Source organism: Myotis nattereri (genome assembly GCF_964212035.1).
Source record: "Myotis nattereri genome assembly, chromosome: 1".
Taxonomy (NCBI): Eukaryota; Metazoa; Chordata; class Mammalia; order Chiroptera; family Vespertilionidae; genus Myotis; species Myotis nattereri.
In genome coordinates, this window is record NC_138075.1 from 129,515,143 (window position 1) to 129,659,321 (window position 144,179).

Sequence of the window (144,179 nt, forward strand, 5' to 3'; positions counted from 1 at the left end):
CCCACCCCGGTGGCCAGGGGGAGGCTGGGGCTGAGGGCGGGCCAGAGTGGAGACACAACACATGGAGAACCTGAGGAGAGGGCTGGCCACAGCTGAGACACAACACACAGGAGCACCTGCCCCACCCCAGCGGGCACAATGCTGGCGGCCGGCAGGGTGGGGGGGGGGCATTTTCCTAGTGGCTGCTGCTTGGCTCAGAGCATAGAGCAGGCCCCCACCCCAGCCACACAATGCGGTGGCTGCTGCTATGCTGGTCAGGTGCAGGTCCTGGCCAGCAGGGCGCCTCCTCCCGTGATTACAATCGCGCGCTGGGCCTCTAGTTTATAATAATAAAGCAAGATATTCAATCATATCAGTTATATCCCTGCCCTGTACACAGTTAAAATTATTGGCTTTATTTATGTTTTCCGTATGTTTCACTCAATTGTGGGAATAATGCCAATTTTCTGGTACTTGGGTTTTTCTTAATTTCCAAGGTGACTGTGTCTTGAAAATAGTACTAATGTGGTCATGTATGCGAATAACACATTTTTCACAGAAATTCATAATCTTACTTTTTAAAGCAGTATTAGGTGCACAGTAAAACTGAGCAGCAAGCACAGAAAGTTCCCTTAAACCCTACATCCCCTACACACAGCCTTGCTCATTTTTGACATCCTGCACCTGAAAGGTACATTTATTACAATGGGTAGATGTGCATTGATGCATCATTATAAACCAAAGTCCATAGTTTATATTAAGGTTCACACTTGGTGTACATTCTATGGGTTTTGACAAATGTATAATGACACGTATCCCCCGTTAACAGTACCATAGAGAATCACTTAACTGCCCTAAAAATCCTCTGTGCTCTCTTATTCATCCCTCCCTTCTCCCTAGTCCCTGGAAATCACTGATCCTTTTTACTGTCTCCACAGTTCTGCCTTTTCCTGAATGTTGTATAGTTGGAATCATACAGTGGGTATCTTTTTAAATGCTTAAAAATTACATCCAAGGTATTTGGATGTAGTTATCCAAGATGTTCTTTGTCCTTTGTGCTTTGTTGTTGTTGTTCATCAGCACAGGCTCTGCTGACATATACTGTACAAGCTGAAAAAATGACCTCACGCACTCTTGCAGAGCACTAACTGTTTGGACCATCCTGAGCTATGATGTGGGCCCCGGTAGACCCTAGCACTGGAAGGGGACAATCTCATATCGTTATATTTTACACAACCGGAATCACAAAATCTTTCCTACTTATCTTGCAGCCGGTAATGCGGCCATAAACACTGTTTCCTATGTGTTGCTGTGCTGCAGAGTGTAGTGCCAGCGGCCAGGCTTCCTTGTGATAGGGTGCTCCGTCCTAAACTGGCTGGTCCTCACTGAAGAGCGGGAGGAGTTGTGCTGTGTTAGAGCAGAGTGAGTGTCCTCTCTTCCAACCGCTCTCAGTGGAAGAGGTCCAGAAGACTCATGCTATTTACAATTTCCATTGTCAGTCTATGGTTCTGCTTCAACTAGTGAAACAATTTTCTATCAGTCTGGTGGGGTTTGGCTAGGAATATGTTCATTGTAAATAATAGTTCAAAGGTAAGTATAAAATTTTGATGGATGCCATTCTTTTTTTTTTCTTGCATTTGATATATTTTAAAAGAGAAAGTAACTGTTCTTAATATGTTCATGGCCTACCAATAATGTGATCCATATTCACTCTAGTATAGTCTTCAGGTGTGGTCCCAAAGGAATACTCCCTAACAAAGCATTACTCCAGTACTTTTAAAGTCCAGTTTTTTTTATTGTTTTAAAATGTATTTTATGTTTTTCTTTAATAGTGGATGAGGGCTCTGAAAAAGACTCCTTAAGCAGGTAGGATTTTATGGATTTTTAAAACTATATGTTAACTAAGGGAGTGCAGAGAAAAAAACCTAACATTTCTAAAGTGTTCTGCCATGAGCCAGTCACTACTTCATGTTATTAACCCGTGTTATAGTGTTCACAATAGCTCTGCAAGGTAGCTGTGCTATTTAGCCTACTTTTTCTAGTGAGGCCACTGTGGTTCAGGGAGGTGGATGAATTGACCCATGATTCCATAGTTAGCAAGGGGCTGACCCATGGTTTGATTGTTAACCAGGCTGGCTCCCAAATTATTCTCTTGTCTCTCAACATACACTGGTAAGTTCCTGTGTAGCACAGGCATTGAGATATGGATGGCATTCAGATAACTCAGAAGTCAAATCCGATTGTGTATTAACTCTGACTTAGAGTTTTATTAAGCGGCTCAGTTAGTCCAAGTATTTATCTTACTGTACTTGAACATTGTAGTGGTAAATAGGACCTTGTTCTTCCCACCAAAGCTTTTAGGGCACATCTCAGTTAGCTATGGCCACAGAACCAAAGGTTTTACCTCAGCAAGGCCTAATCAGGCAGCTGTTTTTACATAAAATGATATCTACTCTTCTTGACATGAATTATTTATCTGTAAGTGAATAGTCTCTATGTATAAACCATGTTATGTTAATTAAATTCAGCATGTATTTAGAGGATATTCCTAATTGATTTCTCTATTTACTGACTCCCACTGTGGATTTTCCTTCAGGTTGTAACTTTGTCTAGTTGTATGAAGTTTTTTTCTTTTTCCCTAGTGCCCTCTTTCCTCTTCCATGACATTTATTTATTTACTTATTTATTTATTTTACTTTCTTCTCTGCTTTTTTTGGTGTGTCTTTTATTGTGTAATTTTTTTTCTACTCTGCCAGCTCCAGTGTTCTTCATTTTTTCATAGACAGAAAGACAGGCACGTAGAATTTCAGGACTTTGAGGAAGGCTATCAATTAATTCATCAAAACTCCCTGTAGTACTTTAACTTGTTTAATATCCTGGCCCAGTGGTTGTTCACATGGACTATTGGAAACTGGTTTAAATTGACTCATGGGGATATAAAAAGTGGTGGAATTCATATGTAAATTCAGGTTGCTAAGTGTAGTACTCTTCTTGATCATTCTGTTGGCGAGTTTTAATAATAGACATACAGAGCTTGGGTAGTGAACACAGTCAATAGAGGATAAGAATGGAATTAGCAGGACTGTCTAAGTTTCAAGAGGAACAACACTGGGTGAAGGTTGAAATAAGAGTTTTGGAAAGGAGATGAGAATATTGGGGTTTGTGACAAGTTACAGAAAAGTATTAAGAAGGAAGGCCATAGGGTGTCGGGAGTTCTCTAGAAAGGCAGATTAAAATATGGGGCTCAAAGAAGTCCTGACAAGTTTGCTGCTCTTCTGTTAGTTTGTTTAATTGGAAGAACTAGCAACATTCAAGTTTTCTTTAGAAAGATATTTAAAAACTGGGAGCTACTGGAAAGATCTTTTGATCGCATAAAGGATTGTGATGTTAGCTACGTGAATGCTGATTCACAGAGTGGGGCTTAGGTCTCCTTGAGGCCTAGGGGACGGGGGTTGCTGAACTACATAGATCTATGCCCCAAGGCAGGTGTCTTCTCACTGCTACCTGTTTTCCCAATTAGCTGATGTGCTTCTCATCTACACGGAGGGTTGGGCAGAGGTAGGACTAGATGTCAGATCAGTAATGGAGTTGGTAGCACGCCTATGTTATGAGTGAATTACTGAGACTCCATTTAGATTGTTTTCAAGGAGCAAGGAAAATTGAGAGCTCCTGTTCTTTGTCATTTGAGCCTGTCCTTGTTTCAGGAGTCTGTGCCTCACAGGCTGAAGATGTAAATGTTGGAGACTGGCATGGAGCCTGCAAAGGGTGATCTGGGATACATTTGTTCTTTGACATTTGGACTTTTAACTTTCAACCACTTCAGGGAACTTCCTGTACAGTTTTAGGATAAAAGGAAGGAATAGGTTCTCCTTAACAAGTGGTTTCCATGTTAAAGAAGCAAAACTGCCATTTTTTCTGACGTTGATTAGTCTTTGAATCAGGGACAGATGTTGAAGAAGGATCAGTATATCTTCCTACCTGGACGTAGGTCATCAGATGTGTTCCAGTTCAGGGAGCAAAACTTATGTCTGCCCTTAATTGGTGAAAACAAATTAAGCTCAAGCAGAGTGTACCTTCATTAAATAGATCATAGGTTGGGAGAGGTGGTGGCAGAAATAGGTAACTAAAATATTTTTTAAAACAGAGGTCTGGTGTTACTTGTATCAAGAAACTATTTCATTTATAGGTAGCTGATCTTTCACTTAGATTTTTTGTTGCTTCGTAATTGTTTTTCCCTTTTTTATTGTTTAAAATTTTACATATGACTCCTTTTTCCCAGCTTGATCTCCCCCGCCCCCTTTTTGTTGCTATTTTACAGTATTAACTCACTCGTTTTTGTTGTATATTTTACTGTAAAGACTTTCCAAAAAATCTGGCATTGATGATGCATGGCCTGTATCACACAATGAAGACTTCAAGGTAACGTGCTCCCTTGTGAAAGTAATTTTCCTGATCTCAATATAATTTTATGTAGCCTAACTTAAAATTTTGTAGTGGCCTACCTGTCATTGTTTTATGTTTGTAATATAAAATGAGTCTTTTGTTGTTAAATCCTCAAGTGAGGGTATATTTTCTTTAGTTGATTTTAGAGAGAGAGGAAGGGGGAGGGAGAGGGAGCCACTGAGAGAGAGAGAGAGAGAGAGAGAGAGAGAGAGAGAGAGAGAGAGAGAGAGAAGTGAGAAAGAAATATTGATTGGCTGCCTTCTGCATGGGTCCCAACCAAGATTGAACTGGCAACCTGAGTATGTACCCTGAGTGGGAATTCAACCTGTGACCCTTTGGTGCATGCGATGATGCTCCAACCAACTGAGCCATGCAGGCCAGGGTGGAAAATATGTTCATTTTATTATCTGATTACTTTTATATGTAATTTTGACAATAAGTTAATTCATAGATGACTTTGATAGGAGGAATAGGGAGTTCCTATTTCATGGTAATGAGGTTTCCTTCTGGAGTGATGAAAAGTTTTGAAACTAAATAGAGGTGGTCATTGCACAGCATGGTACATGTACCAAATGCTACAGGATTTCTCGCTTTAAAGTGGTTTATTTTCTGTTTGGTGAACTTTACTATCTAAAAAAACAAGAATACTATCAGAATAATAGTCAATCAAGTGATCGAATTAAGATCATATTGTTCTTTTACAACAATGCAATAGGCTCATTTAAAACATGTCTTCTGATGAAGTTACATTATAAATTTGAGATTTTTCTTGTTTCTTGAGGTAGGCCTGCATTGCTTTGAATTCCTCTCTTAGGACTGCTTTCACTATGTCCTATTGGTTTTTCATGTTTTCATCTCATTTGTCTCAAGGAATCATTTGATTTATCCTTGATCTCAATGTTAATTTATTCACTGTTTAGTAACAGGTTATGTAGCCCCCATGTGTGTTTTCAGGTGTTCTTTTGTGTGTGTGCGTAATTAATTTTTAGTTTGATACCATTGTGCTTGATTTTTTTGGGAAGATCTACCTATTGATGTCAATGGGGTGTTAAACCCCCAACTATGATTGTATCAATATTTTTTAGACTCTGAGTCTAATTTTTAGACTCAGCTCCTATGGTAGGTGAATAATTGCTATTTCCTGTTACCTTGTCTTCTAAATTAAAGATTCTATTCTAACCCAGTTGTCATAGCTCAGTGGTTGAGTGTCTTGTTGGATTGACCCCATTATCATTATGTAATGGTCTCCTTTGTCACTTGTTAAAGTCTTAATTTTAAATTCAAATTTTTTGAATAAATATTGCTATCTAGCTTATTTTTGTTTGCATTTGAATAATTTTTTAAAATTAATCTTCATTGTTGTGATTACTACAGATATTCCCCCTTTCGCCCCATCCATCCACCTGGTTTTCGCCCCACCTTAGGCCGTCAACACCATATTGTCTGTGTCCTTAGGTAATGCATACATGCATATAAAATCTTTGTCTAATCTCTTCCTACACCCCCCACACATCCTTTCCAATGAGAATCATCAATCCATTCCATTGCCATGCCCCTGATTCTATTCCATTCACCAGTTTATTCTGTTCATCAGATTTTTTATTCATTTGATTTTAGATTCAGTTGTTGATAGATAGGTATTTGTTATCACTTCCTTGTTTATATTTTTTATCTTTATCTTCTTCTTTTTAAAAAATCCTCTTTAGCATTTCATTTTGGTGGTGATGAACCCTTTTAGCTTTTTCTTGTCTGTGAAGATCTTTATCTGACCTTCAATTCTAAATGATAGCTTTGCTGAGTAGAGTAATCTTGGTTGTAGGTTTTCCCTATTCATCATTTTGAATATTTCTTGGCACTCTCTTCTAGCCTGCATAGTTTCTGTTGAGAAATCAGCTGACAGTCATATGGGCACTTCCTTCTATGTAACTAACTTTTTTTCTCTTGCTGCTTTTAAGATTCTCTCTTTGTCTTTTACTTTTGGCATTTTAATTATGATGTGTCTCGGTGTGGTCCTCTTTGGATTCCTCTTGTTTAGGGTTCTCTGTGCTTCCTGGACTTGTAAGTGTAATTGTTTCACCAGAGAGAGAAGTTTTCTGTCATTATTACTTCAAATAGGTTTTTAATATCTTGCTCTCTTTCTTCTGGCACTCCCATAATTCGGATGTTGGTACACTTGAAGTTGTCCCAGAGGCTCCTTACACTATTCTCAGATTTTTGGATTCTTTATTCTTTTTGCTCTTCTGGTTGGGTGTTTTTTGCTTCCTTATATTTCAAATCATTGATGTGGTTCTCGGGATCCTCTAGTCTACTATTGAATCCCTGTATTTTATTCTTTATTTCAGTCACTATAGGCTTAATTTCTGACCGAACCTTTTCTTTTTTTTTTTGGCATTCTCAGTAAGATCCTTGAAAGTTTCCCTAAGTTCCTCAGAAGTTTCTAGAAGATTCTGGAGTAACCTTATAACCATGGTTTTGAACTGTATATCCAGTAGTTTACATTCTTCTGTTTTTTTTATTTGTGACATGTTTCTTTGTCTCTGCATTTTGGCTGCTTCCCTGTGCTTGTTTCTATGTATTGGGTAGCTGCTAAGTTTCCTTGAGTTGATAAAATGGCCTTGTGTAGTAGATGTCCTATAGGGCTCAGTGGCTCAGCCTCCTCAATCACTTATGGTGGACACTCTTGGTGCACCCTTTTGTGGGCTGTGTGCACAGTTTTGTTGTAGTTGAGCCTTGATTTCTATTGGTGTTTCTGGGAGGAATTGACCTCCAGGGCAATTGGCTGGGGGGATTAGTTGCAACTATAGTGGGAGAGCTGCTGTTCTGGAGATACCCTTATGAAGCAGGACTGGCTTCAGTGGGGCTTTGGTGGTCACTGAGTCTGTCCCTTGAGTGTGACATTTATGGATGTGAAGACTTATCATCTGGTATAGTCTCACACTGACCACTGGTACACTGGCTCTTGGGTCTCCAGAGAGGTACAAAGTCAGCCATTGCCTGGGGCCATCCAGCAGGAGCTACAGAGAAATCTGAAGATTCCTCTTCTTTGTATCAGATTTGGAAGTGCCCAGATGAGACCCAACTGTGAAGCAAGGCAGGCTGGCACTGGTGCTGGTTCTTGAGACTTTTATAGATAGGTTTGGGGCTTCCTGGCCCAGCTGCAGCTTGTTTGACAGATTTTTAGCCTGAGAAAGGACAAATCATTCATATGTAAAAGCCATTGAGCACAGCTTGGAGGTTGTAAATTGGGTTGGACTGGGTCTCAGGGAATCACCAGGGCAGAGCAAACAGAAATGGCTACCAGTCAGCCCTGCACCGGGGAAGTCTCAGCACGAGAACAATGACCTCTTTAAGCATCTCCATCTGGAAGAAAGCTGCCCCCGAGTTCCTGCCCCAATACCAGACAGTCTAGTTCTCCCCTTATGTGTCTGGGTCTCCCAGAGCCTTGCCTGGCATTGGAGCTCAGAGGAATTGGGAGCTTGTAAATGCAGTTCCTGGTGCCAGCCTTTTAAGAGGAGCAGCTGTGCTACCAGCAGCCTGTGTGTCACTCAGCCCCAATCCACACTGGTTTTTACAGCCCATAGTTCTTACTGCCCATAGTGACTTCTTTCCTGAGCTCTGGAACCCTGGGCTGGGGGTTTGGTGTTGGGCTGGGATCCCTCACTCCTCTGGATGGCCTCTGCAGAGGCAGTCTCCCTCCTGATTAAAAAAGTGACACATCCAGGTGCCGGACCAGCCTGTTCTGAGCCTCCGTGTCTCCTACCAGTCTCAGTGTGCTTTCTTCTTTACTTCTCTAGTTGTAGTACTTCCACTCAGACAGATTTCCAGTGGCTTTGGATGATAGCTATTCTGTATTTTAGTTGTAATTTTGATGTGGTTGTGGGAGGCAGCAAGTATAGGCATTTACCTATGCCACCACCTTGATTCTCCTGAATAATGTTTTGTTTTTTTTACTTATTGAGAAAAAAGAAAGAAGAGAGAGTGAGAGGCAGGCAGATAGACAGGAAGAGAGACACACACAGAGAGAAAAACATTGATTTGTTGTTTCACTTATTTATGCATTCATTGGCTGCTTCTTGTATGTGCCCTGATGAGAGACTGAACCTACAAACTTGGGACAATGTTCTAACTAACTGAGCTACCAGGACAGGGCCTTTTTACTTTGCATTTTCAAGAAATATCTTTTTCCATCACTTTACTTTCGGTCTGTGTGTATCTTTTGCTGATGTGGTTCTATTGCAGACAGCACATATAGGGGTCTTGTTTTCTTGTCCATTCATCTACTCTGTGTTTTTTTTTATTGGAGCGTTAAAGCCATTTATATTTAAAGTGATTATTAATAGGTACACACTTATAGTCACTGGACATGATGTGTGAAATGATTTCAATCTTTTTAAATTTACAAGGGCCTGTTTTATGGCCTAACATGTGGTCTATCTTGGAAAATGTTCCATGTGCACTTGAGTAAAATGTATACCTTGCAGTTTTAGGGTGTAATACTCTGAAAATATCAATGAAATTCTTCTGGTAAAATGGGTCCTTTAAGGGTGCTGTTACCTTCCTGATTTTTTTTTTTCTTTAGAAGGTCTATCCTTTGATGTCAATGGGGTATTTAATACCCTAACTATGATTGTATCAATATTTGCATTATATATTCAAATGCTCCTCTGGTGGGTACATATATGTTTATAAGGGTTATTTCTTCTTGTTGGATTGATCCCATATCATTATGTAATGGCCTTCTTTGTCTCTTTTTATAACCTTAGATTTAACTTCTATTTTGTCTGACATAAGTATTGCTACCCAGGCTTTTCTTTGTGCTTGAAAAAAAATTTTTTTAAATATGTTTTATTTTATTTTTGGAAAAATACATTTTTCATGTGCCTTGAAGAGAATGGAACACGGGACTCTTCAGTCTGCAAACTGACACTGCCCACTGAACCAAACTGGCTAAGGATGTGTTATTGATTTGAGAGAGACAGTAGGGAAGAGGATAGAGAGATATAAACATCAATGAGAGAGAAACATCAATCCTCTGTCTCCTGCATGCTCCCTATTGGGGATTGGGCCCATAACCCGGGCATGTGCCCTGACCAGGAATCAAAACAGTGAACTCTTGTTTCCTGGATGGACACTTGATCGTTGAGCACACTGACAAGGCAAAAATTTGTTTATTTTTTTTATTTTTTATTTTGAGAGAGAGGAAGAGGGAGACAGACAGAGAGATAGAAAGAAACATCAATTTGTTCCATTTATTTATGCACTCATTGGTTGCTTCTTGTATATGCCATGATGAGAGATTGAACACACGAACTTGGCGTATTGGGACAATACTCTAACTAACTGAGCCAGCAGACCAGGGCCTTTTTTGCGTGCATTTTCAGGAAATATCTTTTTCCATTTCTTTATACTTTCAGTGTGTGTGTATCTTTTGCTGAGGTGGATCTTTTGTAGACAGCACATGTAGGGATCTTGTTTCCCTATCCATCCATCTACTCTCTGTCTTCTGATTGAAGCATTTAAGGGATTATTGAAAGTACTCACATATTGCCATTTTATTCTTCATAATTATTGTTACCCTTAATAATTATGTCTCTGCCTTTTTTCTTTTTCTTTATATAGAAGTCCCTTTAATATTTCCTCTAACGCTGCCTTTTTTTGAGATGAACTCCTTTAAGTTATGTGAAAAGCTCAATTTTACATGATAGCTTTGCTGGGTAGAATAGTTTTGGTTGTAGGTCCTTCTTTTTCATCACTTTGAATATTTTGTACCAATCACTACCAGCCTGAAAAGTTTCTGTTGAGAAAGTATCTGATAGATTTATGGTGCCTCCCTTGTAGGTAACTATCTGTTTTTCTCTTTTAGCTTTTAAGATCCTCTCTTTGTCACTGTCTATAATTATACAGTGTCTTGCTGTGGGCCTCTTGTATGGGACTCTCTTTGTGTCGGGCACTTGTGTCTCCTTTTTCTTCACCCAGTCAGGAAAGTTTTTAGTCATTATTTCTTCAAATCATTTCTCTCTCTCTCTCTCTCTCTCTCTCTCTCTCTCTCTCTCTTTCTCTCCCCTTTCTGGTACCCTATAATGTGGATGTTACTATGCTTTTTGTTGTCCCAGAAGTCCCTTAAACTAGCCGTATTTAAAAAAAAAACACCATTTATGCTCTAATTGGGTGTTTCCTGATACCTTGTCTTCTAAATCAAAGATTCTATTTTCACCCAGCTGGCATAGCTCAGTGGTTGAGTGTTGACCTATAAACCAGAGGTCACGCTTCGATCCCATGTTAGGACATATGCTCAGGTTGTGGGCTTGATCCCCAGTGTGGGGCATGCAATGATTCTTTCTCATGATGGATGTTTTTATCTCTCTTTCTCCCTATACCTACCTCTCTGAAATCAATAAAATATATTTTTCTAAAAATGAGTCTATTCTCTGCTTCATTGAATCTGCTATTGATTCCTTTTTGTGTATTTTTCATTTCAGATATCGTATTCTTTATTTCTGAGTGGTTATCTTATGTGGTTTCTTTGTCCTTTTTTTATACTTGCTACCTCTTTGTTGATGTTCTCACTATGTTCCTTGAGGATCTTTGTAACCATATTCTTGAGCTCTGTATCTTGCCTTCATTTCATTTAGATTTTTTTTCTGGGAATTTCTCCCATTCTTTTATTTGCGGCATCTTTGTCTCTCCATTTTGGCTGCGACGTGGTACTTGTTTCTGTGTATTGGGTAGATCTGCTTTGCCTCCCAGTCTTGGTATAATGGCCTTATGAACTAGGTATCTAGTGAGGCACATTGGTACAGTCTTTCTGATCACATGATGTAGGTGCTCCAAGAATGTCACTTGTGTTTTATTGTGTTATGTGAGCCCTCCTTTGGTAGAATTTTCATTGCTGTTGGCCTGTTCATGGGTGGGGTTGATCCTCATGCCGGCTGACTACACAGCATACAAGCTTTTGTTCAAAGATCGACCCCATGTGAAGTAATTCATGCCAGCTCGGTGTGGTGCCTGCCCAGATTTCTGTTTGCGTGTTCTGCTTGTGAAGCTAATTGGGTCATGCTCTGAAGCCCCCCACTGAGTGTGTTGGTTCTGGGGCCTCTTGGGAGGGACTCTCTTGCAAGTCAATGTCAGTCTCTGCCTGTGATTTCCCCTGGGCTACCTGTGTGGAGCTACAAAGCGATCCAGTTTGTGACTGCCTCTGCTGGGCCTGGGTGCACCTGGAAGGGGCCAAGCTGCACAGCAATGCTTCCTTCTACCAGCACCAAGCCCATGGGGCAGCTGAGCAAAAAGCCCAAGTCACTCCGAGATCCACCTCCACCTACCAGCTTTCTGTTGGGGTCAGTCACTGAAAGAGCTCCTGTTGGTATGTGAGTTGCATGAGGTAAGTGAGTCATCAGGTAGGTGCAAGTGGTGTTTACTTGATTGATACAGATTTAAACTGGGCTTCATTTCTGGGTGTGAGGCCACTCAGCACAAGTCCCAGGGTATACAAATGCCAGTTATCACCCACCGGGGACCTGTGGACCTTTCTGGTAGGGTGGGGCCAGCAGAATTCATCAGGCCCCAAGTATCAAGATTTGGCTGTGTGAAGAGAGGGCTTGGCACTAGAAAGGTGACCTCAATTAGACCAGCAAGGGAATAAAATTTCCCAACCCAAAGTCACACAACTCAGTCTCTGACACCTCCTCAGTCTATCTCAACCTTCTTTTTTAAAAAATATATTTTATTGATTTTTCACAGAGAGGAAGGGAGAGAGATAGAGAGTTAGAAACATCGATGAGAGAGAAACATTGATCAGCTGCCTGCTGCACATCTCCTACTGGGGATATGCCCGCAACCCAGGTACATGCCCTTGACCAGAATTGAACCTGGGACCTTTCAGTCCTCAGGCCGACGCTCTATCCACTGAGCAAAACCGGTTTCAGCTATCTCAACCTTCTTAAGAGATCTTCATGAAAGTGTACACCATGGGCCCAGGCAGCTGGCTCCTTTGTACTGTGTAGCTCCACAGGGTTGGGGACAAGGATTCAGGATGATGGGCTAGTACATCTCCCAGGCTGACGCCAGAAGGAAGGGAGGACTTGACCCAAGGGTGATGGTATCTGTGGGCATTGTGGGAGAGCGACTCAGCACAGGGAGGGCACCCAGAGGCCATAAAGCTCTCTCCCAGAGCCACATAAAGCAGTCTCTCCTCACGTGACTCCCAGTCTGCTCTGAACCACCCTTTCTTCATAGGCCCAGGGTGAGTGGTGGGAATGATACTCATGTGCTGACCCTTTAAAAGGACTCCTGGGATTCTAGGAGACTCCCACCTCTACCTGAAGGACAATCGGATGTCATGTATGCTACTCTTCTCAGCTCTGGTTCTCAGGGCTTGGACCCCAGAGTGGGGTTGAGACCACATGCTCCTCAGGGGACCATTGCACTGAGACATGCCTCTGCATTCTCAACCACCACAAGTGGATGTGGGGGCCTACCTTTAGAATCTCTGTCCTTCCTGCCAGTGTAGCTCAGGCTTCTTCTGTAGATCCTTGGTTATAAGACGAATGTTCACCTAGTGTTCATGTTGGTAGTTATGTAATTTACTTGTCATTCCAATTTGGCCCAGTGAGGAGGTGACTTAACTTTTGCCTCTTTGCCTCCATCTTGGAGCACCCCTAAAAAATTCTGAAATGCACTGCAAGGACTCAATATTCAGGATATGGTGAGGTGAAATATTTTAAGTGAGGAAGGAAGCTTTGTAATGTTAAAACTCAGCTGGTAATTTATTTTTGATAGATTTAACATCTAATGAATTATTTAACTCCAACAGCATCAAAATTAGGTTCATATTTTTATTTGTATTTAGGCCAAGGCAAGTTATTTTTTTACTTCTTAGTTTCAATCCTGTGATTTGGGAGTAGCTAATCATAGATTAAGAATCCTAACAGTTAAATTTTAATTATATTCTAACTTATCTTTGTCCATACTTGATTACTCAAGGATAAAGTTATTTCAAAAACATGTATCCTGACAGCAAAGACATCTGAAAATCAAAGCAAGCAAATTCACCTTCCACCTTTGCATCTAGAAAAAATGTCTCAGGAATCAGAAATGAATAGGGCATGTGACAAAGAAGATACATCTGTATATTCAGGACACCCTTCTGTGCAAAAGGAGGAGGAAATAGGCATCAAACAAGGCACGTTAGAGCAGAGGAAGAACTTACAACTTTCCAAAGATGAGTCAAAGCAGAAGTCACCTGAATTTTCTGTAAAATTCAAAATGACGGAGTGCCCTGAGGAAGAGCCACTACGTGATAACTCTAAAGAAGGAGCAAGCTTAAGACAAAGGCCTTCTAATTTGACAGGTAAAATGCTTGATTGTGAGGGGAAAGATGCATTTGGAAAGTTTGTCTCTGCAGCATTACAAACATTTCCTGAAGGAGAAGAAACCTCTCTCAAAATTGTTTCTCCATCTCAAGCAGACCCTGGGTCCCCAGCAGACTCTCCCTCATCATCATCATCTGAGCTTCGTTTAAGAGAAAAGGAATTACACTCTGAAAATGATCACAAATCTGACGTTGAACACGTTTTAAACAAAAATGAGATTTTTTATAATGATACAGAAAATAAAAAAGAAAGACATGCAGTAGTTACATCTGAAGTGAGAGAAGACCAAGAGTTTGCTATGCAGATGACAAAAAATATGAACCCAAATACCACAGATTGGAAATTAGGCATCGGACCTACACCTCAGTCTAGTGATCCGAAAAGCCACCTTGAATTGCAGTATCCCTGCTGCAATGAAATCAGACTCATCATTGAAAGAAAAAGCCACGATATGTCTGCTGATACAAATACTTATAAGGAAATAAAGCCAGATCAAGACTTGTTCCAGAAGCCATTATGTGCAGATCATTGCCGTGCTAATTATTGTAAAAGCATGGACTCTAAATTAAAAGATGAGAGTTCCTCTGCACTGCACAATGACAGAACACCTGGAGTATATGTAAATGAAGAATTACAAAAGGTTAAAAATAAAGTAGACATCTTAAAAGCAGAACACCTGGCGTGGAAAAGAGAGAAAATTCAACTTCAAAAAGAGGTAGAACTTCATTTTCTGCTACTCTGTTTTTTCTCTTTATCAATTCTCTTATCCATTCTGAAAAAAGTTTGTGTGTAAAATTAGGTTGTCTAAATATATAATTGTAAATATAAATAGATTCAGTCAACTAAGTAATAGGATTTTAAGAAAACGTTCTCAGGTTTGTTCTTAGATCTTTCTGTCAGTCTTCCCTATGAATTGGGAAACTAATTTAGCTATGTATTATGTCATCTTCTGAACCAGTGAAAGTATAAAGGAAATTGTTTAAAAAATGTAATAAGCACTAGGGTTGTTTTATTTCTTAAGTTCATTGGCTTAAATATAATTTACATCCCGTATCCTGGCCAGTGTGGCTCAGTATTTGAGCATTGATCCATGAACCAAGAGGCTCCTGATTGAATTCAGGGTCAGGGCACATGCCTGTGTTGTGGCTGGATCTGCAGTAGAGTGTGTGCAGGAGACAGCCGATCTATGTTTCTATGTCATCGATGTTTCTCTCTCTCTCTCTCTCTCCCTCTCTCTCTAAAATTAATTTTTAAAATACCCATAAATAGCGTCCCAGAAACAATAAAAGTGAAGGAAACTATGACTGACAGAAGGGATATAAACAAATATCCCCAACCAAACTCATCTATTTTTGTGCTATAGTGTGTGCAGTCTTCTATGGCTTACTGAAAGAAAACCTTAGAATTTAGAATTCTAATATGATCACATCAAGATATTTTTATTTTATTTTACTTTTCAGTTACAGTTTACATTCAATATTATTTTGTATTAGTTTCATATGTATAGGATTGTGGTTAGATAATCATATACTGTATAACATAGTCACCCCAATATTTCAAGTACCCACCTGCATTGTATATCATCATTGGAATATTATTTAGATATTTTAATAACAAACATACGTACTTTCATATATATATTTTTATCATCACTCTCAAATGTGTTTGTTGAGTCAAACCTTCACATTATATTGTTTAATAAAGTATGATGGTGCCATAAAAAAAACAAAAACTTACCATTTGTGACAGCATGGATGGACCTAGAGGGCATTATGCTAAGTGAAATAAATCAAACAGAGAAAGATAAGTCCCAACTGATTGCACTTATATGTGGAATGTAAAGAGCAAAAAGCAAAATAAATGAACTAAGAAATTTAAAAGATATTCATAGATAACAGACAGATTTGACTGACGGATGCCAGAGGGAATGGGTTGGTAGGTTGAGTCAAAAGTAGGGTCAACAAGTACAAACTGGTAGTTATAGAAAAGTCACAGGGATGTCAAGTACAGCATAGAGAATATAGTCAACCATCTATATATATAAAAGGCTAAGTGACTGACCATACATCCATCTGAAAGTTCCACTGACCCACCTGCTGGTACATATGACACACACTGGCAACTTAAAAATAAACATTGACTCGTGCATGGGTGATACATATAAAGCTCTCTCTGGCACCAATGAAACTTCAATTTCTAGACTCGATATAAAGAGTGAAGTTGCTAAAACCATTAAAAAGGCTCATTATTGATGAATGCACCATGGCATCCAGTCATGCTAGAAACACCATAGATAGATTACTAAGAGAAATTATTAATTTGAATGTTGCATTTGGTGGAAAAGTTCTCCTTGGAGGGGATTTTCGACAATATCTCAGTGTTTTGCTGCATGCTATGCCATCGGCTATAGTACAAATGAGCTTAAAGTACTGTACTGTTTGGAGATGTTTCAGACAGTTGTCCCTTAAAACAAATATGAGATCAGAGGATTCTGCTTATAGTAAATTGTTAGTAAAACTTGGAGATGGCAAACTAGATAGCAGTTTTCATTTAGGAATGGATATTATTGAAATACCACGTGAAATGATTTGTAACGGATCTATTATTGAAGCTAGCTTTGAAAATAGTATATCTATAGGCAATACTAAAAATATATCTAAATGTGTGATTCTTTGTCCTAAAAGTAAGCATGTTCATAAATTAAATGAAGAAATTTTGGATAGACTCAATGGAGATTTTCACACTTACTTGAGTGATGAATCTACTGATTCAATGGATGATGCCGGGAAGGCATATTTTCCCATTGCATTTCTTAATAGTACTACTCCTTTGGGAATGTCATGTCATAAATTAAAATTGAAATTAGGTGCAATTATCATGCTATTGAGGAATCTTAATAGTAAATGGGGTCTTTGTAATGGTACTAGATTTATTATCACAAGATTGCGACCTAACATAATTAAAGCTGAAGTATTAACAGATGCTGTGAAAGGAGAGGTTGCTCTGATTCTAAGAATTGATTGTCCCTGTCTGACACTGGCCTCCTATTTAAATTAATTTGAAGAGAGTTTCCCGTGATGCCAGCATTTGTGATGACTATTGATAAATCACAAGGACAAACTCTAGACAGAGTAGGAATATTCCTACCTGAACCCGTTTTCGGACATGGTCAGTTACATGTTGCTGTCTCTCGAGGTAAAAGAGCATGTGACATTAAAGTTGTAAATATTTTATCACAAGGGAAATTAGTCAAGAACTCTGAAAATGTTTTTACCTTTAATGTAGTATTCAGGGAGATATAGAATAAGTTTAATCAATTTATCAGTCATTGTTTTTATCAATGTTTTTATATCATGTCTTTGTGTTATACCATGTTGTTATTGTTTATTTAGTAATCAATTCAAATGTTATTTTCATATGCATCTAATTTCCTTTCATCTCTGACACTTCTATTAGAGAGAAAGGGTGACCAGCAATATTAAAATATTTCTTTTAGTTAATTTCCTTTCCATGTGCACAAATCCATGCATCAGCCCACTAGTATTGTAAAAAGTGTGAATGGTGTCAGATGGATATTGAAATACCAGGGGATCACTTTGTAAAGTATCTGATTGTCTAACCACTATGCGGCACAACGGAGAGTAATACAAATAATGTTGAATGTGAACTGCAATGTAAAGATTAAAAAAATATAAAAAGAGATAGAACACCTTCCAAAACTAAAATCATGGCAATTATCATTTTGACATATATATATATATATATATATATATATATATATATGTATGTCACATCAATTATTTGCAATAAAATCAATATTTTTCTCTATAGAAGATTAAGTTTTGAGGTTCATTGACTTTTAAAATGGAAAAAGCTTGAGATATGATGCTCTTTTATAAGAAAATGTGGATGAGCCCTCTCATTACACTAAGGCATTAAATTACTTTTCAAAAGTCATACTTAATTTACCTGATTAATTTGACAAAATTTTCTGTTTACTTATCTGATTGAGCACTATACAATTATATCTTTTCTTTTGGTGCCATAAAATGCTAGGAATTGCATCCTTACCAAGTTTGGACAGTTCATTTAATCTTGGTTTTATTTCCATTATTAGTAACTATGGGGCTAAAGTAAGTAGATGACTACTTGTATATCCTCTAGCTATAAGATTTTATAGGGATCGTATTGCTCATTTTCCAGAATTGAACTTTAACCACCAATCCACTGGTTTCACTCTGCTCCAGTGCTGTGGTAAACTGTGGTTCATATATTTTATGAATACCACCACTTGTTTGAAGCCCTCAAAGATCTTAAAGGAAAAAGAATTGTAAAAGACAATGGGGAAAGGAATAGCTTAGTGCAGACCCAGGAAAGCTTCCTATTTGTTACTGAAGCACGATTTCACATCCTCTAAATCTGGTGGGTAATGCAAGATCCAGGTTTGAAAGACAGAAGAGGACACATTTTGCATCTTTGTCCTTTTATTTCTCTGTCTCTGCTAGATAAATGGGGTGGGGGTGGGTAAGGAGAATGTTAGGTAACAAAGTGTGGGTGTGATGTGAATAGGAGCACAAAATTAAGAAAGCCCTATTAGAAATCTTGAAAAAGTCATCTTCTTTACTGACACAAATGAAGTAGAATTGACAACAATTTCAATGACCTTTAATAATAAACTTCAACACACAAAATATTTTTATTGGTTCAAGTCATAGCAATTTCATTAATTTCATAAAATTACAGGAAACACAGCCTTTTTAATGAATAACATAATCACAATATCCATAATATTAAACTTTCAACAAAGGTTAAAGAAAAGAAGTGGCAAAAAAGCAGCAAAAGGGAAGTGTCAAGAAACATGGATGATCGTGCTGATAAGGACAGTGGCGGTATTGGACTGAGTCAGCAGAGCAACAATGAACACACTGATAACCAGCAGCCAAGTGATAAAATTAATGAAAACACAGTCATTTTCATGAATAAGGTAATAACAAAGCCAAATAATAAAAGCCAAATGATAAAATTAATGAAAACACAGTCTTTTTAATGAGCGAGATGATAACAATATCCCTAATATCAATCTTTCATCAAAGGTTGAAGAAAAAAAGGATCAGAAAAGCAGTAAAAGGGAAGTGTCGGGAAACATGGATGAGGGTGCTGATGACACTGGCAGTGGTGGATTGAGTCAGCAGAACAACAGTGAACAAACTGATAAGCAGCAGGTTTCTACTATGGAGAATGAAGAGTCTGACAGGTAAGCCTACAGCAGTACTTAACAGTAGGTAATTATTCTTTTCGTATAAAAAAATTCCAACTTGAGCTAATATTACTGATTGATTTTATATTTTTACTAGAGAGAGTGAACCTTGATTGGTAATTAGAAAAATGCAAATCAACAAACAATGAGATACCATTTTTAGAACTCATAATGATAACTATTTTATTAAAGAAAATAAAAACCAGAATTGGCATGTGGGAGGAAAAGGCATTCTTGTGCACTATTGGGAGGTGAAATCGGTGCATCTTCTTTTGAAGGGTAATTGAGTTTCAAAATTTCAAGTATGTCATTCTTTTATCCCAATAGCTTCACTTTCAGAACTAGATCCTACAAGAAAACATGACTTGTATGAACACACATGTATACATTCTAAGGACATAAATTATATATTATTATGTATATCAAGCATATAGTTGGTCATTATATGTATTATTTATATATATATAAAAGCCTAAGCAACCAAATGACTGAATGGCCAGATGACTGATCGACAGGAGCTCTTCCTGGTGGTCAGTGGGCTCCCACAGCGGGAGCACTGTTCAGCTGTCTGACCTGTCCCAGCAGCCACCAGCTGATGGACCTGCACTGTTGGCACAATCCTGACAGTGACACTGGCCTCCTGGAAGTCGGCCTCGAGCACCACGGCCACTTCCCCTCCATGCAAGCTTGGCAAGGAAAAAAGATATACTAGTGAAAGCAGCTGTCAGGTGGCTCCCAACAACTGGTGCGAATGTCAGCAGGATGGATACGGATCCCAGGCCAGCAAGGGCACCTCACTGTCCACCCAGAGGGCTGATCACTGATGGCATCCCAGCCCCCCCTCCCCCCGCGGCAATCCCCTTGGAAGCGGCGCCAGGTGCAGGGCTCATGGCTGGCCACCACCGCTGCAGCTGTGCGAGCCTCTCCTGATTGGGACTGACTGGGCAGGTGCAGCTGGGCCTGGATGAGCAGGAGCAGCAGGCAGGAGGGCAGGCAGCATTGGACTGCCAGTTTCGGCCCGATCCCAAGGCCACGCCAAGGGACCCCACCGGTGCACGATTCTGTGCACTGGGCCTCTAGTATATATATAAAATGTGACATAGATGTTAAAGATATATCATATACACATATGCATTAAGGATATTTATATAAATGTTACAAATATACATATGTATGTTAAGGATATTTATTACAACATTGCATACCAAAAAGTTGAAGATAGTATAAATAGCTATCTATAAGGAAATACTTGTTATACCCATAAAATAATGTAGTATGCAGCCACTGGAAAAAAAAATGAGGGTAGTTCTGGTCTACAGTGTACTGATTGTTAGACAATTGAAGTGTATTTATTTTTTTATTTTTTTTACATTTTTTCCTCTTTATTAATTAAGATATTATAAATGTGTCCTTATCCCCCCAATGTCCCCTCATCCCCCAATCCCGTCCTCACCCTCACCCTTGTTGTCCACATCCATCACTCATGCTCATATGCATGCATACAAGTCCTTTGGTTGATCTTTCACCCTCACCCCCACCCTCCCCTACCTTCCCTCTGAGTTTTGAGCATCTGATCGATGCTTCTCTGTCTCTACATCTGTGTTTGTTCATCGGTTTATGTTTTTCATTATAATCCACAAATGAGTGAGAGCATGTGATATTTATCTTTCTCTGACTGACTTATTGCACTTAGCATAATGCTCTCCAGCTCCATCCATGCTATTGCAAATGGTAAGATTTCCTTCCTCTTTACAGCAGCATAGTATTCCATTGTGTAGATGTGCCAAAGGTTTTTAATCCATTCATCTGCTGATGGGCACTTAGGCTGATTCCAAATCTTAGCTATGGTAAATTGTGCTGCTATGAACATAGAGATGCATATATCCTTTCTGATTGGTGTTTCTGGTTTCTTGGGATATATTCCTAGAAGTCGGGTCACTGGGTCAAATGGAAGTTCCATTTTTAGATTTTTGAGGAAACTCCATACTGTTCTCCACAGTGGCATCCCCACCAGCAGTGAACAAGGGTTCCTCTTTCTTCGAATCCTCGCAGCATTTGTCATTTGTTGATTTGTTGGTGATAGCCATTCTGACAGGTGTGAGGTGGTACCTCACTGTCGTTTTTATTTGCATCTCTCACATGATTAGTGACTTTAAGCATGTTTTCATATGTCTCTCAGCCTTATGTCTGTCCTCTTTCAAAAAGTATCTATTTAGGTCTGTTGCCCATTATTTTATTGGGTTGTTTATCTTCCTTTAGTTAAGTTGTATGAGTTCCCTGTAAATGTTCGAGATTAAACCTTTATCAGAGATATCATTGGCGAATATGTTCTCCCATGCAGTGGGTTTTCTTGTTGTTTTGCTGATGGTTTCTTTTGCTGTGCAGAAGCTTTTTATTTTGATATATATAGTCCCATTTGTTCATTTTCTCTTTAGTTTCCATTGCCCTAGGAGCTGTGTCAGTGAAGAAATTCCTTCGGCATATATCTGAGATTTTGCTACCTGTGGATTCCTCTAATATTTTTATGGTTTCCCATCTTACATTTAAGTCCTTTATCCATTTTGAGTTTATTTTTGTGTATGGTGTAAGTTGGTGGTCTAGTTTCATTTTTTTGCATGTGTCTGACCAAATTTCCCAACACTATTTATTGAAGAGACTGTCTTGACTCCATTGTATGTTCTTGCCTCCTTTGTCAAATAATAATTGAGCATAGTGGTTTGGGTCGATTTCTGGGATCTCTGTTCTATTTCATTGGTCTATATGTATATTCTTGTGCCAGTGCCAGGCAGTGTTGAGAACAGTGGATTTGTAATACAGCTTGATATCTGGTATTGAAATCCCTCTTACTTTGTTTTTCTTTCTCAGGATCACAGCAGCTATTCGTTTCTTTTTTCTTTTTTTATTCCAGATGAATTTTTGTAGAGTTCTGTCTAGATCTGTTAAATATGCTCTCGGTATTTTAATGGGGAGTGCATTTAATCTATAGATTGCTTTGGGTAGTATGGACATTTTGATGATGTTGATTCTAGCAATCTATGAACACGGTATGTTCTTCCATCTGTCTATGTCTTCCTCTATCTCTTTTTTCAAAGTCCTGTAGTTTTCTGAGTAGAGATCTTTTACCTCCTTAGTTAAGTTTATTCGTAGGTATCTTAATTTTTTGGTGCAATGGTAAATGAGTTTTTTTAAAATTACTTTTTCTGTAAGTTCACTATTGGCATAATAAAAATGCCATCGATTTCTTAGCATTGATTTTGTATACTGAAACATAGCCAAATTCATTTATTCATTCTAATATTTTTTTGATGGAGTCCTTAGGGTTTTCTAAGTACAGTATCATGTCATCTGGGAATTATGACAATGTTCTTCTTCTTTTCCAATTAGGATGCCTTTTATTTCTTCTCCTTGTCTGATCTCTTTGGCTAGCACTTCTAGTACTATGTAGAACAGGAGTGGTAAAAGTGGGCATCCTGTCTTGTTACTGTTCTTAAGGGAAACGGTTTTAGTTTTTGCCCATTGAGTATAATGTTAGCTGTAGGTTTGGCATATAAGGCTTTTATAATTTTGAGGTGTGATCCCTCTATTCCCACTTTGCTGAGCATTTTTAAAAATATATTTTATTGATTTTTTACAGAGAAGAAGGGAGAGGGATAGAGAGTTAGAAACATCGATGATGAGAGAGAAACATCCATCAGCTGCCTCCTGCACACCCCCTGCTGGGGATGTGCCCGCAACCAAGGTTCATGCCCTTGACTGGAATCAAACCTAGGACCTTTCAGTCTGCAGGCCGACACTCTATCCACTGAGCCAATCCGGTTAGGGCTTTGCTGAGTGTTTTTATCAGAAAAGGGTGTTGGACTTTGTCAAATACCTTTTCTGCATCCATCGATATGATTATGTGATTTTTGCTTCTCAATTTGTTTATGTGATGTATCACGTTTATTGATTTACGGATATTTACCAGCCTTGCATTCCTGGAATAAATCCCACTTGGTCATGGTGTATGATCTTTCTAATGTAATGCTGGATCCAGTTTATTAGAATTTTGTTGAGTATATGAGCATCTATGTTCATCAGGGATATTGGCCTATAATTTGCTTTCTTTGTGGTGTCCCTTTCTGGTTTTGGGATTAGGGTAATGCTGGCTTCATAGAAAGAGCTTGGAAGTGTGCCTTCCTCTTGAACTTTTTGGAATAGTCTGAGAAGGATTGGCTTTGGTTCTTCTTTGAATGTTTGGTAAAACTCTCCTGTGAAGCCATCTGGTTCAGGGCTTTTGTTTGCTGGAAGCTTTTTGATTAGTTTCAGTTTCATCAATAGTTATTGGCCTATTCAGGTTTTTTGATTCTTCCTGGTTGAGTTTTGGAAGCTTGTATTTTTCTAGGAATGTGTCCATTTCGTCGAGGTTGTCCAGTTTGTTGGAGTAGAGTTGTTCATTGCATTTTTTGACAATACTTTGTATATCAGTAGGGTCAGTTGTTACTTCACCTCTTTCATTTCTGATTTTATTTGGGTCCTCTCTCTTTGCTTCTTGGTGAGCCTGGTTAGAGGTTCATCAATCTTGTTAATCCTTTCAAAGAACCAGCTTTTGGTTTCATTGATCTTTTGTATTGTGGTTTTTTTTGTTTGTTTGTTTGTTTGTTTGTTGTTGTTGTTGTTTTTTTTTTTGTCTCTATGTTTTTTTCTTTCTCCTCTGCTCTTTATTATTTCCTTCCTTCTGGATACTGTGGGCTTTTCTTGTTGCTCTCTTTCTAACTCCTTGAGTTGTAGAATGAGATAATTTATTATCAGTTTTTCTTTGTTTTTTTTTGGGGGGGGGAGGGGGGTCGGCCTGTAGAGCTGTGAACTTCCGTATGAGGACTGCTTTAAATGTGTCCCATAGATTTTGGATTGTTGTGTTTTCATTGTCATTTGTTTCCAGGATGCTTTTTATTTCTTCTTTGATCTCTCTGGTGACCCAGTCATTGTTTAATAGCATGCTATTTAGCCTCCAAGTGTTAGATTTCTTTTTCAATGTTTTTATTGTGGTTGATTTCTAATTTTATGTCCCCTCCACCCTGTTCCCACCTCACCCTCTGCCCTTACCCTCCCCCCACTGTCCTCATCCATAGGTGTATGATTTCTGTCCAGTCTCTTCCCACACCCCCCACACCCCTTTCCACCCGAGAATAGTCAGTCCACTCCCTTTCTATGCCCCTGATTCTGTTATATTCGCCAGTTTATTCTGTTCATCAGATTATTTATTTATGAGAAGATGCTTGTTATAATTTCTATTCTCTTGAATTTGAAGAGACTTTTCCTGTTTCCTAATATATAGTCTATCTTTGAAAATGCCCCATGTGCACTGTAGAAGAATGTAGCTTTGGGGTGAAATATTCTGAATATGTCAATTAAGTCCATCTGATCTAGTGAGTCATTTAGGATTGATTTTTCTTTGCTGATTTTTTGTTTAGAGGACTATCCAGTGGTGTCAGTGGGGTATTAAAGTCCCCTACTATGACTGTATTGCTATCGATCTCTCCCTTGATATCTTCCAGGAGTTGTTTTATGTTTTTGGGTGCTCCTATATTGGGTGCATATATGTTTACCAGAGTTATAACTTTTTGTTGAATTGCTCCCTTTAGCATTATGTAGTGGCCTTCCTTATATCTTGTTTATGGCCTTTATTTTGAGGTCTGTATTGTCAGATATAAGTATCGCAACCCAGCTTTTTTCTTATTTCCATTTGCCTGAAAATTTTTTTTCCATCCCTTCACTCTCACTCTGTGTGAATCCTTTGTTCTGAGGTGGGTCTCTTGCAGACAGCAAATATATGGGTCATGTTTTCTAATCCATTCAGCTACCCTGTGTCTTTTTATTGGAGCATTTAATCCATTTACATTTAATGTTATTATTGAAAAGTACTTGTTTGTGGTCATTTTTATCCTTCTTTTTAAAAAAATTAAATCTTTATTGTTCAGATTATTACAGTTGTTCCTCTTTTTTCTCCCCATAGCTCCCCTCCACCCTGTTCCCACCTCACCCTCTGCCCTTACCCTCCCCCCACTGTCCTCATCCATAGGTGTATGATTTCTGTCCAGTCTCTTCCCACACCCCCCACACCCCTTTCCACCCGAGAATAGTCAGTCCACTCCCTTTCTATGCCCCTGATTCTGTTATATTCGCCAGTTTATTCTGTTCATCAGATTATTTATTTACTTGATTTTAAGATTCACTTGTTGATAGATGTATATTTGTTATTAATAATTTGTATCTTTACATTTTTCTTCTTCTTCCTCTTCTTAAAGGATACCTTTCAGCATTTCATATAATACTGGTTTGGTGGTGATGAACTCCTTTAGCTTTTTCTTATCTGTGAAGCTCTTTATCTGACCTTCAATTCTGAATGATAGCTTTGCTGGGTAAAGTAGTCTAGGTTGTAGGTTCTTTTTAAAAATACATATATTTTATTGATTTTTTACAGAGAGGAAGGGAGAGAGATAGAGAGTTAGAAACATCAATGAGAGAGAAACATCGATCAGCTGCCTCCTGCACATCTCCTAATGGGGATGTGCCCACAACCAAGGTACATGCCCTTGACCGGAATCGAACCTGGGACCTTTCAGTTTGCAGGCCGACACTCTATCCACTGAGCCAAACCAGTTTCAGCTAGGTTGTAGGTTCTTGCTATTCACCACTTTGAATATTTCTTGCCACTCCCTTCTGGACTGCATAGTTTCTGTTGAGAAATCAGCTGACAGTCATATGGTAACTCCCTTGTACGTAACTGAGTTTTTTCTCTTGGTGCTTTTAAGATTCTTTGTCTTTTGCTCTTGGCATTTTAATTATGATGTGTCTTGGTGTGGTCCTCGTTGGATTCCTCTTGTTTGGGGTTCTCTGCGCTTCCTGGACTTGTAAGTCTATTTCTTTCACCAGGTAGGGGAAATTTTCTGTCATGATTTTTTCTAATAGGTTTTCACTATCTTGCTCTCTCTCTTCTTCTGGTACCCCCATAATTCTGATGTTGGTACGCTTGAAGTTGTCCCAGAGGCTCCTTACACTATCTTCATATTTTTGGATTCTTTTTTCTTTTTGTTTTTCCAGTTGGGTGTTTTTGCTTCTTTGTATTTCTAAACTTTTACTTAATTCTTGCGATCCTCTAGTCTGCTGTTGGAACTCTGTATAATATTCTTTAATTCAGTCAAGTATGCTTAATTTCCAGTTGGTCCTTGTTCATATCCTCGAGAGTCTCACTGGATTTCTTGAGGGTCTCACTAAATTTATCAGCGGTTTCTAGAAAATTCTTGAAAAACCTTATAAATGTGGTTTTGAACTCTATATCCAGTAGTTTGCTTTCCTCTATTTCTGTCATTTGTGACCTGTTTCTTTGTCTCCACATTTTTTATACTTCCCTGTGTTGATAGAGTGGCTTTCTGTGCTAGGTGTCCTATGGGGCCCAGTGGCTCAGCCTCCCCAATTACCTGAGGTGGACACTCTTGGTGCACTCCTTTGTGGGCTTTGTGCACAGTCTTGTTGTAGTTAAGCCTTGATTGTTGTAGGTATCACTGGGAGGAATTGACCTCCAGGCCAATTGACTTTGAGAATCAGCTGTGTCTGCAGTGGGAGAACTTCTGTGCTGGAGACGCCCTTCTGGGGAAGGACTTGCTTCAGTGGGGCTTTGGTGCTCACTGAGTCTGCCCCTGGAGTGTGTCCCTTATGGATCTGAGGAGTTGTAATCTGGATGGTTCCACTCTGACCACTGGGTGCAGTGGCTCTTGGATCTCTAAGGAGGTGCTAATTTAGCTTTTGCCTGAGGCTACCCAGCAGGAGCTATGGAGATATCTGAAGATTCCTCTTCTTTGTTTGGGATTTGGAGGTGCCCAGATGAGGCCCAGCTGTGAAGCAATGCAAGCTGCTGTGGGGCCTTGGGCCTTCTTTTGGAAGTTCTGGGACTCTCTGACCCAGCTGCAGTTTGTTAGGTAATTTTCAGATTGCAAAGGGCCAGGCCTTTCATATGCAAAAGCCTCTGCTAACAGCTTGGGTGGGCCGGGGTCTCAGGGAAGCAACAAGGCAGAGCAAACAGCTATGGCTGAAACTCAGTCCTACCCAAGAGGCCCTGTGTCTCAGTGTCCCAGTAAGGTAATCGCTGCAAGCACCTCTGAGAGAAAGCTGCCCTCGAGTTCCCCCCGCTGCCAAACAGTCCAGTTTCTCCCCGTATGAGTCTGGGTCCCCAGAGACTCGCCCGGAACTGGAGTTCAGAGCAGTAGGGAGCTTGAGACTCCTTCCGGATTGAAAAAGACAACTGTGTCCTCAGTTGCCAACCCTTTCCATGTGCGCCTCTGTACCTCTGCACTTTATTTCCGCACCTCCTCTGAGTCTCAGTGTGCTTTTCTCTTTCCTTCTAGTTGTAGAGTTTCCACTCAGCCAGCCTTCTTGTGATTCTGGATGATGTCCTTTTTGTCTTTTAGTTGTATTTTTTATTTTGTTGTGGGAGGCATCAATTTCCCGTGTTTACCTATGCCGCCGTCTTGGTTTCTCGTTATTTTTATTCTTAATGTTTGTGCTTCTTCTTGTCTTTTTTTCTTCTTTTTACAGCAGTCCCTTTAGGATTGGTAGTAATAAACTCTCTTAGCCTTTTTTTTTTTTTTTTGTCTGTGAAGCTCCTGATTCCACCTTCAATTTTGAATGATAGCCTGGCTGGGTATAGTGTTCTTGGATTCATTCCCTTGCTCTGCATCACTTTGTATATTTCATTCCATTCCCTTCTTGCCTGGTGTGTTTCTGTTGAGAAGTCAGCTGATATTCTAATAGGAAATCCCTTGTAGGTAACTTTCTGTCTTTCTCTGGCAGCCTTTAAGGTTCTTACTTTGTCGTTGGTGTTTGCGAATTTAATTGTGATGGGTCTTGATGTTGGTCTTTTGGGGTTCATCTTGTTTAGCACTCTATGTTCTTCTTGGACTTGTGTAGCTTTTTTCTTGCCAGTATCAGGGAAGTTTTCTGTCATTATTTCTTCAGACAGGTTTTCTATTCCTTGCTTCTCCTCCTCTCCTTCTGGTACCCCTATTAAGCAAATGTTGTTGCATTTTGCATTGTCCCAAAGCTCCCTTAGGCTCTCCTCTTGCTTTTTAAGTTTTTTTCCAGTTGCTCCTGTGTTTGTGTGTTTTTTCCTACCTTGTCTTCTAATTCACTGATGTGGTCCTCAGCCTCTTCTAGTCTGCTTTTTAAGCCTTCCATTGTGTTCTTTATTGCAGCTATGTCGTTCTTCATTTCCTCTTGGTTCCTTTTCATGTTGGTGACATTCTCATTCAGCTCCTTATGATTCTCATTGAGTTGTGTGTATTTGTCATCCAGCCATTTGAGCATCCTTATAACCATTATTCAGAATTCTTTCTCTCATAAGTTAGTAGCCTCAATTTCATTTAACTCATTTTCTAGTGATTCTTATTTTTCTTTCCTTTGTGGGTTGCTTTTTTGTCTTCCCATGTTTTGCTGTAATGTTTTAATTGTAGCTCAGATTGCTTTGCTACCCAGCTTCTTTTGGGTATGGTGCTACTGGTGTGACCTCTCAGGCCTCCTGGGCTTGGTAGTCTAGTGTAGCTCCCTACTTGAGCTATTTGGGTTCTCTTGATGTAGGCCTGTGAGCTGGAAATGCACAACTGAGGTGTCTAGAAGTCAGCAGCTGTGGAGGGAGTGTTCCAATTTTTGCTGTCTTATGCCCTTGGTTGAAATCACGTGTGCCCAGCAGGGACTCACAGTGGCACCCAGGAACCACCTATTGGGGTGTTGGGGCTCAGGAGGCCTCTGTTCTGGCAAGGCATGACTATGGTGTCCAAAGTTCTGTAGTTGTGGGGTGGGCAGACTCGGCTTTTGCTGCTGCCTTCATGGTTGGGTACATGTGATCCCAGCAGCACTTCACAGAGGCACCTGTGGTGTGTTTGCCAGCAGGGTGTATTGACACACTCTGAAGGGCCCTGGCACTGAAGCCACTGGATTGCAGTGTCTGTGGGCAGGTATCCCAGAAGAGGGGATTCAGTGTTTCTACAGCCCAGCAGTGCACCCCTGTTTGTTTAAATGTGTGTCCAGCAGGGCTCACAGCGGGGCCCCAGGGCTGCCTGTGGAGCAGTGGTCTTGGGAGAACTGCACGCTGGAAAAGCATGCAACTGTAGTGTCCAGAGATCTGCATCTGTGGGGTGGGGAAACTCAATTTTTGCTGACGCTCCTGTGGTGGATAGGTGCGTGTTCCCAGTGGTGGCACACAGGAGCACCCGCCCTGAGTTTGCTAAGACAGGCACACTGAAGCACTCTGAAGGGCCCTAGCATGCTTAATCGAGGCATCTTTGGGCAGGTATCCAGGATGGTTGAATTCAGATTTCTACTGCCCCGGGGAGTGAGTCCCTATTTGTCCAAAATCGGACCCAGCGGAGGCTCACTGAGGCTTCCCAAAGTGCCCTGTGGATAGGTGGGCTCAGGGGGAATGAGCAACTGTGGCAGTGCATCTGCCAGAGGTGCTGACCTCTGATGCACTCTGAGGGGCCCTGGCACTGAGGGGCCCTGGTACTGAGAGGCCCTGGCGCTAAAGTTGGGCAGCTGGGTGTGTGGGCAGTTATTCAGGCAGAGGGAATTCAGAATTTCTATTGAGGGGCAGTGTGCCTGTGTCTGTACAAAATCACACCCAGCTGGGGCTCACAATGACTCCTAAGAGAAGTTTGTGGAGTGGTGTGCCTTGGAGACCTGCTCACTGGAGATGCATGAATGCGATGTTGGAGGTCTGCCACTGGGGAGGGGGAAGCTGCACTTACTGCTGCAGGCGCAGTGCTCCTTTAGAGGTGGAGATCCCAGGGTCTGCAAGTCTGCGGGTATGGCAGCAGGATTTTGGCTGGAGTGGCTGCAGGTCACAGGCAGTGTCCAAGGCCTATCTGGGTGGTGGTGCTGATGAGTTCCTAGAAGAGGCCACTCTCCCTTTCAAGATGGTCTGGGCTCCCAGTCCAAGTCCTGCAGTCTGGGGAGTGCCCGCAGCGGTGGTAGTCTCTCCCTGTCCCAGAGAGCCTGGTCTGCCAGCCTCGGCTTCTCCTGCCAGATTTAACTGTCCCTCCCTCACTCACACACATACCACACACATCCACACACTCTCCTTTCATACCCTCACTCACTCACTTCCTATCCCTCACCTCCATCCTGCCAGCCACCATCTTTTTCTTCACTCCTCTTATTCCTGTTTTTCTGAAGTGTACTTAAAGCATTGGGTTTAATGTCATGTCTTAGACAAATTTTGTGAGGATACTTTTAATACCTGCTCAGTTATGATAGGAAATTATATGCTACACTGTCACTCTACTTTGTTTCCATCTAAATTACTAGCTACTAGCTTTTTGTGCTTGTCCCTAATTCCTGAGTGTTCAAATATTGGACCCTCAAATTAATCTGAAAGCCCAGGGATTTCACAAGGCAATTTGTCCCATATCTTATATACAAATTTCAGAAGATTGAGTAAAAGCTATTAAGCACATCAAGGGATTAATCTGCTAGATCAGGAGTTGACAAACCTTTTTGGTAAAGGGCCAGACACTCAGTATTGTGGGCTTCATGAACCATCAGGTCTCTGAAATCTGTCATAGACACTAGATAAACCAAGGTGCTCCTAATGTCGTGAATCTTTTTGAAAGGTACCATGAGTGCATACCTTTATCCTTCTTTTTTAAAGAGAATACATTTCAGTATGTACCTCACCCAATTTTTCAACAGGGACTGCATATTACAAAATTTACAAAAATTCAGTTTATAAAGTAAGAATATTACATGCATGTTTCCCCCTTTATTTCTATTACACAATTTTAATATGATTGATTACAGTGTACTTTGTACATTTGAGTAGTATATTCTAGAGTTGGATGATTTTCATCTAGAAAGGAATCCTTCTGTCATCTTTGTAAGCATGAGAAACATGATAATAAGGTTAGTGAATATTATATATCTAGAAAAAATCATGGCATCTTTTAGGTGTATAATTTTGTGAATTTATTATGTAACACTAGACTGGCATGTTTTACACCATATAGTGCCACAGGTGCGTAATTAAAAAACTTTCAAGTATTACATATTACAAAAATACTTCATAGTCACTGTGGAAGGATTGAAAGCTACAGCTAAACATGAAGCAGATGAGATCATCCAGGGCTGTGCCATTTAGCTACAAAGTCCTGAAAAGAATGATCTATTCTCATTGATTCTAATTTCCCTTCCATGCACTCTTGAGCCCACTCTAGTAATTTTCAGTCCCACCTCATCTCCAAAATTGTTTTCTGCAAGGTTAGTACTTTTTTCCCTCTAATAAATCTAGACATAATGTTTTAGACCAGGTTTTACATAACCTATCAGCAATATTTGACCCAATGGAAAACTGTCTCTTTTTTCATTTGTCTCTTAGAACTTTGAGTTTTCAGTGGGGAGGGGGAACATAATCACCTGGATTCCTCCTTGCCTTTCCTAGTCTGTCCTTAGTCTGGTTTCTCCTCATTTCCCTCCTTTTACACATGCAAGTGTCCCAGGATTCAGGCTTTGATCTTTTTTCTCATGACTTTTACTACCTTGTATATACTAATGATCTTCAAATTTATATCTCCAGACCAAACCTCTCTCCTCAATGCCAGACCTATATATCAAATTCCCTACTTAGTATCTTTTTTTTTTTAATAGCCATTGGGTGTTCCAGACATAAGATCTCCAAAATTGAACTATTGATCTTCTTTCTCACACTCACCCTTCATGTGGTCTTTCTTGTTTGAGTTAATGACAGCTCTTCCAATTGCTCTGCCAAAAACTTGGGTTCAAACTCAACTCCTATCTTTCTCTTTATCTTAAACCTCACATCAAATCTGTCAGCAACTCTTGTCAGGTTATCTTCAAATTAAAGAGAGACCCCAATGTCCAATGTAAGGGACTAATTCAGGCAAGGAGGTGTCCCAAAGCCAAAAGTCTGTTATATATAATAAAGTAGGTTTTCTGAATGTGTATGTGAAAAAACTGACAAATTAGTTTACCTGCTTTTACTTTTGTAGACAACGTTTGTTTAAAATTAAGTGTGTATGAAAAGTTTAGTTTCACAGAAAAATTTTCTATAGATATTATTGCTTATGTACTTACCATAGTTTAGAGACTGTGATAAGTAAGCAATCTAAATTAAAATAAACATTTTTCCAAAAATACACTTTAGTTATATTTAACTAAAAAATAAACAATATTCTTAAAAACAAAACAAAATTTAAATTTTATAAGAACAGAAGAAAGTTTTCCTATATAATCATCTTTGGATGATGATATATCCAGCCACTCCCATTGTGGTGTGACGTTAATGTTCGATGTTGAGGCCCTTGCTTTAGGTAATCCTGCCTTGAAAAACCTGTCAAGTTTAGTTTGAACTTTTGAAGTCTGCTGTTTTTTATAATTAACTCCCTAATATTTCAAAAATGGGTGTAATAAAGCTGCATTTCATTATCTGATGAATTGCCAATAAGTGTTATTAGATCGTGGAGATGAGATCCAAGCACTGATAACTTTATGTTTGGGGCATGCTGTTTCTTCTTCCTCCTCATTTTCACTCCCACCCTCATCTTCCCAGGTCATCACCTCATCTGCTATTTCACTTTCAGCCAGTGTGGTACCCAGGGTCACCTTCATCTTCTTCTAACCACTGTAATCATCTTCCTCAGCTACTTGTCTGCCAATATTCTGTGTTGTCCCACAGTAATGAGTAACCTCTACACCTTCTAAATGCAAGTCTCTCTTCATTGTCAAGCCAATTCTTCCAACCAGTTTCCAATGTTTGCACTTTCACTTCTTTTCATGCTGCATCAACATTTAAAAATTACTGATTTTAAATGGTAACTCTTTAAAACGGTAAGTTTTGTAAGATACGCTGTCCAGTTGTATGTTCATCATTACCTTCTGTCTGCAATACAACCACTACTTCCTCTAAAAAATTTTGCGGTATATTCATTTAGTTGCCAGAATTATCCCCCAGGTCCATGGGCTGGATACGTGATGTATTTTTTTTGGCAAAAACATACATCTAAATTTGCCATCCTCTGAACAGAAAGTATTTTTAGATGGATGAGCAAGAGCATTGTCTAAATGCAATGAACATTTTGCATCCTCTGGTGGTATTCCAAGCTCTTCGCCTTGAAACTTCCTGACTGCAGGTGAAAATGCTTTCAAAATCCACTCTTGCAAAATGTCTGAGTTGAGCCATGCCTTTTTAGAGTTGCCATACAAAGCAGGCAGATGACGCATTCTGTTTTTTAAAACTCCAGGTTTATGAGTTCTGCCAGTGATTGCAGGTGTCAGTTTACTAGGACATGACCTATCTGTGTGGGCACACAGCAGTGCCAAGATCCTGTCCTTGCTGGCTTTTCTTCCCGTGTCGGTTTCCGCTATTTGCAGGCTGGTGTGTTTTCAGGCACAGAAGCCGGAACAAACCACTTTTGTCAGCATTGTAAACCTGAGGCTGTAGTGACATTGAGTTATTTATATGTTCTGTTAATTTTTGCCTAAATGGTTCAGACTCTTCTGTTGGAGCACTTAAATTTTCACCGTAAATTCATTTTCTCATAATTTCGTGCCTTTTGTGAGAGCACCCAAGCCACCCATCACTTGCTTTGAATGGTGTGTTCATATGATTTGCAAACTAAACTGCTGCAGATTTCAGTTCAGCTGCCTGCACCGGGCCCACAGGAACGCTGTTGTGTGCACACTTCAACAATGTTTCCTCAACTGAAGTGTCACCAGCCCATTCATTTGCTTTCTGGTGCCAATTTCATCAGTTTCCCATGTTTTCTGTGATTGGTGTTTACCCTGTACCACATATTAACATATTTTTTATTGTGTCTTTGTTTTGTTGTTAACCCTCACTCAAGGATATTTTTTCCATTGATTTTTTAGAGAGAGTGGAAGTGAGGGAGGGAGAGACAGAAACCTCCATGTGAGAGAAGCACCTCTAGTGGACCAGGGCTGGGGATGGAACCTGCAACCCAGTTATGTGCCCTTGATCAGGAATTGAATCTGTGGTCCTTTTGGTGTGCAGGCAAATGCTCTCACCACTTAGCCACAATATCCAGGGTCATCTTTGTTACTTTTTAATGTCAAATACAGTTTGCTTTTTTTATGCCATGTTGCTGACACGGATGAACACACCTACTCCTGACTCTTCTAATTTGCAATTTAGCGTTAAATTAAGTCCTTTCCTTTTGTTTATATTTTAAGGTGAGGGTTGGAATGATGTGTTTAATACATAATTTTAAATTTATAGTGAATAGGTCATATAATACATGCATTCACCAGTCACCAAGAATAAGCAAATGCACACGGCTAGGGCACAGCTCAGTGCACATGGGAATGGCGGCTGGCACATGTTAAAACTGCTGCAGACAGTCACTCTACTCACCAACAGAACCAATTACCCATGCACCACGTGGTGTGATTTTGTCCTAATCATTTGCTGAACATTGTTTAGGAACGATGATTCTTGGATTTAAATATGTAGACTACAGTTGCCGATAAGTAATACGTATTTATGTTGGTGAAATTACTACAGTGGTTTTACAACATATGGCTTTTTGAAAACATTTGTTAAAAGTAACTGTGAATTAATAAAAAAAAAAAAAAAAAAAAAAAAACACCTGTTGAGTATAAGCAAATTTTGGTTAAAAGCATTTTCAAATTAATGGGTTGTTAATTTTCACATATGACATACAGACCAGAAGTATTATCCATTAAACCTAAAGTCTGTTAATTCAAGGTCCACAAACTTAAGAGGTGACTGTATATCAAAATTCAATCATATCTTCCAGGCCCAGGTCAGCATCATCTGCTATCTCGATTAGCTTAATAGCCAATTAATTGATTTTGTTCTTTCTTTTTTCCTTCTTTCCTTCCTGTCTTCCTTCCTGCCTTCCTCCTTCCTGCCACCTTCCTTCTTCTTGCTCTCCCCCTACTCCTCTCTCCTTGCCTTTCCCCCTAATTTTCTTTTTTCCCATCAATTCTAGTCTTTTGTTCAATTCTAAATATAGTGGGCCTATTAAAATATAAGTCAGATTGTGTTGTTCCTCTGGTCAATACCTTCAAATTGCCTGATTCACTCAGAGTACATGAGTCCCACAGATGCCCCAGCCTGGGATTGAACCTGAAACCTGGGTAGGTGTCCTGATTTGAAATCAAACTTGAATTCAGGTGTATGGAACAATGCTCCAAACAACTGAGCCAACTGGCCAGGGCTAACCAAATGTGTTCTGTTTAAAAGTTGCCTTTCATCAGCTATGTTCAAAATGAAAACTGTTTCATATTCAATATTTAGAGACTTATCTTTGAAGTTTGGGTCAAGAGGCATTGTTTAATAATTGGTCTCAGGAAGCTCCTCCCCCCTTTTCTAATATGTTTTTATTAATTTTAGGAAGAGAGAAAGGGAGACGGAGAGAGGGATAGAAACATCAATGATGAGAGAGAATCACTGATCAGCTGCCTCATTCAGGCACGCCCCCTACTAAAGACTGAGCCAGCAACTTGGGCATGTGCCCTGACTTGGAGTTGATCTGGTGACCTCTTGGTTCATGGGTTGATGCTGAATCACTGACACACACTGGCCAAGGCAATTCCCGTTTTGTGTGTGTGTGTGTGTGTGTGTGTGTGTGTGTGTGTGTGTGTGTGTGTTTTAGATGTTTAGTGTTAACCAGGAGAGTTATTTGTATAACTTTTTCCAATTAGCTGATGTGCTTTCCAAGTACATTGAGAGTTGGGCAGGGACAGGACAAGCTGTCAAATCAGTAGTGGAGTTGGGTAGTTGGTAACACACCTATGTTATGCGTGGATTACTGAGACTCCCTTTAGATTGTTTTCCAGGAGCAGGGAAATAGAGAGCTCCTGTTCTTGGCCATTTGAGCCTGTGCTTGTTTCAGGAGTCTGTGCCTCATAGGCTGGCGATTTAAATGTTGGAGACTGGCATGGAGCCAGCAGAGGGTGATCTGGGAGTGGGATGGCTAACAAGATAATACTTTGCTCTTTGACATTTGGACATTTAACTATCCACCATTTCAGGGAACTTTTTATATGGTTTTAGGGTAAAAGGAAGGAATGGATTCTCCTTAATAAGTGGTTTCTATGCTAAAGAAGCAAGACTACCATTTTTTTTAATATAGTTTATTGATTTTTCACAGAGAGGAAAGGAGAGAGACAGAGAGAGTTAGAAACATCGATGAGAGAAAAACATCGATCAGCCGCCTCTTGCACATCCCCCACCGGGGATGTGCCCGCAACCCAGGTACATGCCCTTGACCGGAATCGAACCTGGGACCCCCTAGTCCGCAGGCTGACGCTCTATCCACTGAGCCAAACCAGTTTCGGCAAGACTACCATTTTTGACTGAAACCCAGTAGTCTTTAAACCAGGGTCAGACAAGGGGGAAGGGACAGTGTATCTTCCTATTTTGATTTAGGTCATCAGATGTGTGCCAGTTCAGGAAACAAAAGATATGCCAGCCATTAATAGGTAAAAACAAATTAGTCTCAGGCAGAGTGTGTCTTCAATTAAATAGTTTATAGATTGGGAGAGGTGGCAGCAGAAATAGATAACTAAAGCCTTTTTTTAAACAGAGCACCAGCATTAATTATATCAAGAATCTTTATTTGTGCCCTAAATGGTATGGCTCAGTGGATAGAGCATCGGCCTGCGGACTGAAGGGTCCCAGGTTCAATTCTGGTCAAGGGTGTGTACCTTGGTTGCGGGCACATCCCCAGTGAGGAATGTGCAGGAGGCAACTGAATCGATGTTTCTCTCTCATCGACGTTTCTAACTCTCTCCCTTCCTCTCTGTAAAAAATCAATAAAATATATTTTAAAAAATCTTTATTTGTTATACAGATAACAGATCTTTCACTTAAATTTTTTGTTGCTTGTTTGAAAGAAATGAACTCACTCATTTTTATTATATATTTTACTGTAAAGACTTTGCAGCAAACCTGGCATTGGTGATTCAAGACCTACATCACACAATGAAGACTTGAAGGTAACGTGCTCCCTTGTGAAATTCATTTTCCTGCTGTCAATTTAATTTTGTGTGGAACTTACTCTTAAAATTTTATAGCAGCTTACCTGTCATTGATTTATGATTGTAATGCAAAATTAGTCTTTTTATTGTTAAATTTTCAACTGAGATATGCCTTTTTAAGAACTGATTATAGAGAGAGAGGGAGGGTTAGGGGGGAGAGAGAGATAGATAGATGATAGATAGATAGATAGATAGATAGATAGATAGATAGAGAATAATTGACATGAGAGAGAAACATGGATTGGTTTCCTTCCCCATGAGCCCCAACTGGGATTGAACTGACAGCCTGTGTATGTGCCCTGACTGAGAATTGAACCTGTGACCTTTTGGTGCTTGGGGTGACGCGCCAACCAACTCAGCCACATAGGCCAGGCCAGAACATATGTTTATTTTATTGTGTGATTCCTTTTATATGTAATTTCCACAATAAATGAGTCCATAGAGACAGAAATCAGACAAGTGCTTGCCAGAGACTGCAGTAGGGGAGATGGGGAGTCTCAATTTTGTGGGAATGAAGTTCCCTTCTGGAGTGATGAAACGTTTTGGAACTAGATAGAGGGCATCATTGCACAATATTGTAAATGTACCAAATGTTACTGAATTTTTTAGTTTAAAATGGATTATTAGATCGTGGAGATGAGATCCAAGCACTGATAACTTTATGTTTGGGGCATGTTGTTTCTTCTTCCTTCCTATCTTCACTCCCACCCTCATCTTCCCAGGTCATCAGCTCATCTGCTATTTCACTGTGGTACCCAGGGTTTATTTTATGTTTGGTGGACTATACTCACTACAAAAAGAATACTCTCATAATAATAATTATCAACAGATCTAATTAAGATCATATTACACCTTTCAAAACAATCCAATAGGCTCATTTAAAGCAGGTCTTCTGGTGAAAGGTTACATTGTTAATTTGAGATTCTTCTTGTTTCTTGAGGTAGGCCTGCATTGCTGTGAATTTTCCTCTTAGGACTGCTTTCACTGTTCCATAGATTTCGGGTTGTCATGTTCTCATTTCCTTTGTTTCAAGGTATCTTTTGATTTCTTCCTTGATCTCATTATTAACCCATTCACTGTTTAGTAACAGGTTATTTAGCCTCCATGTGTTTGTGGGTTTTCAGGTGTGGTTTGTTTTTTTGTGTGTGTGTTTGTGTGTAATTGATTTGTAGTTTGATAACACTACAAATGTGGATGGAGAAGATGTGTGAAATGATTTTAATCTTTTTAAATTCTCTAAGGCTTTTTTTATGGTCTAACATCTGGCCTATCCTGGAAAATGTTCCATGTGTACTTGAAGAAAATGTATACCCTTCTGTGTTACAGTGTAATTCTCTGAAAAAATAAATGGAATTTGTCTCGTAAAATGTGTCTTTTCAGGGTGCTCTTATCTTTTTTATTTCTTTTGGAAGATCTATCCATTGATGTCAATGTGGTATTAAACTCCCAACTATGATTATATCAATATTTGCTGTATATAATTAGGTGCTCTTATGTTTACAAAGGTTATTTCTTGTTTTCGGGTTGATTCCATTATCATTATATAACTGCCTTCTTTGTCTCTTGTTATAGCCTTAGTTTTAAATTCCATTTATTTGATGTAATTATTGCTATCCTGGCTTTTTTTGGTTGTTAAAAATGAAAAAAAAATTATTTAATTTTTTTACTTTCTGACTTAAGAGAGAGAGAGAGAAACATTGATTTGTTGTTCCTCTTAATTATGCATTCATTGGTTGCTTCTTGTATATGCCTTGACACAATCTTTCTGATCACCTCAGTTAGGTGCTCCTGGAATGTCACTGTGAGTGTTCTGTGAACCCTCCTTTTGTAAAGTCTTGATTGCTTTTGGCCTGTTTGTGGATGGGGTTGATCTTCAGGCTGGCTGACTACACACAGTGTACAAGCTGCTGTGCAAAGACTGACCCCATGTTGAGTAATTCAGGCCAGCTAGGTTTGCTGTCTGTCCAGACCTTGGGTGTTCTACTTGTGGATCTAACTGGGTCATGCTCTGAAGTCCCCCCACTCAACCCTGGGTGTGTTGGTTCTGGGGCCTGTGGAAGGGTCTCTGCTGAAAGGCAATGTCCAGTCTCTGCCTGTGATCTCCCTTGTGCTGCCTATGTGGAGCTATAAAGAGATCTAGTATGTGTGACTGCCTCTGCTGGGCCAGGGGGTGCCTGGGAGGTGCCTCTTTCCACCAGCATCAAGCCCATGGGACAGCTGAGCAAAAAGCCCAAGTCACTTGGACACTTGGGCTACTTCTACCTACCAGCTTTCTGTTGGGGTCAGTCAATGGGAACTCAAGAAGTTCCCATTGGTATGTGAGTTGCATGAGGTAAGTGAGTCATCAGGTAGGTGCAAGTGGTGTTTGCCATGTTGATACAGATTCAAATTCGGTTTCATTTCTGGGTGTGAGGCCACTCAGCACAAGTCCCAGGGAACACAAATGCCACTTATCACCCACCAGGTACCTGTGGACTGTTGTGGTTGGGTGGGGCCTCAGGGAGACATTAGAGGAAGGCCATCAAAATTCATCAGGGCTCAAAGACCAAGATTTGGCTGCATGGAGGGAGGACTCAGCAATGAAATGGTGGCTTTAGTAAGACCAGCAAGGGAATAAAGACCCACAACCCAAAGTCACACAACTCAGTCTCTGACACCCCCTGAGTCCATCCCGACCTCCTTAAGAGATCACAAAACACCACGGGCCCACACTCCTTTGCAATAAGTAGCTCCACAGGGTTTTGAACAAGGATTCAGGACGATGGGCTAGTACATTCCCCAGGCTGAGGCCATAACGAAGGGAGGGCTTGACCCAGGGTAGATGGCATCTGTGGGCATCGTGGGAGAGGGACTCAGCACAGGGAGGGCACCCAGAGGCCATCCCCTCAGCTCTCTCCCAGAGCCACACAAAACAGTCTCCTCACAGGACTCCCAGGCCACTCTGAGCCACCCTTTCTTCATAGGCCCAGGGTAGGTGGTAGGAAGGATACTTGTGTGCTGGCCCTTTACGAGGGCTCCTGTTTTTCTAGCAGACTCCCAACTCTTCCTGGAGGACAGAATCCCTTCTGATTTTCACAACCAGCTGTCCTGTGGGCTCCTCTTCCAGGCTCTGGTTCTCAGGGCTGGGAGCCCAGCGCGGGGTTGAGACCACATGCTCCTCAGGGGACCATTGCACTGAGACATGCCTCTGCATTCTCAGCCACCACAAGTGGATGCGAGGACAGCCCTTTTTGGGTCTCTGTCCTTCCTGCCAGTGTAGCTGAGGCTTCGTCTGTAGATCCTTGGTTATAAGAATGATATTCAGATAATGTTCAGTTGGTTATTCAGGTTAGTAGTTACATAATTGAGTTGTAATCCCAATCTGGTCCACAGAGGAAGTGAGTGTAACTTTCACCTCTTTTGCCTCCACTTTGGATCACCCTAAAATTTCTGAAATGCACTACAGCGGCTCACTATTTAGGATATGGTGAGGTGAAATATTTTAAGTGAGGAAGACTTTGTAATGTTAACATTTAGCTACTAATTTATTTCTGATAGATTTAACATCTAATGAATTCTTTGATTTCAGTAGTGTTACAGTTAGGTTTGAGGGCACATGTTTTTATTTTAATTTAGACCAAGGCAAGTTTTTCTTTTCTTCTTTTTTTTTTTACTTTTCAGTTACAATTCATTGATTTGGGGGAATAGGTAGTCATAGACTAGGAATTCTAACCGTTAATTTTAAATTACATTCTAATTTTTCTTTGTCCATACTTGATTACTTAAGGATAAAGTTATTTCAGAAACACATACCCCGACAGCAAAGACATCTAAAAATCAAAGCAAGCATATTTGTCTTCCACCTTTGCATCTGGAAAAAATGACTCAAGAATCACAAATAAATAGGGCATGTGACAAAGAGGATACATCGGCATATTCAGGACACCCTTCTGTGCAAAAGGAGGAGGAAATAGGCATCAAACAAGGCACATTAGAGCAGAGGAAGAACTTACAACTTTCCAAAGATGAGTCAAAGCAGAGGTCACATGAATTTTCTGTAAAATTCAAAATGACGGAGTGCCCTGAGGAAGAGCCACTACGTGATAACTCTAAAGAAGGAGCAAGCTTAAGACAAATGCCTTCTAATTTGACAGGTAAAATGCTTGATTGTGAGGGGAAAGATGCATTTGGAACGTCTGTCTCTGCAGCATTACAAACATTTCCTGAAGGAGAAGAAACCTCTCTCAAAATTGTTTCTCCATCTCATGCAGACCCTGGGTCCCCGGAAGACTCTCCCTCATCATCATCCTCTGAGCTTTGTTTAAGAGAAAGGAAATTACACTCTGGAAATGATCACAAACCTGACGCTGAACACGTTTTGAACAAAAATGAGGAGAGTTTTTATAATGATACAGAAAATAAAAAAGAAAGACACCCAGTAGTTACGTCTGAAGTGAGAGAAGACCAAGACTTTGCTATGCAGATGACAAAAAATATGAACCCAAATACCACGGATTGGAAATTAGGCATCAGACCTACACATCAGTCCCGTGATCCGAAAAGCCACCTTGAATTGCAGTATCCCTGCTGCAATGAAATCAGACTCATCATTGAAATAAAAAGCCACGATATGTCTGCTGATACAAATGCTTATAAGGAAATAAAGCCAGATCAAGACTTGTTCCAGAAGCCATTATGTGCAGATCATTGCCGTGCTAATTATTGTAAAAGCATGGACTCTAAATTAAAAGATGAGAGTTCCTCTGCACTGCACAATGACAGAACACCTGGAGTATATGTAAATGAAAAATTACAAAGGATTATGAATGAAGTAGACATGTACAAAGCAGAGCACCTGGCGTGGAAAAGAGAGAAAATTCAACTTCAAAAAGAGGTAGAACTTCAGTTGCTGCTACTATTTGTTTTTTTCTCTTTATCAATTCTCTGATCCATTCTGATTTTCCACTTCTGAAAAATATATTGTACGTAAAATGAGGTTGTTTAAATATGTAATTGTGTGTATAATTAGAATCTGTCAACTAAGTAATAGTTTAGGAAAATATTCTTCTCTTCTTTAATTGACTTAAGTCTCTCTGTCAGCCTTCCCTCTGAATTGGGCAACTAATTTAGCTATGTACCATGTGACCTATGTACTATGAACCAGTGAAAAGTATGAAGGAAATTGTTTAAAATATGTAATAAGTACTATGCTGTTGCTTTTTAAGTCCATTGGCTTAAATTTACATCACATCCCATAGCTCAGGGAGTATGGCTCATGGTGGAGCATTGACCCATGGAGCAAGATGTCTTTGATTGGATTCAGGGTCAGGGCACAGTGTGGTGACTGGATCTATAGTAGGGAATGTGCAGGACGAATCCAATCCATGTTTCTCATCGATGTTTTTAACTCTCTATCCCAGTCCCATGCTCTCTTCCTAAAATCAAATTTAAAAAAATTGAATTTATGTTGCATCCCAGAAACAATAAAATGGAAGGAAGCTATGACTGAGAGAAGGGATATGAACAAATATCCCCAGCTAAACTCTCTATTTTGTGCTGTAGTGTGCAGTCTTCTACAGTTTACTCAAAACCTTGACACTTAGAATTCTAATATGATCGCTTCAAGATATTTTTATTTCATTTTTGTTAACAGTTTACATTCAATATTATATTCTATTAGTTTCACATGTACAGCATAATGGCTAGATAATCATATACTTTTAAAATTGGTCTCCCCAATATTTCAAGTACCCACCTGCACCGTATATCATCATTGCAATTTTATTGAGATATTTTAATAACAAACATATATACTTCCACATATATTTTTTATCACCACGCTCAGATGTGTTTGTTGAGTCAAAGCTTTACATTATGTTGTTTACTAAAGTGTGGCACTGCCATAAAAATAAATGAACCCTTGCCATTTGTGACAGCATAGATGCTAAGTGAAATATGTCAGACAGAAAAACAGAAGTCCCATATGATTTCACTAATATGTGGAATGTAAAGAGCAAAATAGGTTAACTAAGAAATTTATGAGAGACTCATAGATGACAGAAATCTGACTGATGGATGTGAGAGAAAAAGGGGTCAGTAGACTGGGCAAAAAATATAGGGATTAAGAAGCACAGAATGGTAGTTAATGAATAGTCACAAGGATGTCAAGTACAACCTGTGGGTAACGAATAATGAAAATACATCCTGCATATCAGATATTTACATTACAATTCATAACAGTAGCAAAATTACAGTAATGAAGTAGCAACGAAGATAATTTTATGGTTCGGGGTCACCACAACATGAGGAACTGTATTAAAGGGTCGCAGCATTAGGAAGGTTGAGAAAAACTGGCATAGAGAATGTAGTCAATCATCTCTCTCTCTCTCTCTCTCTCTCTCTCTCTCTCTCTATATATATATATATATATATATATATATATATATATATGCCTAAGCGACCATCATAATAGAACAGATGACCGAACAGTCTGCGTGGGACGACCAGGCCTACAGGGGGTGCAGTAAGGGCAACAGGGCCAGCAGGAGGGTTAGTGAGGGGCAACCAAACAACCGAGCAGCAGGCTGTGTGGGGCAACCAAGCCCACAGCAGGAGCAGCTGGGGGAAACCAGGCTGGCAAGAGGGGGCAGTGAGGGGCAACGAGACTGGAAGAGGGGGATGGTGAGGGGTGACCAGGCCGGTGGGGGTCAGTAAGGGGTGACCAGGCCAGAGGGGGCAGTAAGGGGGCGACCAGGCTTGCAGGGGGGTGCAGTTGGGTGCAGCTAGGGCAGCAGGGGGGGGGGGCAGTTGGGAGACCAGGCCTACAGGGCAGGGAAGTTGGGGGCCATTGGGCTGGCAGGGGAGCAGTTAGGTGTCAATCAGGATGGCAGGCAGAAGTGGTTAGGGGCAATCAGACGGGCAGGCTGGCGAGCAGTTGGGAGCCAGCGGTCCCGGATTGTGAAAGGGAGGTTCGACTGCCAGTTTAGGACATCCCCTGAGGGGTCCCAGATTGGAGAGGGTGCAGGCTGGGCTGAGGTTACCCACCCCCCTGTGCATGAATTTCATGCACTGGGCCTCTAGTATTGTAATAAGTATGTATGCTGCCAGGTGGGCACTTGGAATATCAGGAGGATCACTTTGTGAAGTATCTGATTGTCTAACCACTATGCGGCACAACTGAAACTAATACAAAAATGTTGAATGTGAAATGTAATTGAAAGATTAAAAATATAGAAATGTAGAATACCTTCCAAAAATAAAAGCATGGCAATTATCATTTTGACATGTATGTATCATATAGGTCACATAAGTTATTTGCCATAAACTCAATATTTGTCTCTAAAAGAGAACCTGAGCTTTGAGATGGAAAAATAATTGAGACATTATGCTCCTTTATAAGAAAAAGTGGATGAGCCTTCTCATTACATTAAGGCATTAAATTACTTTTCAAAAGTCATACTTATTTTACCTGGTTAATTTAATAAAATTTTTTGTTTATTTATCTGATTCAGCATTATAGAATTATGAGAGGCCCCAGTGCACAAATCCGTGCACTAGTGGGTCCCTCAGCCTGGCCTGCGGGATTGGGCTGAAACCGGCTCTCCATTATACTCTGAGGGGTCCCAGATTGCGAGAGGGTGCAGGCCAGGCCAAGGGACCCCACTGGGTCATGACTGAGGCCGGGAAGGGACACAGGAGGTTGGCCAGCTAGGGAGGAACTGTGGGAGGGCTCCAGGGTATGCCCGGCCCATCTTGCTCAGTCCCAATGGCCGGACCCCAGCAGCAACCTAACCTACCGGTCAGAACATCTGCCTACTGTGGTCAGTGCATGTCATAGAGACTGGTCAACTGGTCAACTGTCTGCCCCCTGGTGGTCAATGAACGTCATAGACAGCGGTTGCATGGCCTTAGCATATCATTAGCATATTTCACTTTGATTGGTTGAATATCCAACCAGATGACCAGACACTTAGCATTAGGTTTTTATTATACAAGATATCTCTTCTTTTGGTGCCATAAAATGGTAGGTAATGCATCTTTAGAAACTTTGGACAGATCATTAAACCTTGATTTCCGTTATCAGTAAATATGGGCTAAAGTAAGTAGATAACGACTTGTATGTCCTCTAGCTATAAGATTTTATAGTGATTGTATGTAACGTTAGGGGAGCATTACTCATTTTCCAGAATTATACATTAACCAACAATCCATTGGTTTCACTCTACTCCAGTGCTGTGGTAAACTGTGGTTCATATATTTTATGAATACCACCACTTTTTTTGATGCCCTCAAAGATCTTAAAGAAAAAATAATTGTAAAAGGCAAGAGGGGAAGGAATAGCTTCCTGCAGAATGAGGATAGCTTCCTATTTGTTACTGACGCACAATGTCACATTCGTTAAGTCTGGTGGGTAATGCAAGACCCAGGTGGGAAAGACAGAGGAGGACACATTTTGCATTTTTTGTCCTTTTACTTCTCTGTCTCTCCTAGATAAATGGGGTGGGGTAGGTAAGGTAACAAAGTGTGGGTGTGATGTGAATCGGTGCACAAAATTAAGACAGCTCTTTTAAAACTTTTGGAAAATTCTGCTTCTTTACTGAAACAGAAATGAAGCAGAATTTTCAACAATTTCAATGACCTCTAATGATAAAAATAAACACACAAAATATTTTTATTGATTATTTTTATTCTTAAAATATTTTTATTATTAAAGTCATGGCAATTAAACTAAAAGCCAAACGATAAAATTAAAGAAAACACAGTATTTTTAATGAATAAGGTAGTAACAATATCCTTAATATCAAACTTTCATCAAAGGCTGAAGAAGAAAAAAAGAAGCAGAAAAGCAGTGAAAGGAAAGTGTCAGGAAACATGTATAATGCTGCTGCTGATGACAGTGATGGAAGGAGTCAGAAAAACAAAGTTGAACAAACTGATAAGCAGCAGCTTCCTGTTATGGGGAGCAAAGATTCTGATAGGTAAGCCTACAGCAGTATTTAATAATAGGTAATTACTCTTTTCCTATAAAACAAATTCCAATTTGTGCAAATATTCATGATTAACAAATTTTATATTTTTACTAGGGAGATTGATCCTTGCCTGGTAATCAGAAAAAATGTAAATCAACAAACAATAAGATACCATTTTTTAAATTTAAAATGATAAATATTTTGTTTAAAAAATAACAACCAGAACTGGCACAAGAGAGGAAAAGGCGCTCCCGTGCACTACTGGTACCTGACATTGGCACACCTTTTTCTAGGATAATTGAGTGAATTTTGGAATTTCAAGTATGTCATTCCTTTATCCCAATAGCTTCACTTCCAGAACTAGATCCTACAAGAAGACATGACTTGGATATACACACATGTACAAATTCTAAGGACATCAATTATATATTATTATGTATATAAAACATAAAGTAGGTCATTATAGGTAATATAGATGTATATATAATGGCAAATGTTAAGGATATATAATATACGTTTATGCATTAAGGATACTAATACAAATGTTACATATATACATATGTATAAGAATATTTATTATAGCATTGCTTACAAAAAATTGTAGGTAGTGTAAATACCTATCTATAAGGTAATACATTATTATACACATAAAATAATGTGGTATGCAGCCACTGGAAAAATGGGGGTAGTTCTGGTCTACAGTATACTAATTGTTTCACAATGTACTTGTACTTAAAGCATTGGGTTTAATGTCATGTTCTAAGCAAATTTTGTGAGAATATTTTTAATATCCATTCAGTTATAAAAGGAAGTTATATGCTACACTGTCACTCTACTTTGTTTCCACCTAAGTTGCTGGTTACTAGATATTTGTGTTTTATTCTTAATATTGGGCACTCAAATTAATCTGAAAGCTGAGGGATTTCACAAGGCAATTTATTCCATATCTTACATAAAAACTTCAGCATATTGTGAAAAACCTATTAAAACACATCAGGGGATTAATCTGCTAAGTGAGGGGCTGACAGAGCTTTTCTCTAAAGTGCCAGATAGTTAAGTTAATGTTGTGGGCTTCGTGAACTATGGGGTCTCTGAAGTTAATCATAGACACTAGGTAAAGGAGTGGGTGTGGCTGTGTTCCAACAAATCTTTATTGACAAAAACAGGCTCTGGGCTGGATTTGGCCTGCAGGCGTTCATTTGTTGACCTTTGCAATGTAAACCAAGGTGCTCCTAATGTAGTGAATCTTCTGTTTGAAAAGTACCCTGCACGCGTGCCTTTATCCTTCATTTTTAAGGAGAATACATTTCAGTATGCACCACACACAATTTTTCAACACAATTGACAAAAATTCAGTTTATAAAGTAAGAATATTACCTGCATGTTTCCCCCTTTATTTCTATTACACAATTTTAATATGACTAATTACAGTGTGCTTTGTACATTTAAGTAGTGTCACATATTCTAGGATTGGATGATTTTCATCTAGCAAGAAATCCTTCTGTCCTCTTTGTAAGCATGAGAAACATCACCATCAGATTATGTAATCTTATAGAACTAGAAAAATTTCATGGGGTTTCTTAGTTGTATAATTTGTGAATTTGTTATGTAACACCTAGTCTGGCATGTTTTAAACCATGTAATATTATAGGTATGTAATGAAAAAACTCTTAAGTATTACAAAAATACTTTATGATCATTATGAAAGGATTGAAAGCTACAGGTAAACATGAAGATGAGATCATCCAAGGTCATGCCATTTAGTATAAAGTCCTTAAAAGCACTATCTATACTCACTGATTCTAATTTCCCTTCCATGCACTGTTGAGGCCACTCTAGTAATTTTTAGTCCTAACTCATCTCCAAAATGGTTTTTCTCAAGATTAGTACTTGTTTTCCCTCTAATAAATCTAGACATCATGTTTTAGACCTGGCTTTACATAACCTATCAGCAATATTTGACCCCATGGAAAACTTTGTTTTCATTTAGCTTTTAGGACTTTGAGTTTTCAGAGGGTGAGAACACACTCACCTAGTTTCCCCCTTGCCTGCCTAGCCTGTCCATCTTAGTCTGTTTGGTTTCTCCTCGTATCCCACCTTTTACACAATCAGGTGTCCCGGGATTCAGTCCTTGGTCTTTTTTTCCTACCAAAATTGACTTTTACTACCTTGTATATACGAATGATCTTCAAATGTATATTCCCAGCCAAGATCTCTCTCCTTAATGCCAGACCTATATATCAAACTGCCTGCTTAATAACTCTTTTTAAAATATATATATATATATATATATATATATATATATATATATATTGATTTCAGAGAGGAAAGGAGAGGTTGAGAGAGAGAGAGAGAGAAATATCAATGATGAGAGAGAATCACTGATAGGCTGCCTCCTGCACATACCCTATTGGGGATTGAGCTCAGAACCTGGGCATGTGCCCTTGACTGGAATTGAACTTGGGACCCTTCAGTCCGCAGGCCAACTCTCTATCCATGGAGCCAAACCAGCTAGAACTTGATCTCTCTCTCTCTCTCTCTCTCTCTCTCTCTCTCTCTCTCTCTCTCTCTCTCTCTCTCATATCGCTATTGGGTGTTGCAGACTTAAGATCTCCAAATTTGATCTACTGATAGTCTTTCTCACATCTACCCTTCACGTGGTCTTTCCTATTTGAGTAAATAACAGCTCTTCCAATTGCTCTGACAAAAACTTGGTGTCAGCCTGTCTTTCTCTTTGTCTTAAACCTCACATCTATTGTGTCAGCAAATCTTGTCAGATTACTTTCAAAATACAGTGGAACCTGGATATAAGGGACTCATTCAGGCAAGGGGTGTGCTTTAAAGATGAAAATCAGTTATATATAATAAAGTAGGTTTTCTGAGTGTGTATGTGAAAAAATTGACAAATTAGTTTACCTGTTTTTACATATATAGACACATTTGTATAATTAAAATTAAGTAGATATGAAAAGTTTCATTTCAAAGAAGAGTTTTCCAAACACATTATTGCTTATATATTCACCATAGTTTTGAGACTGTGTAATAAGTATGGAATCTAAATGGAAATAACCATTTCACAGAAAATACATTTTAATTATATTTAACTAAACAAATGAGCAATGTTCTAAAAACAAAACAAAATTTAAATTTTATAAGAACAGGAAAAAAGTTTTCCTATTTAATCATCTTTGGATAATGATATATACAGACACTCCTGTTGAGGTGTCACTTTAATATTTGATTCTGAGGGGCTTGCTTTAGGTAATCCTGCTTTGAAAAAAACGATCTAGCTTGAACGTTTGAAGTCTGCTATTTTTATTATTAACTCCCTAATATTTTGAAAATGGGTAAATGAAGTTGAATTTTATTATCCGATGAATTGTCAATAAATGTTATTAGATCGTGGAGATGAGATCCAAGCACTGATAACTTTATGTTTGGGGCATGTTCTTTCTTCTTCCTCCTTATCTTCACTTCTACCCTCATCTTCCCAGGTCATCAGCTCATCTGCTATTTCACTTTCAGCCAGTGTGGTACCCAGGGTCACCTTCATCTTCTTCTAACCACTGTAAAACATCTTCCTCAGCTACTTGCCCACCAATATTCTGTGTTGTCCCACAGTAATCGGTAACCTCTACACCTTCTAAATGCAAGTCTCCCTTCATTGTCAAGTAAATTCTTCCAACCAGTTTCTAATGTTTGCACTTCTTTTCATGCTGCAGCAAAATTGCTGATTTTAAACAGTAACTCTTTAAAATGGTAAGTTTTGTAAGATATACTGTCTTCTTATATGTTCATCATTACCTTCATTCTGCAATACAAGCACTACTTCCTCTAAAAATTTTTTGCAATATATTCATTTGGTTGCCAGAATTATCTTTAAAGGTTAAGGTTGGAGTGATGTGTTTTAAGGTACATACATAATTTTAACTTTATACTGAATGGATCTAGTAATGTGTGCATCCTCCAGTCACCGAGAGTAAACAAATGCACACAACTGGGGCGCGGCTCAGTGCACATGGGAATTGGCCGGCATATGTTAACACTTCTAAAGAAAGTCACTCCACTTGCCAACAGAACCAATTCCTAGGTGCCATGTGGTGTAATCATGTCCTAATCATTTGCCAAACATTGTTTAGGAACGGTGATTCTTGGATTTAAATATGCAGAGTATAGTTGTAGATAAGTGGTGAAATTACTACAGTGGTTTTACAACATATGGCCTATTTGATAAAATTTGTCAAAAATAACTGTGAGTTAATCACCAAAAAAATAAATCTGTTAATTTAACTATAAGCAAATCTTGGTTAAAAGCATTTTAATTTAATGAGGTGTTAATTTTCACATATGACATACAGACCAGAAGTTTTATCTGTTAAATCTGAAGTCTGTTAATTCAAGGTCCACAAAAATCCAGAGTTTACTGTATATCCAGAATGCAATCACATCTTCCAGGTCAGGTCACTACCGTCTGCTATCTAGATTAGCTTAGTAGTCAATTAATTGATTTCCTTCCTTCCTTCCTTCTTTTTTCCCTCCCTCCGTCCCTGCCTCTCTCCCTCCCTTTTATTTTTATTTATTTTCTTTCCATCAATTCTAGTCTTTTGTTCAATCTAAACACAGTTGGACCTATTAAAAGGTAAGTCAGATTGTATTGTTTCTCTGGCCAATACCTTCTAATTGCATGTTTCACTCAAAGGACATGAGTCCCACAGGCCTCCCAACTGGAGATTGAACCCAAAACCTGGGTAGGTGCTCTTCCATCAGCTATGTTCAATATTTCATATTCAATAATTAGAGACTTATTTTTGAAGTTTGGGTCAAGAGGAATTGTTTAATAATTGCTCTCAAGAAGATCCTCTTAAATGTGTTTTTATTAATTTTAGAAAGAGAGGAAGGGAAAGGGAGAGAGAGATAGAAACATCGGTTATGAGAGAGAATCATCAATCAGCGGCCTCATGCATGCTCATTACCAAGGATCAAGCCAGTAACCCTGCGTGTGCCCTGACTTTGAATTGATCTGGTGACCTCTTGGTTCATGGGTTGATGCTCAACATTGATGTTTAGTGTTTAAATATTTAGTTTTAACCAGGAGAGTGATTTGTATAGCTATATATAGATTATAATTTTATTTTAATCCTCACCCAAGGATATATTCTTAATGATTTCAGATAGAGATAGAAAGAGAGAGAGAGAGAGAGAGAGAGAGATATGAGGGAGAAACATCAATTGGTTGCCTCCTGGTATGCTTCCCATCCAGGAATTAAACCTGAAACCCAGGTATGTGCCTTGATAGGGAATCAAAATGGCAACTTTTGGTGTATAAGATGATGCTCCAATCAACTGAGCCACCCAGCCAGGCATTTTTGTACTTTGTGGATGTATATAATCATGATATTCTTATGCATGAATTGATTCCATAAAAAAGTAATTATACTTTCCTGTTGGTAAATTTAGCTTTTCATTTAAGATTAGATGAAAAAGTTACCAAATAATTTCATTTTCAAAGAAAATCATAACTAATTGGGTTATTACCATTTTCTAACTATATATATAATGACATGCAGATATTTTATTTTTTTCTAATTTTTCCCCTGTTTTATTGAGCTATAATTCACACGTAAACCTGTATATTTTGAAGGGATACAGTGTGTTTATTCCATGCACTTTTATGTTCTTAAATGATTACCTTAAGATTCTTTGTTCGCATTTCCATTACATCACATAGTTACCAATTCTTTCTTTGTGGTGAGAACATTTAGATCTACTCCCTTAGCAACTTTCAAATATATAATACAGTATTGTTCACTATAATCACCATGCTGTACATCAGACAGGGTTGAATCCTATATGAACATACATGACATTTACTTAAATAATGCTGGCAATATGAAAGAGCAGCAGGTTATCCAAGAAAATCTATTTTGCACCCCCACACCATACGCCAGCTGCTTATATGGGGTAGAAAGACAAAGATTACATGGGGAAGTAGGCAGAAGAAATAAGAATGGGTATGATCCAAATGCAACAGAAATGGGTATTACAGGCATGGGGAAATAGGCAAAAGGAATAAAAATGGGTATAATGGTAAAGATTACACCAATGAAGGCTGGGACTCCATTGTTTCATCAATAAGGTTGTTAATCTTTCCATGATACAGGTAGTTAAGGAGGATGGCCCACATTTCCAGGTTAACTTCCAAGTGCAAAGGGACTGGGGGGAACTCCCAGCCAGATGAGGGTATGATTTCTTTAATCAGAACAAAACAATCATGCTTAACAGAGCATGATTAATATTTGTTATAACTATAGCTAGTCTCTACTATTCTATTTTTTCCCCTACCAGTAAGATTTCCTTCGTTCTCTTTTCCCTGGCAAAATTCCTGTGTGTGTGTGTGTGTACATATATATGTGTGTCTGTACACACATCATATATAATAAAGTAGTAATATGCAAATTAAACCTCACACCCTCACAAGATGGCTGTCTACGGCCAGGCTGGCAGGGGGGTTAGTGAGGAATGACCAAATGACTGAACAGCAGGCTGTGTGGGGTAACCAGGCTGGTGGAGGGGCCATAAGGGGTGACCAGGCTGGCAAGGGGGCCAGTTAGGAGTGACCAGGCCAGCAGTGGGGGCAGTTGGGGGTGACAAGGCCAGCAGGAGTTTGCAGTTGGGGGCAATCAGGCCGGCAGGCGGGTCAGTGAGGGGCAACTATGCCAGTGACGGGGGGCAGTTGGGGGTGACCAGGCTGGCAGGAAGGTGGTAAGTCGGGGGGTGACATGGTCAGCAGCAGGGGCAGTTAGCGGTGACCAGGCCAGCAGGAGGGAAAGTTAGGGGTGATCAGGCAAGCACACAGAGGCAGTGAGGGGCAATCAGTCCAGTGCGGGGGCAGCAGTTAGGTGCAACCAGGCAAGCAGTCAGGCAAGTGGTTAGAAGCCAGAGGTCCAGGATTGTGAGAGGGATGTCCAACTGCTGGTTTAGGCCCAATCTCAGGGAGGGATTTTTCCCCAAGGGGTCCCGGATTGGAGAGGGTGCAGGCTGGGCTGAGGGGAATCCCACCTACCCCCATGCATGAATTTTGTGCACCAGGCCTCTAGTTTACTATATAAACATACACATACAAGTGCAGTCACATACTTAATACACACACATATACATACAAACAGACATACATACATACCACATCCTCTTATCCGTTCATTTATTGGTGAACACTTAGTTTATATATCTTGGCTATTGTGAATAATGCTGCAGTGAACATGGGAATGCAGCTATCTCTTACAAGCGGTGATAAAAAGATGTATGACTGTTCTCTAAATATTTGTTATATCCATTGGTCTAATGTTTGGTTCAAGTTTAACATTTCCATCTCTTCACACTGAGCTTTTAAGTGTCTTAAGAATGAATTGAGCCCTGGCCTGTGTGGCTCAGTTGATTGGAGCACCATCCCTTATACTAAAAGTTTATTAGTTTGATTCCCAGTCAAGGCATATACCTAGGTTGTGGGTTTGATCTCTGGTTTGGGTATGAATGGGAGGCAACCAATCGATGTTCTCTCTCACATTGATGTTTCCCTGTCTGTCTGCCTGTTTGTCTGTCTCTCTTTCCATTCCCCTCTTTCTAAGACCAATGAGCATATCCTCAGGTGAGGGTTTAAAAAATTAAGAAAATGCATGAATTGCGTCTCCTGTAGCCACCATATAGTTAGGTCTTATTATAATCCATCAAGACATTCTCTACTTTTTTTTCATTTTATTGAATTTATTGAGGTGCCTCTGGTTAACAAAATTATACAGGTTTCAGGTGCAAATTCTACAAACACATCATCTATACACTGCATTGTGTGTTCACTGCCCCAAGTCATCCTATGCCTTTGATTGGAGAATTCAATCCATTTACAAAGTAACTTTTGGCAAGTAAGGACTTACTAATGCTATTTAGTTGTTTTCTGGCTGTTTTGGAGTTGCATTGTTCCATTCTTCCTCTCTTGCTGCCTTCCTTTGTGAACTGAAGATTTTCCATAGTGTGCTTTGATTCCTGCTCTTTATCTTTTGTGAATCTGCTGGAGGTTTTTGCTTTGTGATTACCATGAGGTTTACATAAGACATCTTACAATATAACGGTTTGTCTTATGTTGATTACATCTTTGCTTATATTTAACTGCAGATCTACCTTAAGAGAAGAAAAAGAGAAGAGACGAAAAGCTGATCTGTTATGTGAAAAAAATAGGGTGCAGTTAAGAAAGAAAGAAGAGCACTCTATTAAAGAAGTTGAAAAGAACCCACAACTTGAAACCAACATTAGAACACAAGCCATCACACTGGAGATTATAGGAGAGAATGAGGTAAATTTATCTTTGGGAAAAATCTCTTATTTCTAACAGTACTTCATCAATATTTATATCCCTGTCATTCCATGTATATTATTACATTTATAACAAACCAAAAGATGTTCTCATTCTAAATGGGAACTGTGACATTTATGAGTTAAATTATTCTTAATTTATTACTATCTTTGGCATCTAAGAGATGCTTGTGAATGTTTTCTAAATGAAGAAATGGAAAATAAATTGAGCCTACCCATTAAAATAAGTGTTATTTCTGGCTCTTGAAAAATGTTAACATATGGGCTAAATTGCCTTTATACTGTGATGGAACGAGTCAAATATTCATAAATAAATTTTATTTCAGAATACTGTATTTTTGCTCTATGACAAATGTAGCAATCACTTACAATTTTAGTTTTTCACGGAAAGGAACGATCCTTGTGCTTAAACAGGCTACTTCCTTTTCACAGCTTGTTTAAGGTACTGCTCTTAAGCTTTGGACTTTTTTTTTTTTTAATGGAATGAGACCAAAAACTAAATGAAATGTGTCTCTAGGTTGTAGAAGAGCAAAATTACACTCAGAGGCAACCTTCTCCAGAACAGAATGCCAGAATATTACAAGATGGAATTCTGACTGAACACTTTTGCAAACCAAAAGTGATAGAAATAGCTCATAAGAAAATGAATTCTGAGGTAGTTTATTTAGTCATTTTCAAATATACCAGTATGTGAGTATGTGTGAGTTTGTATATATTTTAAAAAAACAACAATACTCTACATATAGAAACTATAGAGGATTTAAACAGCGAGAGAAAGAGAGAGAGAGAGAGAGAGAGAGAGAGAGAGAGAGAGAGAGAGAGAGAGAGCTTTTGGGGTCCATTGGATAAAATTATATTGTTAATTCAAAACCATTTGTCTCAAGTAGTGACATTCACAATGGCTTCATCCAAAGAAAAGGCTTTTAATATTTTCCATAAGAATTGATGTGTTTTCCATTATCCCAAAGATATTGCTACTAACAACAGATGTTCCAGATTTTGGCAGTAATTTCATTTCCTTGACATATTAATATAGAGGTTAGTTTTCACTCCCAGTGATGTTATGGAGGAAAGTATAGCAGGTTCAGAGATCACATTTTAGATGTCATTCTTCTGCTTTTGAGAAAAGTAACAATTTGTGCTAAACTCAGAGCCCCATTTTAATACAAGGGACTTTTGAAGAGAATGCAAGCTATAATATACTATATTTAGTGGTAATTTATTGATTAAGTATTTTAGTGTATTCCCCCCCCCCATTTCATATTTAATACTACTTCAAACATCATGAACAAGAAATAAAAGTTATTGAAGCGACAAATGTTCTCGTGTTTTTCTAAAAAGAGCTCTGTAAATTTTACTTAGTCACCATTTGTTTTTTGAAACATAGGCTTCATTTGTGTTTCTGTATCCACACTGGAGAGGAACTATGGACTGGTGCAAGAGCATGAATTGTGGAGTCTGAAAACCTGGGGAAAATCCTGAACTTCCTTATCTTTTTAACCCCTCCATTCCAGATTGTGATAACTGAATGATGGACGTAGAAGTGCTTAGGAAAATGCTTGATTATCAGTTATTAGTATAGGTAGTTTTTATAAATGACTATGAAAGTATTAGAAAAGTAGAATATCTATGGGATAATATTGGGGGAAAAGGAATTTTAGGAAATTTAGTTTGTCCTATTATATGCGTGGTTTATACTTTTACTATGGTGTAGCTATATGTTCAGGCTATAATATCAACTTGTAAGTGTACAGTTATTAGTATTTTATTTAAATGCATTCTGGGCTTGTGATGATTTAGAAAAACCCTTTCTAATTCTGAGACTCTGAAAATCTATTGTGATTTTTTTTCACTTAAAAAATTCATCATATTATATTGCATTTTTTAACTTTGGAGAATTTATGTTTGTAAAAGTTAGAGGTTTGGATCCAACTCTATTTATTTTTTTTCAGTGGGATATCCACATATCGCAACTTTTTATTATAAACATAGGTTATTCTTTAATTTCAGAGCCTATCATGACATGTCATTTCAATGTTTTAGCTAAAAGTCTTCTTTGTGTTACATAGGTTTCTGAGAGTTCTGACGAAGAAAAAAGTCGATTGCATGAAAATCGCATGTTGTGGGATGCAATTGCCAAGCTAAGACGGGAAATGAACACAGTAAAAAATCAGGTCCAGGAAATGGGAAAAAACTGTTTTGAGGAAATTGCAATTGTCCAAGAAAAGATTGACCGTCTTGAAAAGGCATTAAGAAAAACAGTATTTCAACACAATGTGGAGCTTGAAGTTCTGAGAGTTGAGAATACTGTGCTAAACAGTAAACTGCAGGATGAACAACAAAACAGAGGAAGACTGGAAGCAGAAGTTGAATCAAACCGGTCTAGACTGGCTACTGCTGTACAGGATCATGAGCATTGTCAGACAGCAAAAGGAGACCTACAATTTACTTTCCAGAGAGCAAGATATGAATGGTTTTGTTTATGTGACAAAATGAATTCTGATATGTCTAACCTAAAACATAACAATGAGATTCTTTCTCAACAACTTTCTAAAATGGAAACTAAAATTAATAGCTTAGAAATTGAGCTTCATCACACAAGAGATGCTCTCAATGAAAGGACATTGGTTTTAGAAAGAGACCTCATTAAAAAGCAGTGTCAAAAGGAGGAAACTGAACATGTGTATCAAAAGGAACAAGGTAAAGTCGATAAAGACATTGGAAAGCAGGAATCCTTACAGGAGAGGCTATTTCACCTACAGAGTGAAAATATGTTGCTTCGACAGCAACTGGATCAGGCTCACAACAAAGTTGACAGAGAAGAAAAGACAGTAATTAACATCCAAGATCAGATTCTAGATATCATAAAAATATTTGATGATGAAACTGAAAATTATTATCTTATGCTGAATAAAATAATTAAGAAGTTAATCAATGAATGGCATCATTTTAAAGAAAGAATACATCAGTGTGAAAATGATCATGTAGAAAGAGATGTAAGTATCCAGACAGATAAGTATTTTTCAAACTTCCTAAGAGAAAATTCAGAGTAATATTTGATGATGGATAAGTGTTGAATCTAGTTGAATATTAAAAATGTAGAGATCATGGCCCTAGCTGGTTTGGCTCAGTGGATAGAGAGCATTGGTCTGAGGACTGCATGGTCCCAGGTTCAATTCTGGTCTAGGGCACATGCCCGGTTGCAGCCTCAGTCCCCAGTAGAAGTGTGCAGGAGACAGTCAACCAATAGTTCTTTCTCATCATTGATGCTTCTATCTCTCTCTCCCTCTCCCTTCTTCTCTGAAATCAATCTTATGTGTGTATATATATAATATTCCATCTATAAATGTGTTTGCTCTGTCAGCTTTAAAGCAGACGCTGTACCAGAGAGATGAACATTAAACCTAAAAAGTGCTTTGTTTTGAGTAAAGACGTTGTGCTGCCCATGAAATTTTAAGAGGTTACGTTATAGATTATTAGTAGATATAGGTTTATATCAATAATTTAGTCTTATATTAATAGAATAATAATTTTAATCTTTCTGTCACCCAATTTAAAACCATTAGGAAGCAAGTAAATGGAAATGCTCTACCAAAAATGAGTATTTTGAAATTAAGATTCAATTAAGTGGATTAATTTCACCGCTAAGTTCAGATTTCCCAGATGAACTGAAATGTAGATGCTGTATCATATACTACCTTCCCTTCAATAGCTTCTTATACATTTTAGTTGGTGTAATGTTATTTTTATTTATGCTAAATTGAATTAAATTTGGAAATATTTCAGTCTCGAGTAATATATTCATATGACCTCTCAACTCTTTTAAAGGCATCTACTTTTCATTAAATCATAATTTGGGACTAATGTGATGACTTTTAGCAAACCCACACTTGATTTAATCTTTCCACTACTATTTAAAAATTTCTTTGAATACTTTTACAAATAAAGTGCTCATGTTTCTCATTTTGAGGCCTAGTTACTATCATTTGGAAATAAGTTTGTCCAAGAAAAAGAGAATTGTAGCTCTCTGTGATTTAGTAACTTGGCATTGGATCTCCATTTCAGATTAGTGAGGTGTGGCAAGGTTTATGTGTAGCAGGGAGGGAAGGCAAAGGCCTCGTTAGCTAGGGCCTTGAAAGCCATTGGAATGACTTCACTTTTCTTCTAAGTCAGGAACCTATTGGGAGGACTTGAACAGGGAATTGAATGTGTGAGGAACTCTGAAGTTAATTTAAGCCTCTGATTAAAAAAATAAATAAAAAGAGAAAATTTTCCATAATATTGAATTTACTACCACTTGATCCACCTACGTGCCCATTTCTCTTTGAGATGTCAGTAGATTGCATAGCTTTGAGACTTATAGGAGAGGGGGATGAGAGTGGGGCTGAATCAGCTGTCTGATTTGGCAGAAGTGTTACATTTTCTGTGACTTTAACCTGATTAAGCAAACAGAAACATGTCCATATGAGGAAAAGAAGGTGAATTGATGTAACTGGTGATATTTTTCCAGTCATAGATTATCATAATAAAATTATGATAATAATATATGACTCTAACAAGGTACATCCAGGGTTGGGCCAAAGTAGGTTTATACTTTTTATAGTTGTTTGTGTGGAGAATAATACAAGAATTAGTCAATAACTGTACAAGAGTAAACTCTGTGTTTCATGTACTCACAACTGTAAATCTTTTGCCCCATCCTTTATGTGAAGTTATGTGTTATTAACATAATTTCATAATAATGTGATTTATAAAATGAGTAACAGAAATATCTTACTAGGCCATTGTGAAACAACTTCAACAAGTACTGGCTGGTACCAAAACAAAACTATCTACAATAAAGTTTTTTCTGGAGATTGAATCACGTCATCATATGCATTTAGAAGATAAGAAACAAGATTTCAAGAACAAACTGGATCAAAGCAGAAGTCAAGTATGTATGAAATTTAACCTGTAATCAGTTAAACTATAGCTGGTTAAATAATATAATGTGTTTTAGGATACTACTTTTCATGGCAGCTTTCTTATGTATTTCATTGTGATTAATTGTATTATCTTCATAGTGCACTTATATCTTAAACCCTGGCTTTTATTCTGCCATTTGTATATTTTTTTAAGTATTTACCCTTAGGAACGTTGAGAATTATGCATCATTCTTCATAGAAGTCAAGAGGATTGTTTTCTATTAACTAACATTGCAGTTCATGCCATTCGAAAAGCAACCTCAGAAATTGTTTTCATATAAACACCTCACAAATTGTTCTTCACTTTGGGCTCCCTGGAGGTGTTGTAGGACAGTGCCTTTAAAACTCATACATTCTGAAAATCCTTTGAGGCACCACATAAATGTTTCTGAGGTCTTAAGGGTTTTATAAGTCTTGGCTTCATCCTTAAACCATGTCTTCCTGGACACCCTGGATTTGATGTTAGCCCAGAGCCCTTTCTTTATTTTAGCACTAGGGGCCTGGTGCATGAAATAGTGCATGGATGCAGTTCCTAGGCCTGACCAGCAATCGAAGAGCAAGTGTCTGGTGTGGAAGGGCAGGTCCCAGCTGACCTCTGAGCCCTGGGCAGCACCTGGGCTCCCAGGCCCCTATGCGCGCCCCCCTCTGCCTAATTCACAGTGCCTGAGTGCCCACACGTAGATTTAGTGAGTACAGCCAGATGCCACAGGCCCGGGCTCAGTGTGGGCCTCTGGGCTGCCCAGCAGCACCACACAGAAACCGGGAGGCAGTGTGAGCTCTTCTGGCTGGCTCACAGACCGGCTGCTGTGCAAACCCATGGGGAGCCTGACCGGCCCCTGTGGTCACAGTGGCTGCGGCCCAGTGGCTGTGTCCCGGATCACCCAGAACATACCACGTGTGTGAGTCCTGGTGTCCTGGGAGAGGGTAGCAGGAGGAGTGAGAGCGAGCTTGGCAGAACCCGCATTCTCGCTGCACCTCTGTCCCCATCACCCCCACCCTCAGGTAGTCAGTGAGAGGTCACAGACCCATGTCATAGTGAGCAGTCAAACTCCTGGTCTCCCCAGTCGAACTCTTGGTCAAATGACCACCCAAGGGGACAATTTGCATATTACCCTTTTATTATATAGGAATAGAGGCCCAGTGGACAAAATTTGTGCAGGCGGTGGCGGGGGGGGGGGGGGCGGGGATCCCTCAGCCTGGCCTGTACCCTCTCACATTCTAGAACCTCTAGAGGAATGTCGCCTGCTGGCTTAGGAAACATCATTTTCATAATCCGGGATCCCTTGCTCCTTACCTCCCACCTGTTCGCTCCTTACTGCTTGGCTTGTTGTTCCTTAGTACTGCCACAGAGGCAGGAGAGACCCCCGCCACTTCCTTTGTGCTTGCCAGCCATGAGCCCGCTTCTGGCTGAGTGGCACTCCCCCTGTGGGAGCACACTGACCACCAGAGGGCAGCTCCTGCATTGAGCGTCTGCCCCCTGGTGGTCAGTGTACATCATAGCGACCGGTCATTCTGATCATTCTGCCATAAGGGTCACTTAGACTTTTATTATATTGACTAGAGGCCTGGTGCACAAAAATTTGTGCACTCGTGGGGCGGGGGGGGGGTCCCCTCAGCCCGGCCTGTGCCCTCTCGCAGTCTGGGACCCCTCGGGAGATAACGACCTGCTGCCTTAGGCCCGCTCCCGGGTGGCAGAGGGCAGGCCCAATCCCTAGGCGCAGCCCCTGGTCTGGCTCAGAGCAGGGCCGATTGAGGAGTTGGGGCGCCGCCCCCTGTCATGCACAGAGCAGGGCGGATCGGGAGGTTGTGATGCCACCCTCAGTTACGCTCAGGGTAGGGCTGATTGGGGGGTTGGGGCACCGCCGCCTGTCACACTCAAGGCAGGGTCGATGGGGAGGTTGTAGTGCCACCCCTTGTCACGCACAGAGCAGGGCCAATCAGGGGGTTGGGGCGCCACCCTCTATCACCCACAGAGCAGGACCGATCAGGGGGTTGGGGCGCTGCCACTGTCACACACAGGGAGGGCCGAAGGGGAGGTTATGGCTCTACCACCGCCGTGGGCAAACTACGGCCCATTTGAAATGAATAAAACTAAAAAAAAAAAAAAAGACCGTACCCTTTTATGTAATGATGTTTACTTTGAATTTATATTAGTTCACGCAAACACTCCATCCATGCTTTTGTTCCGGCCATCCGGTCCAGTTGAAGAACCCATTGTGGCCCTCGAGTCAAAAAGTTTGCCCACCCTGCTCTACCCCAATACACACAGAGCAGGGTCCGTGGAGGGGGGGTTGGGGCGCTGCCCTCTATCACCCACAGAGCAGGGCCGATCAGGGGGTTGGAGCACCGCCACTCTCACCCTCAGGGCAGGGACGATGGGGAGGTTATGGCTCTACCCCGTCACACACAGAGCAGGGCCGATCAGGGGGTTGGGTTGCCACACCCTGTCACACACAGAGCCACAGGGCGATCAGGGGGTTTGGGACCTCCCCCCTATCAGTCACAGAGCAGGGCTGATCAGGGGGTTGGGCGCCTTCCCCTGTCATGAACAGAGCAGGGTGGATAGGGAGGTTGTGGCCCCGCCCCCTGTCACACACAGAACTGCAGGGCGATCAGGGGATTGGGGCGCTGCCCCCTGTCATGCTGATCCCGGTGCCAGGAGGCCTCTCAGCTCCGCAGATCCCGGTCCTGGGAGGCATATTACCCTTTTACTATATAGGATAGAGGCCTGGTGCATGGGTCGGTGCCGGCTGGTTTGCCCTGAAGGGTGTCCTGGATCAGGGTGGGGGTCTCCACTGGGGTGCCTGCCAGCCTGGGTGAGGGGCTGATGGCTGTTTACAGCTGGTCACACACCCTTCAGGGTGGGGGTCCCCACTGGAGTGCCTGGCCAGCCTGGGTGAGGGGATGATGGCTGTTTGCAGCTGGTCACACACCCTTCAGGGTGGGGCCCCCACTGGGGTGCCTGGCCAGTCTGGGTGAGGGGCTGAGGGCTGTTTTCAGGCTGGTGGGTGACTAAAGCTCCCAACTGCTCCTTTTTTTCTTTCCTTTTTTATTCTGGGACAGCTTTAGCTCTGGCTCCAGCTCTGAGGCCTCTGCTGCTGAAAGCAGGTATCTGGTTTGTTTGGGTTCTATAATCGAAACACTGTATCAACTCCAGCTCTGAGATCCCGGCGGGCTGAAAGCAGGTTTCTGGGGTTTTGTTTAGCTTCTATATTTGTAACAATGTTTCAAACTGCAAGCTCAGAGGCCAGCAAGGCAGGCGGGGAACATTGGTTTCCTCCATCACTGAAAGAAGCAAGCCTCATGTTAGCTTCAAGTTGCCTGGCTGCTGGCCACCATCTTGGCTGGAAGTTAATTTGCATATCTCGCTGATTAGCCAATGGGAAGGGTAGCGGACGTACGCTAATCACCATGTTTCTCTTTTATTAGATAGGATTATATAACAATTGGACCTGTGGGAGAAGCAATAATTGGGAAATGGATAATTAAAATCCTTAAGTCCTGTTTCTTGTATATTTAACTAGAGGCCCTGTGCACACAAATTCATGCACTTGGGGCAGGAGGAGGGTCCTTTAGCCCAGCCTGTACCACAGTCTGGGATCCCTCAGGAGCCTAAGCTGCATTCTGGCCCCTCTCTGTGGAAGGTGACCGGCAGGATGATCAGGGAACAGCACCCACAGGCGAGCAGCCAGCCCTGTCCCCAAATTACCCCTCCTCTGCCGCTGAATGCCACTTATGCCCCCCCCGCCCCCCCCCCATCTCCATCCCCTCCCTCTGCCTGCTGGCACCCACCTTGGCTGACCTGCTTGCTGGCCCCACCCCTCACTGACCATTCTGCAGTTCGGTCATTTTGCATATAAGGCTATTATATAGGATTGTCTTTCTTTAGCTTATCTTTCTCATCAGTTTCACTTTCACCAGCTTCCTAGAAAGAATCCCTGTCATCCTTGTTTCAGTGTCATTTTGTTCATTTGTCCAGAAGCCCTTGCTGTCAGCCTCCTCAGGGGCCATCAGGCCTCCACTCATCATTTCTTGGAGGCACTTTTGGTTTTTATTCTCACTCTTCTCTACATTATGTCAGGTTCCATCCACCTGCAGTTTAAAGGCACTCCCAACTTGTGTGTGTTTCTTTTTTAGTGTCAGCAGTCTGTTTTTATTTTATTTTATTTTATTTTATTTTATTTTATTTTATTTTATTTAGTGCTTAAAGTATTACATATGTCTCTTTTTTCTTCCATTGACCCCTCACCGTCCACTCCCACCTCCCAGGACAAGCCCCCACTACCCCAGTGTCTGTTTCCATTGGTTAGGCTAATATACATGCATTCAAGTCCTTTGGTTGATCTCTTGCCCCCCGCTCCCCATCCTCCTTGCCTTTCCTCTGAGGTTTCATGGTCTGTTTGGTATTTCTCTGTCTCTGGATCTATTTTGTTCATCAGTTTATGTTGTTCATTATATTCCACACATGAGTGAGATCATGTGATATTTATCTTTCTTTGACTGGGTTATTTAGCTTAGCATAATGCTCTCCAGGTCCATCATTGCTGTTGCAAATGGTAAAAGTCCATTCTTTTTCCTAGCAGCATAGTATTCCATTGTGTATATGTACCACAGGTTTTCAATACACTCATCTGCTGATGGGCACTTAGGGTGTTTCCAAATCTTAGCTATTATAAATTATACGGCTATGAACATAGGAGTGTATGTCTTTTCTGATTGGTGTTTCTGATTTCTTGGGATAGACTCTTAGAAGTGGGATTACTGGGTCAAGTGGAAGTTCCATTTTTAACTTTTGAGGAAACTCCATACTATTTTCCACAGTGGCATTCCCACCAAAAGTGCACGAGGGTTCCTTTTTCTCCACATCTTTGCCAACACTTGTTGTTTGTGGATTTGTTGATGACAACCATTCTGACAGGTGTGAGATGGTACCTCGTTGTTTTGATTTGTATCTCTCAAATTATTAGAGACTTTGAGCATGTTTTCATATGTCTCTTGGCTTTCTGAATGTCCTCTTTTGAAGAGTGTTTATATAGGTCCTTTGACCACTTTTTTATTGAATTGTTTATCTTCTTTTTGTTAAGTTGTATGAGTTCCCTGTAAATTTTGGAGATTAGGCCCTTATCAGAGAACAGTGGCTTTGTAATACAGCTTGATATCTGGTATTGAGATCCCTCCTACTTTGTTTTCTTTCTCAGGATTGCTGCAGCTATTTGGGGACTTTATTTTACTAGTATTCCAGATAAATTTTTAGAGAGTTTGTTCTAGGTCTGTAAAATATATCAATGGTATTTTAATGGGGAGGCATTGAATCTATAGATTGCTTTGGGTAGTATGGACATTTTAATGATGTTGATTCTACCAATCCATGAACATGGTATGTTCTTCCATCTGTTTATGTCTTCTTCTATTTTTTTCAGTGTCCTGTAGTTTTCTGAGTATAGGTCTTTTACCTCCGTAGTTAAGTTTATTCCTAAGTATCATAATTTTCTTGGTGCAATGGTAAATAGAACTTTTTTGTAATCTCTCTTTCTGTAAGTTCACTATTGGTGTATAAAAATACCATAGATTCCTTGGCTTAATTTTGTATCCTGCTACATTGCCAAATTCATTAATTAAGCCTAATAATTTTTGATGGACTCTTTAGGGTTTTCTATGTACAATATCATGTCATCTGCAAATGACAGTTTTACGTTTTCTTTTCCAATTTTGATATCTTGTATTTCTTTTTCTTGTCTGATGGCTATGGATAGCAAACAGGAGTGGTGAAAGTGGGTATCCCCGTCTCATTCCTATTCTTAGGTGAAATGGTTTTAGTTTTTGCCCATTGAGTATGATGTTGGCTGTAGGTTTGTCATATAAGGCTTTTATTATGTTGAGGTATGATCCCTCTATTCCCATTTTGCTGAGGGTTTTTATCAAGAAAGGGTGTTGGATTTTGTCAAATGCTTTTTCTGCATCAATTGATATGACTATGTGATTTTTATCTCTCAATTTGTTTATTATGTATCACATTTATTGATTTGTGGATACTGTACCATCTTTGCATCCCTGGGATAGATCCTACTTGGTCATGGTGTATGATCTTTCTGATGTAATGCTGGATCCAATTTGCTAGAATTTTGTTGAGGATTTTGGCATCTATGTTCATGAGGGATATTGGCCTGTAATTATCTTTCATCATGTTCTCTTTTTATCTGGTTTTGGTATTAGGGTAATGTTGGCTTCATAGAATGTGCTTGGAAGTGTTCCTTCCTCTTGAGTTTTTTGGAATAGTCTGAGCAGGATAGGTTTTAGTTCTTCCTTGAATGTTTGGTAAAACTCCCCTGTGAAGCCATCTGGCCCCAGTTTTGTTTTGTTTTTTTGCTGGAAGCTTTTTGATGACTGCTTCAATTTCTTCCATAGTTGTTGGCCTATTGAGGTTTTTAGATTCTTCCTGATTGAGTTTTGGAAGGTTGTATTTTTCTAGGAATATGTCCATTTCCTCCAGGTTGTCCAGTTTGTTGGAATAGAGTTGTTCATAGTATTTTTTTTTAACAATCCTTTGTATTTCTGTGAAGTCTGTTGTTATTTCGTCTCTTTCATTTCTGATTTCATTCATTTGGATCCTCTCTCCTCATTGCTTCTTGATGAGCCTGGCTAGAGGTTCATCAATCTTGTTTATCCTTTCAAAGAACCAGCTCTTGGTTTCATTGATCATTTTTTGTTTTGTTTTGTTTTGTTTTTGTCTTTATGTCATTTATTTTCCTCTGGTCTTGATTATCTTCTTCCTTCTGCTCACATTGGGATTTTCTTGTTGCTCTTTTCTAATTCTTTAAGTTATAGAGTTAGACGATTTATTGCAATTTTTTTGTTGTTTTTTGAGGTAGGCTGGTAGAGCTATAAACTTACCTCTCAGGACTGCCTTCGTTGTGTCCCATAGACTTTGGATTGTTGTGTTTTCATTGTCATTCGTTTCCAGGGTGTTTTCAGTTTCTTCTTTGATCTCTTTTGTAACCTACCCATTGTTTAATAGCATGCTATTCAGCTTCCAAGTGTTTGAATTTTTTTATTACTTTTGTTGTAGTTTATTTCTGATATTATGCCATTTTGGTCTGAGAAGATGCTTGATATGATTTCAATCTTCTTGAATTTGGAGAGACTTTGCCTGTGAGTCAATATGTGGCCTCTCTTTGAAAATGTCCCATGTGCACTTGAGAAGAACATATATTCCATGGTTTTGGGGTGAAATGTTCTGAAGATGTCAATTAAGTCCATCTGATCTAGTGAGTCATTTAGGATTGCTGTTTCTTTACTGATTATTTGTTTAGAGGATTTCGCCAGTGAGGTCAGTGGGGTATTAAAGTCCCCTACTATGATTTTATAGTTTTTGATCTCTGCCTTGATATCTTCCAGGAGGTGTTTTTGTTTGTTTGTTTGTTTGTTTTTGTTTGTTGTTGTCGTTTTTATTTGGGTACTTCTGCATTGGGTGCATGTATGTCTACCAGTGTTATTTCTTCTTTTTGTATCAATCCCTTTAGTATTATGTAGTGGCCTTCCTTATCTCCTGTTGTGGCCTTCATTTTGCGGTCTATTTTGTCAAGCATAAGTATTGCTACCACAGCTTCTTTTCATTTCCATTTGCCTGGAAGTTATTTTTCCATCCCTTCAGTTGTGTAAATCCCTTGTTTTGAGGTGGGTCTCTTGTAGACAGCATATACATGGGTCATGATATTTTATCCATTTAGCCACTGATTGTCTATTGATTGGAGCATTTAGTCCATTTATGTTTAAAGTTATTATTTATAGGTATTTGTTTGTAGCCATTTTTATTTTTTATTCCTGTTTTCCTTCTTCCCTTCCTATTTTCTCCTTTTACAGCAGTCAATTTAGCATTTCTTACACTGCCAGCTTGGTGGTAATAAACTCCTTTATTCCTTTTCTGTCTCTAAAGCTCCTGATTTCCCTTTCAATTTTGAATGACAGCCTTGCTGGATTCAGTCCCTTGCTTTCCGTCACTTTGTATATTTCATTCCATTATCTTCAGGCCTGATGTGTTTCTGTTGAGAAATCAGTTGATAATCTAATGGAAGATCCCTTATAGGTAACTTTCTGTCTCTCTTGGTCAGCCTTTAAGATTCTTACTCTGTCGTTGGTGTTTGCTAATTAATTATGATGTATCTTGGTGTCAGGGTTTTTGTGGTTTTTTTTTTTTTTGGTTCATCTTGTTTGGGACTCTGTGTGCATTTTGGACTTTTGTAAATTTTTTCTTCTCAATATCAGGGAAGTATTCTGTCATTATTTCTTCAAACAGATTTTTTATTCCTTGCTCAGTCTCCTCTCTTTTGGCACCACTACCATGCAGGTGGTCATTTCCTGTTGTCCCATAGCTGCCTTACGTTCTCCTCCTGCTTTTAAGGTTTGTTTTTCCCAGTTGCTGCTCTGCTTGGGTATTTTTTTTAACCTTGTCTTCTAGTTTGCTGATGCAGTCTCAGCTTCCTCTACTCAGCTGTTGATACTTTCCATTGTGTTCTTTATTGCAGATATGTCATTCTTCATTTCCACTTGGTTCTTCTTCATTTCCCCTTGATTCTTACACATGTTGAATTTGTCTCCCATCCTTTTCAGTGTCCTTATAACTATTGTTCTGAATTGTTTCTCTTACAAATTGCTTGCCTCCATTTTGTTTACTTCCTTTTCTGGTGATTCCTCCTTTTCTTTTGTATGTGGGGTGTTTCTCTTCCTCCCCAATTTTTGCTGCTCCTTTGTGGGTTTTTACTATGTATTAGATCAAAATTCTATGTCACCCATATTTTTTTGAGTTTTTCTTGTATAGTAGATGTTTTGTGGGATCCAGTGTTGCAACTCTCAGGTATTATGGTTGGGTATTTTATGATGTTCCCTACTTGGGATATTTGGGTTCTCCTGGTGTAGTTGTGTCTTGAGTGTTATTGTCCCATTCATGGATGGAGTGTCCTCTCTGTGTTTCTGGTTATGTGGCTCACTCTCTACCACATTGACAGAACAACACAAAATACAACTCGACAAGATACGACACAAAGGGAACAAAACACAAATGTACTCACGATACTGATAACCCCAATAAAAGTGACCACCAGAGGAAATAGAATTAGGAGAGATAAAAGAAAGCAAAAATGGTACTGAGAAAAAGGAAAAAGGTAAGAGTGCAAAGAAAAAGAAGCAAAATGAAGGAGAAAAAATATGCATGTATGGGGAGAAAACTTCACAGGACAAAAAAATAAACAAAAAAATTCAAACAACAAGCACCCAGAAAAAAAAGGGGTAGGGGGGACAGAATCTGTAGAGGCAGAGCTTATTTCCAGAGTAAGGTAGAGAAATTGAATGAATAGGGCAATGGTCATGGTTCAGTATAGAGGTGGTAGAAAGAGAATGAGTGGATAAGAAGAAAAATAAAAAACAAAATAATCAATAAATTAAAAATAAAAAGATAAAAAAATAACCAAAAACTTTTTTTAAAAAAAATTATCTATCTATATATTCTTCTATTTTTGGAAAAGGAGAATAGAGGAGAGAGCAGATAGGCTTGAGTTTAGTGAGTAGAACTAATTAAGCCATTAGGAGAAGAAGAGAGCAAGATAGGAGAGGAAAAGCAACAGCATAAAAAATTGACTAGTAAAGAAAGAAAAAAGAGAAGGGTGCATTGATTTGAAGCAGGGGAGAGGAAATTAGATACATGAGTAAGCCAACAGAGACTATAATAATAATAACATGTCAATAAAGCAGATAAGGAAGGCCAATTTTTAACAAGGTGTAGAGAGAAAAAATATAGCAGGGATAGGAGAAGAAAAACAGGATGAAAAAGGGAGAAGTGAGGAAGAAAAGGGTGGAAAAAAGAAATAATAAGATAAAATAATGTTAAAATAATAAAAATGGAATGAAGAAAAAATAATACAAAAAATAAAAAGTTAAAGAATAATAAAGAAAAAAAATTTAAGGTAAAGATAAAAAATAAAAAACTGAAGTGTCATTCATTTCAGCTCAGTTTTAATGTCCCGGGGGGGGGGGGGGGGGGCTGGTTTAAGACTCCTCTCTACTGTCCTGTCTGCCACTTCTCAGTTTCCTGGTAGGTAGTCAGCATGTGTAGAAATTCCCAGTGATCCACCACTCCTCTGTGTCTGTCTCCACAGTCTTGGTTGCAGGCTGGCAGGACCAGTCTGCCTACTTTCACTGTCTGCTTTCATTCTTATTTACACAAGCATTTATTTCTGACATGTGCTTTAGGTGGGGGTGTTGCTGTATTGGTTTCAGGACAAAACAGCACCTCAACCCAATTCCCAAGGGCTCCCTGGTTCTATTCAGAGTCTGTTTCCTCTGCAAAGCTCGAGGTTGGGTGAGGCTGCACCAGTTGCCTTGCGGGTGCTGCCAGGGGCTGGCTCTTCAGGAGAAAATGGCTGCTTAGGGTTGGAGGCTCGGGAGGTGCCAGTGCCGGATTCCTGGTCACCTTTCCCTATCCTGCTCCTCTCCACAGCCTTTCCCCAGCCTCCACAAAACTGCACCTTCACCTGCACCACAGCCTCGGTGAGTGTTTGTAATGGAAAGGTCCTATGAACTGGGTTTAGTGAGTAAAAGCAAGGAAAATGTAAAGGCAAAACAACCGCGCCACTAGGAGCTTCTCTCCCCCTGGTAGGCGCTGCTCCACAGTTCTTCAGGCTGCCTTCCTGGTGGCGGCCTCTCATGGCTGTGGACTCAGATCTAGATGCCCGGCTGCCAGCCATCCTGCGGACCCTCCACCGTCCAGTGTTACCGTGTCCCCAAGGGCCGGACTTGGTGCCGCGCAAGTTCTTTCTGACCCTCTGTCCCAGTGGTCGCGAGTCTTTCTCTCCAGCCCAGATCCCGGATCCTACGATTCTCCAGGTGTCCCCTGTCATTTCCAGCCATGGATTTTCTCACCAGCTGTTAATTCCTCAATTCTGGGTGGATGCTGTTCGATTTAGTTGTTCCTTCTATCTGCTCCATGAGAAGGCACATGGCACATCTGCCTATTTGGCCACCATTTTGAAAACCAGCGCTCTAATCTTTTTTTTTTTTAATTAAATCTTTACTGTTCAGATTATTACAGTTGTTCCTCTTTGTTTCCCCCATAGCTCCCCTCCACCCGGTTCCCACCCCACCCTCCGCCTTCACCCCCTAAACCCCCCCCCCTCCTCATCCATAGGTGCACAATTTTTGTCCTGTCTCTTCCCGAACCCCTCACACCCCTTACCCCCCGAAGAATAGTCAGTCGACTCCCTTTCTATGCCCCTGATTCTATTATAATCATCAGTTTATTCTCTTCATCAGATTATTTATTCACTTGATTTTTAGATTCACGTGTTGATAGATGTGTATTTGTTGTTCATAATTTGTATCTTTACCTTTTTCTTCTTCTTCCTCTTCTTAAAGGATACCTTTCAGCATTTCATATAATACTGGTTTAGTGGTGATGAACCCCTTTAGCTTTACCTTATCTGTGAAGCTCTTTATCTGACCTTCAATTCTGAATGATAGCTTTGCTGGATAAAGTAATCTGGGTTGTAGGTTTTTGGCATTCATCACTTTGAATATTTCTTGCCACTCCCTTCTGGCCTGCAAAGTTTCTGTTGAGAAATCAGCTGACATTCATATGGTATTCCCTTGTAGGTAACTGAGTTTCTTTCTCTTGCTGCTTTTAAGATTCTCTCTTTGCCAAAACTGGTTTGGCTTAGTGGATAGAGCGTCGGCCTGCGGACTGAAGGGTCCCAGGTTCGATTCCAGTCAGGGGCATGTACCTGGGTTGCGGGCACATCCCCAGTGGGAAATGTGCAGGAGGCAGCTGATCGATGTTTCTCTCTCATCGTTGTTTCTAACTCTCTATCTCTCTCCCTTCCTCTCTGTGAAAAATCAATAAAATATATTAAAAAAAAAAAGATTCTCTCTTTGTCTTTTGCTCTTGGCATTTTAATTATGATGTGTCTTGGTGTGGTCCTCTTTGGATTCCTTTTGTTTGGGGTTCTCTGCGCTTCCTGGACTTGTAAGTCTATTTCTTTTACCAGGTAGGGGAAGTTTTCTGTCATTATTTCTTCAAATAGGTTTTCAATATCTTGCTCTCTCTCTTATTCTGGCACCCCTATAATTCAGATGTTGGTATGCTTGAAGCTGTCCCAGAGGCTCCTTACACTCTCTTCGTTTTTTTGGATTCTTTTTTCATTTTGCTTTTCTGGTTGGGTGTTTTTTGCTTCTTCATATTTCAAATCTTTGACTTGATTCTTGAGATCCTCTAGTCTGCTGTTGGAATTCTGCATAATATCCTTTATTTCAGTCAGTGTATGCTTAATTTCCAGTTGGTCCTTTTTCATAACCTCAAGGGTCTCACTAGATTTCTTGAGGATCTCACTACATTTATCAGCGGTCTCACCAGACTTTTTGAGGGTCTTACTAAATTTATTGGCGGTTTCTAGAAAGTTCTTGAAAAACCCTAGAAGTGTGGTTTTGAATTCTATATCCAGTCATTTACTTTCCTCCATTTCTGTCATTTGTGACCTGTTTCTTTGTCTCCGCATTTTTTATGCTTCCCTATGTTGGTAGAGTGGCTTTCTGTGCTAGGTGTCCTATAGGGCCCAGTGGCTCAGCCTCCCCAATTACCTGAGATGGACACTCTTGGTGCACCCCTTTGTGGACTTTGTGCACAGTATTGTTGTAGTTAAGCCTCGATTGTTGTAGGTATCACTGGGAGGAATTGACCTCCAGGCCAATTGGCTGTGAGAGTCAGCTGTGTCTACGGTGGGAGAACTTCTGTGCTGAAGAGACCCTTATGAGGCAAAACTTGCTTCAGTGGGGCTTTGGTGCTCACTGAGTCTGCCCCCTGAGTGTGTCCCTTATGGATCTGAGGAGTTGTAAACTGGATGGTCCCAATCTGACCACTGGGTACACTGGCTCTTGGATCTAAGGAGGTGCTAATTTAGCCTCTGTCTAAGGCTACTCAGCAGGAGCTATGAAGAGATCTGCAGATTCCCCTTCCTTGTGTGGGGTTTGAAGGTACCCAATTGAGGCCCAGCTGTGAAGCAAAGCAAGCTGCTGTGGGGCCGTGGGCCTTCTCTTGGAAGTTCTGGGTCTGTCTGGCCCAGCTGCAGTTTGTTAGGTAATTTTCAGTTTTCAAAGGGCCAGGCCATTCATATACAAAAGCCTCTGTAGCAGCTTGGGTGGGGCGGGGTCTCAGGGAATCAACAGAGCTGAGCAAGCATCTATGGCTGATCCTCAGCCCTGCCCTAAGGGTCTCCACGTCTCAGTGTCCCGGTAATCACTGCAAGCACCTTTGAGAGAAAGCCGCCCTCGAGTTCCAAGTTCTTCCCACTGCCAGACAGTCCAGTTTCTCCCTGTATGAGTCTGGGTCCCCAGAGACTCACCCAGAACTGGAGTTCAGAGCAGTCGGGGGCATGTGACTCCCGCCCAATTCAAAAAGACGGCACCGTCCTCAGTTGCCAGCCCTTGCCGTGTGTGCCTCCGTACCTCTGCACTTCCACACCTCCTCTGAGTCTCAGTGTGCTTTACTCTTTACTTCTAGTTGTAGACTTTCCACTCAGCCAGCCTTCCTGTGGTTCTGGATGATGTCTTTTAGTTGTATTTTTGAATTTGTTGTGGGAGGCAGCAATTTCCGGTGTTTATGTATGCCGCCATCTTGGTTTCTCCAAAACCAGCGCTCTATTCTTATTGTCAGTATCTGTTCCAGTTACTTATTGCTGCTTAATAACCACCTCCAAACCTCATGTCTTAAAGCAGCATTTACTTGTTCACAAATCGGCAGAGGCCAGCTCATTGCTTTTCCACTTGCCATCAGCTGGGATGTTTTGAAGCTGGGAAGTAGAATCATGTAGAGCAGTGGTTCTCAACCTTGGCTGCACATTAGAATCACCTGGGAATTTTTTTAAAATCCTGATTTCTGGGCCTCATCCTCCGGAAATTCTGTTTCTTTGTTATGGGGTGGGGTCACAACATTAGTAACAAAGAAACAGAATTTCCGAAGGATGAGGCCAAGCAATCAGTATTGTAAAAAGATTCCCAGGTGATTCTAATGTGCAGCCAAGGTTGATAACGACTGTTCTAAAGGCTTGTTCATTCACGGGTTTGTCAGGTGCAGTGGGCTTTTGACTGGGACGCTTGCTGGGGCAGTCTCAGCTGGACACCTGTATGAGGACTGACCATGTGGCCTGGGCTGCTTGGTTCTTCACAACACGGTGGTGAGTTCTCAGGCTGAGCTCCCTAGGGAGAGAGTCAGATGGCACCAGACATAGCAGTCACACAGCAGTCACCATTATGACTGACATTCCAGCAAGTCTTTTATTGTTAACTAGAGGCCCGCTGCATGAAATTCATGCCCTGGGAGGTAGGGTTCCCTCAGCCCAGCCTGTCCCTCAGTCAGGGAGCCCTCAGTGGATGTCCTACTGACAGCCACAGTCTGGTAGCAGAGGTGCAGAGCAGGCGTCCCGTGTGTGTGTGTGTGTGTGTGTGTGTGTGTGTGTGTGTGTGTCTGCTGGGGGTATGCCCCCAGCCACATTGGAGGCTCAGAGTAGGCTCTGTGTGTGTGTGTGTGTGTGTGCGTGTGTGTGTCTGCTGGGGGCCTACCCCTAGCCACACCATGGAGGCTTGGAGCAGGTGCCCCTCTCTGTTGATCTGTCAGGCTCCTGGCCTCCACTCATGTTGTACTCTCCCTTGAGCTGTGGCCAGGGTGGGGTGCTGCCTGCAGTCCACCCATTCCTTCTCTGGGATCACCATGGTGACCCAGGAGCAGGCCTTACTGGGTGCTGCCTACAGGCCACACTTTCCTGCTCACCGATCACTGGATTGCCAGGGCACCTGGGGTCAGGCCCTGCTGGGTGCTCCCGGTGGACGGGCATTTTCCTGCTCTCAAATCGCCATGGTGTCCAGGCTGGGGGCGGGGCTTAGGCAGCGCAGGGCTTAGGAAGCACACGGGGGTCCCAGCTGGGGGCGGGGCTTAGGCAGCACGAGTATTAGGTGGCACCCAGGGTCCTGGCTGGGGGTGGGGCACCGCTGAAGCCCCGTGCCCAGGGCTGCACACAGGGACAGGATGGTGGCTTGCGCTGTCCCGCCCTGCCTGCAGTATGCAAATTAGCCACCATCTTTGTTGGTGGCTAATTTGCATATCATGCTGATTAGCCAATGGGAGGCGTAACGAAGGTATGGTCAATTACCATCTTTGTCTATTATTAGATAGGATGATGATGTTGTTTTGTTTAGTATCTTCCCTTATTTTGTGAAAAGTAACAAAGAATTTAAAGACAGCATTATTGAATTCAGCCTCCCACCCCCACTTTTTTGGTTCTAAAAAATGTAGGGCTTATGTCGCTAAACTTTAACAGTAAAAGTTTTAATTTCTCTGTAATCCAGGGAATCATGTCTTCTTGGAATGCAACTTAAATTAGCATCAAATGTTTCTGGTTCAGTAAAAGACCGATGGCATTAGAATCCATGCTCATAAGATGAATTAGTTTTATTTTGAAAGTGTTATCTTGGGAAGCATTTGGTGACAGTCCTGAGTACCACAATAAGATATCTCTAAAACTTTTTTAAAGATTATGAAGAGTTAAAATGGGGCAAGAGGTAAGAAACTTCTCACTAAGGGGCAACGTGTAGTCATTTTGTGGAGGAAAGACATGAAACAGTCATAGGAAAAGGAGTATAAAGTCAAGTGCAGACGTTGTGTGCAAAGACGACAACAGTAAATATATTTTTGTGACTCCTGGTCGTTTTAACTTTGGTCTTGATTCTGAGTAATTCAAGGTTCCACATTCGAAGACTCTACCACTGTACAGATAACATTTTATTGCAACTGAACTCATTTCAAAATTTCATACTGGTGTCCACACCTTCATAACCAAACTATATTCTTTTATTCATGCAGAATGATGAGCTTATAGCAAAACTGCAACCGTCATCTTCAAAATGCATACGTCTGAATGAGGAAAAGACACCTCAACAGGAGTTATCAATGGAAGCACTTCTAAAGAGATGTGAAGAATTAAAGTCTGAAAAAGAGAAGTGGAAAGATAGAGCAGAAAACCTCGTAACACAAATGAATATGCATATGGAAGAAGACTGTGTAGGAGAAAAGTATAATTTAAAGTTTGAAGAAATTACAAGGATGTAGGGGAAAAAGTGACACAACTCTATTTTTACAGGTTAATTTATTGATTTAATGTGCTTTAATTTACTTCACTGCAAATTTCATTTTGGATAAATACAGTGTTTTCCCTTTTCCTCTACTTCCTTTAATGGAAATTTATTTTGTAGATTTCTAGAAGGAAGGTTGCATCTGTTTTTCCTTTGCAGTATTTTAGTTTCCAACATTACTATCACTAAATTGATCTTTTTCAAATGATTCTTAGTAGAGGATCATTTTATTTTTAAGACCAGTTGATGTTAAACAGAACTATTTGAAAGAAAAGGGGAAAAGGAGATTTAAAAATTGTCCCATACTCTTGAATTTATATCCTTCTACTTTAAATTTTTTAAACTGAAGCTATTATTCTTTGAATTCTCAGATTACATGAGTACTAATAGAAGAATGATTAACTCTATAACTCAGATTTAATTCAGTGTACATTGATGATAAATATTTTAAGTGTCAGCTTTTTTTCACAATTAAATGATGATCTCTGAGTCGTTGACTCAAAACTAAAGAAAACAATTATAACTGTTCAGGTTATACTTACTTTAAAAATGTATCCTTTGTATTTGCTTTAGACACAAAGAGCATCTCAAGAAACCCCAGAGTAGTTAATATGTATTCATAATGCTTCAATAAGAAGTCAACTGGAACTTAGAACTCCTCTTTTTGAAAACTTCTCCAGATGACAGCAAGAAGAGAATCGGAAATATATGTGTGACTCTACCAAGAAGAATTGGAACACAGAAAATTATTGGAAAAGCAATGAACTTTATACGTCAAATGCAGACTCAGAGAAAATAAATTTAACTCATTAATTAGCCTCTAAACTTAAAACATAATTACTATTGTGCCAGGGTCATGAGATTAGTAGGGCATGAAAGCTAACTAAATACTATAACTTTGGCAAATGATGTTAGTAAATAAACTTACCTTTCAAATGTTCCTTCAAGACAGTTTAATCTCTCCTCCTTTTTTGGTTTTACGTGCCTTTGGTGTTTTCCCCCTTAATATTTTTATGTATTAACTTGATCTACTAGTCTTTAAGCTGAAGCTCTAAGATTTAGCAATCCTATCTACTAAAAGAGAAACATGGTAATTGGCATACGACCGCTACCCTACCCATGGGCTAATCAGCAAGATATGCAAATTAACTGCCAGCCAAGATGGCGGCCGGAAGCCAGGCAGCTTGAAACTAACATGAGGCTTGCTTGCTTCAGTGACGGAGGACTCCAACGTTCCCCGCCTGCCTTGCTGGCCTCTGAGCTTGCAGTTTGAAACATTGTTACAAATATAGAAGCTAAACAAAACCCCAGAAACCTGCTTTAGTCCACTGGGCTTCAGCCAGCAGGATTGCAACATTGTAAGCAAAGGCCAGAAACCTACTTTCAGCAGTGGAGGCCTAAGAGCTGGAGCCAGGCCTCAAAGCTAAAGCTGGCCCAGAATAAAAGAAAGAAAGAAAGGAAGGAAGGAAGGAAGGAAGGAAGGAAGGAAGGAAGGAAGGAAGGAAGGAAGGAAGAAAGAAAGAAGCGGTGGGGAGCTTCAGTCACCCCCAGCCAGAAAACAGCCCGCAGCCCCTCACCCAGGCTGGCCAGGCACCCCAGTGGGGACCCCCACCCTGAAGGGTGTGTGACCAGCTACAAACAGCCATCATCCCCTCACCCAGGCTGGCCAGGCACTCCAGTGGGGACCCCCACCCTGATCCAGGACACCCTTCAGGGCAAACCAGCTGGCACCCACCTGTGCACCACACCTCTACCCTATATAGTAAAAGGGTAATATGCCTCCCAGCACCGGGATCAGCAGAGCCACGAGGCCTCCCGGCCCCGGGGATCAGCATGACAGGGGGCAGTGCCCAAACTCCCTGATCGCCCTGCGGCTCTGTGTGTGCCAGGGGGCGGGGCCACAACCTCCCTATCCACCCTGCTCTGTTCGTGACAGGGGAAGGCGCCCAACCCCCTGATCAGCCCTGCTCTGTGCCTGATAGGGGGGAGCTCCCCAACCCCCTGATCGCCCTGTGGCTCTGTGTGTGACAGGGTGCGGCACCCCAACCCCCCAGCCCCCGTACCCCATGGGCCCTGCTCTGTGTGTGATGGGGTAGAGCCATAATCACCCCATCGGCCCTGCCCTGAGTGTGAGAGTGGCAGCGCCCCAACCCCTGATTGGCCCTGCTCTGTGGGTGATAGAGGGCAGCACCCCAACCCCCTGAGGGGTCCTGCTCTGTGTGTGACAAGGGGCAGCACCCCAACCCCCTGAGGGGTCCTGCTCTGTGCGTGACAGGGGGCAGTGCCACAACCCCCTGATTGGCCCTACCCTGAGCGTGACTGAGTGTGGCATCACAACCTCCCTATCGCCCTGCTCTGTGCATGACAGGGGGTGGCGCCCCAACTCCCCAATCAGCCCTGCTCTGAGCCCGACCAGCGGCTGCACCTAAGGATTGGGCCTGCCCTCTGCCACCCAGGAGCAGGCCTAAGCCAGCAGGTTGTTATCTCCCGAGGGGTCCCAGACTGCGAGAGCGCACAGACCGGGCTGAGGGACCCTGCTCCCCCCGCGAGTGCACAAATTTTTGTGCACCGGGCCTTTAGTGTAATCTAATAATAGACAAACATGGTAATTGACTGTATCTTCACTATTCCTCCCATTGGCTAATCAGCGTGATATGCAAATTTACCGCCAATGAAGATGGTGGCTAATTTGCATACTGCAGGCAGGGCAGGACAGAACGAGCTGGTGTGAGCCGCCATCCAGGCCCTCTTGTGCAGCCACAGAAGACCCTAACTGCGGCCTGAGAAGCGGGTGCCAGGCCGCAGGCCAGCGCCCGTGTGCAGCCACAGAAGCCGCCTGCCTGCCGCATCCCACCATGATCCACTGAGTTATGAGGCCAGACAGCAAGGAGAACTTCTGCCCCTCAGTCAAAGTGGGGAGCAGAGGACATGGCCTCCCCTTGTAAAGTTGCCAAAGGACAGTACCTATCCTAAGCCACATCCTCTGAGACAGCCCAGCAGGCACCGCTGACCCTCCCTGCAGGCCAGGTCCCCCTGCCCCTTCTGCTGTCCCTGCACAGCTCCCATATCCCCCTGCAGGCTATGTCAGGCACAACAGGTTTGCAGCCACAGGGGTGATTTAGCAGCTAATGAAAAATGAAAAATGCAAGAACGAACAGATGAAGCAGCCACAGCAGTGGGGAAAAGACGTTCATCAAATTCTTTGTTTCTGAGAAACTGAGGCAGCCAGCACAGGCCCCTGCACAAGACGAGGCTTCTGCTTCTAAAGAAACATCCTGGGGCTAGAGGTGAGGGGGTGCTTGCTGCCTTTCCCCTCTCGGAGGAGTCTGTGCTCCCCCTCCTGGTATTCTTAACACCCAGAGACCCCACCCCAATCCAGGGCAGGATTGTTCCACGCTGACCGCCTCCAGAAAGCAGAGAACAAAGAGGCACTTCTTGACTTCAAGCCTCTAAACCAGTGGTTCTCAACATTGACTGCACATTAGAATCACCTGGGAATCTTTTTAAAATCCTGATTTCTGGGACTCATCCTCCTGAAATTCTGTTTCTTTGTTATGGGGTGGGGCCACAACATCAGTAACAAAGAAACAGAATTTCCAGAGGAGGAGGCCCAGAATTCAGGATTTTTAAAAGATTCCCAGGTGATTCTAATGTGCAGCCAAGGTTGAGAACCACTGATCTAAACAGACTTGAGCACTGCAGGCAAAGACCTGCAGCTGAGAGGAGACAGGCTCTGGGTGTCAAGGTCTAGAGCATGGAAGGCCTCCTGGGGGAGCAGTGGATCTGGAAGCCTGTGTGCTGGGTCAGAGACACCCCTGCCTCCCACCCTCCCCTGCCCTGCACATAGACGTGCCTGGACTGGGTGAGGAGGAGAAGGAGAACTAGAGGGAAGGAACGCTGAGTGTTTGTTGGCGGCCATGTAAAAAGGACTGTGACGCTCCCCTCCCGCTGAGTCACTCCCTAAGGCAGCAGGAGACGGAGGGTCTGAGAGCAGCCACACAGCTTTGTGGCCGTGACCAAGGCACCAAGATGGTGCCCCTGCAACGGGGCTGAGAAGGTGTCAGAGGACCTCACCCCGGAAAACACAGTAGCTCTTTGTGTGAGAGAGAGAAGGTGGCAGGGAGGGAGGGAGAGAGCACATTGGACTCAAGAGGCCTCCAGGCCCAGATGAGGAGAATATACCCGGGATCAGCATGGACTGAGCTCTGAGGTGAGGGCCAAGGGCAGCTGGTGGGGGCCGCCCAGACAGAAGACTCAGGCCCAGATGTCCTGACCTGCTCGGTTCTCTGGCACCTCCGCCTGAGACACACACTGTCTGACATGGAAGCACAACTCCAGAGAAGGGGGTGGGGAACCTAAGTTAAATAATATTTTGTTATTGTTTTTTCACCTGGCAGAATGGGGGCTGAAGCTGTAGTTAGGTTTGGTTACTAAACAATAAAGAAAGCAACATTTCTCGCACACCTGACTGTGTGGTCTGAGTTTTCTGCTGCCTATAAACTGAGAAAAAGTTGTAAAATGAAGTACTAATCTCTAGGGTTTAGGTCAGACCGAGGAGTAGTGCCACTCAGCCAGAAGCTGGCTCATGGCTGGCCAGTGCAGAGGTGGTGGCAGGAGCCTCTCCCACCTCCGTGGCAGCACTAAGAATGTCCAACTAACAGTTTAGGCCTGACCCTTGGGGGCCTAAGCCTTTAGTCGGACATCCCCTGAGGGCTCCCTGGCTGCCAGAAGGATGTCTGACTGCAAGCTTAGGCCTGATCCCCTGGGGAGTGGGCCTAAGTCAACAGGTGGACATCCCCCAAGGGGTCCTGGACTGCAAATGGGCACAGGCCAGGCTGAGAATTTCACCCCACCCCACCCCCCCCAGTGCAGAAATTTTTGTGCACCAGGTCTCTAGTATTATTATAAAACTAGAAGCTGGTTTCTTGAAGGTTTGCGCAATAGGCCTTCCTTCCCCTGGCTGCTGGCACTGGTTTTCCTCCGGCACCCGGGACCCAGGTCTTTTGTCCGGCCTCAGCAGAGAAGCCAAGCCTCTTCAGTCCAGTCTTCACTCAGGCCGGAACCTTCAGTCTTCGCTCTGTGCCTGCGTATGCAGATTAACCGCCATCTTTGTTGGGTTAATTTGCATAGTCAATCTGATTGGCTGGTGGACATAGCGGAGGAACACCAATTTGCATGTTTCTCTTTTATTAGTGTAGGTAGCTTGTCAGAATTCCCCTAAATAGAAACATTTAAGATAACAACTTAAACACAATGGGTTAAGTTAGTCCAACACAATCTGGTTCTTGTAAATTTACTTTCTTGATTGTGATCTTTGTTATTATCACTAGAGGGTGCCTTTAGACAAACTATCTTTAGTTTTTCTACTCTACATAGAGCCATACATGTTAAATAGGCAAAGATTAACATAGGGGTGTAAATAATATTTACAGTATAATTGACAAAGTGGCTAAAAATAATGTGATCTGCAGGAGGAGGGTGTGGGGAAGACAGAAAGGCAGATGCCACCTCCAACACTTTGGTAACAATGTGATAAGCAATGGCCTCTGGAGATGTGTTTGGTCATTTGATCACCAGCCAGGCTATCTTGTTCTCCCTTAGAGGTTGTAGCTCTAAATTATGCCTTGATGTCAAATGATTAATATCTCCAAGGTAGTGAGTGTATTGCACAGCGTGGTAATGGCAAATGCTTGGCGATGTCTTTGAGGGACTTATTTTTTTAAATCTCTAAGGTGGCTGCTAAATATGTCCAAGGGCATCTTCAGAGGGAGAGAAGATGGCGGCGATATAGGCAGATGCGTCCCAGGTCATGTCCCGGAGCAAATGGAGTGAGCAGCTGAAACTAATAACACCCACCCCGAATTGGCGAAATTGCTCAGCTGGTGAGACGGTTTGCAGCCGGGAAGGGCAGAACTCTCCTGGAAATGTAAAAAACAAACAAACAAAAAAAAACAACAACAACAAAAAAAAACCCAGGGATTTGGGCAGGAAAGTTTGCCAGACCTCTGAGCCCAGAGGGTCAGACAGCCGCGTGGCAGACAGCCGCGTCCCTCGGGACAGGCACAGCCCCTGACTGGGGAAAGGAGATCTGCGGGATTCCTGGCGCCGCCGGGGGATTTGAGAGCTGGGTTCTGTGATCACGGAGGACTGAGCCTAAAGGGGGCAGCCTGAAGAGCTGACCAGACCATGCAGTGCCAGTAAGAGAAGAGCTTACAGGAACCAAGCCTTCCCCGTCTCCACGGCCGGCGTTTGTTTGTTTGTTCTCACTGAATCCTGTTCATGGGACATTTCGGATATAGACACTCACCTGTGCTGAAGAGAGGGAGAGGGTGTGGAGGAGTGGAATCTGGGGAGAGACTGAGGAGAGAAGGGGGGCCGGGAGAGGTGGCAGCGAATTGAGTGCTGAGACACCCCTGAGCCCAGGACTGGGGCAGCCATTCTCTCTGGAGAGTGAGACTCCTCCCCCCAGCCCCCAGGCAAGGAGCACAGGCACACCCAGATTCCACCCTGAATGAGATCAAGGATTAAAATAATCTGATCAGTCCCTGGGAGTTAACAGGGTCTGGCCTACAGAGGGATTTTCAATCCCAGCAACAACACAGAGCGGGTAACTATTAAGGAACCAGCTCTGGATAGTTGACATCTCCAAATCACTTTTAAGTGCAATAGAGATGTCGTGTAGCCTCAGAGGCCAACCCCAGAACACTGCCACCCAGAGGCGGAGCCACAAACTGACTCTTTGCTAAACACAAAAGAAGGCAGTCTGGGAAACAAATACGGCCTGCTATAAAATAAGGACTGTGGTTTACAACACCTAGGAACAGTGTATCGCAGGGAAACTCAACACTCTCCTGAATACCTGGCAGGACTAAAGGCGAGCCAGACTGAAGAATAGAAGATCAGAAGGACCTTCACTACTGCATTTTTTTTTTCTTTTTTTTTTTTCTTCTTTTTTTTTCTTTCTTTTTTCTTTTATTTTTCTTTCTTTCTTCTTCTTTTTCCATCACCTGATTTTACCCTTTTAATTACTACCTTATTACTTTTAACCAGTATTATTACTGCTACCATTTTACCATTTTTTAAAGTGCCATTTTATTTTCTCTTTATTTTATTTTGGGATTAGTGTTCTCCATTCTATTTTCATTGTTATCTTATTGGTTGTTTCTAGTTTGCATCCATCTCCAGGGAGCTGTTGCTGGAATTTGTTGGGATTAGTGGCGGTTCTATAGGAGTATTCTCCTCATATAAAAAGTCTCTTCCCCTCTTCCACTTCATTCTCTCTTTTCGCTCTTTTTTTTCTTTTCATTTCTCGCTTTTATTTTCCCCCCTCCTTTTTCCCAATTTCATTTTTGCACTCCTTTTTTTGGTCCCTACTTTTCTTTTTTCTCTTTTCTCGTCCTTCTTCCTTATCCACTAATTCTCTTAATTCAGGCGATCACCTTTATTTGGGGTTATTAATATCGTGAATATATTTGTGTATACTGCCTAGTACGTGGTGCCTTGTTGTGTTGTATTTTGTGCCTTTGAATCAACGCAGCAGATCCAAGCTACAGCAGCCTCCTGAGCACCACACCCCCTGTTGAGGAACAGCAGCTGTACGTGAAACCTCCCCCCACCAGGCAGAAGAGCCACCACAGCTGTGAACAGCACCCACCAGAGGAGCTGCTGCCAACTGAGGAGCAGCTGCTACCGCAACCGCCCGAAGAACAACCACAGACCAAGGAGCCACTGCCACCCAGGGAGCAGCCACTGAATGACTCAATGTCTAGATATGTCAGTGAGATCAAACATGGGTAGACAAAGAAACCCCCAAAGGAAAGAGAAGGAGGACTCTCCAGAAAAGCAGCTAAGTAATACAGAGGCATGCAACATGACAGAAAAAGAATTCAGAATAAAGGTCCTAGAGTGCTTAAACTGGATGGAGGAAAAAATCGACAACCTCTGCAAGAAGCAAGAAGAAACAGATGAAAAAATCAATAATATATGGAAGAAGCTAGAAGAAACAGATGAAAAAATCAACAACTTAAGTAAGACCCAAGAAGAAATGAAGAGTGATATAGCTGCAATGAAAAACTCCATTGAATGTATCAACAGTAGACTAGGAGAAGTGGAGGACCGATTTAGTGAATTAGAAGACAAGGAAGCAAAACACACCCAAAATGCACTGCAATTGGAGAAAAAAATTAAAAGACAGGAGGAGAGCCTAAGGGAGCTTTGGGACAACATGAAATGAAACAACATACGAATAATAGGGGTACCAGAACAACAGTAAGATGAACAAGGATTAGAAAACCTACTAGAAGAAATAATATCAGAAAACTTCCCTGAGGTGGGGAAGAAAAAAGTCACACAAGCCCAAAGAGTCCCAAACAAGGTGAACCCAAAAAGACCCACACCAAGACACATCATAATTACCATGGCAAATGTTCAGGACAAAGAGAGAATCTTACAGACTGCAAGAGAGAGACGGTAAGTTACATACAAGGGATCTCCCATTAGATTGTCAAATGATTTCTCAACAGAAACACATCAGGCCAGAAAAGAATGGACAGAAATTTACAAAGTGATGCAAAGCAAAGGACTGAATCCAAGAATACTCTATCCAGCAAGGCTATCATTCAAACTTGAAGGGGAAATAAGAAGCTTCACAGACAAAAAAAGGCTAAGGGAGTTTATCACCACCAAGCCAGCAATGCAAGGAATGCTGAAGGGACTGGTATAAAAATAAGAAATAAAAAGCTCAGAAAGAAAACAGCAACACAAAAAATAAATGGCTACAAACAAGTACCTTTCAATAATAACTTTAAACGTAAACGGACTAAATGCTCCAAACAAAAGACATCGAGTGGCTGAATGGATAAAAAAACATGACCCATACATCTGCTGTCTACAAGAAACCCACCTCATTAGAAGGGACTCACACAGACTGAAAGTGAAAGGATGGAAAAATATCTTTAAGGCTAATGGAAAGGAAAAGAAAGCTGGGGTAGCAATACTTATATCGGACAAAATAGACCTCAAAGTGAAGGCCATAACAAGAGATAAGGAAGGCCACTTCATAATACTAAAGGGATCAATACACCAAGAAGATATAACCCTGGCAAACATATATGCACCCAATGCAGGAGCACCCAAATTCATAAAAAAAACTCCTGGAAGATATCAAAGAAGAGATCGACAACAATACAATCATAGTAGGGGACTTTAATACACCACTGACAGCACTGGATAAGCCCTCTAGACAAACAATCAGCAAAGATACAGCAATCCTAAATGACTCACTAGATCAGATGGACTTAATAGACATCTTCAGAACACTTCACCCCAAAGCCAGGGAATATACATTCTACTGAAGTGCTCATAAGACATATTCAAAAATAGACCATATATTGGGTCACAAGCAAAGTATCCCCAAATTCAAGAAGATTGAAATCATAAAAAGCATCTTCGCAGACCACGATGGCATAATATTAGAAATAAACTACAATAAAAACAACCCAAAATACTCAAACACCTGGAAGCTGAATAGCATGCTATTAAATATTGATTAGGTTACCAATGAGATCAAAGAAGAAATTCAAAACATCCATGAAACTAATGACAATGAAAACACAACAATCCAAAACCTATGCGACACAATGGAAGCAGTCCTGAGAGGGAAGTTTATAGCTCTACAGGCCTATCTCAAAAAACAAGAAAAACTGGTAGTAAATCATCTAACTCTACAACTCAAAGAATTAGAAAGAGAGCAACAAGAAAACCCCAGAGCGAGCAGAAGGAAGGAGATCATAAAGATTAGAGCAGAAATAAATGACATAGAGACCAAAAAAACAATACAGAAAATCAATGAAACCAAGAGCTGGTTCTTTGAAAGGATAAACAATATTGACAAACCTCTAGCCAGACTCACCAAGAAGCTAAGAGAGAGGACCCAAATAAACAAAATCAGAAACGATAGAGGCGAAATAACAACAGACCCCACAGAAATACAAATGATTGTTAAAAAATACTATGGACAGCTCTACTCCAACAAACTAGACAACCTGGAGGAAATGGACAAATTCCTAGAAAAATACAACATTCCAAAACTCAATCAGGAAGAATCTAAAAATCTCAACAGGCCAATAAATATGGAAGAAATTGACGCAGTCATCAAAAAGCTTCCATCAAACAAAAGCCCAGGACCAGACGGCTTCACAGGGGAGTTTTACCAAACATTCAAGGAAGAACTAAAACCTATCCTCCTCAGACTACTACAAAAAATTCAAGAGGAAGGAACACTTCCAAGCTCATTCTATGAAGCCAGAATCACCCTAATACCAAAACCAGGGAAAGACAACACAATGAAAGAGAATTACAGGCCAATATCCCTCATGAACATGGATGCCAAAATCCTCAACAAAATCTTAGCAATCGGATCCAGCAGTACATCAGAAAGATCATACACCATGACCAAGTAGGATTTATCCCAGGGATGCAAGGATGGTACAATATCCGCAAATCAATAAACGTGCTATATCACATAAACAGATTGAAAGAAAAAAACCACATGGTCATATCAATTGATGCAGAAAAAGCATTTGACAAAATTCAACACCCATTTTTGATAAAAACTCTCAGCAAGGTGGGAGTAGAAGGCTCATACCTCAACATAATAAAAGCCATATATGACAGGCCCACAGCCAACATCATACTCAATGGACAAAAACTAACACCATTTCCCCTAAGAACAAGAACAAGACAGGGATGCCCCCTCTCACCACTCCTGTTCAACATAGTACTGGAAGTGTTAGCCATTGCAATTCGGCAAGAAGAAGAAATAAAAGGCATCCAAATTGGAAAAGAGGAAGTAAAACTGTCCTTATTTGCAGATGACATGATATTATATATACAAAACCCTAGAGACTCCATCAAAAAGCTACTAGACTTAATACATGAATTTGGCAATGTAGCAGGATACAAAATTAACCCCAAGAAATCTGAGGCATTTCTATACACCAATAGTGAACTTTCAGAAAGAGAGATTATAAAAACAATCCCGTTTACCATCGCACCAAAAAATTAAGCTACCTGGGAATAAACTTAACTAAAGAGGTAAAAGACCTCTACTCAGAAAACTACAGGACGGTGAAAAAAGATATAGAGGAAGAAATAAACAGATGGAAGAACATACCGTGTTCATGGATTGGTAGAATCAACATCATTAAAATGTCCATACTACCCAAAGCAATCTATACAGTCAACACACTTCCCATTAAAATACCAACGGCATACTTCAGAGATCTAGAACGAACTCTCCAAAAATTCATCTGGAATAAAAAAAGACCCCGAATAGCTGCAGCAATCCTGAAAAAGAACAAAGTAGGTGGGATCTCAATACCAGATATCAAGTTGTATTACAAAGCCACTGTTCTCAAAACTGCCTGGTACTGGCACAAGAATAGGCATATAGATCAATGGAATAGAATAGAGAGCCCAGAAATCGGCCCGAATCAATATGCTCAATTAATATTTGACAATGGAGGCAAGAACATACAATGGAGCCAAGATAGTCTCTTCAATAAATGGTGTTGGGAAAATTGGACAGATATATGCAAGAAAATGAAACTAGACCACCAACTTACACCATACACAAAAATAAACTCAAAATGGAAAAAGGACTTAAATGTACGACAGAAAACCATAAAAATTCTAGAAGAATCCAAAGGCAACAAAATCTCAGACATATGCTGAAGCAATTTCTTCACTGATACAGCTCCTAGGGCACTTGAAACTAAAGAGAAAATGAACAAATGGGACTACATCAAAATAAAAAGCTTCTGCACAGCAAAAGAAACCATCAACAAAATAACGAGAAAACCCACTGTGTGGGAAAACATATTTGCCAATGTCATATCTGATAAGGGCCTAATCTCCAAAATTTATAGGGAACTCATACAACTTAACAAAAGGAAGATAAACAATCCAATCAAAAAATGGGCAAAGGACCTAAATAGACACCTTTCAATAGAGGACATTCAGAAAGCCAAGAGACATATGAAAACATGTTCAAAGTCACTAATCATCGGACAGATGCAAATCCAAACAACAATGAGGTACCATCTCACACCTGTCAGACTGGCTATCATCAACAAATCAGCAAACGACAAGTGCTGGAGAGGATGTGGAGAAAAAGGAACACTTGTGCACTGCTGGTGGGAATGCAGACTGGTGCAGCCACTATGGAAGACAGTATGGAGTTTCCTAAAAAAACTTCAAATGGAACTCCCATTTGACCCTGTGATCACACTTCTAGGAATATATCCCAAGAAACCAGAAACACCAATCTGAAAGGATATATGCACCCCTATGTTCATAGCAGCACAATTCACCATAGCTAAGATCTGGAAACAGCCTAAGTGCCCATCAGTAGATGACTGGATTAGAAAACTGTGGTACATCTACACGATGGAATACTATGCTGCTCTAAAAAGGGAGGAACTCTTACCATTTGCAACGTCATGGATGGAACTGGAGAGCATTACGCTAAGTGAAATAAGGCAGTCAATGAAGGAAAAATACCACATGATCTCACTCATTCAAGGATAATAGAGACCACTATAAACTTTTGAACAATAATAGATACAGAGGCAGAGCTGCCTCAAACAGATTGTCAAACTGCAGCGGGAAGGCCGGGGAGGGTTGGGGGGCAGGAGGTAAGGGGGTAAGAGATCAACTAAAGGACTTGTATGCATGCATATAAGCATAACCAATGGACATAAGACACTGGGGGATAGGGGAGGCTAGGGGACTGTCTAGGGCGGGGGGATAAAATGGACACATATGTAATACCCTTTGTAATACTTTAAGCAATAAAAAAAAATAATTAAAAAAATAAAATAAAATAAAAGGTTTAAAACAAAAAATTTAGTTGACTCATCAGTTCATTTCTAGAAATTGCTTTTAAGAAGAAAAAGACTTCTTTTTCTTGGAGGTAGATCTCTTGTATTTTGAATAAGTTTTATTTGTTATTATCTTTCCTGGTGAGAATAAAAATAAAAAAATAAGAGTAGCATTTATTTTTATTGCTATGGAGCAATCATTTTATATACAATACATTTTTATTTCCACAGCAGCCCTTTGAAGTCAGTACTATTATCGTCATTCATGCTTAATTGATGGTGCTGCATTAACATTTAGCGTATTTGTAACTGTGACTCACGAATATTCATTTAGCTAAGATCATAGAACCCATCAATGGTAAAGCTAAGGTTTGAAACCATGTCTGACTTTCTCCCCAACAAAACCCTTGGTCTTCAGTACAGCACAAGCATATCTAAAACTTTACCAGTGCATGAAATCCTTTTGCAGGAAAAATATCTACTCGATTACTTTATTCAGATTTGTACTATTTGTGTTATAATATTATTTAGTCATACATGCACAATGAACCTGGCATAAACTCTCTTTCAAATGGCTCTTATCCAACTACAGAAGGAAATGTGAGCACAATATAAATGCAAAGAGAATTACAAAATTGATCAAATTTAACTAAACATTTTGACTACAGGAGGGAGAGAAAGATACTATAAAGCAATTGAATGCTTGAAATGGAATGTAAGTGCTTTCATGGTGCACTTTATTTTTAAGATTCTGGTAGGCACCGAAGAGGCCTTTTCAGAACAATAGCAATTATCTGCAAAGCACACCACATCTCCCCCAGGAAATTGCATTTGTTTAGTCAGTGAATGACTGCAAATAAAGAGGCTCACCTTAGTGGAACTTCTGTGGAAAGGAAAAGTCCAGAAGCAGAATCTGGGCTGAGCAGTGTCTTCTGCAACAGTGACCTTGTGGTTTCAGTGTGAATGATGTCCATCATTTCATTGATCTGGTCTGTTTACCATTAGCCAGAACCACCTTGAAGCTCCTTGACAAGGTGGGCAACAGTATTCAAAACAAAACTTCTCATCCAAAAAGGCACAATGTTATTCTATGGAGGATGTCTGCATTGCTCTGTTTGAAATGTTATTTGGAAAATATCTTGTTTTGAGCCTTTTAATCAAAACATAAGTAAAAATCATGTAAGTACAACTTTTTTTTTTTTCACCAAGTGAAAGAGTGAAACAACAAAATATTTTTTTCCTTATTTGGTTACCTTTTAATGCTTTTTTACTCATGTGCATTTAACTTATTAGATAAAGAGTTTAGTAATTCAAGCATCCTTGACCTTCTAAGATATCTCCTTTTTTTCCAGGAGTCTCAGTCCTAGTTCCTAATAGAATTCTGGCTAGGGAAGGCAATGCATTTGGTGCTTCCAAACCCTATGTGTGGATTAAGCATAAAATTAGACCTGCTGTTAAGGGTTGGAGGCCTATTATAGTCTGTATTTACAGAGTTCTTCAGCCAGCCATAGGTTCCAAATTTATCATTTTTGGCCAAATCAATATTACTTTTTATCTGCCTCAATTTTCAGGGATTTAGAGAAGCAGAAAAAATAATTATCAAGCACTTACAATTTTCCAAAGACTGAGCTAAGGGATTTTTATACAGGGATTGATTTAAGACTTAAATAATTATATAAGGTGTTATAATCTATTAGAATTCCACTGAAGCAAATTGAATTCCAAGCAAATAGAGAATAAGGAGAGAAAATGGATTAGCTATCCCAGATCAGGTTGAGTCCAATAAAAAAAGATCTTCTCAAATTCTAAATGAATCCTACCATGAATACTTGTAATCCTGATATCTTGGACATGTCTACTGGATGGAGACAAGCTATAACATAAACAAATTTACCAGATCCACAATGTGGTTCTTCATCAGAGCTTGACCACAACCAGTAAACATACACATGTTCAATACACAAACAATTCTTCTTCATTGCCCATCTCAGTCAAGACTGGATTTGCCACATTCCCATATGAAGCTTATTACATTGATGATTAACCCATCAAAAATCATTTTTGTTGTTATTGTTGATTGGGATTTTTCTCCTTAAGCCTTGGGCACAGAGTCTAGCTTCCTGTCTTGTCTTACTGGTCACAACTGATTATCAAATGACCTGGTAGGTTTGCTTCCTGGTAAAGCCCAGAATGTCTTACACATCCCTTATTGCATCATGAATAGGCATTGAATTTCTTATACTCTATGTAATTAGAGACGTTTCATAAATCTTAAATTCCTCAATTAACATTTCTTGATTTATGCTAAAGTTTTTGTTTTCAGTGATCTTACCTTAGTTATGTATGTAATTATTCATGATGTCAGTATTTCTTAATTGGCTACTGCACAGGTTTTTATTTTTCATCTTTAAGCTTTTAAAATAAAAATTGGTGAATCCAAGGAATGAGTGACGGAGGTACCCAGGCTTTCATTATTAGGTTGACAAAACAAGCCATTTTTTTTTTAAAAAAAATACATTTTATTGATTTTTTACAGAAAGGAAGGGAGAGAGATAGTTAGAAACATTAGTGAGAGAGAAACTGATCAGCTGCCTCCTGCACACTTCCTACTGGGGATGTGCCCGCAACCAAGGTACATGCCCTTGACCGGAATCAAACCTGGGACCCTTCAGTCCGCAGGCCGGCACTCTATCCACTGAGCCAAACCGGTTTTGGCAAACAAGCCATTTTATATGCTGGGAAATCTGATTCTACACTAGGATAAAAGAGAGAATTTTTTGAGATGTTTCTCCTAAGGACTCAAAAGAGAATGATTTTAAGTTATTTAGTTTACATATGCATCAATCTTGATGGCGGTGTGAAAATTTTAATTGCATTAGGAGATACAATGCAATTATGACCTCCTAGGAGGAAAATGGAAGCGGTGGTAGTGCCTCTCAATGCTGAATTGCTTCCTATGAAACATTTGCTGATGTTTTTGGTTGTATTCATTCGGGGAGAAGCTGTGATGAAGACTACCACAGTGTAGCTCTGTCATTCTTTTTAAAGACCTCTCTGAAGGTTGGACTTTTAAAGTGCTTCAGGAGCAAGAATGGAAAAGCACCCGACATATACAGGGAAAGAGAAATGGTTGCTACTGAAAAGGCCAAACAACATCTACCCGAATATAAATCCTCTTTCTTCATTTATTTGCTTATAATGATTTTCTTGCTTGAAGTGACTTCTCTGTCTTGGTAGACTATTAACCTTCAAGACCCTGCTGAGATATAACTCTTTTCTAAAGCCTTCTCCGATTAACCTCTTCCTTCAAATTGCCATACATTTATTCCATTTATTCAATTCACTCATTCATTCAACAAACGTTTCTATATTATTTACCAGGAATTGGGTCTATAAATACAGATAAAACTTGATCTCTATTCTTCAGAAGTTTTAAATCGATTTGGAGGAGATTCACATAGTGAGAAAAATAAGTGTGATAGTTGTCAAAGCTTCCATTAGAGACATCTTTATGAAGCATAAAGAGTCCATGAAGCAAGAACTGTTAACCACTATTGGGAACTAACAAAGGTGTAATAGAGAACATGGCATTTGTGATTATCTTGAAGTATGTGTACATTTGACCGGTGTAACGGGAGCTGTTGGTAGCCTGCCTATATTTCTTTGTCTTTACAACAGCAGTGTACACTGGCTCAAATGTTATTGGAGTTGGCTCTTTGGCCACAATCATGAGAGGCTGGACATTCTGGAAATTACCCACTCCCTCACAAGCAGCCGTCCATCATAGGTAAATGGTCTAGGCTCAAAAGAAAGGTCTGGGATGGAGTGTTAAGTATAGCGGTTGTTGGATAAATAGCTCACCTTCCTTACCCAGGGCTGAGATAACTCTGAGGAATGTGTGCCATACTGACTGGGAGTGCCCCCGGCAGAGTTACCTGCAGTTACCCACAGTAGTAACTGGCTTCATAATGTGTATTTATAAGCTGGCTTCCCTACCTTGTCTCACTTCCTTATTTCCCTGCTACCCAAATAAACTACTTGTAAGCTGTTATGAGATGATTTTTAAAAGTAAAATCAAGACTTTCATACAATTGTAAAATATATACATACCAATGGTTTTATTTAACTTATTATTTAATGAGAAAAATGAAGAATGTCACAACTGAAAGAAAGGTAGAATTACCAGATAAAATGTAGGATGTTAAATTTGAGTTTTAGATATATTTTTAAAGTGTAAATATATCTACATTTTTGAACAGGACCATACTTATGCTAAAAAATAACTATTTATTTGAAATTCAAATGTAACTGGGTATCTTGTTAGTTTGATTTGCTAAATATAACAACCCTATTCAAAGGAGCATTCAAACTACTATATATAGATGTCAGATAAGGAATGTTGTGAAATAAATTTACAAGTAGGTGTAAAACTGGAAGAACTGGTCAATATCTATAGGACAACAATCAATTACATTCCACTGGGCATAATTTATGTGTGTGTGGAAAGTATTTTCATGGGTAATAGTTTTCTACAACTTAGAGTTGTGAAATAGCTCAAAGACAATGAAAAAGTAGAGATAACTGGGAGGGTGAGATAGGGTACTCAGTAGTCTTTTTGTTTGTTTTCCATTTCATAGACTTTTATAATTGTTTCCAACAATAAGAACTCTTGTCTGAGAGTCTGCTTCTGAGAGAACACAAACTATGAAACTGTTCTGGGGACAGGTGAGGTGATCAATCTAGAAAATGGGACAGAATGATGGTGCACTATAAGAACTGTACAGGATATATGGAGAGTCATGTTGGGTGGTAGGAGTGTAGTGATAGGTTGAGAGTGAGATAATTAAGAACCTTGTGTACCATGCTGAGTAGCTTGGGCTGAATCATGTGACAAACCTGGAGCTACTGAAGAAGTAGCAAGATCAGATTTGCATTTATAGAGATCAACCAGCCAATAGAATGATGAATGGATTTTAGGGCTATAAAACTGGAGGTGAAAAACAGAGGTAAAAGTGGCAAGTAGGTACAGATATAGAAGAGAAAGGAAAGGAGAACTCAGAAAACAGTTAAGGAGATAGAATAGGCAGGAAGATATATTTATTAAAATGTGTGGGTTGAATTAGAAGTAACTGTGTAGGGATGACTATTATAGTTGTGCTTTATTAGTGACTAGAGGACCAGTGCATGAAATTCGTGCACTGAGAGGAGGGTCCCTCCACCCAGCCTGCACCCTCTCCCAGTCCGAGAGCCCACAGGGGATGTCTAACCCATGGGGAGTGGGGCCTAAGCTGGCAGTCAGACATCCTTAGTGCTGCTGCGGAGGCGGGAGAGGCTCCCACCACCACCGCTGTGCTTGCCAGCTGTGAGCCTGGCTTCTGGCTGAGTGGCGCTCCCCCTGTGGGAGCGCACTGACCACCAGATGGCAGCTCTGGCATTAAGCGTCTTCCCCCTGGTGGTCAATGCACATGAAAGCGACTGGTTGACCAGTCGACTGTCTACCCCCTGGTGGTCAGTGTATGTCATAGCGAGTGGCTGAGCGGCCTTAGCATATCACTAGCATATTACGTTTTAATTGGTTGAACGGACAACCAAAGGACCAGACACTTAGCATATTAGGCTTTTATTACATAGGATATTAACAGAGATAGACACGTCCTTGGCCAAAAATATTGAGTTTATCTTTGAATGCATGAACATCTATCAGCAGTCAGCTAGATATATGGTTTAGGATCAGGAGAAAAGTCTGGTCTAGAAATATGGATGTGGGAGGCTTAATACAGGTTAGAACTCTGGGAGTGAATGAAATCATTGAGGAAAAGATGGGCAAGGGAAAGACTTTGAAGGGTGCACAGAGGTAGAAAACTCATCAAAGAAACTTGAGAAGCAATGTTGGACATTCGAAGAATCATGAGGGCATGCTCTAACACAGTGGTTCTCAACCTTTCTGACGCTGCGACCCTTTAATACAGTTCTTCATGTTGTGGTGACCCCCAACCATAAAATTATTTTTATTGCTACTTCATAACTGTAATTTTGCTACTGTTATGAATCATAATGTAAATATCTGATATGCAGGATGTGTTTTCATTGTGACAAACTGAACATAATTAAAGATAGTGATTAATCACAAAAACAATATGTAATTATATATGTGTTTTCTGATGGTCTTAGGCGACCCCTGTGAAAGGGTCGTTCGACCCCCATAGGGGTCGCAACCCACAGGTTGAGAACCGCTGCTCTAACAGGACCTAGGCAAAGAGAAGAGAGCTTCGGGAAACAAGAAACAAGAAACTGTCAAATGCCAAGGGGAGGAATGCCGGAAAGATCAGTACACCACTATTAAAGTGACAAGTATTGTCCATGAACTATTAGGACAGCTTTTCCCAAAGTATGTTTTGAGATACTCAGGTTTAGAGTTCCATGTCCAAATAAGTTTGGGAACATTTGTTATTATAGTCTCCTTTTGCTGCTTTAACATAAACATCATTTAGATAATGGAGAAATTCTGATGTATTTCTCCTCAAACCAAAAGCACAGAGAAGGGTATGATTGAACATTATTTAGTCCAGAAATTTCCATTCTGACTTGACCATGAAGCACTTTCAGTCTCTTATTCGTAAGTTAAGAAACAAATGCTTCTGGGAAGGATGCACTAGAATTAGTAAAGGAATAATAATAAAAAAGAAGTTGGCAAGGAAAGAAATGTAGAATGTTTAACATCTGTATTAGCAATATTCCAGGGACTCTACCAACATTATTACATTTAAACTTCACAATGATCCTATAAGATGGGTACTATTATTATCCTCACTTTACTGATGAAGAAACTGAAGATATTAGAGAAGGTCACTACTTTTCCATCGATCACATGGCTAATTAATAGCGGACTCAGCCTTTGAATTGAGGTAGCCTGACTCCAGGCACTTGCTCTTATCCACAATACGATGTTGCCACCTAAATATTTTTTAAAGTTATTTCAAAATGGTTAGAAGAATACAAAAGAACAGCTTGTACAGTTGCAATTAGAAGGAGGTAAAAATTGATCATAATAATCTTCTATTGCATGTTCTATAGATCACAGAGATTGGCAAGCTATAGCCCATAACTCAAGTCCAAACCGCCACTTGTTTTTGTAAGGCCTGTGAGGTAAAAACTTTTTATACATTTTTAAGTGGTTGAAAGTAAATGAAGAATAATGTTTTATGACACATGAACATTATCTGAAATTAAATTTCAATGGCCATAAATAAAGTTTTATTGGAACACAATCAATTCCATTTGTTTACACGTTATTTATAGATGCTTTCATGCTACAATAGCAGAACTGAGTTGGAACCGACAGAATAGTCTGCAAAGTCTTAATTAAAAATTATACTATCTGGCCATTTACAGACAGAGTTTGCTGACTCCTATAAGAAAGGGCAGGTTTTCTAGAGAAAAATGAGGGTACAGGCTTAAAGATTAGGTGCCACAGATGACATTATAATAAGATTATTATGCAGAGCTTGGGGAAACTGAAGCCTTCCATCTAGTAACATATGCTGCTATAAATGCTGGTGTGCAGAGCCACCACACAAGCAAGTGTATGTCAGTTACAAAGAACAAAAACCATTCAAGACAGCAAAAATAAAGGGGTGAAACAGCATCATTGTTCCCTCAGGATATGGGAATCCTAAGATTCAGAGAACTGAATTGTAGTCCTTCTGTAAGATGGATAGTCATCAAGCCTTTATTTTCCTCCTCCTTCTTCCTTCAGAGTCTCTTATCTCTAATTTGCTTCTGCCTCTTTTATTTTCCTCCACAGAGAATCTCTCTGCTCATTCATTTGCTTACACAAAGCTGCATCCAAATGGTAGTCTACACAACTAAAAGTCCACATGACCTCCCAGCTTGGCTCCACGTTGCAAATGGTTGTCTCTCCTAAGAGAGAAATCCGATTGCTCTGGCTCAGGGAGGTGCATGACTCAATCCAATTACAGTGGGGCCTTGACTTACGAGTTTAATTTGTTCCGTGACGGAGCTCGTAACTCAACTTACTCGTATGTCCAATCAAGAAGTGAACGAGTGAGACACGTGATGCTGGGCTGATGTTGTGGCATTCACTGTGACGTTTGCTGTGCCAACTAGTGGTGGGGTATCTGAAGCTGGCTCGTAACCCGAATTTTAGCTTGCAACTCAAAGCAAAATATCGGCCAAGAAACCGCTCATAACTCGAAAAACTCGTTAGTCGGGACATTCGTAAGTCAAGGCCCCACTGTAGTTGTAACCAAGGGGCTGGTTCAGATGCTCCACATCCCTTCTTCTGACCTGAAGGGAAAGAGTTTAAGGCAGTCATGTGTTCCAAAACAGTTTTGGTAGAGTTCCTACAATGGGCCAGGCCTTGATTTGCAAATGGTAAAGAAGTAGGGGCCGCCATCCGACTCTGTGGTCGGAAACTATGAAACGGAAATAGTCACAATGTGAGGATTGCTGGAGTAGGGAGGTCCTCGGGGCAGATCTGGGTTTCTGTTAGAACACGAGATGAAGAAAACATTTATAGATGAAGCAGATTTTCTTGATGATGGACCATAGATTTGAGAGGGTGCTTTGGAAGGGAGTGAGGGAGTCAAAGGGGACATAGAGTCAGAGCATGAAATGGCTTTTGTACATATAGGTCCTATTAGAGATTCCTGCTATCTTCCCACCATGATGTAAGAAACAAAGTTATGTTAGAGAAACAAAGTTCCCCCAAACCTATCATGAGCTGAAACATGTTCCGCTACTGTGTGCATTCTGAAGGCATGCGCGGACCTCACCAAGACTGCCTTTTCTCCTATCGCCTTTATATGTCTATACTTGATCTTAGTCAAAAGGCCAAGAAGCAATCCTTTATATTTCTTCACGGTATTTAGCACTATCAGTCTTGTTATATATTTATTTATTTTGTTTTATTTTGTTTTGGCTATATTTCTAGTAGAGTTTCAGATACATTCCCATACTACTCTAGGTCCTCTCATTTTGATTTCTATCAGTGCAGGCAGGGTCCCTGATTCTAAGTGTGCACACGAGGCCACATTGAGTGCTGGTAACGCTGATTCTGAGTGAGCCTGGTTCCCACCAACCCACCACAACCACACATCTTAGTGTCAGAACTCTTCAGTGACACTAGGGTGGTGCGAAGCTCCCACTGCACACGGCCCAGGCCCACGCAACTTGACGTTTGAACCATCTGGAGATAGTCAGAATGGGGAGAAGACACAACCCACAGAGGAAAGAAAAGGAGGAGTCGCCAAGAAAGGAAATTAATGAAATTGAAGCATGTAACATGACAGAAAAAGAATTCAGAGTAATGGTTGTGCAATTCATTCATCGGATGGATGAGAAAATCAACAACCTATGCAAGAATCAGGAGGAAATGAAAAGTGATATAGCTACAATCAAAAACACCATGGAAGGTTTCAATAGTAGACCAGAAGAAGCAGAGGACCGAATTAGTGAGTTAGAAGATAAGGTAGAGAAACAAGCTCAATCTGAACAAAAACTGGATAAAAAAATTAAAAAGCAGGAGGAGAGCCTAAGGGAGCTTTGGGACAACATGAAACGAAGTAACATACGCATAATAGGGCTGCAAGAAGGACAAGAAGAGCAGCAAGGATTAGAAAATCTATTTGAAGAAATAATTACAGAAAACTTCCCTGATATGGGGAAGAAAAAAGTTACACAAGTACAGAGAGTCCCAAGCAAGATGAATCTCCAAAAAACCCACACCAAGACACGTCATAATAATGATGGCAAATGTTAACGACAGAGAATCGTAAAGGCTGCAAGAGAGAGGCAGAGTTACCTACAAAGGATCTCCCATTAGATTATCAAATGATTTCTCAACAGAAACACATCAAGCTAGAATGGAATGGAAGGATGTATACAAAGTGATGCAAAGCAAAGGACTGAATCCAAGAATACTCTATCCAGCAAGACTATCAATCAAAATTGAAGGGGAAATCAGCAGCTTCGTAGACAAAAAAAAAAAAAAAAAGTCTAAGGTAGTTTATCACTACCAAGCCAGCAATGCAAGAAATACTAAAGGGAATGCTGTAAAAAGAAGAAATAGAAAGGGAGGAAGGAACACAGGCATAAAGTACAGAAATGGCCACAAACAAGTACCTATCGATAATAACATTAAACTTAAATAGATTAAATGCTCCAATCAAAAGACATCGAGTGAGTGAATGGATAAGAAAACATGACCCGCCCTAACCGGTTTGGCTCAGTGGATAGAGCGTTGGCCTGCGGACTCAAGGGTCCCAGGTTCGATTCCGGTCAAGGACATGTACCTTGGTTGCGGGCACGTCCCCAGTGGGGGGTGTGCAGGAGGCAGCTGGTCGATGTTTCTCTCTCATTGATGTTTCTAACTCTCTTTCCCTCTCCCTTCCTCTCTAAAAAATCAATAAAATCTATTTAAAAAAGAAAAGAAAAGAAAACATGACCCATATATAAAGGGTGTCTCAAAATTCACACAAGAAGTTATTTTGATACAAAACACAGGTTTATAATTAAAAATTGTAAATTTTTTATTGATTCACAAAGTATAAAGTATAGGGTTATGTATGGAATAGCACATCGGGTAAATAGCCTCCACGGCTTTGCTGGCACATACGCAAATCCCTGGTCTTCATTGGTCTTCACTGTCCCTGCTCCTGGGCCATAATTGGTACTTGGTAATGCTTATCAAATTGAAGGGGTTGAAATCAAAGGACAAGAGATATTAGAATCTGATTCAATAAACCAAGTAAAATTAGGCTTTTATTTTTTGTTGTTGTTGTTGTTAATGCTCATGCAAAATTCAAATCTTGCGTGAATTTTGGGACACCCTTTAGAAGGATCATACCTCAACATAATAAAAGCCATATATGACAAACTCTCAGCCAACATCATACTCAATGGGCAAAAACTAAAACCACTTACCCTGAGAAAGAAACAAGGCAGGGATGCCCACTCCCACCACTCCTGTTTGACATAGTACTAGAAGTACTAGCCATTGCAATTAGACAAGAAGAAATAAAAGGCATCCAAATTGGAAAAGAAGTAAAACTGTCCTTATTCGCAGATGACATGATATTGTACATAGAAAACCCCCAAGACTCTATAAAAAAAAACGACTAGACTTAATAAATGAATTAGGCAATGTAGCCGGATACAAAATTAACACCCAAAAGTCTATGGCTTTTCTATATACCAATAATGAACTCACAGAAAGAGAAATTAAAAAAGCAATCCCATTTACCATTGCAACAAAAAAATTAAGATACCTAGGAATAAACTTAACTGAGGAGACAAAGGACTTGTACTCAGAACACTTCAGGACACTAAGAAAAGAGATAGAGGAAGACATGAACAAATGGAAGAGTATACCATGTTCATGGATTGGTAGAATCAACATAATTAAAATGTCCATACTACCCAAAGCAATCTATAAATTCAACGCAATCCCCATTAAAATATCAACGGCATACTTCAAAGACCTAGAACAAATTCTCCAAAAATTCATCTGGAATAAAAAAGACCCCAAATAGCTGCAGCAATCTTGAGAAAGAAGAACAATGTTGGAGGGATCACAATACCAGTTATCAAGCTATACTACAAAGCCACTGTTCTCAAAACTGCCTGGTAATTGCACAAGAACAGACATACAGACCAATGGAACAGGACAGAGAACTGAAAAATCAACACAAGCCAGTATATTCAATTAATATTTGACAAAGGAGGCAAGAGCATGCAATGGAGACAAGACAGTCTCTTCAATAAATGGTGTTGGGGAAACTGGACAGATACATGCAAAAAAAATGAAACTAGACCACCAACTTACACCATACACAAAAATAAACTCAAAATAAACTCAAAATATAAGATGGGAAACCATAAAAATCTTGAGGAAGCCATAGGCAGCAAAATAGCAGACATTTGTCGTAGCAATATCTTTACCAATACAGCTCCTGGGGCAGTGATGGCAAACCTATGACACGCGAACTAACTTTTTGGTTGACTTTTCTTTGTTAAATGTCATTTAAATATATAAAATAAATATCAAAATTATAAATCTTTGTTTTACTATGGTTGTAAATATCAAAACACTTCTATATGTGACACGGCACCAGAGTTAAGTTAGGGTTTTTTAAAATGCTGACACACCGAGCTCAAAAGGTTCGCCATCACTTTCCTAGGGTAATGGAGACTAAGGAGAAAATAAACAAGTGGGGACTACATCAAAATAAAAAGCTTCTGCACAGCAAAAGAAACCATCAACAAAACAACAAGAAAGCCCACTGCATGAGAGAACATATTTGCCAGTGCTATCTCAGATAAGGGTTTAATCTCCAACATTTACAGGGAACTCATACAACTTAACAAAAGGAAGATAAACAATCCAATCAAAAAATGGGCAAAAGACCTAAATAGACACTTTTCTAAAGAGGACATTCAGAAAACCAAGAGACATATGAAAACATGCTCAAAGTCACTAATTATCCGAGAAATGCAAATCAAAACAACAATGAGGTATCACCTCACACCTGTCAGAATGGCTACCATCAACAAATGGCAAGTGCTGGCGAGGATGCAGAGAAAAAGGAACCCTCATACACTGCTGGTGGGAATGTAGACTGGTGCAGCCACTGGAAAACAGTATGGTATTTCCTCAATATATTAAAAGTGGAACTCCCATTTGACCCAGTGATCCCACTTCTAGGAATATATCCCAAGAAACCAGAAACACTAATCAGAAAGGATATATGCACCCCTATGTTCATAGCAGCATAATTTATAATAGCTAAGATTTGGAAACAGCCTAAGGGCCCATCAGCAGATAAATGGATTAGAAAACAGTGGTACACCTACACAATGGAATACTACGCTGCTGTAAAAAAGAAGGAATTCTTACCATTTGCAACAGCATGGATGGAACTGGAGAGCATTATGCTAAGTGAAATAAGCCAGTCCGTGAAAGATAAATACCACATGATCTCACTCATTTATGGAATATAAAGAACATTATAAACTGATGAACAAAAATACATAGAGGCAAAGCATCATTGAACAGACTGTTAAACTACAGGGGAAGGTAGGGGAGGTGGGGTGGGGGGGTAAGAGATCAACCGAAGGACTTGTATGCTTGTATATAAACACAACCAACAGACGTAAGACACATGTGGGGTAGGGGGGAGGGCAAGTGCTGGGGGTTAGGGGAGGCCGGAGGGAGATCCATGAGGAAAAAAAGGAGACATATGTACTACTATTTGTAATACCTTAAACAATAAAATAAAATTTAAAAAAGAAAAATGTGAGTTGCATGCACAGATTTGAGCGCTATAAACATGCAGCTGATAGTTGAAACTATTGATTATAAATTCCCTTCCATAAAATCATGTCTACTGCTATGATTTTATCCTTTTTTATGGGATCTGTGCCATCATGTGGAGTCTGTTTTAGATAGTTGCTGTGATCTGAATGACCAGGAGTCCCTTATGAAAGAAGCCCAAGTGGGCTCCTCACCCCTTGCACCTGAGGACACAGCAGGAAATCTGCTCCAGGAAGAAGGCCCTCTCCCAATCATGCTGGCAACCTGATCTTGAAGCCCAGCCTCCAGAATTTCTGTTGTTTATAAGCCACTTATTTGGTCTTTTGTTCTAGCAGCCCAAATGAACTAAGGGTATTGGCTATGTTTGTCAAACACAAATCTTAACTTCCACAGCTGAGTCCTTTTTATTATTTTTTATTGATTTAACAGAGGAGAGGGAGAGAGAAACATCCATCAGCTGCCTCTCACACATGCTCAGTCTGATCAGGGATCGAACTCACAACCTGGTATGTGCCCTGACCTGGAATTGAACCTCCTACCCTCAGTGCATGGGATGATGCTCCAGCCACCTGAGTCATACCGCCCAGGGCTGAAAGTCTTTTTAAATGAGTTGAGCCATGTGCTAGCAAGAAAAAAAGGACCATGTCCTGGGGCATGAAGTCTAAGCCACCAGCAGCAGCACTGCGTGCAAAGGCAACATGCTGCCCGTTCTGGAGGTGAGGGCTCTCTATAAGTACACATACCAGGGAGAAAGTTCTAGTTTGTCTTGAGGGAATTTACATCGGCTGCAGATAAGGGGGTGGGGAACGGTGAAGCAGGGCAGCACCGTCTGAAGGAACAGTTACTGCCTCTACTTGGTTACAGACAAGCTTCAGTAAGTTCGTACGCGTGTGGGACACACTGTCCTTGAATGGTGTTGATCCAAAGCCCTAAGACACACACAGGAAGGTGCCCACTGTGAGTGTGACCTGGTCCACTGTCCCTGTCTCTCTCTCACTATCCAGCTGCTGTAATTTAGTTTAGACCAAGCATGTCAAACTCACAACGAATATTTTTGCGGCCCAACCAATATAACGGTATATATGAACGTTTTAATAAAAAATTTATAACTTAATGTTTACAATATCCTGTTACACATAATTATTAAAATGAATGACAACATTCGCTAATGACTACTATAATGGTGTTGCATTCATTTCTCTTATGTGCCTTACTAATACTAGCAGTGAATATTTTAGCAGTTGATTGGCACATCATTAATGTTGTTTGGTGTGCGCCACAGGAAATATTTTGCTTCCGGAGAACAAGAAAAATAGGTTTATTTGCGTTATGCTTATTAATTTGTGCAGTTATTCAGTGTCTGGTAAGTTACTGTTCAAGAAAAAATATTTTTATTAAAATGTTCTATTATTTTATGTTAATGATTACTCGTTTATCTCAGTCCTCTGTATTCAGCATGTCTCTATCGAAATCAAGTGGTAGTAAAAATAAACGAAAAGTTGCTGACGAACATCAGAATTTCCAAGAAAAGTGGGAATTGAAGTATTTCTGCTGTGAAATAAAAAACTAAAGTAATCTACTTGATGTGTAAAAATGCTATTAGTGTACCAAAGTTACACAACATTAATCGTCACTATGAACAACACAAATCAAAATATAATTACGAGGGATTAATGAGACAAGAAAAGTTGAAAGAGCTCAAGTTAGGACTGAAAAAACAACAGTTCACATTTACTAAAGTATCACAAGAAGCGGGGGGTGCATGCAAGCTACATCTTCTCGGAGTTGATAGCTAAAACACTCACCTTTTACTGAAGGTGATTTCATCAAGGAATGTCTAATTAAAGCTGCAGAAATTGTTAGTCCTGGAAATGTGAAGTCTTTCAAATAATCTCTTTGTCTCAAAATACAGTTGCAGACAGAGTTACTGATTTGGCTGACAGTTTAAGCATTCAGATCAAAGCAAAATCACCTAGTTTCAAAGCTTTTCCATTGCCTGTAACGAGAGTATGGACATTAGAGGCGTAGCTCAGTTAGCTGTGTTTTTTCGTGCTTGTGACACGGATTTCAATATTTTTGAGGAATTACTAGAACTAGTACCGATGCATAAAACTACAGGACAAGATATATTTGTTTCTAAACTTCTGCAAAAATACAATCTACCTCTCTCACAATTAACTTCTGTGGCTACAGATAGAGCTCCTTTGATGACTGGAAAAAACAATGGTTTCGTGGCATTACTGCAAAAAGAAAAAGTGAAATTTATGATGAGTCCAAAGATTCATCATATGCATTGCATTATACATCAAGATTTATTATGGGTGAGATTCTGTCCCCACCCTCTTTACTGGGTGTTTGGTGTTTGGTTTATCTATTGGTTCTGTGGTGTTTTCTCTCTCTCTCTCTCTCTCTCTCTCTCTCTCTCTCTCTATATATATATATATATATATATATATATATATATATATAATCTAATAAAAGAGAAACATGGTAATTGGTGTACGACCGCTACCCTTCCCATTGGCTAATCAGCGAGATATGCAAATTAACTGTCAGCCAAGATGGCGGCCGGCAGCCAGGCAGCTTGAAACTAACATGAGGCTTGCTTGCTTCAGTGACGGAGTAAACCAACGTTCCCCGCCTGCTGCTGCAGGCCTCTGAGCCTGCAGTTTCAAACATTGTAACAAATATAGACACTAAACAAAACCCCAGAAACCAGCTTTCAGCTAGCCGGGATCTCAGGCCTGGAGTTGATACAGAGTTTCAATTGTAGAACCAAAACCAACCTGATACCTGCTTTCAGGAGCAGAGGCCTAAGAGCTAAAGCTGGCCCAGAATAAAAAAAAAAAAAAAAAAGAAAAAAAGGAGCAGTCGGGAGCTTCAGTCCCAGCCTGAAAACAGCCATCAGCCCCTCACCCATCCTGGCCAGGCACCCCAGTGGGGACCCCCACCCTGAAGGGGGTGTGACCAGCTGCAAACAGCCATCATCCCCTCATCCAGGCTGGCCAGGAACCCCAGTGGGAACCCCCACCCTGATCCAGGACACCCTTTAGGACAAACCAGCCAGCCCCCACCCATGTACCAGGCCTCTATTCTATATAGTAAAAGGGTAATATGCCTCCCAGCACCGGGATCAGTGGAGCTGAGAGGCCTCCTAGCACCGGGATCAGCGTGACAGGGGGCAGCTCCCAAACCCCCTGATCTCCCTGTGGCTCTGTGTGTGACAGGGGGCGGGGCCACAACCTCCCTATCAGCCCTGCTCTGTTCATGACAGGTGAAGGCGCCTCAACCCCCTGATCAGCCCTGCTCTGTGCCTGATAGGGGGGAGCTCCCCAAAACCCTGATCACCCTGCAGCTCTGTGTGTGACAGGGTGCGGCACCCCAACCCCCTCACCCCACGGGCCCTACTCTGTGTGTGACGGGGTACAGCCATAACCTCCCCATCGGCCCTGCCCTGAGTGTGAGAGTGGAGGCGCCCCAACCCCCCCCCCCCACCCCTCGCAAGGGCCCTGCTCTGTGTGTGATGGGGTAGAGCCATAACCTCCCCATCGGCCCTGCCCTGAGTGTGACAGTGGCAGCGCCCCAATCCCCTGATCGTCCCTACTCTGTGGGTGATAGAGGGGGGCGCCCCAACCCCCCTGATCTGCCTTGCTCTGTGTGTGACAGGGGGCGGTGCGCCAACTCCCCTATCGGCCCTACTCTGTGAATGACGGGGGGAGCTCCCCAACCCCCTGATGGGCCCTGCTCTGTGAGGGACAGGGGGGAGCTCCCCAACCCACTGATGGCCCTGCTCCTTGCGTGACAGGGGGCAGCGCCCCAACCCCTGGATTGGCCCTGCTCTGTGCTTGACAGCGGGTGGCACCACAACCTCCCCATCGACCCTGCCTTGAGTGTGACAGGGGGCGGTGCCTCAACCCCCCAATCGGCCCTACCCTGAGCGTGACTGAGGGTGGCATCACAACCTCCCAATCCGCCCTGCTCTGTGCATGACAGGGGGCAGCGCCCCAACTACCAAATCGGCCCTGCTCTGAGCCCAACCAGGGTCTGCACCTAGGGATTGGGCCTGCCCTCTGCCACCCTGGAGCAGGCCTAAGCCAGCAGGTCGTTATCTCCCAAGGGGTTCCAGACTACGAGAGGGCACAGGCCGGGCTGAGGGACACCCCCTCCCCGCCGAGTGCACAAATTTTTGTGCACCGGGCCTCTAGTATATATATATATATATATATAGATAGATGGCCTGGTGAACAAAATTCGTGCACTGGGGGGGGGGTGTCCCTCAGTCCAGCCTGCCCCCTCTCACATACTGGGAGCCCTCAGGGGATGTCCTAGTGATGGCTTATGCCCGCTCCCTGCTCCCCTTGGGGATAGGGCCTAAACCGCAGTCTGGCCTCCCTTTGTGGGAGGTGACTGGGCTGATCAGGGGAAGGCACCAGCCCCACCACTGTGCTGCTGCAGCCACTGCCAGTCACCGCAGCCACCAAGGTTTTCCCATCAACACGGACTCCAGTCCTGTCACCATGAAAAAATAACAACTTTCTTTAGGCATTTTCAAGATGTGTCTTTCAAATAATAATAATTTCTTTATTATTTTTTTTATCCTCACCTGAGGATATGTTTCCATTGATTTTTAGAGAATGTGGAAGAGAAAGGGAAAGACAGAGAGAAACATCAAAGTGAGAAAAACACTTTGATTGGTTGCCTCCTGCATGAGCCCTGCCCTGGGCCCCGGCCAGGGAGGAGCCTACAACCTAGGTACATGCCCTTGGTCAGAATTGAACCCAGACCCTTCCATCGGCAGGCCAAGGCATTTTCCACTGAGCCAAACCGGCTAGGGCAGGATATGACATTTCTTAGCCCTCCAGCAGCGGACCTTCATTTTTTTCGCCAGGAGTGTGGTGAAAAACCCTAGATCACCTTTTTGGATTCTTATTACCCAAGTTACTAAGAATAGTACCAGTGGCATACAGGGAGCTTAGCCAATGACAGGTCAGAAAAGGTGTTTCCTCTGTAGTTCACACCGATCCTGGCTTGGTCCCCCTGGCCCAGGCCTGACAACTCTGGACCAGGCTTTAGGCCTGGGCAGGGGACCCCAATCTCCTCCCGATCACCAGCTCCACCCCCCGCCCAGGCCTGACACCTCGGCCAGAGGCATCGATCCCCATCACCCTCCAATCACTGGCTCGGCCCCTTGCCCAGGCCTGACGCCTCCGCCAGAGGTGTCAGGCCTGGGCAGGGGACCCCCATCTCCCCCTCGCCCAGGCCTGACGCTTCGGCTAGAGGCGTCGACCCCCATCACCCTCCAATCGCCGAATCGGCCCCTTGCCCAGGCCTGACGCCGCCGCCAAAGGTGTCAGGCCTGGGTAGGGGACACCAATCTCCCTCTGATCACTGGCTTCTGGGTGGCTTCTGGGGCTTCTGGGGCCGGCCGGCGGCCAAGGATCAGATTCGATCACAGGCGGCAGGCAGGCGGGTACTGGGGTCGCACACGGGGGCCTGGATGGCGTCTCTTGCACTGGTGGCTACACTGTCCCGCCCTGCCTGCAGTATGCAAATTAGCCGCCATCTTTGTTGGTGGTTAATTTGCATATCGTGCTGATTAGCCCATGGGAGGTGTAGCAAAGGTATGGTCAATTACCATGTTTGTCTATTATTAGATAGGATATATTCTTCCTCTTTCTTTTCTCTCCTATATATTTTTTCTTTCTCTCTTACATATCATTTGTGCTCTCTTTTCTCTCCCCTAATTCTCTTTTCTCAGGTGGTTACTTATATTGGGGTTATTGGTGTCGTGAGTACATTCATGTTTTGTTCCCTTTGGGTTATGTCTTGCTAAGGTGAATTTTATCCAGTCTGGCTAAAGTGCTAGAGAGCAAGCCACATAACCAGACACCTGGAAAGGAAACTTCATTAACAAATGGGTCAATTACACCCTAGACCAGCCGTGGGCAAACTACGGCCCGCGGGCTGGATCCCGCCCGTTCGGCTGTTCTATCCGGAACGTGGAGCTGAAAGAGCGGAGGGTTCTCTTGCTCTCCCCTCCGCTCCTTAACAAGCAGCAGTGTTAACATGGCAACGTTGGGAAACACGGCCACAGCTCCTTCTTATGAGTCCAGTTTAAGAACCCATTGTGGCCCTCGAGTCAAAAAGTTTGCCCACCCCTGCCCTAGACCCAGCTACAGAGGCAGGAAGAAAGCGGCAGCGAGGGAGCAAAAGAGGAGTGTGTGGTTGTGTGGTGTGTGTGTGTGTGTGTGTGTGTGTGACTGAGACACAGTTAAACCCCGCAGGACCTTCAGGGACAGGGCTAACTGGGCAGCCTAACTAAGCAGCTGCAGCTACCATTGCAAACAGTACTGTGAGGCCAGCTCCTCTTCAGAGGCCTCACCTTTTCAAAGGGAAGAGCTGATGTAACTGAGGGCCCAGCCTCACCTCCACCCAGGGTGCCCTCAGGTAACACCTGGGATTCTACAGCCACCCCTGCCAGGGGCCTGCTACCTTGGCTGTGGTCCCACAGTCACCGAATCTCCAGTCACCCCGGGTGCAGGTACCTGTGAGTTCTGAAGCACGCTCCCCGCTGACCAGCCCAACGCTTTAGTCCAGGGTACTGCAACCACATGAGCAGCAGACACGTGAGCAGCACGCTCCTGTCCAAGGAGCATCAGCCCCATGAGCAGCCTGCCCCAGGCCTAAGAACAGCAGGCTCATGTGGCCTGCCCCTGTCCAAGGAGCAGCAGCTGTGTGAGCGGCCCAGTCCCACATCCGAGGAGCAGCAGCCACATGAGCAGCCAGACCCGTCCAAGGAGAAGCAGCCACATGAGCAGTCTGCCTACGTCTGAGGAGCGGCAGCCCTGCACAGCCCGCCCCCATCCGAGGAGCAGCAGCTGTGCACAGCCCTCACCCTGCACCAGTTCAAGGAACAGCAGCTATGCAAGCATCTTGCCCTTGTACAAGCAGCAGCAGCTGCACGAACAGTCTTCCCAATCTGAAAAGCAGCATCTGTGTGAGCAGCCCACTCCCTTCTGAGGAGCAGCAGTTCTGTGAGCAGCCTGTCCCCATTCAAGGAGCAGCAGCAGCCCACCCTGGTCCGAGGAGCAGCAGCCACAAAAGCAGACTGCCCACGTCCGAGGAACGGCAGCCCTGCTCAGCACACACCAGTCCGAGGAGCAGAGCCACATACAGCCTGCAGCTGTCCGACAAGCAGCAGCCAGGTGAATGGCCCATCCCTGTCTGAGGAGGAGCAGCCACGTGTACAGCTCACTCCGCTCCAAAGAGCAGCAGTCGCGCGAGCAGCCCACCCCCATCTGAGGAGCAGCAGCCTTGCAATCAACCTGCACATGTGCAAGGAGCAGTTGCCCCACAAAGAGCCCACCACATCAGAGGAACAACAGCAGTGTGAAGCCAGCCCCCATCCAAGCAACAGCAGCCTCCTGATCAGCACACCCTCTCTCTGGGGAACAGCAGCTGTGTGAGAAGCCTCCCCCCACCAGCCAGAGGAGCCACCATGGCAGCGAACAGCACCCACCAGAGGAGCTGCTGCCAACTGAGGAGTAGCTGCTACCACAACTGCCCGAGGAGCAACCGCAGCCCGAGGAGCCACAGCCACCCACGGAGCTACCGCTGAACGACTCAACATCTACATCTGTAGGTGAGATCAAACATGGGTAGACAAAGAAACCCCCAAAGGAAAGAAAAGGAGGACGCGCCAGAAAAGCAGCTAAGTGAAACAGAGGCATGCAACATGTCAGAAAAAGAATGCAGAATAAGGGTCCCAGAGTGCATTAAACAGATGGAGGAAAAAATCAACAACTTATGCAAGAATCAAGAAGAAATGGATGAAAAAAATCAACAACTTATGTAAGAATCAAGAACAAACGAAGAGTGATATAGCTGCAATAAAAATCACCATGGAAAGTTTCAACAGTAGACTAGGAGAAGCGGAGGACTGAATTAGCAAATTAGAAGACAGGGAAACAAAACACACCCAAACTGAACTGCAATTGGAGAAAAAAATTAAAAGACAGAAGGAGAGCCAAAGGGAGCTATGGGACAACATGAAATGAAGAAACATACAAATAATAGGGGTGCCAGAACAACAGGAAGAGGAACAAGGGTTAGAAAACCTATTTGAAGAAATAATGTCAGAAAACTTCCCTCAGGTGGGGAAGAAAAAAGTCACACAAGCACAGAGAGTCCCAAACAAGATGAACCAGAAAAGACCCACACCAAGACACATCATAATTACCATGGCAAGTGTTCAGAACAAAGAGAGAATCTTAAAGGCTGCAAGAGAGGAGGGAAAGGTACATACAAGGGATTTCCCATTAGATTATCAAATGATTTCTCAACAGAAACACATCAGGCCAGAAAAGAATGGACTGAAATTTACAAAGTGATGCAAAGCAAGGGACTGAATCAAAGAATACTCTATCCAGCAAGGCTATCATTCAAAAAGTGAAGGGGAAATAAAAAGCTTCACAGAAAAAAAAAAGGTTAAGGGAGTTTATCACCACCAAGCCAGCAATGCAAGGAACGCTAAAGGGACTGGTATAAAAATAATAAAAAGCTCAGAAAGAACACAGGCACAAAAATAGAAATGGCTACAAACAAGTACTTTTCAATAATAACTTTAAATGTGAATGGACTAAATGCTCCAATAAAAAGACATTGAGTGGCTGAATGGATAAAAAAACATGACCCATATATTTGCTGTCTACAAGAGACCCACCTCAGAATAAGGGACTCACACAGACTGAAAGTGAAGGGATGGAAAAATATCTTTCAGGCAAATGGAAATGAAAAAAAAGCTGGGATAGCAATACTTATATCGGACAAAATAGACCTCAAACTGAAGGCCATAACAAGAGATAAGGAAGGCCACTTCCTAATACTAAAGGGATCAATACAACAAGAGGATATAACCTTGATAAACATATATGCACCCAATGCAAGAGCACCCAAATACATAAAAAAAACTCCTGGACAATATAATGGGAGAGATCGACAACAATACAGTCATAGTAGGGGACTTTAATACACCACTGACATCACTGGATAAATCCTCTAGACAAAAAATCAGCAAAGAAACAGCAATCCTAAATGACTCACTAGATCAGATGGACTTAACTAACATCTTCAGAACATTTCACCCCAAAGCCACAGAATATACGTTCATCTCAAGTGCACATGGGACATTTTCAAAAATAGACCACATATTGGGTCACAAGCAAAGTCTCCCCAAATTCAAGAAGATTGAAATCATACCAAGCATTATCTCAGACCACGATATCATAATATTAGAAATAAACTACAATAAAAACAACACAAAATACTCAAACACTTGGAAGCTGAATAGCATGTTATTAAATATTGACTGGGTTCCAATAAGATCAAAGAAGAAATTAAAAACATCCTGGAAACTAATGACAATGAAAACACAACAATCCAAAACCTATGCGACACAATGAAAGCAGTCCTGAGAGGGAAGTTTATAGCTCTACAGGTCTACCTCAAAAAACAAGAAAAAATGGTAGTAAATCATCTAAATCTACATCTCAAAGAATTAGAAAGAGAGCAACAAGAAAATCCCAGAGTGAGCAGAGGAAGGAGATAATAAAGATTAGAGCAGAAATAAATAACATAGAGATTAAAAAAAAACAATACAGAAAATCAATGAAACCAAGAGCTGGTTCTATGAAAGGATAAACAATATTGACAAACCTCTAGCCAGGCTCACCAAGAAGCAAAGAGAGTGGACCCAAATAAACAAAATGAGAAATGATAGAGGTGAAATAAAAACAGACCCCACAGAAATACAAATGATTGTTAAAAAATTCTATGAACAACTATACTCCAACAAACTAGACGACCTGGAGGAAATGGACACATTCCTAGAAAAATACAACCTTTCAAAACTCACTCAGGAAGAATCTAAAAATCTCAATAGGCCAATAACTATGGAAGAAATTGAAGCAGTCATCAAAAAGCTTCCCGCAAAAAAAAGCTCAGGGCCAGACGGCTTCACTGGGGAGTTTTACCAAACATTCAAGGAAGAACTAAAACCTATCCTCCTCAGACTACTACAAAAAATTCAAGAGGAAGGAACACTTCCAAGCTTATTCTATGAAGCCAGAATCACCCTAATACCAAAACCAGGGAAAGACAACACAATGAAAGAGACTTACAGGCCAATATCCCTCATGAACATAGATGCCAAAATCCTCAACAAAATGTTAGCTAATCGAATCCAGCAGTACATCAGAAAGGTCATACACCATGACCAAGTAGGATTTATCCCAGGGATGCAAGGATGGTACAATATCCGCAAATCAATAAATGTGATACATCACATAAACAAATTGAAAGAAAAAAAAACACATAGTCATATCAATTGATGCAGAAAAAACATTTGACAAAATCCAACAACCATTTCTGATAAAAACTCTCAGCAAGATGGGAATAGAAGGATCATAACTCAACATAATAAAAGCCATATATGACAAACCCACAACCAACATCATACTCAATGGACAAAAACTAACACCATTTCCCCTAAGAACAGGAACAAGACAGGGATGCCCACTCTCACCACTCCTGTTTAACATGGTACTAGAAGTATTAGCCATTGCGATTAGACAAGAAGAAGAAATAAAAGGCATCCAAATTGGAAAAGAAGTAGTAAAACTGTCCTTATTCATAGATGACATGATATTATACATAAAAAACCCCAAAGACTCCATCAAAAAACTAGTAGACTTAATAAATGAATAGGCAATTTAGCAGGATACAAAATTAACCCTAAGAAATCTATGGCATTTCTATACACCAATAGTGAACTTATAGAAAGAGAGACTAAAAAAGCAATTCCATTTACCATCGCACCAAAAAAATTAAGATACCTAGGAATAAACTTAACTAAAGAGGTAAAAGAACTCTACTCAGAAAACTACAGGACGTTGAAAAAAGAGATAGAGGAAGACATAAACAGATGGAAGAACATACCGTGTTCATGGATTGGTAGAATCAACATCATTAAAATGTCCATACTACCCAAAGCAATCTATAAATTCCATGCACTTCCCATTAAAATACCAATGGCATATTTCACAGACCTAGAATGAACTCTCCAAAAATTCATCTGGAATAAAAAAAGACCCTGAATAGCTGCAGCGATCCTGAGAAAGAACAAAGTAGGTGGGATCTCAATACCAGATATCAAGCTGTATTACAAAGCCACTTTTCTCAAAACTGCCTCGTATTGGCACAAGAACAGACATATAGATCAATGGAATAGAATAGACAGCCCAGAAATCGGCCTGAACCAATATGCTCAATTAATATTTGACAAAGGAGTCAAGACAGTCTCTTCAATAAATAGTGTTTGGAAGATAGACAGATACATGCAAAAAAATGAAACTAGACCACCAACTTACACCATACACAAAAATAAACTCAAAATGGATAAAGACGGGAAAACATAAAAGTATTATAGGGCAACAAAATCTCAGACATATGCCGAAGCAATTTCTTCACCGATACATCTCCTAGGACATTGGAAACTAAAGAAAAATAAACAAATGGGGCTACATCAAAATAAAAGCTTCTGCACAGCAAAAGAGACCATCAACAAAACAACAAGAAAGCCCACTGCATGAGAGAACATATTTGCCAATGTTATCACCGATAAGGGTTTAATCTCCAACATTTATAGGGAACTCATACAACTTAACAAAAGGAAGATAAACAATCCAATCAAAAAATGGGCAAAAGACGTAAATAGACACTTTTCTAAAGAGGACATTCAGAAAGCCAAGAGACATATGAAAACATGCTCAAAGTCACTAATCATCCGAGAGATGCAAATCAAAACAATAATGAGGTACCATCTCACACCTGTCAGACTGGCTATCATCAACAAATCAACAAACAACAAATGCTGGAGAGGATGTGGAGAAAAAGGAACACTCGTGCACTGCTGGTGGGAATGAAGACTGGTGCAGCCACTGTGGAAGACAGTATGGAGTTTCCTCAAAAAGTTAAAAATGGAACTCCCATTTGACCCAGTGATCCCACTTCTAGGAACATATCCCAAGAAAGTAGAAACACCAACCAGAAAGGATATATGCACCCCTATGTTCATAGCAGCACAATTCACCATAGCTAAGATCTGGAAACAGCCTAAGTGCCCATCAGCAGATGAATGGATTAGAAAACTGTGGTACATCTACACGATGGAATACTATGCTGTTGTAAAAAAGAAGGAATTCTTACCATTTGCAACAGCATGGATGGAACTGGAGAGCATTATTGCCAAGAGCATTATGTGAAGTAAGCCAGTCAATGAAGGATAAATACTACATGATCTCACTCATTTATGGATAATAAAGACCATTATAAACTTATGAACAAAAATAGATACAGAGGCAGAGCAGCCTCGAACAGACTGTCAAACTACAGTGGGAAGGCCGGGGAGGGTTGGGGGCAGGTGGGGTGGGTAAGAGATCAACGGAAGGACTTGTATGCATGCATATAAGCATCACCAATGGACATACGACACTGGGGGGTAGGGGAGGCCAGGGGATTGTCAAGGGCGGGAAAAACAAAGGGGACATATATAATACTCTCCGTAATACTTTAAGCAATAAAACAATTTAAAAAAATAAAAAATAAAATAACCGTAAAAGATTTATTATGGATGAAGATAATAAACATGGAAAATGTGATGACACCTATCAAAAAATTATCAATTTCATAAGATCTCGAAGTTTAAATCAGGGACAGTTCTCCACTTTCCTAAGTGAATTAGTGAATATTCGGCTTGTCCTACTATGCTGAGGTAGGGTGGCTATCCTGCTCCAAGGTTCTTACGCAATTCTGGGACTTGAAAGAAGGAACATATCAGTCCTTAATAACTAAAAATCAAGACACAAGCCTGTTTTTTGACACTATATGGTCGCAAGATTTATCCTTCATGGATGATATAAAACACACAAATCAAACTTAAAACTGCAAGGAAAAGATCAGATTATTACAAATATGTGTGACCAAGTCAAAGCATTCAGATGTAAGCTAGTTCTTTGGGGAAAGCAGTTGAAAAAGGAAGATTTAACACACTTTCTGACCTGCAACCTGAACAAATTAAGTTTAGGTGAAACCACATCGTATCAAAAATACGCAGAAAAAAAGTTTTGTCCTAGAACTGAATTTTAAACAAGATTTGCAAATTTTAAATATTTGGAAGACAAGTTTTCTTCGATTTTTTCAATATAGAATCAGTACCTAATCAAATGCAAATGGAGATCATTGAAATCCAGTGTGATTCAGATTTGAAGGCAAAATTCAGTGAAGTTGGTATGCCTGAATTTTACAAATATTTACCTGCCAGGTGTGAAAATACTCTAAAATTCGCATATGAAATTATTTCCATGTTTGGAACTACTTATCGGTGTGAGCAGTTATTGCAATTATGAAAAGAAATACGTCTCCTGTCAGATCCAGAATTACTGACGCTCACCTGGGGTCAGTTTTGAAAGTGATCACTGCGAACAAGATTTCCCCGAAGTAGGAAAGAGAGTAGCAGAGAAGAGATGCCAAGCGTCAGGAAAAAAACATTAATTTTATCATTGCTCTTGTTCTTTTCGTTTGTACAGCATACTTTTCGAATTAAACCTATGTTTCTATGAAAAATGAAGCTTTTGTTTTTTTGCAGCCCACATAAACTTAAACCTTATTTGGCCAGTTAGCCTTTGAGTTTTACATGCTGGGTTTTTAGATTGTCTTGGGATTTTTATCTTGTCACATAACTACAGGAGTGCAGTGTAATAAACCACACGAAAACCTAGTTCCCTGAAAGAAAAAATAAAGGTCAATGTCATAGGTTTCAGAACGGTTATGCGCAATCATTAACAAAATTTAAAGGTACAGTTTTAATTGCGAACAGCAAAGACGACAGCTTTGGCTCAGGGTGAATAAGACCCTCTCTGGCCACCAGGAGGCGCAGCGCTGGGCGCCGCCACGCTGGCTGAGGTGCCGCGATCCCGCGGAGGGAATGTCCCCTCCAGGGGAAAACGCTGGGAGAGGGCACCTCGCAAACTGGCCTTTTATTATGTAGGAATATTATATAGGACCCCATGCTGTACTTTACATCCCGGTGACTATTCCATAGCTGCACGCCAAGGCGCCTGAGGAGGCAGGTGGAGGACACTGAATGACAACTAACCAGCGGCTCTCAAAGCAGCAGCAGTGAAACCCACCACGGTCACCCAGGGACTGGCTTCATCCGATGGACAAAAGCGGCGACCTCCCCGCGGACGCTCCTAACTGGACGCGGGGAGACTGGAACACACACCCTGCAGCCGCCAGCGAGGACAGGCCCGCCTATCGCGAGAGCAACCTCAGCCTTTTCCCACACCGCACGCAGTGGGGCACGAACTCTCGCGAAAGCGGCCTCTAACGTGGAATGCGGTGGCGGAGAGAACTCTCGCGAGAACGAGTGCCACCCCCGAGGGTACTTGGCACCGGGGAGCCGAGAAACTGGGCGCGGCCAGAGCCGTCCTGGTGCAGGCTCAACCCGCAGCTGGAGCGCGACGTGCGGGAGCTCGTGCGCCACGTGGCGGGCCTCCGGGACCACGTGGACCCCAACTTCCAGCTCTGCCTGCGCTTCTCCTGGTCCCACTTCAGGTGTGGGGCGCGGGCCGGGGAAGGAGGGCGGGCGGCTTTGTCCGCGTCCTATCCCAGCACCCGGAAAGGTTCCCGCGCACAGGAGCGGCGCCGCCTCCCGGGCTTCCCATACCGGTTCAGATGCGCCCAGTTTACACTCCTTGCCAGCGCTCCTATTTCCTTTATGGAAGATGTACATTAGACAGTCCTGCTGGGATTATTATCTGTAACGGAATTTTATTACTAAAAGAATGTTAGTCGGTATTAATATTATACCGGTTTAATTTCAGTAGAAATCTTGAATACTGAACAGTTTTTCAAAATCAGTGATCTTGAGTTTCAACCTTAATGATCATACATGAAGTTCCTACTTAGTTTACAATGAGAATAGACAGCGAGGTCAAAGCCCGCCAAGTTTCTAAAATAATAAACTCAGTTCTTAGATGTAACTTAACAGAATGTTTTTCTTACAGATTGAATGAATTATTTTTTGCTTTTCTTTTTTTTATTTTTATTGAGCTTATTGGGGTGACATTCGTTAGTAAAATAATGTAGGTTTCAGGTGTACAATTCTATAACACACCACCTCAAGTCAAGTCTCCTTCCGTCACCATTTATTCCCTCTTCTTCCTCCCCCCACTTATTTTTATTTTTCAATTACCGGTGACATTCAATATTGTTAGTTTCAAGTGTACAGCATACTAGAAGTGGTTAGGTATTTGTGTAATTTCCAAAGTGATCTCCCCGTCAGTTTAGTGCCCACCTGGCAGCATGCATAGTTATTACAATGGTGTTGACTAGACTAGAGGCCGACTCCCGGGTCCGCAGCGGACCTCCGCCCTCTCCCAGCCCGGGGGCCTCAGGGGATGCGGGGAGGCAGAGAGGCTCCCGCCACCATCTCTAAACCTGAAGCCATGAGCCCGGCTCCTGCATTGAGCATCTGCCCCTGGTGGACAGTGCACGTAATAGCAACCGGTCATTCGGTTGATTTGCTTATTACCCTTTTATTATATAGGATTCCTATGCTGTACTTTACATCCCTGTGACTATTTCATAGCTGCCAATTTGTGCTTCTTAATCCCTTTCACCTTTTTCACCCAATCCCCCTCTGGCAAACATCAGTTTGTTTTCTGTCTGAGTTTGTTTCTATTTTATTTGTTCATTTTGCTCTTTAGATTCCGAAGATAAGTGAAATCTTATGGTATTTGTCTTTCTCTGTCTGACTTTTTCACTTTGCATAATACATTCTAAGTCCATTGCTATTGTTACAAGTGGTAAGATTTCATTATTTTATTTTATTGATTTCTTTTTAAGAGAGAGAGAGAAACATTGATTTGTTGACCCACGTGTTTATGCATTTGCTGGTTGCTTCTTATATGTGATCAGAGATTGAACTCACTACCTTACTCTAACTAACCAAGCTACCTGGACAGGGCAAGATTTCATTCTTTTTTACTGCCGAGTAATATTCCATTGTATATATGTGCTACATCTTTCTCTAATCATCTACCCATGGGCACTTGGGTTGCTTCCATATCTTTGCTACTGTAAATAACACTGCAAGGACAGAAACTAAAATGTGTATTTAAAATAATTTTTCTATTAATCTTTCTAAATGGCAGTAAGTAGATGGATGACATCATTTTAGAGTTGGGAAAGGACTAAGAAGTTACTACCTCCTTTTATACAGTAAGCAACTAAATTATAATAGGTGAATTAGTGTTCGAGTCAGCCATTTAGGGGATAGAATTAATGTTATTTAGTAGTGCAATTAACTTCAAAGTTCAGATTGTTGGCTTTGATACTAAAAAAGTGGAAAACAAGAGCCAGTGAGCTACACTGTCTGTATATATAAAAGGCTAAGCAACCGGCCAACTAGCTGGCAGGTATGATGCACACTGACCACCAGGGAGCAGATGCTCAACGCAGGAGCTGCCAAGCGACAGCAACTTTGCAGAGTGCCATCTTACACTCCAGGACCCCTCGGGGGATGTCTGACTGCCAGTTCTGGCTCAATCCCCACAGGCCAGGCCAAGGGACCCCACCTGCCGAAGGGACCCTGCTCACTCTGCAGACGCTCTTTGAGCCATGGCCCCAGGTGTGGCCAGCCGGAAAGGGACCACGGGAGATTGGCTCCAGGGCGTGTCCAACCCTTCTCACCCCTCCGGTCACCTTCTAATTTATTTCCTTTCAAAGTGCATGAATCTGTGCACTGGGCCTCTAGTCATTTTATGATGCTTTAATCCATCAGAAATATGACCAATTTGCATTTGCTTTTTTAAAATTGTGGCCATGTTGTAGGCCCTAGAACTTCAGAGAGAGGTGAAATGTAGTGCCTGTCCTTAAGGAAGAAAGAAATGAAAGCTCATTATATATGATGAGGATAGGGGTTCTTAACATGAGGGCCTGAGGATAGAATTCAGGTTCTAAATTTGGACAAGAAAAAGTTCACACTAACCTTTAACTGAAAAGTAGCATTTCTTTCAATTATGAATGAAAGCAACAAACAATATTAGCTTACCTATGAGTGTGTCACTATTAGAAATCACATTTCACATCCTATTATAGTTGCAGATATTTCTAATATTATTTATATCTCACTTTAATGGTAGTTATGGACCCACTGCTAGATCTTACTTAATGCTTTAAAAAGGAATGTTTCTTACTTATCACAAACTTTTAAAAATACTTCACAACTGTATTTCAGTATACTTGGTTTCCTTTGTATTTCATTTTATGAATTAAGAGAGGGGATCCCGACTCTTCCCTGTGCTTCATTATAGCATAAAAAAATTCGGAACAGTATAGGATGTGCTATGCTGGGCTTAAATACTGGGCATTATGGGAAGACAGAGGATCCAGAGGACAGGGTGGGGGTGGCTTGGGATGGCCTGCATTCTGAAAGGCTACTTGAGCACTCTCGGAGATGTGTGGCTGTTTGCTCGGATGGCGGAGGTGAAAAAGCGAGAGAGGTGCACTGCTGAGTGCAGCTGAATGCAGGGTGTTCGGAGACATGGAGGGCAGTGATACCGGTCTGCTTAGCTAGAGGACAGGATTGATGTAAGAATTGCATTTTGTCTTCTAGATTTCATCGTTTCTTGGATGTCAGCAGTCACAAAGTAGAAAAGACAATAGAAGGGTAAGTCAGTTTTATATGTATGAGTCTATGTACATATTCAAAATATATGTATTTTTGTAGATCTTTTTATTTAACTTTGTAACTATCAGTACATTTTTTAAAATATGTTTTAGAATTTATGAAAAGTTCATCATTCATTCTGATCTTGGTAAAGCTGCCAGTTGGAAGAGATTAACTGAGGAACTTCTGAATGCATCACTTCCGAACATAAAGGAAGTAAAGGTGGGCATGATATTGTGAGATTTCCGCTGTGTTTGTTGCCATTTCCAGTCTGATTGCTGTCAGCTATTGTCTGTTAAATAGACCTTCATTTACTTAGTCTCATTCACTGGCTAGAGCAGAACACGCTGGGAACTGACGCAAGCATTGCCATGAAGCCCAGTGTGCTTCAGGCTCAAGGTGAAAGAACAGGCATGCGCTTGTTTATCATCTCAGCCCCAACCTGCTGTGAAAATTGAGATAAGAGCCCTGGCCAGTTTGGCTCAGTGGATAGAGCATCAGCCTGAGGACTAATGGGTCCCAGGTTCGATTCCAGCCAGGGGCACATGCCTGGGTTGCAGGCTTGATTCCCCCCTCCCCCTCCCATAGGGGATGTGCAGGAGGCAGCCAATGATTCTCTGTCATCATTGATGTTTCTATCTCTCCATCTCTCTTCCTTCCTCTCTGAAATCAATAAAAAATATATGTTTTAGAAAATGAAAAGAAAATTGAGATAAGAGATTGACACAAATAATAGCACTGTCTAGCTATCTCAGGTCTTTTAAATGGCTTCTCTGCACTTGGCAATAAGAACTCCCTGTAGAATGCTCATTAGATGCCAGGTGCTGTTGTGAGCACTTTCCCTCATGGGTCCCCCAAGATCACCTTCAGGCTTGATGATGCCCTAGAGATATTCACAAAACTTTAAAAAAGCTTCTCTCGTCACGGTTACGGTGAGGGTACAGTCAACGATGAGCAAAGGGAAAGATGCCTAAGGTGAGGCCCAGGAGAAACCAGCCACAAACTTTAACATATTCCTTTCCAGTTGAGTTGCATGGGAATGCCCTTAATTCACCCAGTGACAGTGTGTGGCCACACATGCAAAGTGTTGCAAACCATGGAAGCTCACCTGAGCCTTGGTGTCCAGGGTTTCTATTGGGGTGTCTTATTGCATGGATGTGCAGTGCCCATGAGGCTGACCTCAGCAACTCAAACTCCAGCCCCACAGCGATCAAACCGAGACCTCTGGCCTAGGAAAACAGGCATGCTCCACAACTCACATTGCTGGCGTGCATGGTCTGGTGCATGGCCCAGAGCCTCTAGCAGACAAATCCCTCTTCTCCGCAGGATAGTCCAAGGGCTCAGGTTCTCGCTGAGGTCCTCTCTCAGGAGTCGTCGAAAGCCAGTCCTGCAGACCTTTGAGGTTTTCACAGTTTGGGCAGTCTATGCCTTCTGAGTTAACTTGTTTAATCTTCATGGAAACCCCTGTTATTATTGTTTTTAATATATTTTTATTGACTTCAGAGAGGAAGGGAAAGAGATAGAAACATCAATGATGAGAGAGAATCATGGATCGGCTGCCTCCTGCATGCCCCCTACTGGGGATTGAGCCCGCAACCCAGACATGTGCCCTTGACTGGAATCAAACCTGGGACCCTACAGTCCCCAGGCTGACGCTCTATGTACTGAGCCAAACCAGCCAGGGCAGTCCCCCCTTTGTCTGCACTGTGAAATTGGTGTCCTAAGGAAGAGAGCTTTAGACAGTTCAAGAAAGGGCTATAAAGGTATTACTGGAAAAGAGAGAGCTGCAGTGTCTGAGTCCATGCCGTGAGGGTGAGCAACGCACCCCATGTATTGTTCCTGCAAAAGAAGAAGGCACATCTTTTTTATATCTCTTGATTCATTGTGGATGGATAGCTTTCTGGGTAGTCTGTAAAATTTAATAAACAGACCCTATGACACCGTCATAGTAATAATAAAAATAATGGCAAATGTTTTTACAGCACTTAGTACGTGCCAGGCACTGTGACTCCCATAACCACCACAATCAGTAGATACTGTTACAGGACTCATTTTGGGAAGGCAAATGCTTTCTATAACCTCAGTTTCATCTATACCATTGAAAATACCTATGTCTTACAAATAATTAAATGAAACAGTGAATGTCACTTATGATTTTTCACCTTGACCTTTTCATGGCCATCCATCCCCGGTCATCCTTCTGTGTACCCCCAGCAGTCGGGCTCCCTGAACACTGGGACCACATCCCTAGTCCTGCGATGGCACATCCTGGGTGCTGCGCGTCAGTGCCCTTCCCTCCTCTCCTGGTGAACCACCCCATGCTTTAATATTAATTTTAGGCACCTAGAACAAAGTAGACAATAAATATTTGCTAAAGAAATAAATCTGTGTGATCCTTTCTGCCTCACTGTCCCTCTCTGCCCCAGTTACACCGGCAGAATTGATTCCCTTTTTCCCTTACTCTGGCACCTTTGACACGTCTGTGGTAGTATAGCAATAACTTACAGTGCCTGCCATAAATCCACCCACTGTGAATATACAGGTTACCAATTCTCAATAAATAAGTCATTTCACAGCAGCAGTCCAGTTTTAGAACGTTTTCTATTACCCAAAAGTTTCCCTCACACCCATGTGAAGTCAGTGCGTGCTTCCATGGAAACACCAGACAACTACTGATGTGCTTGCTGTGTTTATGAATTTGCCTTTCTGGACATTTCATAAAAGAGATCATATAATATGCAGTTTTTGTGTCTGCTTTGTCCATGATGTTTTTGAGGTTCATCCATATTCTATTTCTTTTAAAAGCTGAATAGTGTGGCATTTTATGAATATGCCACATTTTTCTTATTCACCTGTGGATGATATTTGGATTGTTGGCAGGTTTTGGTTAGTGTGACAAATGAACTTGCTCATCCAAGCAAACTTGTGTGGACATAAGTTTTCACTCTTCTTGGATAGGTTTCTTATATGGTCAGCTTATGTTTAACCTTTAAAACATAGCCAACCTATTTCCTAAAGTGACTGTATCATTTTATATTCCCATTAGCAATGTATAAGGATTCTAATTTCTCCACATTCTTGCCAACAATTCTTATTGTTACATGTCTTTGTTATTATAGACATCCTAGAGAGTATCTCATTATGGTTTTGATTTATATTTCCCTAATGACTGATGATGTTGGGTGTTTCTTTCATGTGTTTTTTTTTTCTGTTTTATTATTATTTTTTTAATTATATCTTTATTGTTCAGATTATTACATTTGTTCCTCTTTTTCCCCCCCATAACTCCCCTCCTCCCAGTTCCCGCCCCACCCTCCGCCCTCACTCCCCACCCACTGTCCTCATCCATAGGTGCACAATTTTTGTCCAATCTCTTCCCGCATCTCCCACACCCCTCCCCGCCCCCCCCCCCAAGAATAGTCAGTCCATTCCCTTTCTATGTCCCTGATTCTATTATAATCACCAGTTCATTCTGTTCATCAGATTATTTGTTCACTTGATTCTTAGATTCACTTGTTGATAGATGCATATTTGTTGTTCATAATTTGTATCTTTACCTTTTTCTTCTTCTTCCTCTTCTTAAAGGATACCTTTAAGCATTTCATATAATACTGGTTTGGTGGTGATGAACTCCTTTAGCTTTTCCTTATCAGTGAAGCTCTGTATCTGACCTTCAATTCTGAATGATAGCTTTGCTGGATAAAGTAATCTTGGTTGTAGGTTCTTGGAATTTATCACTTTGAATATTTCTTGCCACTCCCTTCTGGCCTGCAAAGTTTCTGTTGAGCAATCATCTGACAGTCGTATGGGTATTCCCTTGTAGGTAACTGAGTTTCTTTCTCTTGCTGCTTTTAAGATTCTCTCTTTGTCTTTTGCTCTTGGCATTTTAATTATGGTGTGTCTTGGTGTGGTCCTCTTTGGATTCCTTTTGTTTGGGGTTCTCTGCACTTCCTGGACCTGCAAGTCTATTTCTTTCACCAGGTGGGGGAAGTTTTCTGTCATTATTTCTTCAAATAGGTTTTCAATATCTTGCTCTCTCTCATCTTCTGGCACCCCTATAATTCTGACATTGGTACGCTTGAAGCTGTCCCAGAGGCTCCTTACACTATCTTCGTTTTTTCGGATTCTTCTTTCATTTTGCTTTTCCGGTTGGGTGTTTTTTGCTTCGCATTTCAAATCATTGACTTGATTCTTGCTCTCCTCTGGTCTGCTGTTGGGTGTCTGTATAATATTCTTTATTTCAGTCAGTGTATGCTTAATTTCTAGTTGGTTCTTTATCACAACATTGAGGGTCTCATTTGAGTTCTTGTAGATCTCATTAAGTTTATCGGCAGTTTCTAGAAAATTATTGAAAGACCTTAAAAGTGCCGTTTTGAACTCTGTATCCTCCATTTCTGTCATGTTTCTTTGTCTCCGCATTTTTTTATGCTTTCTTGGTGCACCCCCTTGTGGTCTTTGTACGCAGTCTTGTTGTAGTTAAGCCTTGATTGTTGTCGGTAATACTGGGGGTGATTTGACCTCCAGGCCAACTGGCTATGAGAATCAGCTGTGTCTGCAGTGGGCGAACTTCTGTGCTGGATTTCTAGGGCCATGCTAATCTAACTTTTGCCTGAGGCTATCCGGCAAATGCCTCTGTGCAGGGCTTGGGCAGGGCGGGTCCCAGGGGATCAAGAGGGCGGGCGGAGCGAGCAGTTATGTCTGCTCTCAGTCCCGTCCGCAGGGACTCTGCCTCTCAGAGTCCCAGCAACCGCTGCAAACCTCGGAGAGAAAGCTGCCTTCGAGTTCCGACCGAAGCCAGACAGTCCCGCTTCTCCCGTTTGAGTCTGGGTCCCTAGAGACTCGCCCGGATCTGGAGCTCAGAATCTGAAACTCCCTCCCAATTGAAACAGACAACCGCGCCCTCAGCTGTGCCAGCCCGCTCTGCATGCACTCCGCACCTTAGTATTTTACTTCAGCCCTGCGCCTCCTCTGAGTCTCGGTATGCTATTCTCTTTCCTCCTAGTTGTAGAACTTCCACTCAGCCAGCCTTCCTGTGGTTCTGGATGATGTCCATTCCGTCTTTTAGTTGTATTTTTGAAGTGGTTGTTTGAGGCACCAAACTCCGGCTTTAACCTATGCCGCCATCTTGGTTTCCCCTCTTTCATGTGTTTTTTAGCCACTGGTATGTCTTTTATGATGTCCATTCAAGTCTTTCATCTAGGGATTTCTTTTTTGTTGTTTTTTTAAGTACAGACTACGTTTTTAATTCATATACTTAAATACCAATCTGGGCAACAGCAAAATGAGAAGCGTCCATACTCTGAAAATATTTTTTTAGACAACCTAGACATTTTTAATACACGAATGAAAAGCTAGTCATCATATTCTTAGCTGCTAGACCTTGAATTTAAAAACTCTTCATTGTTTCCTGTTTTCTCTGTTCATGACTTTCCTTTATCATAATGTTTTCTTCTTTTTGGCCAGTCTACAGCTAAATTAAAATTGACAGTCAGATTTACTGAGCCTGTCAGTCTAAGAAAATTTAGCTGTCCCCCACCCACACTATATACACATCACAGAGATTTTCCATTGTGATTCAAAATAACTGAATATTCTAAAGTTTCTTTATTCTAAAAATATAAATTATAGAGCTCTTTTAGGCATAGGTATTTTCAGTACAAAATGGTAACATCACCCGTCCTGTCCACCATAGGACTGCTCTGAAGAGGAAATAAAATGAGAGAGCAACCTAAAGGGTGAACCCACGTTCTCTGTGCACCCGTGTGGACACCAACACACACGCTCGCGCGCGCACACACCTCTCATGATATTTCCAAGATTTGGGGGAAGTTGTGAGGGGCGTTCTAGAAAGTTCAATGACCCTACATTAAAATGAGCTCAGAAAAGGAAAGGAAAGGGAAGGAAAGGGGCAGGAAAGGAAAAGAAAATGAAAGAAAAGAAAAGAGGAAAGAAAAGGAAAGAAAAGAAGGAAAGGAAAGGAAAGGAAAAGGAAAGGAAAAGGAAAGGAGAAGGAAAGGAGAAGGAAAAGGAAAAGGAAAAGGAAAGGAAAAGGAAAGGAAAGGAAAGGAAAGGAAAGGAAAGGAAAGGAAAGGAAAGGAAAGAGGAAGGGAAGGGAAGGGAAGGGAAGGGAAGGGAAGGGAAGGGAAGGGAAGGGAAGGGAAGGGAAGGCAAGGCAAGGCAAGGCAAGGGAAGGGAAGGGAAGGGAAGGGAAGGGAAGGGAAGGGAAGGGAAGGGCCAAACACGCGGATCATTAAGAACTTCAGTTGAAATCGCAAAGTATATACATGATCGAAAATGTGAAGACTGACCAACCTATACATTCCTGGGTTTAATCAAAGAAGTTCTGCATTAAAAAACCAAACGCACAGAATCCAGATCAGTGATATTTCCACTTCTGAGAAAGATTCATTCCAATTTAAGAATTTCATTATTTCTAGCAGTACGCTGTACAATCCAGCTTAGGACTTCACTCAGTACAGATGAGAATATACCTGCATTCTAGGCTTTTCCTACAGGCCACATGGAAGGAGATACTTCTGGCTAAGTTGCCAAAGGATTCTTCTTGCAGTGTCTCAAATTTGTATTTTTATCTATAAGAAACATGTCCTATTAGTTAGCACCTTAGGCTCAAGTGAAGTTTTTTGGCACAGAATTCTAGAGTCTTACTATATAATCTGACTAGAGGCCTGATGCACAAAAGTTGTGCAAGGGGCTTGGCCCTCGCAGTCCGGCCTGTCCGGATGGTTGTCCGGATGGTCGTCTGGATGGTCGTTCTGCTGTTTGGTCTAATTAGCATATTAGCTTTTTCTTATATAGAACTCGAGGCCTGGTGCACAAAAATTTGTGCACTCAGCAGGTGGGGGTGGTTGTCCCTCAGCCTGGCATGTGCCCTCTCGCAGTCTGGGACCCCTTGGGGATGACCCCCTGCTGCTTTAGGCCCACTCCCTGGGGAATTGGGCCTAAGCTGGCAGTCAGACATCACTCTGGCAGCCCGGCAGCCCTCGGGAGATGTCCACTGGCCAGCGGGGAGTAGGCCTAAGCTGCAGTCGGACATCCTTAGCGCTGCTGAGGAGGCGGGAGAGGCTCCTACCACCACCGCTGTATTGGCAGCCATCAGCCTGGCTTGTGGCTGAGCAGAGCTCCCCCTGTGGGAGCGCACTGACCACCAGGAAGCAGCTCATGCATTGAGCATCTGCCCCCTGGTGGTCAGTGTGTGTCATAGTGACCAGTCATTCCCAGTCTTTCTGCTATTAGGATCAATTTGCATATTACCCTTTTATTATATAGGATAGAGGCCTGGTGCACGGGTGGGGGCAGGCTGGTTGGCCCTGAAGGGTGTCCCGGATCAGGGTGGGGGTCCCCACTTGGGTGCCTGACCAGCATGGGTGAGGGGCTGAGGGCCGTTTTCAGGCTGGCCAAGTCCTCTGGCAATGGAAGCTCCCAGCCTCTCATTTTTTTCTTTTTCTTTTTAATTCTGGGATTTATTTACCTTCTATAATTGAAACTTTGTTGCCTTCAGTGGAGCTCAGAGTCAGCGGGAAGCTTGGCTTCCTCCATCACTGGAGCCACCAAGCCTCCTGTTCGCTTCAGCTCCGTGGCTGCCAGCCGCCATCTTGGTTGGGTTAATTTGCATATAGTCGCCCTGATTGGCTGGTGGGTGTGGCTTAAGGTGTAGGGAAGGTACGGTCATTTTGCATGTTTGTCTTTTATTAGATTAGACTAGACGCCCGGTGCACAAAAATTTGTGCACTCGCGGGGAGGGGTGTCCCTCAGCCCGGCCTGTGCCCTCTCACAATCTGGGACCCCTCGGGAGATAACGACCTGGGGATCCGTACCCTGTCACTCACAGAGAAGGGTTGATCAGGGAGTTAGGGAGCTCTCCCCTGTCACCCACAGAGCAGGGCCCATCAGGGGGTTGAGGCGCTGCCCCCTGTCACGCACAGAGGACGGCCCATCAGGTGGGTTGGGGCTCCGTACCCTGTCACGCACAAAGCAGGGCCAATCGGGATTGGGGTGCTGCCCCCTGTCACGCACAGAGCAGGGCCCATCAGGGGGTTGGGGAGCTCCCTCCTGTCACGCACATAGCAGGGCAGATCAGGGGGTTGGGGCGCTGCCACTGTCACACTCAGGGCAGGGCCGATGGGGAGGTTATGGCTCTACCCCATCACACACAGAGCAGGGCCCGTGGAGAGGGGGTTGGGGCGCCGCCCTCTATCACCTACAGAGCAGGGCCAATCAAGGGGTTGGGGTGCCGCCACTCTCACACTCAGGGCAGGGCCGATGGGGAGGTTATAGCTCTACCCCGTCACACACAGAGCCGTAGGGGGGGGGGGCCTTGGGGCGCCCCACCCTGTCACACACAGAGCCGCAGGGCGATCAGGGGGTTGGGAAGCTCCCCCCTACCAGGCACAGTGCAGGGTTGATCGGGGGGTTGGGGCGCCTTCCCCTGTCACGAACAGAGCAGGGCGGATAGGGAGGTTGTAGCCCCGCCCCCTGTCAAACACAGAGCCGCAGGCCGATTAAAGGGTTTGGGAACTGCCCCCTGTCACACTGATCATGCTGGTGGGAGGCCTCGTGGCTCTGCTGATCCCGGTGCTGGGAGGCATATTACCCTTTTACTATATAGGGTAGAGGCCTGGTGCATGGGTGGGGGCCAGCTGGTTTGCCCTGAAGGGTGTCCTGGATCAGGGTGGGGTTCCCCACTGGGGTGCCTGGCCAGCCTGGGTGAGGGGATGATGGCTGTTTGCAGCTGGTCACACACCCTTCAGGGTGGGGGTCCCCACTGGGGTGCCTGGCCAGTCTGGATGAGGGGCTGAGGGCTGTTTTCAGTCTGGTGGGTGACTGAAGCTCCCAACTGCTCCTTTTTTTCTTTTTTTTTTCTTCTGGGCCAGCTTTAGCTCTGGCTCCAGCTCTGAGGCCTCTGCTGCTGAAAGCAGATATCTGGTTTGTTTGGGTTCTATAATCGAAACACTGTATCAACTCCAGCTCTGAGATCTCGGCGGGCTGAAAGCAGGTTTCTGGGGTTTTGTTTAGCTTCTATATTTGTAACAATGTTTCAAACTGCAAGCTCAGAGGCCAGCAAGGCAGGCGGGGAACGTTGGTTTCCTCTGTCACTGAAGCAAGCAAGCCTCATGTTAGCTTCCAGCTGCCTGGCTGCCGGCCGCCATCTTGGCTGGCAGGTAATTTGCATATCTCGCTGATTACCCAGTGGGAAGGGTAGCAGATGTATGCTAATTACCATGTTTCTTTTTTATTAGATAGGATAATTCTGGTGTCCTTGCCAGAAAATTATGCATTGAAGTACATTTTAAAAATCCTGGCATCGTTTACATCTTTGAACAAGTCCATTATTTGGAATGGTATTTTTCTTATTGAGCCATCAGTTATTTATATATTCCTCATACAAGTTCTTCATTAGAATAATGATTGGCAAATATATTCCTCCAGTTTCTATTTTATCTTCTCAGTAAAAATGTCTTTTAATATTTAATGTGGATAATGTTATAGATGTCCCCCATTCCCCTCTCTAGCATCCTCCACCCAGCCCCTGACACACCCCAGCCCTTTCCCACACTATTGTCTGTGTCCATGGGCTATGCATATTTGTGTATACTAATATGTTCTTTGGTTAATCTCTTCCCTTCTACCTCCCACTCCTCTGAGTCATTCTGTTCCATGTTTCCATGCCGCTGGATATATATTATTCATCAGTTTACTTTGTTCATTAAATTCCATATATTAGTGAGATTGTATGGTATTTGTCTTTTTCTAACTGGCTTATTTCACTTAGCATAATATTCTCCAGGTCCATCCATTATGTCATTAAGGCTAAGAGCTCCTTTTGTACATTTGCATAGTATTCCATTGTGTAAATGTACCACAGCTTTCGTACCCACTTATCTACTGACTAGAGGCCTGGTGCATGAAATTCATGCATGGGTAAGGTCCCTAGGCCTGGCCTGTGATCAGGGCCGATCCGGGCCTTCCGGCTGCCGGCCGGGGCCTTCCTTCCCCAGCTGCCGGCTGCCAGCAGGGGTCTTCCTTCATTCTGCACCACACTCTGGTGGTCAGCGAATGTCATAGCAAGCAATCAAACTCCCAGTATCTCTGCTGAACTCCTGAGGGGACACTTTGCATATTAGCCTTTTATCTATATAGATATAGATGGGCACTTGGGCTGTTTCTAGATCTTAGCTATTTTAATTAATGCTGCTATGAACATAAGGTTGCATTTGTCTTGAACATATTCTTTCTGATTGGTGTTTTGGGATTCTTAGGATATATTCATAGAAGTGGGATGGGATTGCTATGTCAACAGCCAGTTCCATTTTTAATTTTTTGAGTAAACTTCATACTTTTTTCCATAGTAGCTGCACCAGTCTGCATTCCCATCAGCAGTATACTAAGGCTCCCTTTTCTCCACATCCTCACCAACACTTGTGGCTTGTTAATTTATTGATGATAGCCATTTTGGCAGGTGTGAGGTGATATATTATTATGGTTTTAATTTACATCTCTCTGATGATTAATGACATTGAACATCTTTTCATAATTGTATTGGCCATCTGTATGTTGTCTTTGGAAAAGTGTCTATTCAGGTCTTTTGCCCATTTTTAAATTGGATTGTTTGTCTTCCTGGTGTTGAGTTGTGTGAGTTCTTTGTCTATTTTGGAAATTAACCCCTTGTCATATGTATCATTGGCAAATATGTTCTCCCATACATTAAGTTCCCTTTTAATTTTGTTGCTGGTTTGTTTTGCTGTGTAGAAGCTTTTTAGTTTGATGTGGTTCCGTTTGCTTATTTTTTCCTTTGTTTCTCTAGGCGTAGGAGATGTATCATGAAAATACCTCTACGTGAGATGTCTTAGATTTTTAAGGTTTTGTGACACATTTAAGTCTTTTATTCATTTTGAGTTTATTCTTGTGTATGGTGTAAGTTGGTGATCTAGTTTCATTTTTTTTTTTTGCATGTGTCTGTCCAATTTTCCTAACACCATTTATTGAAAAGACTATCTTTACTCCATTGTATTCTCTTGACTCCATTGTCAAATGCTAATTGATATTCGTCTGGATTGATTTCTGGGGTCTCTTTTCTGTTCCATTGGTCTATGTGCCAGTTCTTGTGCCAGTACTGTTTTAATTACAATGGATTTGTAATATAGTTTGATATCCAGTATTGTGACCCTCCAACTTTGTTCTTCTTTCTCAAAATTGCTGTGACTACTTGGGGTCTTTTTTGGTTTCATATAAATTTTTGGAATATTTGTTCTAGATCTGTGAAACATGCCATTCGTATTTTAATAGAGATTGCATTGAATCTGTAAGATTGCTTTGGTAGTATGGACATTTTAATGATACTAATTCTTCCAATCCATGAACATAGTATTTGCTTCTACTTGTTTATATCTCCCTCTATTTACTTTTTTCAACGTCCTATTGTTTTCCAAGTACAGGTCCTTTACCACCTTGTTTATTCCCATGTATCTTATTTTTCTGTTGCAGTGGTGTATATAGATAGATAGATAGATAGATAGATAGATATGAGATTGTTTGTCTTAGTTTCTCTGAGAGTTCATTATGGTGTATAAAAGTGCCATGGATTTTTGGGTGTTAATTTTGTATTCACAGATTCTGAATTCATTTATTAAATCTGGTAGGTTTTATGGAGTCTTTTTTTTTCTTAATTTTTTTTAAAATAGTTTTTATTTCTTGAAGTATTACAAAGAGTATTACATATGTCTCCTTTTTCCCCACCTTGACATTCCCCTGGCCTCCCCTACACCCTAGTGTCTTGTGTCCATTGGTTATTCTTATATGCATGCATATAAATTCTTCAGTTGAACTCTTAACCCCCCCACCCCCCCGAAACCCTCCCCAGGCTTCCCACTGTAGTTTGACAGTCTGTTCAATGCTGCTATGCCTCTGCAGCTACCCCTGTTCATCAGTCTATACTGGTCCCCATTATCTGTCCCAACCTCAATGGAGCCATGCCAACCTCACCGGGGCCATTTCATCCTCACCAGGGCCGTCCCGACCTCACCGGGGCTATCCCTACCTCACCGGGGCTGTTTCAACCTCACCGGGGCCGTCTCGACCTTGCCGGGGCCGTCCTGACCTCACTGGGGCCGTCTCGGCCTCACCGGGGGTGTTTCAACTTCACCGGCGTTGTCCCGACCTCACAGGGGCCCTCTCGGCATCACTGGGGCTGTTTCAACCTCACCAGGGCCATCCTGACCTCACTGGTGCCGTCTCGACCTCACCGGGGCCATTCCGGCCCCAGATGCCGTCTCAACCTCACCGGGGCTGTCCCGAGCTCACCAGGGCCGTCTTGACCTCACCGGTGCCATCTCGACCTCGCATGGCCCCGGATGCCATCCCAACCTCACTGGGGCCGTCCCGACCTCACCAGGGCTATTTCAACCTCACCGGGACCATCCCAACCTTACCGGGGCCATCCCGAGCTCACCAGGGCAGTCTCGACCTCACCTGGGTGGTCCCGACCTTACCGGGGCTATCCTGACCTCATCGGGGCAGTCTCGACCTCACCGGGGCCGTCTCGACCTTTCCAGGGGCATCCTGACTTCACCGGGGCCGTCTCGACCTTTCCAGGGGCATCCTGACCTCACCGGGGCCGTCTCGACCTTTCCAGGGGCATCCTGACCTCACCGGGCCGTTTCGGCCTCACCGGGGCCGTCCCAGCCTCACCGGGGAAACACGAAGTTTGGCACTCTGTCTCCTGCCGGGCGGCTCCCCGCCAGACAAAATCTTCAGGCGTTCCTGGTGGCTGAACATCCAGCACGCCTGCTCGGACTTCGCCCTCCACCAAGTGCACAGACTGCCCGTCTGCGGTCCCCCAGCGTCCCATGCGAGACTGGAACCGGTGGGCATGCTTGTGCGCCTGCTGGTACAGCGGTTCCACATTGCCTGCCCAGCCGGGCCCGGCACCAGCCTGCGCCGAACCCGACTCCTCCCCCCGAGTGCGTCCCTCCCGGATGCGAGGAGCTGAAATCTGCAGCCTGCTGGGTTGGACTCTGTACTTGGTGCCTCTGCACATGCTACTCAGTCTCACTGCTCTTCTTTCTATGAAAGGAGTTGAAATCTGCAGTTTGTTGTGTTGGGCTCTGTACTTGGTGTCTCTGCACATCCTACTCAGTCTCAATGCTTTTCTTTCTTTCCTTCCAGTTATAGAGCTTCCACTGGGCCAGCATTCCCATGGTTCCGTATGATAGCTGTTTGTCCTTAGTTGGTAGTTTCGATGTTGTTGTGGGAGGCAGCACACACAGGTCTCTTCCTTACGCCGCCATCTTGATTCTCCTGGGTCTGCTTCTTGAGTGTGTCTCCCATGGGTGCGAGGAGTTGAAGTCTGCAATTTATTGGGTTAGGCTGCAAAAGCGCAGGTGGTTCTTTTTGTGCCCTTGGAATAGCTTGGATGGGGATGTAAATTGATTAGGGCTGGGTCTCAGGGAGTCGCCAGGGCGGGGCAAATAGCAATGGCTGCATCTCTGTGGCTCCTCGCCTCTCCGGGACACCGGGACTTCGCGTCCCCCAGTGCGGGTGAGCAGCTGTGCAACAGAGCCTCCCTCGCTTTCTGACAGCTACAAGGCCGTGCTACCTCTCCCAGTAGGGTCTGCTGCCTCATGATCCTGCCCAAACCAGCTGAGTGGATTCAAGAGTTTGTAAAAGCACAGGCGTTTCCTCTTGTGCCTCTGGCACAGCCTGGATGGGAATGTAAATTGAGTAGGGCGGGGTCTCAGGGAGTCGCCAGGGCAGAGCAAATAGCAATGGCGGCGTCTCCACTGCTCCTCGCCTCTTCGGGACTCTGGGACTTGGGACTTTGCGTCCCCCAGTGCGCGCCAGAGCCTCCCTAGCTTTCCGACTGCTGCAAGGCCGTGCTGCCTCTTCCCGTGGGCTCTCGGGCCTCAGAGACCTTCCCCGAGCAATCCAATTGAAAAAAAACCGCGCATCCAGTTGCAGCCCGCCTGGAGCGTGGCTGTGTACCTCTCTTTGGCTCCTCTGTAGCTCCTACTCAGTCTCACTGTGCTTCTTTCTTTCCTTCCAGTTGTAGAACTTCCACTGGGCCAACTTCCCCATGGTTCTGAATGGTGGTTGTTTGTCTTATAGTTGGTAGTTTCAATGATGTTGTGGGAGGCAGCACACACAGGTCTACTCCCTATGCCGCCATCTTGGTTCTCTGTAGTTGTGTCTTGAATGTTATTGTCCCATTCGTGGATGGAGTCTCCTTTCAGGGTGTCTGATTATGTGTCTCACTTCCTACCATGTCGTGCCAGCCATTGAGGAGGTGCTGTCTGAACAGCACAAAATACAACAAGACTAGACACAACACAGAAAGTAGAGAACAAGAATGTATGCAAGACGCCTATAGCCCCATGACCACCAGAGAAAAGAGAATTAAGAAAGAGAAAAGAGAGCAAGAATGATGGAACAAAAAGAAAAAATTTGTGGAGGAACACAACAAAACAAAAACAAATAAAGCAAAAAGCACAAACAAAACCACCCAGAAAAGGTGGGTGGGGGGCACAATTTGTAGATACAGAGCTTTAATAAAGAAAATAAGGTTAAAGAATTAGAGGAATAGGGGAAGGACCATGGTTTTACAGGGGTCCTCAAACTTTTTAAACAGCGGGCCAGTTCACTGTCCCTCAGACTGTTGGAGGGCCAGACTATAGTTTAAAAAAAAAACAACTATGAACAAATTCCTGTGCACACTGCACATATCTTATTTTGAAGTAAAAAAACAGAATGGAAACAAATACAATATTTGTATTTGCATGTGGTCCGCGGGCTGTAGTTTGAGGACCCCTGGTTTAGAATAAAGGGGTGCGGGGCAGGAATGAGAAGACAAGGAAAAAAATTTGGATAGGAGAATAGAGCAGATAGACCTAAATTTATGAAATGAAACAAGTTAAGAAATTAGAAGAAGTAAAGAAAAAGAAGAGAGAAAAATTTTAAAATTGAGTAGTGAAATAAAAAGAAAAGAGAAAGGGAAATTGAGTAGGAACAGGGAAGAGGAAATTAGATACATGAGCACAACAGAGATTAGAATAATAGCAAATCAATATAGCAGATAGGTAAAGATCAATTTTAAAAAGAGGAAGAAAGAAAGAGAAGAAGAAAAAAATGGGAGGAAAACAGAAGAAGGGGGTGCAAAAAATAAGATAAATAAAGTGAAGTCCCATTCACTTCAGCCAAGCTTAGTGCCCCAAGGGAGCTGGCGTAGGACCCCACTCTTCTGTCTGCCTATTCTGTGAGGACTTAACCACTGTTGGGCACCATCTTCTGGCCTTTAGCACCTGCTTGAAGCTCCAAGCAATCCACCGCTCCACTGCTTGTGTCTGTTTCCACAGGCCTTGGCTGCAAGCAGGAGGGGCCAGTCTGCTCTGTCTACCAGCTGTCAGTCTTAATCTCTCAAGAGTCTGTTTCTGACAGGGCTTTAGACAGGGGAAGTGCTGTTTCGCTTTCAGGGAAAATGAAGGGTGTGTTTCCTGTGTCAGAGCTACTCCTCCATGAGTGGCCCAAAACGTTACTCTGTCCTCGACTGGACAGGTCTCCTTGTGTGGAGACCAATGAGGTCAGCTACGACCCTGGAGGTTTAATCAGTCTGGTTCTCAGAATAGTCGAGTGGACGGCTCCTCTTCCAGTCCGATCCCCGGGGGCTCCTTGAGACTGCTCAGGCCCGTGAGCTTGGCCTCTGCCTTTGTTTCTCAGTAACCCTCAAAGTGCAGGTGTGGCAGGCTGGATGGGGGGCCCTTTACCTGCTCTCTGGGTGTTGGGAGCAGGGAGCTCCTCCCAGGGAAAATGGCCGTTTTGTTTTGGAAGCCTATGAACAACCCATTGCAGTACTCCTGGCTCCTGCTTTTCCAGGTCCCCCTGCCCTGCTTCCCTCCCGCATCTCCTCAGTCACCTCATGTCCACACCTCCCTCCTGAGCCACTGCCTGGGTGTGTAGCTGCAAATGAAGACTCCTGTGCTCTGTGTTTAGAGAAAAAAAGGGCAATGGAAACTGCTGCTCTCTCCCTCACTGGCTCTGGTCTGCTGGGTCTAGACGGCTGCTGCCAGCAGTCCTGCTACCTCTCCTAGCTGCTTGGATGGTACGGGTGCTTCGGGTCACACTGCCACAGGTTGGGAAGCCCCGCCGGTCAGGTCAGCAGCACTGTGACCTCCGGGATCATATGTTGTCACTCAACCACTGAGCCACACCAGCTGGGCATGTCAATTATGATTTTAGATGCTATATCCCTTATAACACAAAGTCTTATAATTTATTTAAAGGGTCAGAATGAATCACAAATCATATGTAGTTTTTTTACATTATGATCCAAAGTAGTCCATTTTCTCCTTTTTAAATTATTCTCATTGTAATTAATACTACAGTTAGCATCTTCTGAATTTTGTTTGGTGATTCACTATTAACTCAGTTGTTTATGAGTGAAGGGCTACCACACCTAATAGGTCATTTTTGGGTGGGGTGAGGTGAAAGGAAGATGAGACCAAGATCACTGACTCACTGAACAAGCTAGCAACTCTTCTAAGAGGGAAAGGAAGTGCAGTATTTATTTATTTATTTATTTATTTATTTATTTATTTATTTAACATATACTTATATAACATTTACCATTTACCAATGAAACCGGCTTATTGCTAGGTTTAGAATGCATACCCAAGGGTATAATCTGCTGAACTGCTATTATCCTACTATTAACATTACTGTAGCTGTCTTCCATGATCCTGTATTAAACTAATTCAACTGTATGACTAGACTAGGTCACAGCCATCACCATGAACTGAGTGAGCATGTAGAGCATACAAGTTATGGTAGGTGCAACTTACATATACTTTAGATAAAATGACTAGAACTTACATGTGTATAATTACATAAAGAAATATATAAATGAGCTTTGACTATAGTTTTCAAGTAAGCATGTAAGTTCCACACATCTAAACATTTATCCCCCGCTAAGATATCTCTCCTGGGCTCCAGAGCCCTACATATCCAAATTGCTTACCATGGTCACTGGCACATAAATACCCCAGACGCACTACCACCTCAACACTGTTTGAGTGAAATCATTTCCTCCACTTTCTGTATCCTCTTTTTCCACCAATGAATGGCACTAACCTAAGCAGCCAGAAGCCTGGGAGTCATCTTGAACTCACCTCTCTTTACCCGCCACCTGCTCCCTTCTGCTAAGTCACAAGTCCTGCATATCTTATCCAGCTAGACTGGTAGAGCAAACATGCATACCTGGTCTCCCTGATCCCATTTTAATCCCCTCCAATCTGTTCTCTACACAACTGTGAAAATCATCTAAAACTCAAAAGGGATCCCAATGTTCCTCTAATTAAATCTCTCGAATGGCTTTCTATCAATTTCAGGATAAATCCAACCTTCAGATGAGGTCCTTCATAATTAGGCCTGTTTTCTCTGGAGCACTGACGCTTCTCTCTCTAAGAAGCTCCCGTCATACCTGAACATTTGCCTTTTCTATCAAGTACACACCACATTATTTCTGGCCTCTGCCTTTACACGTAATTTCCCTCCAGCTGAATGCAGTTTCCCCTCCCATGTTTGGTCCTAGGAAATCCTCATAAAAGCCTCATATAGACACCAGCCTTCACTCCCAAAGCCTGAGTTAAGTATCCTCCATATGTGCCCTATCTATCTATAGACATTTATGAAATGGTTATTTTATTTCTATATCTCTCCATCAATACTAATAAAAGGGTAATATACTAATTAGACCGGGAGACCTTCCAGACAAAGCTATGGTGGTGGGGACCAGGCAGAGGCAGTTCGGGGCGATCAGGCCAAGAGGAAAGGGCAGTTGGGGTGATCAGGCTGGTGGGGGGGGGGCAGTTGGGGGAGAGCAGGCCGGCACGGGGCCAGTTGGGGATGAACAGGCTGGCAGGGGAGGAAGTTGGGGGCAATCAGGACAGCAGGGGGGGCAATGGGGGCAAGAAAGCCAGTGGGGGTGCCAGCTGTGGGTGAGCAGGCCAGTCAGGGAGGACAGTTGGGGGCCATGAGTTTGGCCAGAGAGGGCAGTTGGGGGCCATGAGGTTGGGATGGGAGGGAAGTTGGGGACCATGAGGCTGGCCAGGGAGGGCAGTTGGGGGCCATCAGGCCAGCAAGGGGGGGCAACCGGGGGAGAGAAGGTTGGCAGGGGGCGCAGTTGGGGGAAAGCAGCCCAGCAGGCAGAGTGGTTAGGGGCAATCAGGCAGGTAGGTATGTGAGTGGTTAGGAGCCAGCAGTCCTGGATTTCGAGAGGGATGTTTGACTGCCAGTTTAGGCATGATCCCACCGGCATTCGGACATCCCCAAAGGGATCCCAGATTGGAGAGTGTTTAGGCCGGGCTGAGGGACAAACCCCTGCTGTGCACAAATTTCATGCACCATGCCACTAATTAACAAATAAGATCCTTGAGGGTTTTCTATTTCTACATGATCAGCATCTAAGCATACATCTGGCACTTTGACACTCACTAAATGTTTATTGAATGATGAATGAACAAACTGAAAATTTATATGTAGAGAATAAATAGGACAGTTCTAAAAGGACTGTCTGCTCTAGGAGGTTTCATGAATAATAATTGAAGAGGAAATTTTTGGAAGGCAGTCAGTTAAAAAATATATCTTCAGGTAAAAATAATCTTTGTTTTATTTATATTCTACCTACTATAAATTCTTTTTAGATAGTTCACTCTAAAATACATGTATACAAAGATAAATATTAAGAGCCATGTGGTAGAGACAGGGACCAACAGTTCTATTAGAAACATAGGTTAGGGATAGTTGCTGCAATTGAGCTCTGAACATAGTACTGAGTTTAATAGTAGCAAAAGTAAAAACGGAAAATACTTTGTGAAATAAAAGAAAGTAGGAGCAATCCCTCCCCTGCCCCCCCCACACCCCCGCCGCGAAATTTCATACCAAGAACTAGCTTCACATACAATAGTTAATAAAAATTGGTTGAGCCCTGGCCAGATAGCACAGGTGGTTAAAGTGCTGGCCCAATATGCCAAGGTTACAGGTTTAATCCCTGGTCAAGGGACATACAAGAATCAACCAATGAATGCATAAACAAGTGGAACAGCAAAATCAATGTCTCTCTCTCTCTCTCTCTCTCTCTCTCGCTCTCGCTCTCGCTCTCACTCTCGTCATTTAAAAACGTTTTTTAAAAGATTGGTTGAGTGAAAGAGTAAGTATCTGTATGTTAAAACTTTTAATATCAAAATGGATAATAACTTCAATGATGGATTTTAAAAAGCTATGGGAAAAATGTCCATTTTATTTTTATTTTAATCCTCACTGGAGGATATATTTTTACTTTTTTTTCTTTCTTCTTCTTTTTTATTCTTTTCTTTCTTTCTTTTTTTTTTTTTTTAGAGAAAGAGTGGAAGGGAGAGGGAGAGACAAACAGAAAAACATGGATGTGAAGAGACACATTGACTGGTTGCCTCCCACATGCATCATAAGCAGGGCCAGTGATTGAGCTGCAACCAAGGTACATGCCCTTGAGTGAAATTGAGCCTGGACCCTTTATTCCACAGCAACACTCTATCAATAGTAAACCTGCCACTATTATACTAAAACATAATATTCTGTATTTTAAGTATTATCTATACTTGAACATTTATGTATCAATAAAAATAAACCAGCTAGGGCAAAACTGTCTATTTTAAAAATAAGCTCTCAATTTAAAAATTAAAAAGAAAAAATGTTATTAGACTAATTCTCCAAAGACATTCTATGAAAAACTAATCTGGCAAATGTACATAACTTATTAGTGATACTAACTTGATAGAGAAAAGTGGATAGAGATCACTTCCTTTGGATATACATACCGACATACACATGAAAGCAAATGTTATGTGTTTTCACCTGGACTTTTAACAAAACTTGAATAAACAATAAATTTTAAAATGAGCTATTCTTATAATAGAAAATATGGGGCATACGGCAAAACCAAAACTTTATTTTACTTTGCAAATTAAGAAAGTTTAACTTGTGTTCAGATTGGCCATCCCACCCACTGTTAAGGCAAAGCCAAATTTTTCTCAAGGTGTGGCTCTGGAATTCTGTTAGGGTCAGTATATCTCTGAATAGAATTCCCAAAGCTCTGCCCACAAAGAACATGGAATAAAGGTCCTTTACACAAAGTATGATTAAATAAAAAACAAAGGGAAATGTTAACTATATGTTTATATCTATCAAGTGCCTGTCCCTTCACTCTGCACTACCTCATGTCCTCAAAAAACCCTGGAGAGAAGGCAGTCAGGGTTTGAGGGGCATATAGAGACTTCATAACAAACACTAAACTTTTTAATGTTTTTTTATATGCTCCTTTGATTTAGAAGGAATAATAGCACAATGAGAAAAATAACTCTAGGTTATAGACACATTGTACACAGTTCTTTATAGAAGCAAGTATGAAATAAAATTATTTTTGTAAAAATATTGTGAAGAATATATCTCGCAACACTTTGTTTGAATCAGTAATTTATTTGGACATATTTAATAAGGCAAATTCTCTCATTTGTACATCAAAAACACAATGAAAAAGAGCAGATATTAAAATGAAATAAAATCCCATTGATTTTCACCTTTAAAGTTCCTTTCACAATGAATGAATAAAAAAATTATTCACAAAGGAACTATTGATTTATCATGATGCATATATGGAAATGGTTTTCACATTATGTTGAATACATGATATACATGTATTTAAGTAGTTTATCATAAAAGTAAGAAAATGAAACCCTCCCATGGAATGCAGAAATTATGTTAAAGTGAAGAATAAAATGTACTGGTTTCTTAGGCTATCCAAATGAAGTCACATGACTGGAAAAAAAAAAACTTGATCAGAATATATAATTGATGCATACATATACTGACTCATTCAAAAGCATTTTTAAATCCAGGTGATTTTTTTAAAAAGAATGAACCATTTGGCCATGGCTGGTGGTTTTCAGTGGTAAGAGCATTGGCCCATACACCAAAGGGTTGAAGGTTCAATCCCCAGGCCTGTGGGAAGAAACCAATTAATGTCTTTCACATCAAAGTTTCTCTCTCCCTTTCATTCATTCTCTCTCTCCCCGTACCTCCCTCCTTTCCACTGTCTATAAAAAGAAATGGAAAAAAATATCCTTGGATGAGTATTTACAACAACAAAAGAATAAACCATTTGAATGTTTAACTTAATTGACTATTAAGGAAAGTTTTCAGCCCTAACTGGTTTGGCTCAGTGATAGAGCATCGGCCTGCGGACTGAAGGGTCCCAGGTTCAATTCTGGTCAAGGGCATATACCTTGGTTGCAAGCACATTCCCAGTAGGCGGCGTGCAGGAGGCAGCTGGTCAATGTCACTCTCTCATTGATGTTTCTAACTCTCTATCCCTCTCCCTTCCTCTCTGTAAAAAGAGACAATAAAATATATTTTTTTAAAAAAAGAAAAGCTTTCATAATAAAGCTTACAGGTCACTTCTTTAATTTAAAGAATACATATATTGCAATATTCATTATCTGCTTCAATTAAAAAATAATTAAAAAAGCACTTAAGATAGCCAGTTGGCCTGGAGGTCAAATCACCCCCAGTATTGCCAACCTCAATCAAGGCTTAACTACAACAAGACTGCGCACAAAGACCACAAGGGAGTGCACCAAGAAAGCATAAAAAATTCGGAGACAAAGAAATATGACAGAAATGGAGGATATAGAGCTAAAAACCGCAATTTTAAGGTCTTTCAATAATTTTCTAGAAACTGCCAATAAATGTCGTGAGATCCTCAAGAAATCTAATGGGACCCTCGATGTTGTGATAAAGAACCAACTAGAAATTAAGCATACACTGACTGAAATAAAGAATATTATACAGACACCCAACAGCAGACCAGAGGAGCGCAAGAATCAAGTCAAAGATTTGAAATACGAAGAAGCAAAAAACACCCAACTGGAAAAGCAAAATGATTAAAGAATCCAAAAATGCGAAAATAGTGTAAGGAGCCTCTGGGACAGCTTCAAGTGTACCAACATCAGAATTATAGGGGTGCCAGAAGATGAGAGAGAGCAAGATATTGAAAACCTATTTGAAGAAATAATGACAGAAAACTTCCCCCACCTGGTGAAAGAAATAGACTTGCAGGTCCAGGAAGTGCAGAGAACCCCAAACAAAAGGAATCCAAAGAGGACCACACCAAGACACATCATAATTAAAATGCCAAGAGCAAAAGACAAAGAGAGAATCTTAAAAGCAGCAAGAGAAAGAAACTCAGTTACCTACAAGGGAGTACCCATACGACTGTCAGCTGATTTCTCAACAGAAACATTGCAGGCCAGAAGTGAATGGCAAGAAATATTCAAAGTGATGAATAGCAAGAACCTACAACCAAGATTACTTTATCCAGCAAAGCTATCATTCAGAACTGAAGGTCAGATAAAGAGCTTCACAGATAAGGAAAAGCTAAAGGAGTTCATCACCACCAAACCAGTATTCTATGAAATGCTGAAAGGTATCCTTTAAGAAGAGGAAGAAGAAGAAAAAGGTAAAGATACAAATTATGAACAACAAACATGCCTGTATCAACATGTGAATCTAAGAATCAAGTGAACAAATAATCTGGTGATCATAATAGAATCAGGGACATAGAAAGGGAATGGACTGACTATTCTTGGTGGGGGAAAGGGGTGTGGGAGATGCGGGAAGAGACTGGACAGAAATCGTGCACCTATGGATGAGGACGGTGGGGAGTGAGGGCAGAGGGTGGGGTGGGAACTGGGAGGAGGGGAGTTATGGGGGGAAAAAAGAGGAAAAAATGTAATCTGAACAATAAAGATTTAATTTAAAAAACAAACAAAAAACAAACAAAAAATAAAAGCCCTTAAACTGAATGTAGATAACATGAAATATGTTAAAATAAACTTCTAAGGAAAAGAAAAATCTTAGTGTTCCATCAAGATATTATTAAAGTGCAGATAACTTTAGGATATAGTCTTATTCTTTTTGTATTCCATTTGTTTGTGAGTAGAAATAGGTGGCTGTATAAAATATCATATTAGCCTTATGTAGCTCAGTTGATCATACCATTGACCCCATAGCCAACCATGCGGTTCCATCCCTGGTCAGGGCACATACAAGAATCAACCTATGAATGCATAAATAAGTGAAACAACAAATCGATATTCCTCTCTCTCTCTCTCTCCCTTCCCCTCTTTCTGAATTTAATAAATAAAAGTTAAAAATAAAATGTCATATCTAAGTTACTTATACTTTAGAGATTACTTTGCCGATTGATCACATTCCATAAAATATTCTACATTGTCCTTGTATGGGAAGAGAAAACTTGCCACTATTATACTAAAACATGATATTCTGCATTTTAAGTGTTATCTATACTTCCACATTTATGTATCACATTTTTAATATAATGTCACTCAGGTTCCCCTTTTTAGAATGTATTACTTTAGCTGTATATTGTTCAAAAATTAAATGTTTATAAATAGCAAGTGTCCATCCACAAAGGACTTGAAGAGGACTGAGAGAAGAAAAACACACACAAAAAATAAGTGCGTTTAGAAAATGTAACATGCTCTAATACACTTTAACTAATTAGTATACATGGGTTCTGAATTTAATCAGAAGGAAGCCACTGTCCTAATAACACCAGAACCAACCAATACTACATCCCAAGCCCAATCAGTTCATTCAACTGTCAGTTGTGAATTTGATATCAGCAGAGATGAAAATTTGTAAAACTATAAATATAGTGACCTCAGGTCACTATATACTTAACCAGTAACTTAACGAGGATAATACACTCTAAATCACCTGAAAAGTATTTTGTGGTACTTTTTCTGCCAAATAACTAATTTGTTCTTTACTTCTTGAGATGAAACCCTAATAATGCACTTAACTGAAAACTGGACTTATGCCCTATGAAAAACATAGGCTATTACACGGTAAGCAATGACTTAAGCAATATTCTATTAAAACATAATTACAGCCCTAACCTATTTGGCTCAGTGGATAGAGAGTTGGCTTTTGGACTGAAGGGTCCCAGGTTTAATTCCGGTCAAGGGCATGTGCCTTGGTTGCAGGCATATCCCCAGTGGGGGGTGTGCAGGAGGCAGCTCATCGATGTTTCTCTCTCATTGATGTTTCTAACTCTCTATCCTTCTCCTTTCCTCTCTGTAAAAAACCAATAAAATATATTAAAAACAAAACAAAACACAAAAACAACAACAACACATAATTACAAAAAAAATGGCAGTGGAGTAAGTGGATTCTACACAGACATGCTCCCAGGACCAAACTGGAATTACTACTCAAATATCAAAAAAAAACCCCAAAACAAAACACAAAACACCATCTTGAATAATCAACTGAAGACTAGCTGGAGAGAACGCTGATAACCAAGGACAGAAAGTGGAGACTGCATAGAGACTGGTAGGAAGGGCAGAGGAGTGAAGGGACTGGCTGTGCTCTCACAAACAGCAACTGAGCATCTGGGGAGATATCTCAGCTTTGGGGGGTTGCCACTGAGAATTCTGGTGTCTAAACCCAAGTTGGGGACCCAGGTGAGAGCAACAGAACCGAGAAAGATGCCCACAT

General features: G+C 41.6%; 2 protein-coding genes and 1 long non-coding RNA gene across 4 annotated transcripts in view; 2 read left to right on the forward strand and 1 right to left on the reverse strand.

The window, feature by feature from the left end:
- Positions 1-12,560: 12,560 nt before the first annotated feature.
- LOC308523060 (putative coiled-coil domain-containing protein 144C) lies at positions 12,561-76,498 on the forward strand. Of its 2 annotated transcripts, XM_081096724.1 has the most exons (12): positions 12,749-13,768; positions 13,886-14,505; positions 18,598-18,774; positions 18,884-19,044; positions 37,011-37,071; positions 40,880-41,986; positions 45,910-46,070; positions 54,228-54,405; positions 56,495-57,421; positions 59,206-59,358; positions 75,285-75,561; positions 76,127-76,498. In XM_081096724.1, exons 1-11 carry the CDS (start codon positions 13,495-13,497, stop codon positions 75,528-75,530), a joined length of 4,065 nt encoding a protein of 1,354 aa, XP_080952850.1. In that variant the 5' UTR covers positions 12,749-13,494; the 3' UTR covers positions 75,531-75,561; positions 76,127-76,498. The 2 variants fall into 2 exon arrangements, with proteins under 2 accessions (XP_080952849.1, XP_080952850.1); XM_081096723.1 differs by having other exon boundaries at positions 12,561-14,505.
- On the reverse strand, positions 75,186-89,584 carry LOC308523097. The gene is made up of 3 exons (XR_013996294.1): positions 89,305-89,584; positions 76,096-76,271; positions 75,186-75,408 (listed from the first exon to the last, which is right to left on the reverse strand). It is a non-coding gene; the product is annotated as an uncharacterized lncRNA (long non-coding RNA).
- Positions 89,585-115,750: 26,166 nt separating this feature from the next.
- LOC308529085 (uncharacterized protein) overlaps positions 115,751-144,179 on the forward strand; it is a gene marked incomplete at its 3' end in the record, with an annotated part of 81,250 nt that continues 52,821 nt past the window's right edge. Inside the window, exons 1-3 of the mRNA XM_081105098.1 lie at positions 115,751-116,440; positions 119,505-119,558; positions 119,672-119,780. The remainder of the gene's footprint in view (positions 116,441-119,504; positions 119,559-119,671; positions 119,781-144,179) is intronic.

What these genes read in the sequence shown, in the direction of transcription:
- LOC308523060 (XM_081096723.1), top strand. Translation starts at nt 13,495, where the DNA reads ATGTCTCAGGAATCAGAAATGAATAGGGCATGTGACAAAGAAGATACA. An exon ending in AAATTCAACTTCAAAAAGAG is followed by an intron (nt 14,506 to 18,597) that starts GTAGAACTTCAT and finishes CTTTCAACAAAG; the next exon opens with GTTAAAGAAAAGAAGTGGCA. An exon ending in GAGAATGAAGAGTCTGACAG is followed by an intron (nt 19,045 to 37,010) that starts GTAAGCCTACAG and finishes TTTACTGTAAAG; the next exon opens with ACTTTGCAGCAAACCTGGCA.